Source organism: Microtus pennsylvanicus, chromosome 1 (assembly GCF_037038515.1).
Source record: "Microtus pennsylvanicus isolate mMicPen1 chromosome 1, mMicPen1.hap1, whole genome shotgun sequence".
NCBI classification, from domain to species: Eukaryota; Metazoa; Chordata; class Mammalia; order Rodentia; family Cricetidae; genus Microtus; species Microtus pennsylvanicus.
In genome coordinates, this window is record NC_134579.1 from 150,649,453 (window position 1) to 150,764,706 (window position 115,254).

Sequence of the window (115,254 nt, forward strand, 5' to 3'; positions counted from 1 at the left end):
CTCAAACACTGCATGTTTTCTCAAATAATCAAGTCTAAATAAAAGAAAAGGTAAGTTTTGCAAGTAGAAGGATACTGGCTGTGAAGTAGAAGAACAGAGTGATGGGGAGAAAGAGTTAATAGTGTCATTCATTCATTGTAGTGAGGAGCAGCGGGCCGCTTCCCGCCGCCTGGCTCCTGCACGACTAGCATTTGCCCCCAAATAATTACATGGAAATTGTATTCTTTTGAACACTGCCTGGCCCATTAGTTATAACCTCTTATTGGCTAGCTCTTACATATTGATCTAACCCATTTCTAATATCCCTGTAACACCACGAGGTGTTGCTTACCAGGAAGGATTCTAGCCTACATCCATCTGGGGTCAGAGAATCACGGCCACTGACTAACTCGGCTTCTCTCTCCCAGCATTCTGCTCTGTCTACTCCACCCACCTAAGGGCTGGCCTATCAAATGGGCCAAGGCAGTTTCTTTATTAACCAATGAAATTAACTCCTCCATCAATTCGTTAAAGGCAAATTCGGCAAGGTCTGCTTTTCTCATGGCTACATCAATGCCTGACAAAGGCTATCTGAGGAAGAAAGAACCATTTTCAGAGAGCAAAGATGCATGATGGAGGGGAAGTCATGGCCTCAGGAGGGTGTGGCAGAGAGCACAGGTCTGTCCAGGAGGGGAAGTCATGGCCTCAGCAAGGGGAGTCAGAGAGCACAGATCCGTCATGGAGGGGAAATCATGACCTCAGCAAGGTGAGTTGGGAACCAGCAATCATTCAGTCTGGGACCCCAGGCCATGGCGTGGTGTGGGTGGTGTGGTTGCTCTCACCTCAGTTAATGCAGACTCTACCTCACAGATGTTTCCAGGGCTTTGTCTCATCATGGCTTCTAGATCCTGTCAAGTTGCCAGTATTAACCATCACACCCCTTATTTCACAAGGTGAAAATATGCTAATCAAAAGAGAGAGGTAGGGCCTGGAGAGACTATTCAGTGAGCAAGAGCACACATTGTTCTTTCTGAAAACCTGGGTTCAATTCCATGCAACCACATACTGGTCCACAGCCATCTGTAACTCCAGTTCCCCAAGATCCTATGTCCTCTTCTGACCTCTCTGGGCACCAAGCATCCATGTGCTTGCTGCTCCTATGTCACGGTGTGGTGGCAGACCAGAGCAAAATTATTTCTCTGAACCAACATAAACTATCTCTTTGAACCAGCGTGGAGGCACGGGAATAAAGACACAACTCACATGGCTTTATCAGGAGGGAGATTCTCAGTGAGCCCTCATGAAATCCTGAGTTCACATCTTGAAAATTCCTCTCATTTATTCTCTAAACAATCTTTATCCCAAAATGCAAACTGAGAAGGAAAACCATTAGAATTCTGTTTCCTAGGTAACCAGGTGAATGTCTTTTAGTCACGTCCACATCTACCTGTGCTTGCTGTCACATTTTCCTAGTCAGTATGCTAGCTCGGTCACATAGGCTTGAATTAGCATCTCTAAATTACATCTGGCATCCTCCAAATTACAGAGAAGAAGCGAAACAACATCCTGAACTTTTCTTTTTTTTTATTATTTTTTTATTGATAAAAAGACAATAAAGAAAGAAAAAAAAACAAATTTCCACCTCCTCCCAGCCTCCCATTTCCCTCCCCCTCCTCCCACTCTTCTGCCCCTCCTCCCACTCTTCTCCCCCTCCTCCCACTCTTCTCCCCCTCCTCCTACCCCTCTCCCCTTCCCCCCCACTCCTCTCCCCCTCCCTCTCCAGTCCAAAGAGCAGTCAGGGTTCCCTGCCCCTCCCCCCTCCGTCCATATCTAGGAAGGTGAACATCCAAACTGGCTAGGCTCCCACCAAGCCAGCAGATTGCGTAGGATCAAAACCACGTGCCATTGTCTTTGGCGTCTCATCAGCTCTCATTGTTCGCCATGTTCAGAGAGTCCAGTTTTATCCCATGCTTTTTTGGTAGCAGTCCAGCTGGCCTTGGTGAGCTCCCAGTAGATCAGCTCCACTGTCTCAGTGGGTGGGTGCACCCCTCGTGGTCCCGACTTCTTTGCTCATGTTCTCCCTCCTTCTGCTCCTCATTGGGACCTTGGGAGCTCAGTCCAGTGCTCCAGTGTGGGTCTCTGTCTCTATCTCCATCCGTCGCCAGATGAAAGTTCTAGGATGATATGCAAGATATTCATCAGTATTGCTCTAGGATAGGGTCCCTGAAATGACCCTATTCTTTTTTTTTATTATTGAGAAAAGGAAAAAAACAAGTTTCTGCCTCCTCCCAGCCTCCCATTTCCCTCCCCCTCCTCCCAACCTTCTCCCCCTCCTACCACCCTTCTCCTCCTCCCCCCACTCCTCTCCACCTCCCTCTCCAGTCCAAAGAGCAGCCAGGGTTCCCTGCGCTGTGGAAAGTCCTAGGTCCTCCCCCCTCCGTCCAGATCCAGGAAGGTGAACATCCAAACTGGCTAGGCTCCTACCAAGCCAGCACATTAAGTAGGATCAAAACCCCGTGCCATTGTCCTTGGCTTCTCATCAGCCCTCATTGTTCGCCATGTTCAGAGAGTCCAGTTTTATCCCATGCTTTTTCAGTCACAGTCCAGCTGGCCTTGGTGAGCTCCCAATAGATCAGCTCCACTGTCTCAGTGGGTGGGTGCACCCCTCGTGGTCCCGACTTCTTTGCTCTTATTCTCCCTCCTTCTGCTCCTCATTGGATCAGTATTGCTATAGGATAGGGTCATTTCAGGGTCCCTATCCTCAGCTGCCCAAGGAACTAACTGGGAACATCGCCTTGGGCTCCTGGGAGCCACTCTAGGTTCAAGTCTCTTGCCAACCCTACGGTGGCTCCCTTAACTAGGAATTGTGCTTCTGTGCTCCCCTATCCAACCTTGCATTATCCCAATCATCCTTTTTCCCCAAGTTCCCCCCATCCTCCCCTTCTAACTTTTCTCTCCCCATCTCCCCTTACCCCCATCCCAACCCACCCCCAAGATCCCAATTTTCTCCCCGGCAATTTTGTCTACTTCCCATAGCCAAGAGGATAACTATATGTTTTTCCTTGGGTTCAACTTCTTACTTAGCTTCTTTAGGTTCACCAATTGTAGACTCCGTGACCCTTATTTATGGCAAGAAACCAATTATGAGTGAGTACATCCCATGTTCATCTTTTTGGGTCTGGGTTACCTCACTCAGGATAGTGTTTTCTATTTCCATCCATTTGCATGCAAAATTCGAGAAGTCATTGTTTTTTACCGCAGCGTAGTACTCTAATGTGTATATATTCCACACTTTCTTCATCCATTCTTCCATTGAAGGGCATCTAGGTTGTTTCCAGGTTCTGGCTATTACAAATAATACTGATATGAACATATTTGAACAAATGCTCTTGTCATATCATAGGGCATCTCTTGGGTATATTCCCAGGAATGGTATTGCTGGGTCCAGGGGTAGGTTGATCCCGAATTTCCTGAGAAACTGAAACACTGATTTCCAAAGTGGTTGCACAAGATTGCATTCCCACCAGCAATGGATGAGGGTACCCCTTCTTCCACAGCTTCTCCAGCAAAGGCTATCATTGGTGTTTTTGATTTTAGCCATTCTGACAGGTGTAAGATGATATCTCAAAGTTGTTTTGATTTGCATTTCCCTGATTGCTAAAGAGGTTGAGCATGACCTTAAGTGTCTTTTGGCCATTTGAAATTCTTCTGTTGAGAATTTTCTGTTCAGTTCAGTGCCCCATTATTTAATTGGGTTATTTAGCATTTTAAAGTCTAGTTTCCTAAGTTCTCTATATATTTTGGAGATCAGACCTTTGTCTGTTGCGGGGTTGGTGAAGATCTTCTCCCAGTCAGTAGGTTGCCTTTTTGTGTTAGTGACAGTGTCCTTTGCTTTACAGAAGCTTCTCAGTTTTAGTAGGTCCCATTTATTCAATGTTGCCCTTAATAATGTCTATGCTGTTGGGGTTACACATAGGAAGCGATCTCCTGTGCCCGTCTGTTGTAGGGTACTTCCCACTTTCTCTTCTATCAGGTTCAATGTGTTCTGACTGATAGTGAGGTCTTTAATCCATTTGGACTTGAGTTTTGTGCATGGTGATAGATATGGGTCTATTTTCATTCTTCTACAGGTTGACATCCAGTTATGCCAGCACCATTTGTTGAAGATGCTTTCTTTCTTCATTGTATACTTTTAGCTCCTTTATCGAAAATGAGGTGTTCATGGGTTTGTGGGTTAAAGTCAGGGTCTTCTATTCGATTCCATTGGTCAACTTCTCTGTTTTTATGCCAGAACCACACTGTTTTAATCACTATAGCTCTGTAATAGAGTTTGAAGTCAGGGATGGTAATGCCTCCAGAAGATCCTTTATTGTATAGGATTGTTTTGGCTATCCTGGGTTTTTTGTTTTTCCATATAAAGTTGATTATTGTCCTCTCCAGATCTGTGAAGAACTTTGATGGGACCTTGATGGGGATTTCATTGAATCTATAAATTGCCTTTGGTAGAATTGCCATTTTTACTATGTTGATCCTCCCAATCCAAGAGCAAGGGAGGTCCTTCCATTTTCTGGTATCCTCCTCAATTTCTTTCTTCAATGCCTTAAAGTTCTTGTCAAATAGATCTTTCACTTCCTTGGTTAGAGTTACCCCAAGATATTTTATGCTGTTTGTGGCTATCGTGAAAGGTGAAGCTTCTCTGATTTCCCTCTCTGCTTCCATATCCTTTGTGTATAAGAGGGCGACTGATTTTTTTGGAGTTGATCTTGTATCCTGCCACATTACTAAAGGTGTTTATCAGCTGTAAAAGTTCTTTGGTGGAGTTTTGGGGGTCGCTTATGTACACTATCATATCATCTGCAAATAACGAAAGTTTAACTTCTTCCTTTCCAATTCGAATCCCCTTGATCCCCTTATGTTGTCTTATTGCTATTGCTAGAACTTCAAGCACTATATTGAAGAGGTATGGAGAGAGTGGACAGCCTTGTCGTGTTCCTGAGTTTAGTGGGATGGCTATGAGTTTCTCTCCATTTAATTTGATGTTAGCTGTCGGCTTGCTGTATAGAGCTTTTATTATATTTAGGTATGACCCTTGTATCCCTAATCTCTCCAATACTTTTATCATAAAGGGATGTTGAATTTTGTCAAATGCTTTTTCAGCATCTAATGAAATGATCATATGGTCTTTTTCTTTCAGTTTATTTATATGATGGATTACATTGATAGATTTTCGTATGTTGAACCAGCCCTGCATCTCAGGAATGAAGCCTACTTGATCATAATGGATAATTTTTCTGATGTGTTCTTGGATTCGGTTTGCCAGTATTTTGTTGAGGATTTTTGCGTCGATGTTCATGAGTGATATTGGCCTATAATTCTCTTTCTTGGTTGAGTCATTGTGCAGTTTTGGTATCAGAGTAACTGTAGCTTCATAAAAGAATTTTGGTAATGACTCTTCTGTTTCTATATTGTGAAATACATTAAGGAGTATAGGTATTAGGTCTTCTTGGAAGTTCTGGTAGAATTCTGCATTGAAACCATCTGGACCTGGGCTTTTTTTGGTAGGGAGGTTTGTGATAACCTCTTCTAATTCTTCGCGACTAAGAGGTCTGTTTAGATTGTTCACCTCGTCCTGGTTTAACTTTGGTATATGGTATTTATCTAAAAAAGTGTCCATTTCCTTTACATTTTCCAGTTTTGTGGCATACAGGCTTTTGTAGTAAGATCTAATGATTCTCTGAATTTCCTCTGTGTCCATGGTTATGTCCCCCATTTCATTTCTGATCTTATTAATTTGCAAATTCTCTCTCTGCCATTTGATTAGTTTGGATAGGGGTTCGTCAATCTTGTTGATTTTCTCCAGGAACCAGCTTTTTGTTTCATTGATTCTTTGGATTGTTTTCTGTGTTTCTATTTTGTTGATTTCAGCCCTCAGTTTGATTATTTCCAGGCTTCTACTCTTCCTAGGTGAGTCTGCTTCTTTTTCTTCTAGAGCTTTCAGGTGGGCTGTTAAGTCTCCAATGTGAGCTTTCTCTGTTTTCTTTAAGTGGGCACTTAGTGCTATGAACTTTCCTCTTAGGACTGCTTTCATAGTGTCCCATAAGTTCGAGTATGTTGTTTCTTTATTTTCATTGAATTCCAGAAAGACTTTAATTTCTTTCTTTGTTTCTTCCTTAATCTAGGTATGGTTCAGTAGTTGACTGTTCAGTTTCCATGAGTTTGTAGGCTTTCTGGGGGTAGCATTGTTGTTGAATTCTAACTTTAATCCATGGTGATCTGGTAAGACACAGGTGGTTACTATTATTTTTTTGTAACTGTGGATGTTTGCTTTGTTACCAACTATGTGGTCGATTTTCAAGAAGGTTCCATGAGCTGCAGAGAAGAAGGTATATTCTTTCCTATTTGTGTGGAATGTTCTATAGATGTCTCTTAAGTCCATTTGCTTCATTACCTCTATTAATTCTCTTATTTCTCTGTTAGGTTTCTGTCTGATTGGCTTCTCCATTGGTGAGAGAGGAGTGTTGAAGTCTCCTACTATTAGTGTTTGCGGTTTGATGGCTGCCTTGAGTTTTAGCAATGTTTCTTTTATGTACGTGGGTGCTTTTATATTAGGGGCATAGATGTTCAGAATTGAGACTTCATCATGATGAACTGTTCCTGTTATGAGTATAAAATGCCCCTCTCCATCTCTTCTGATTGATTTAAGTTTGAAGTCAACTTTGTTAGAAATTAGTATGGCCACACCTGCTTGTTTCTTAGGTCCATTTGCTTGATAAGCCTTTTCCCAGCCCTTTACTCCGAGTAGGTTCCTGTCTTTGTGGTTGAGGTGTGTTTCTTGTAAACAGCAGAATGTTGGATCCTGTTTTCGTATCCAATCTCTTAGCCTGTGCCTTTTTATACATGAGTTGAATCCATTGACATTAAGTGATATTAATGACCAGTGGTTGTTAACTCCGGTCACTTTTTTAGTAGTAGAGTTTGTGTGTTTCCCTTCTTTGAGTTGCGCTGGTGAAGGGTCTCTAGATGTCTGAGTCATTGTTGTCATTGTTGGACTCCTTGGTTAGTGATTTTCCTTCTATTACTTTCAGTAAGGCTGGATTTGTGGCTGCGTATTGTTTAAATTTGTTTTTATCCTGGAAAATTTTATTTCCTCCATTTATAGTGAACGAAAGCTTGGCTGGGTATAGTAGTCTGGGCTTGCATCCATGGTCTCTCAGTTTCTGCAGTACATCTATCCAGGACCTTCTGGCTTTCATGGTTTCCATGGAGAAGTCAGGTGTAAGTCTGATAGGTTTACCTTTATAAGTGACTTGGCCTTTTTCCTTTGCAGCTCTTAAAATTCTTTCCTTATTCTGTATGCTTTGTGTTTTCATTATTATATGGTGAGGGGATGTTTTTTTTTTTGATCCTGCCTATTCGGTGTTCTGTATGCTTCTTGAACCTTCATAGGTATATCTTTCTTTAGGTTGGGAAAGTTTTCTTCTATACTTTTATTAAATATATTTTCTGGACCATTGAGCTGTACTTCTTCTCCTTCTTCTACTCCTATTATTCTTAGGTTTGGTCTTTTTATTTTGTCCTATATTTCCTGAATGTTTTGTGATGAGAGTTTGTTGGACTTGCTGTTTTCTTTGATCAGTGTGTTTATTTTATCTATGGTATCTTCAGAATCTGAGATTATTTCTTCTAACTCTTGTATTCTGTTGGTTATGCTTGTTTCCGTAGGCTCTGTTTGTTTACTTAAATTTTCCATGTCCAGCCGGCCCTCTGTTTGTGTTTTCTTCTTTGCCTCCATTTCAGTTTTCAAGTCTTGAACTGTTTCCATTATCTGTTTGATTGTTTTTCCTTGGTTTTCTAGGGTATCATTCACTGATTTATTCAATTCTTCAAACTTTCTGTTATATTTCTCATCCATTTCTATAAGGGTGTTTTTTTACATGCTGTTTAAGGGTGTCAATCACTTTCATGAAGTCAATCTTTCTACTTCTTCTTGATTAAGGTGTTCATGTCCTCCCGTTGTGAGGTCGCTGGTTTCTGGTGGCTTCATGTTGCTTTTCAGCTTGTTGGGTGAATTCTTGCATTGGCGTCTGCCCATTTCTTCTTCCAAATGTTCCCTTATGGATCTTCTTTTACCGGATCAGGTCTCCTTGCCTACTGATGTACCTTCCCAGTGATGGCTCTCCTGGTGCCGAGATCAGATCTCCATGCCCAATGATGGCTCTCCCCAATGCTGGCTCTCCTGGCACCCAGATCAGGTCTCCACTGGTTGGGTAGCTTGCAAACAAAGCATCTACCTTGCTTGGTGCAGGCAGGCCATAGAAACAAAGGAACTCCCGCCCGCTTGGGTGCCCTGAGGATTCAGACCCAGTGCCCAGACAGGCTGGGCTGGGTGATGTTATGTGTCGAAAGTGGGCAGTGGGGCCGAAGTGGGGAGGGTTCTGGATGCAAGCTGGGTGGGATAGGAAGAAAGAGGCAATATGCAGGGAGTAGAGGCCCTGCAGAAAGCCCAAGAAGGATAGGGGGTTGAGGAACTTCTGAGTTCCCTGTCCCGGGCTGGCGCCACGGGGTCAGAAACTCACCCCAATGTTGGCTCTCCTGGCGCCGAGAGATCAGGTCTCTGTGCTGGTTGGGTAGCTCGCAAACAAAGCCCATCCTGACCTTTTGTTAGGGTAGCAACAGCCTGTCTGGAAGGCTACGTGACCACTTCAGGTACAAACTATGGCTTGAGTGCCTGGCTGCCATATCATATAGAAATATGGGCCTACAGCTCTACATAAATACTTGTAGGCAAAACAGACACACACAAAAATAAAACAGATAATTTTTTAAAAAGAGAGAAAGATTAATATTCAAGTTCTTCAAAGACACAGTGAGGACGAGCTGATCTTACAGCCAATCAATTGATAAGTAAATAAATCCTCTATAAAAGTTACTAAGAGGTGCTATGATGCATTTCTTTTGTTCCCCTTTTCCTGACAAAGATAATTCTTTCATTTAACTAGAAAGGGAAAAGGTATAGGACAATCAAAGTAAAAAACATATTCCCCAGGAAGAATCATTCTACATGTGATCTTCAAGAGGGAAGGCCAAACAGCGCCATACCAGCATGGAGAAGCAACTCTTCAGGTTACAATCAGTCTGAGGAAACACTAACATACAGGGACACAAGGACCATGAGATGGCTTAGTGGATAAAGATGGTTGTCACCAAGCCTGATGACCTGAGTTCAATCCCTAGGACCTACATGGTAGAAGGATAGAACTGATTTACATAAGTTTTCCTCTGACCTCCACATGCCTTCTATGTCTATAGACATAAAGATACAGAAAAACACACATATACACAGAGATAAATATAATTTAACTGTAGCATATAAAATTAAGATAAAGATTATTAAGGTTGGAAAGTTTTAACTAGATTTACATAAAGAGCTCTTGTCTTAATCTTTTCAGGAAGGCATATGGCTTCTACTCAGGAAACATTCTCTTTACCTAGTATTGCAAAACAAAACCCTGGGATAAAATCCTATGTTGAGGGCCTAGAAGGGGTCTCAGTGATTAAGAGCTCTTGCTGCTCTTACAGAGGACCTGAGTTCACTTCCTAGCACCCATGTTAGCTGGCTAATAAGCACCTATAGCTCCAACTTCAGGAAATCTAATGCCTTGTTCTGGCCTCCATGAGCACCGCACTCATGTATATAAACCCAAACAAAGATATCTAAAAATAAACATAATAAAAAAAACTCAACCTTGGCTGGTTACTTCCACAAGTTTTGCTCTACCATTGCCCTAGAATATTTGCAGACAGGACAGATTGCAGCCCACAGTTTTTGTGGCTGGGCTGGTTTCTCTTTTGACGTCCTGCAGGGTACCTTCCTGCACCAAAGAGACTGAAAAAGTGGGGGTGAAGGTTTATGTAGGCACCAGCTCGGCCTCCTCATGCTCAATGAGTTGAGTAGGTGTCTTTTTTAGTAGGGCCTCGCTGTCAGTTTGCAAGAGCAACCTATTGTCTTAGCAACAGCCTAGGTTGTTTGGGACCCATTTGTCCAATAAGTCAGTTGGATACAACCCAGTCCTGGTAGTGGAAGCTTCTTCATTTGATGATAAGAGATGGCCAGTTGGGACTCTGTCTCCCTCATTATTTGGAAATATTATTAGGGATCACCTTCATATATTTTAGGAATTTTCTGTTGCGCTAGGTTTGCATACCACTCTTAAGGCCCATTCCACAAGATGGTACTCACACCCAATACTGCTTAGGTGATCAAGAACCAGAGACAAATAACCCAGAGACCCAGGATGAAACCTAAAATGTCAGTGGTCTAAAGAAATAAAGTAACCATAAAATGACTTCTAGTGATATTCTGCTATATTCACAAATCAGTGCCCTACTCAGCCATCATCTGGGAAGCTTCCTCCTCCAGGAGATGGAGACAGATGCAGAGAACCACAGGTAGACACTGCAGAGAGTGAGACCTTGGAACACAACTGCAGATGGAATGCCTCCATTCAATTCCTCCCCTCGGTGCTCAGGAAGCCCTGCGGAAGAGAAGGAAGACAGAGTGTGTGAGCCAGATGGGATGGAGGCCACCAGGACAAGGCCGTCTGAAGAAAGCTCCTATGACTCACAGAGACTGAAGCAGCACGCACAGGGCCTGCACAGGTCCGCACCAGGTCCTCACAGCTTTCATCTTCCAGCGTTTACGTGACACCAGAATGTGTGAGCAAGTGGGTTCTGATTCTTAGGACTTCTTTTGCGGCTCTTTTCCTTCTGCTGATTTGCCTTGTCCAACTCTGTCGTGACGGATTTTGTTTTATATTATTGTATTTTATTTTGTTATGTTTGTTCTTTCCTGATGAGAGACAGAAGCAGAGGGGAATCAAGAGGTGAGATGAGGTGGGGAGGAGCTAGCAGGAGTACAGGAAGGGGAAACTATAGTCAGGTTATATTTACAAAATTGTTCTTAAATTCTGTGCTGACTAAGGTAAAGAGAGTGAAAGCTGATGAAATTAAAGGTCACCATTAGAAAACACTTCGTGGGGCTGGAGAGATGTCTCGGAGATTAAGAGCACTGGTTGCTCTTCCAGAGGTCATGAGTTCAATCCCCAGCAACCACATGGTAGCTTACAACCATCTATAATGAGAGCTGGTGTCCTCTCCTGGCCTGCAGGCAGAACACTGTATGTATAATAAATAAATCTAAAAGAGAAAGAAAGAAACCACTTCGTGTGGAAAGCCTCTTTCTCACCTAATCACACTACTGGAATGCACAGGGAAAGTGCCCCTCGTGGAACCTAACAAAACAGTAGCAATTTAAGTAGTAGGCTGTATATTTCAAAAGACACAAGGAAGAAATGTTAATATTTTTGCTATAGATGAATGGAGTTATAAATAGTAAAATCTTTAAGCTGATCTAAACATTGCATGTCTGAATGCATTTATTATATGGAACACCTACTTCTATGTGCCACCTTTATTAAAATGAATTTAAACTTATTTTTTCTAAACTAAAGATGAGGCCTGGAGAGATGGACAGGGGTTAAAAGCACTGGCTGCTCTTCCAGAGGACCCAGGTTCAATTCCTACCACTGTAGTGTGATTCATAACTTCAGCGTTTCTATTCATCTGTTTTGTACATTTCTGTTTATCATTTGTGTGTGTGTGTGTGTGTGTGTGTGTGTGTGTGTGTGTGTGTGCCTGCCTGTGTGCACACATGTGTGAGAAGGTCAGAGTTCAGCTTTCAGGGTTTTGTCCTCTCCTTCCGCCACGCATATTCTAGGGATCAAACTCAGCTCACCTTTTATACACGAGTGAGCACCTTTACCATCTCTCTGACTCCTAGTCCCCTAACTTGGTCGTAGTCATAGGACCAGAACTACACCAACAAAATCTCTAAGTACACAGGATGGCTCCGAGATCTTAGGTCTATATTTCTAGGAGGCTATCTGGTTAATAGTGAATCAAGTCATGTTTCTTGAAAGCAGAAAGAGCCCCCAATTCTGTAACTCTCTGTAAAGTAACTGATATGAATGGATTTTAACTGACGTGGAAGGAAGGATCAGGAGACACCAAATGCGTTCAGTCTGTTCTCCTGCTGTCTCCTCAATGTTGACACCGCTTGCACAAGGGAGAGCAGGAATGCTAAGAATCACTCACAGCTGGGGCCATCACATATTCCCAACCACTCAGAGAAAGGCCAAGACAGTATTGATGTGGGCCAGAAGCTATGTGGACTCTACAGACTAACTGTGCACTCGCTGTAACCTCAATATTATGAGAAAAGTATGCCTGCCAGTTTCCTAATAGATTCAACTATGCCTAGGCCAATGGAAAAGAGAAGCGTTGCACTGATTCCAAGAAAAGTTCTTCATTATCCATAAAAAAATGTGTGGTGGAGCTCCCAAGACCCAGATGAAGAGCAGAATGGGGGAGAACATGAGCAAGGAAGTCAGGACCGTGAGGGGTGCATCCACCCACGGAGACGGTGGGACTGATCTAATGGGAGCTCACCAAGGCCAGCTGGACGAGGACTGAATGAGCATGTGATCAAACCGGACTTCTCTGAATGTGGCTGACAATGAGGGCAGACTGAGAAGCCAATGATAATGACACCAGATTTTGATTGTACTGCATGTACTGGCTTTTTGGGAGCCTAGTCTGTTTGGCTGCACACCTTCCTAGACCTGGATGGAGTGGGGAGGGCCTTGGAATTCCCACAGGGCAGGGCACCCTGACATCTCTTAGGACTGGAGAGAGAGGGGGAGGGGGAGGAGGGAGGCAGAGGAAAATGGGAGGATGGGAGGAAGTGGAAAGTTTTCATAAATAAATAATAAAAGAAAGCAAAAAAAATGTGTGGTGGCAGCTTGTACACCTCACACATGACCACACAGTTCTAAGGAAAGACCAGACCTCAGAGCATACTCTAGCAGAGGGGATATTTACTGTGGAATCTCCCAATTTTATTCAGTTAGTTATTGAGTAAAATTCCCTTCATAGTGCTTGCTTTGTTCCTTGTCAACAGTACTGAACTGGTACTGGGGTGCTGTTAAACAAAGTTTCAGCAACTCCTACAGACCAGATAAACAAAGTGGCGAAAACAAAGGTCTTATTAAAGGCAGACAATTCATCTCTTAGAAGACAGAGGCTTGTAACTGAAGACAGTAAATGATATTAATCAAAAGGTCCATGGAGGGCTGGAGAGATGGCTCAGAGGTTAAGAGCATTGCCTGCTCTTCTAAAGGTCCTGAGTTCAATTCCCAGCAACCACATGGTGGCTCACAACCATCTGTAATGAGGCCTGGTGCCCTCTTCTGGCCTACAGTCATACACACAGAATATTGTATACAAAATAAATAAATAAATATTAAAAAAAAAGGTCCATGGATTGTGGGAAATCCAACATTATATGGAATACACATGCATGCAACGAAATACCATCAGCCTTGTAAAAGATGAGAAAACCCTTCCTCTATCTTATGGTGTGATGAACAAAACAATAAAAAAAAAGTGATAAACTCCAGTCACACATTGAAATACTGTGCTTTTCCACTTGTATGACACACACCTAAATAGGCAACTACATAGAAGAACAGTAGAAAGGTAAGCGAAGGGTAGAGAAACAGAGAGGCACTGTTCATTTGGTATGGAGTTCCAGACATGCCAGATAAATTTTCTAGGAGTATGCTGGGCGACTAATAGGTACTACTGTGATTTAAATTTTTGTTATTAGGGCAGATCTCATATAATGTAGATTTTTCCACAAGGGAAATTATCAGAAGGAACCTTTCCACTGTCTTCTTGTCCATAGAGAAAGGCATTCTCTATGAAGGCTCACTATTAAGAATACTTGTACCTCAATATCACACGTATACTGGCATCATATAGTGGTATATACCCTTATTTGTTTGTGCGTGTTTATGTATGCTTACCTGATGTGAGGTAGCTCAGTATAATCACACCATCATCTCTCACCAAAAATTCATCCCAAGCAAAGAACAAAGACTCCACGTTTATATAGCGAGAGAGCATCTTTATCTCCTCAAACGAGAAGTCTTCAATCATCTTGATATCGTCACTGTTTCAAGGCAATTTCCAAATTGACCAGGTTCGGGTCCCCAAACTTGAATGTAATGCTTCCTGAATATGGACAGAATAGAATAACAAACATCCCAATTAACGAAGAGGAACCAAGTGTAGAAGGAGGAGGCCTAACTCAAACATAAACAATAAGGTGGGCAGAACTGGAAAGCAATTCATGACGTTGACCTACACACTTTGACATCCAGACCAGTAAAATGATAGGTCACAAAAATGAGCAATTGAGTGAGCAGGTTCTGTGTTCATGAGAGCAAGAACAGAGGTTAAATAGTCTCAGAGAAGTCATAGGTACTCACATAGGTCAGCGCCACCGTCACGTTCCCTGATGCCCTTTCTCTCACGTCACCAGATCCTTACTTTCTTTTTTATCAATAGTACCTTTTGTTATTTGACAATTTCCTATATGTATATAACATATTACAGCTCTTCTCTCTTCTTGCCCTATCCTCTTTCTCATCTCTTTTTGTTCTCTTGCAGTATATTCATGTCTTCTTTGAGTTGTCTGAACATAGTTACAATCGTTTTTTGAAATTCTCAGGGAGGTCTTCGTTGGTTTTTTGTTTGTTAGTTGGTTGGTTTGCTCTTTCAAGACAGGGTTTCTCTGTGAAACAGTCCTGGCTGTCCTGGAACTCACTTTGTAGACCAAGTTGGCCTCGAACTCACAGAGATCCACCTGCCCCCTCCCAAGTACTGGGATTAAAGGTGTGCACCTCCACAGCCTGGCTCTTTGAAGTCATTTTTATCTTTGGCAAGTTTTATGAAATTATGTAACTATGAACTCTCCTGGATGATAGTCTACAAATGCTTCATCATGAGCTTCAGACTGACACTTCTGAGGTATGTTAGAGCTCTGTGCAGGGAGCAAGTCCTCCTCTAGTCTAGAGAAGTCTGGGACTCAGAACACATTGTAAACAGAGGAAAGTGTTCCGTCCATCAAGGGGTCAGACAAAAGTCATAAATCCAGAAAGACTTCTTATGAAACATGACTATTGTACTAGTTTGTACTCTATTGCAATAAAAAATAAATAAATGAACTCCATAACTAAAAGCAACTTGGGAAGAAATGGCTTTGTAGGTGGGCTTTTTCTTTTGGGCCACCAACCAGCTTCCAAATTATGACACAGACACTTAATAGTTTTGAATGCTGGGCCTAGCTTAGGCATGTTTCTAGCTAACTCTTTTAACTTCAATTAACCTGTTTCTCTTTATCTACCTTTTGTGTTGGGGCTTATTACCTTTCTTACTTCTGTATATCTTTCTTTCCTTGCTTCTGTCTGTTGGCTGGCAGCCTCCTGGCTTCTGGTCCTGGGCTTCTCCCTCGTTCTCTCCTCTCTTCTTCTCTTGTTCCTTTTTTGAGCCTAGATTTCACCTCCTATTCATTCTCTCTGTCCACCAGCCCCATGTATCCTTTCTCCTGCCTACCTATTGGCCGTTTAGCTCTTTATTAGACCAATCAGGTGCCTTTATTCAGGCGAGGTGAGACAGATGCAGCACAAACAAAAGTAACATATCTTTGCCCAGTTAAAATAATATTCCACAACAGGTTTTCTTTGGCATACACATCCCAAATCACAGCCCATCAATGAGGGAAGTCGGGGCAGGAAACTCAAGGCAGGAGCTGATGCAGAGGCCCTCGAGGAATGCTGCTGCCTGGCCTGTGCCCCATTATTATACCTGCTTATAATTATACCAGGCTATAATTATAGCCTGCATTATTATATCACCCAGGACTACCTGCTCAGGGGTGACACTGCCCCAAGTGAGCTGGGTTCCCCTACATCAATCACGAATCAAGAAAAGGTACCATGTTTGCCTACAGCTTAATCTGATGGGGGCGTTTGCTCAAGTGAGGTTTCCCTTTCCCAAATGACTCTCAGTTGTGTCAAGTTGACAAAGAAAAAATGCAGACATGTGCCTGTTCTTTACGTATTTGTTCTTTTATGCTACAGGCAACATGATACCCCAAACAAGCTGAATTATAAAGAGCAGAGATTTATTCGCAAACTGAGATCTGGGTGTAAATATCCCTGTAGGGCATGTCATAGTTACCCACACCACACTGAAGTATTCTAGTTGCTAAAAAAAAAATTCATTCCCAATGGATGCTTATAAAATCACACTTCATGAAGTCCCCTTGACTATAGAGAAGCTTCCTCTACTTATACACCTCTTCTCTGTAAATACCACTGATCCCAGGGTTATTCAGGGAATCCTCTCCTTACAATTGACAGTCATGGATGGAGAGACCCATAACTGCCCAAAATCCATAGCAGAAGCCACAGCTGTGGGCCCAGTAGTGAATAAGACATACAACCACCACCAAGGTTCAGGAGCATTATAGCAGCAGAGGGGAGATGTGCGTAAGAGCCAGAAGCTAGGGTGAGAAGCTGCAAAATGGCATCCTCTAGACTCAGCGATTGTAGTTACTGCACCGGTTCCTCACAAGAGGAACCCATATTCACTGCTAGTGGGACTTTAACTTGGTGCAATTTGGAAAAGAGCATGGGTGTTTCTGAAAAGCGGAAACGACATGTCCCATATGGCCTACCTGTAGGACTCCTTGGTCTATACCAAGTCCTACAACCAGAGTACTTCCACATCCATGTTTACTGCTCCTGTACTCATGAGACTGAGGAACTGGAATTGGAACAAGTGTTCATTAAGAGATAAATAGAGGGGCCGGAGAGATGACTCAGCAGTTAAGAGCACTAGATGCTCTTCCAGAGGTCCTAAGTTCAGTTCCCAGCAAATACATGGCAGCTCACAACGATCTCTAGTGGGGTCTGATGCCCTCTTCTTCCATAAAGTCATACGTGTAGATAGAGTACTCATATACAAAATTGTCTTTCTGTGTCTGGGCTACCTCATTCAAAATGATGTTTTCTAGCTCCATCCATTTGCCTGCAAATTTCAAGAAGTCGTTATTTTTTTCTGCTGTGTAGTACTCCATTATGTAAATGTACCACATTTTCCTTATCAATTCTTCTGTCGAGGGGCATTTGGGTTGTTTCCAGGTTCTGTCTATGACAAACAAAGCTGCTATGAACATAGTTGAGCACATGTCCTTGGGGCACGACTGAGCATCCCTTGAATATTTACCCAAAAATGGTATTACTGGGTCTTGAGGAAGGTTGTTTCCTAATTTTCTGAGAAATCACCACACTGACATCCAGAGGGGCTGTACCAGCTTGCGCTCCCACCAGCAATGCAGGAGTGTTCCCTTTACCCCTCCTTGATTTGACTCTTTGACAGTTCCTTCTCAAATTACTAGTAGGAATCAAATTTAAGTTGCTTGTATTTTGTCACTTTTTTATACAACATGTTCCCGTGGCTTGCTAGTTAATCAGACAAGGTCATTGCAGTGGTTCTGGAAAATGTTGTTTTTGCAGACCTTTCTCTGCCCGCCCTATTCCTAGCACACTTGCCTTCAGTACTGAAGCTGTCCTCTTTGCCCTCAGCGCTTTCCTAGCATATACTCACTTTGTTTCTCATCACCACCTGTCTTTACTCAAATGTCACCAAATCAGGGAAGCCTACTTAGCTAATTTTTAATAAACTGTAATCTTACTACTCGAAAAAAAAACAAAACAAAAAACACACTGGAACCTGTTTAGAGGTCTTTCTGTCTGGACCTCTATTACTGTGTATCTTTTAGCCATTTTTGACCACACAAACAAACTGTTAAGCTACACCTGGATACTCCACGTGGCTCTTGGCTGGAACTACCCACTTCTGGGTTCATGAGAGCCAAACCTAAAGCTTGCATCCCAGTTGGAGGTTTGTCTCCTCAGAAACTGCATTCAACCTTTCTAGAGCTCAAGAATGCCAATGTTTGTGCTGTGGCAGGCGTTTTTACTTCGTTTTGGTTTTTTTTTTTTATTGTTGTTGTTCCTACTTAACAAACCGGCTGACTGGCACAAACTGTCCGAAACTTGTAAAGGAGCCATATCCCTTTTTTCAGTCCCCCCCCCTTTTTTTCAAACTTTCTCAGCTCCTATGGAAATCTGAGCACCACGCTGGTACACCAAAGTGTGTAGTGGGAGGAGGAGGAGGTTTTTTACTCTTTTTGGCTCTTTAGGGAGGGCCTGCCACCCAGCTCCCAAATGAATCGCACAGAGATTAATTCTTTTTTGTTTATTTATTTTTTAAAAAGAAAACAAACTATCTTTTTTCATTTTACATACCAATCCCAGTTGTCTCTCCCTCCCCTCCTCCCATTTCCTCCCACCCCCACCCACTCCTCAGAGAGGATAAAGCACATTGTTTTGGGGAAGGTCCAAGGCCCTCCCTATCTAGGTTGAACATGGTATCCATCCAAAGAGAACAGATTCCCTAAAAGCCAGTACACACAGTAGGGATGAATCCTGGTGCCACTGCCAGTGGCCCACAGTCTGCACCAGCCATGGCAACTGTCACCCACATTCAGAGGAACTAGTTTGGACCTATGCTGATTCCTTCCCTGTCCGGCTGGAGTTGGTGAGCTCCCATTAGCTCAGGTAAGCTGTTCATTGGGTGCACCCATCATGGTCTTGACCTCTTTGCTCATATTCTCACTCCTCCCACGCTTCAGCTGGACTTTGGGAGCTCAGTCCAGTGCTCTGATGCAGGTCTCTGCCTCTGTTTCCATCAGTTGCTGGATGAAGGTTCTATGGTGACATTTAAGATATTCATCAGTTAGTTGCTGAGGAATCCCATCAGGACAGGTGAGTGTGTGCTATCCAGGGGCAGACTGTCCCGGAAAAGAGCACAAACCCCCTCCCCCAGCTCCTTCTGCAGGGCTGTCTGTCTTTCTTTCGCACGAAACAGCCCCCCCAGCACCCCTCCCCAACCCTGCCCTGCTGTATGCTAGGACCAGTGCTCAAGTACAGTTTCAAGCTCCTAAACTAAGGCGACCCACCCAGAGCGGTGAGTGCCTGCCTACCGGGCAGGCCTAAGGGTCCCCTGTAAGGGAGCCGGGCACCTTCAGCTCTGGAGCCAGGCTTCCTGCGCGCTCCTGGATATCATCCCCCCCTTGCTCCATTCATCCTGTTGGCCCTGGATCATTGGGCTCCTGGCGGCCCTGCTTAGTTGCTGAGGAATCCCATCAGGACGGGTGAGTGTGTGCTATCCAGGGGCAGACTGTCCCGGAAAAGAGCACAAACCCCCTCCCCCAGCTCCTTCTGCAGGGCTGTCTGTCTTTCTTTCGCACGAAACAGCCCCCCCAGCACCCCTCCCCAACCCTGCCCTGCTGTATGCTAGGACCAGTGCTCAAGTACAGTTTCAAGCTCCTAAACTAAGGCGACCCACCCAGAGCGGTGAGTGCCTGCCTACCGGGCAGGCCTAAGGGTCCCCTGTAAGGGAGCCGGGCACCTTCAGCTCTGGCGCCAGGCTTCCTGCGCACTCCTGGATATCATCCCCCCCTTGCTCCATTCATCCTGTTGGCCCTGGATCATTGGGCTACTGGCGGCCCGGTTTAGTTGCTGAGGAATCCCATCGGGTCGGGAACGGTTCCTACTTCTACACTGAAGAGATATACCCAGAGAGTCAATCACAGCAAAGACTGGACCAAGAGACCAGGCCTCTCCTGCCTCCATTTGAAGGAAGAGATGGGAAGGCGCCAATACAAGAATTCCTCCAACAACCTGAAAGGCAACATGACACCACCAGAAACCAGGGATCCCGAAATAAGAAGAATTGTACACCCTACTCCTGAAGAAATAGAAGAAATCGACTCAAAAGTTAACTATATGAAAATAATAGAGGACCTTAAACAGGAGGTGAAAAATTGCCATAAACAATTAGAGATTACAAACAAAAAGGTAGAGGAAATGAATAAATCGCTCAAAGACACGCAAGAAAACCAAGAGAAACAAGAAAAAGCAATCAAACAGGTTAGGGAAGCGGTTCAAGACTTGAAGAATGAAATGGAAGCAATGAAGAAAGCACAAACCGAGGGAAGAATGGAGATGGAAAATCTGGGTAAACGAACAGGAATGACAGAGACAGGTACTAACAACAGATTACAAGAGATAGAAGAGAGAATATCAGACACTGAAGATACCATAGAGAAAATAAACACACTGATCAAAAAAAAACAGCAAAACCAACAAATCCTCATCACAAAACATTCAGGAAATTTGGGACACAATAAAAAGACCAAACCTAAGAATAATTGGAGTAGAAGAAGGAGAAGAAGTGCAGCTCAACGGTACAGAAAATATACTTAATAAAATTATAGAAGAAAACTTTCCCAACCTGAAGAAAGAGGTACCTATGAAGGTTCAAGAAGCATACAGAACACCAAATAGGCTGGATCAAAAGAAAACATCCCCTCGCCATATAATAATCAAAACACAAAATATACAGAATAAAGAAAGAATATTAAGAGCCGCAAAGGAAAAAGGCCAAGTTACTTATAAAGGTAAACCTATCAGACTTACACCTGACTTCTCTATGGAAACCATGAAAGCCAGAAGGTCCTGGATAGATGTACTGCAAAAACTAAGAGATCATGGATGCAAGCCCATACTACTATATCCAGCCAAGCTTTCGTTCACTATAAATGGGGAAAACAAAATTTTCCAGGATAAAAACAAATTTAAACAATACGTAGCCACAAATCCAGCCTTACAGAAAATTATAGAAGGAAAATCACTAACCAAGGAGTCCAACAATGCCCACAATAACTCAGTCATCTAGAGACCTTTCACCAGCGCATCTCAAAGAAGGGAAACACACAAACCCTACTACTAAAAAAGTGACCGGAGTTAACAACCACTGGTCATTAATATCACTTAATGTCAATGGGCTCAACTCACCTATAAAAAGGCACAGACTAGGGATTGGATACGAAAACAGGATCCAACATTCTGCTGTCTACAAGAAACACACCTCAACCACAAAGACAGGCACCTACTCAGAGTAAAGGGCTGGGAAAAGGCCTATCAAGCAAACGGACCTAAGAAACAAGCAGGTGTGGCCATACTAATCTCTAACAAAGTTGACTTCAAACTTAAATCAATCAGAAGAGATGGAGAGGGACATTTTATACTCATAACAGGAACAATTCATCAGGATGAAGTCTCAATTCTGAACATCTACGCCCCTAATATAAAAGCACCCACGTATGTAAAAGAAACATTACTAAAACTCAAGGCAGCCATCAAACCACACACACTAATAGTTGGAGACTTCAACACTCCTCTCTCACCAATGGACAGGTCAATCAAACAGAAACCTAACAGAGAAATTAGAGAATTAATGGAGGTAATGAAGCAAATGGACTTAACAGACATCTATAGATAATTCCACCCAAACAGGAAAGAATATACCTTCTTCTCTGCAGCTCATGGAACCTTCTCGAAAATTGACCACATACTCGGTAGCAAAGCTAACTTACACAGTTACAAAAAAATATTAGTAACCACCTGCGTGTTATCAGATCACCATGGATTAAAGTTAGAATTCAACAACAATGCTACCCCCAGAAAGCCTACAAACTCATGGAAACTGAACAGTCAACTACTGAACCATACCTGGATTAAGGAAGAAATAAAGAAAGAAATTAAAGTCTTCCTTGAATTCAATGAAAATAAAGAAACAACATACTCAAACTTATGGGACACTATGAAAGCAGTGCTAAGAGGAAAGTTCATCACACTAAGTGCCCACTTAAAGAAAACAGAGAAAGCACATATTGAAGACTTAACAGCCCACCTGAAAGCTCTAGAAAAAAAAGAAGCAGACTCACCTAGGAGGAGTAGAAGATTGGAAATAATCAAACTGAGGGCTGAAATCAACAAAATAGAAACACAGAAAACAATCCAAAGAATCAATGAAACAAAAAGCTGGTTCCTGGAGAAAATCAACAAGATTGATAAACCCCTATCCAAACTAATCAAACGGCAGAGAGAGAACACGCAAATTAATAAGATCAGGAATGAAAAGGGGGACATAACCACAAACACAGAGGAAATTCAGAGAGTCATTAGATCTTACTACAAAAGCCTGTATGCCACTAAACTGGAAAATGTAAAAGAAATGGACACTTTTTTAGATAAATACCATTTACCAAAATTAAACCAGGACCAGGTGAACAATCTAAACAGACCTGTAAGTCGCGAAGAATTAGAAGCTGTTATCAAAAACCTCCCTACCAAAAAAAGCCCAGGGGCCAGATGGGTTCAATGCAGAATTCTACCAGAACTTCCAAGAAGACCTAATTCCTATACTCCTCAATGTATTCCACAATATAGAAACAGAAGGGTCATTACCAAATTCCTTTTATGAAGCTACAGTTACTCTGATACCAAAACCACACAAAGACTCAACCAGGAAAGAGAATTACAGGCCGAACTCACTCATGAATATCGACGCAAAAATCCTCAACAAAATACTGGCAAACCGAATCCAAGAACACATCCGAAAAATTATACATTATGATCAAGTAGGCTTCATTCCTGAGATGCAGGGCTGGTTCAACATACGAAAATCTATCAATGTAATCCAGCATATAAATAAACTGAAAGAAAAAAACCATATGATCATTTCATTAGATGCTGAAAAAGCATTTGACAAAATTCAACATCCATTTATGATAAAAGTATTGGAGAGATTAGGGATACAAGGGTCATACCTAAATATAATAAAAGCTATATACAGCAAACCGACAGCCAACATCAAATTAAACGGAGAGAAACTCAAAGCCATCCCGCTTAACTCAGGAACACGACAAGGCTGTCCACTTTCGCCATACCTCTTCAATATAGTGCTGGAAGTTCTAGCAATAGCAATAAGACAACATAATGGGATCACGGGGATTCGAATTGGAAAGGAAGAAGTTAAACTTTCGTTATTCGCAGATGATATGATAGTGTACATAAGCGACCCCCAAAACTCCACCAAAGAACTTTTACAGCTGATAAACAGCTTTAGTAATGTGGCAGGATACAAGATCAACTCCAAAAAATCAGTCGCCCTCTTATACACAAAGGATATGGAAGCAGAGAGGGAAATCAGAGAAGCTTCTCCATTCACGATAGCCACAAACAGCATAAAATATCTTGGGGTAACTCTAACCAAGGAAGTGAAAGATCTATTTGACAAGAACTTTAAGGCATTGAAGAAAGAAATTGAGGATACCAAAAAATGGATGGACATCCCTTGCTCTTGGATTGGGAGGATCAACATAGTAAAAATGGCAATTCTACCAAAGGCAATTTATAGATTCAATGCAATCCCCATCAAGATCCCATCAAAATTCTTCACAGATCTGGAGAGGACAATAATCAACTTTATATGGAAAAACAAAAAACCCAGGATAGCCAAAACAATCCTATACAATAAAGGATTGTCTGGAGGCATTACCATCCCTGACTTCAAACTCTATTACAGAGCTACAGTAATGAAAACAGGGTGGTACTGGCATAAAAACAGAGAAATCGACCAATGGAATCGAATAGAAGACCCGGATTTAATCCCACAAACCTATGAACACCTCATTTTCGATAAAGGAGCTAAAAGTATACAATGGAAGAAAGAAAGCATCTTCAACAAATGGTGCTGGCACAACTGGATGTCAACTTGTAGAAGAATGAAAATAGACCCATATCTATAACCGTGCACAAAACTCAAGTCCAAATGGATTAAAGACCTCAATATCAGCCCGAAAACACTGAACCTGATAGAAGAGAAAGTGGGAAGTACCCTACAACAGATGGGCACAGGTGATCGCTTCTTAGGTATAACCCCAGAAGCACAGACATTAAGGGCAACATTGAATAAATGGGACCTACTAAAACTGAGAAGCTTCTGTAAAGCAAAGGACACTGTCACTAAGACACAAAGGCAACCTACTGACTGGGAGAAGATCTTCACCAACCCCACAACAGACAAAGGTCTGATCTCCAAAATATATAGAGAACTCAAGAAACTAGACTTTAAAAGGCTAATTAACCCAATTAAAAAATGGGGCACTGAACTGAACAGAGAATTCTCAACAGAAGAAGTTCAAATGGCCAAAAGACACTTAAGGTCGTGCTCAATCTCCTTAGCAATCAGGGAAATGCAAATCAAAACAACTTTGAGATATCATCTTACACCTGTCAGAATGGCTAAAGTCAAAAACACCAAGGATAGCCTTTGCTGGAGAGGCTGTGGAGGAAGGGGTACCCTCATCCATTGCTGGTGGGAATGCAATCTTGTGCAACCACTGTGGAAGTCGGTGTTTCGGTTTCTCAGGAAATTCGGGATCAACCTACCCCTCGACCCAGCAATACCACTCTTGGGAATTTACCCAAGAGATGCTCTATCATATGTCAAAAGCATTTGTTCAACTATGTTCATAGCAGTATTATTTGTAATAGCCAGAACCTGGAAACAACCTAGATGTCCTTCAATGGAAGAATGGATGAAGAAAGTATGGAATATATACACATTAGAGTACTATGCTTCTGTAAAAAACAATGACTTCTCAAATTTTGCATGCAAATGGATGGAAATAGAAAACACTATCCTGAGTGAGGTATCCCAGACCCAAAAAGATGAACATGGGATGTACTCACTTATAATTGGTTTCTAGCCATAAATAGGGGTCACGGAGTCTACAATAGGCAAAGCTAAAGAAGCTAAGTAAGAAGGTGAACCCAAGGAAAAACATATAGTTATCCTCTTGGATAAGGGAAGTAGACAAAATTGCCGGGGAGAAAAGTGGGATGTTGGGGGTGGGGTGGGATGGGGGTATGGGGAGATGGGGTGAGAAAAGGTAGAAGGGAAGGAGGGGGGACTTGGGGAAACAGGAGGATCGGGATAAAGGAAGGTTGGATAGGGGAGCACGGAACCCCATTTCTTAGTTAAAGGACCCACTTTAGGATGGGCAGGAGACTTGACCCTAGAGGGGCTCCCAGGTGCCCAAGCTGAGGCCCCCAGTTAGTTCCTTGGGCAGCTGAGGATAGAGAACCTGAAATGACCCTATCCTAGAGAAATACTGACGAATATCATGCATATCATCCTAGAACTTTCATCTGGCGATGGATGGAGATAGAGACAGAGACCCACACTGGAACACTGGATAGAGCTCCCAAGGTCCCAAGGAGGAGCAGAAGGAGGGAGAACATCAGCAAAGAAGTCGGGACCACGAGGGGTGCACCCACCCACTGAGACAGTGGAGCTGATCTACTGGGAGCTCACCAAGGCCAGCTGGACTGTTACCAAAAAAGCATGGGATAAAACTGGACTCTCTGAACATGAGAACAATGAGGGCTGATGAGATGCCAAGGACAATGGCACGCGGTTTTGATCCAACGCAATGTACTGGCTTGGTGGGAGCCTAGCCAGTTTGGATGTTCACCTTCCTAGATATGGACGGAGGGGGGAGGACCTAGGACTTACCACAGGGCAGGGAACCCTGACTGCTCTTTGGACTGGAGAGGGAGGGGGAGAAACGTGGGGGGAAAGGGAGAGGGGTGGGAGGAGGGGGAGAAGAATGGGAGGAGGGGGAGCGAAATGGGAGTCTGGGAGGAGGTGGAAATTTGTTTTTTTTTCTTTCTTTTCTTTATTCTCCTTTTATCAATAAAAAAAATAAAGAAAAAAAAAGATATTCATCAATCTGACTACAGGACAAGGCCAGTTCAGGCCCCCTCTCCTTTATTGCTTAGGGTCTTAGCTGGGGTCATCCTTGTGGATTCCTAGGAATTTCTTTTTTTTTAAAGATTTATATATTTATTACATATACAATGTTCTGCCTACATGTATGTCTGCACGCCAGAAGTCAGATCTCATTACAGATGGTTGTGAGTCACCATATGGGTGCTGGGAATTGAACTCAGGACCTCTGGAAGAGCAGCTAGCTAGTGCTCTTAACCTCTGAGCCACCTCTCCAGACCAGATTCCTAGGAATTTCTCTAGTGTCAGGTTTCTAGCCCTTTAATGGCTCCCTCAATCAAATATTTCTTTGCTTGCTCTCATCTCTGTCCTTCCTCCATCTCAACTATTCTGTTCCCTCAAATTCTCCTCCCCCACCTGCCCTTTTCCCATCCTCTTATTCTCAATTATAAATGTCTGGCCCTAACTTGACTTGCTCCTTGCCAGCTTTCCTTAACTTATATCATCCCGTCTATCCTTTGGCTTCTGGACTTCTCCCATTCTCTTCTTTAAATCTTCCTCTTCATCCATGGGTTGCTGTGGAGCTGGATGACTAGCCCCCAATGGGGATTGCATTGAATCTCTACATTGTTTTTGGTAGGATTGCCATTTTTACTATGTTGATCCTACCTATCCAAAAGCATGGGAGATCTTTCCATTTTCTGGTGTCTTCTTCAATTTCTTTCTTTAAAGAATTGTCGAATAGGTCTTTAACTTGTTTGGTTAATGTTACCCCAAGATATTTTATTTTATTTGTGGGTATTGTAAAAGGTGGTGTTTCTCTGTTTCTCTCTCAACTTCTTTATCATTTGTATATAGGAGGGCTACTGATATTTTTGGATTGATCTTATATCCTGCCACATCACTGAAGGTATTTATCAGCTGTAGAAGTTCTCTGGTAGAGTTTTTGGGATCACCTATATACACTATCATATCATCTGCAAATAATGAAAGTTTAACTTTTTCCTTTCCAATTTGAATCCCCTTGATCTCCTTTTGCTGTCTTATTGCTATAGCGAAAACTTCAAGAACTATGTTGAAGAGATATGGAGATAGTGGACAGCCTTGTCTTGTTCCTCATTTTAGTGGAATTGCTTTCAGTTTCTTTCCATTTAATTTGATGTTGGCTGTTGGCTTACTGAATATTGCTTTTATTATATTTAGGTGTGTTCCTTGTATCCCTGATTTCTCCAAGACCTTTACCATGAAGGGGTGTTGGATTTTGTCGAATGCATTTTCAGATTCTAATAAAATGATCATATGTTTTTGCCTTTCAATTTATTTATATGATGGATTACATTGATATATTTTCCTATGGTGAACCAGCCCTGCATCTCTAGGATAAAGCCAGCTTGATCATGGTGGATGATTTTTTTTTGATGTATTCTTAGATTCAGTTTGCCAGTATTTTATTGAGTAGTTTTGCATCCATGTTCATGAGTGAGATTGGTCTGTAATTCTCTTTCTTGGTTGGATCTTTTTGTGGTCTTGGTATCAGGATAACTGTAGCTTCATAAAAAGAGTTTGGCAATGACTCTTCTGTTTCTATTATGTGGAACACTTTGAGGAGTATAAATATTAGCTCTTCTTGGAAGTTCTGGTAGAATTCTGCACTAAAACCATGTGGACCTGGGATTTTTTTTGGTTGGGAGGTTTTTGATGACAGCTTCTATTTTCTTGCAGTTTATAGGTCTATTTAAATTGTTCGCCTGGTCTTGATTTAATTTTGGTATATGATATCTATCTAGAAAAATGTCCATTTCCTTTACATTTTCCAATTTTGTAGAGTACAGGTTTTTGTAGTATGGCCTAATGAATCTCTGAATTTCCTCAGTGTCTGTTGTTATGTCCCCCTTTTCATTTCTGATTTTGTTAATTTGGATGTTCTCTCTCTCTCTCTCTCTCTCTCTCTCTCTCTCTCTCTCTGCCTTTTGATTAGATTGGATAAGAGTTTGTCTATCTTGTTGATCTTCTCAAAGAACCAGCTCTTTGTTTCATTAATTCTTTGTACTGTTTTCTTTGTTTCTATTTTGTTGGTTTCAGCCCTCAATTTGATTATTTCCTTTCTTCTACTCCTCCTGAGTGAGTCTGCTTCTTTTTGTCGTAGAGCTTTCAAGGTGTGCTGTTAAGTCACTGTGCGTTTCCTCCATTTTCTTTATGTGAGCACTTAGTGCTATGAACTTTCCTCTTAGCACTACTTTCATAGTGTCCCATAGGTTTGGGTACATTGTGCCTTAACTTTTGCTGAATTCTAGGAAGTCTTTAATTTCTTTCCTTATTTCTTCCTTGACCCAGGGGTGGTTCAGTAGTTCACTGTTCAATTTTCATGAGTTTGTAGGCTTTCTGAAATTAGTTGTTGTTAAATTCTAACTTTAATCCCTGGTGATCTGATAAGACACAGGGGCTTACTCCAATTTTTTTATATCTGTGGAGGTTTTTTTTGTTATTGAGTATGTGATCAATTTTAGAGAAGGTTCCATGAGGTGCCGAGAAGAAAGTATATTCTTTTGTGTTTGGATGGAATTGTCTATAGATGTCTGTTAAGTCCATTTGATTCATGACATCTGTTAGTTCTCTTATTTCTCTGTTAAGTTTCTGTCTGGTTGACCTCTCCATCGGTACGAGTGGAGTGTTGAAGTCTCCTACTATTAGTGTGTGGGGTTTGATGTGCGATTTAAGTTTAAATAATGTTTCTTTTACATATGTGGGTGCTCTTGTATTAGGGGCATAGATGTTCAGGGTTGAAACTACATCTTGATGGATTGTTCCTGCTATGAGGATAGAGTGTTCTTCTCCATCTCTTCTGATTGATTTTAGTTTGAAATCTATTTTGTTAGATATAAGGATAGTTACACCTGCTTGTTCCTTAGGTCCATTTGATTGGAAAACCTTTTGTAGCCAGTCAAGGCTTCCAGTGGTGGGGCTGTGTTGTATTTGGTTGAGCTGTTGAATCTGTGGTGATCCCTAAACAACCCAGGCTGATGCTAGGACAGAATGTTCATCTCTGAAAACTGACAGCAGGGTCCCATTGCCAAGGACAACATCCACACAACTCATTTAAACATAGAGGTCAAGCTGGTGCCTACAAGGACCTTTACCCCCATGTTCTGCTCTCATTGGTGCGAGGAGATACTCTGCAGGCTATGGAAAGAGAAACCTGGACACCAGCCACAAAATCCTTGACCTACGGTCTGTCCTGTCTGCAATATGTGCTGGGGCAATGGTTGTGCAGAACTTGTGGGAGTGGCCCACCAATGACTGGTTTAACCTTTGACCCGTGCCCTTCATTACCTGAATGGCCATGGAACAGACACTGGATAGCTCAAAGACTTAAGGTAAAACCATACACAACTAGCAAAATAAAACAATGAAATGATCCCTAATGATATTCTGCTACAGTGCCTTGTTCAGTGGTCATCAGAGAGGCTTCCTCTGGCATCAAATGGGAGTGGGTACAGAGACCCACAGCCAGACATTATGTGGGGATAAAGGCTAAATTGGAGGTCTCCAATGGGTCCCTCCTCTCTGAGATTTGGGAGCCTCAGAGAAGATAGGGAGGAAAGATTGTAGAAGTCAGAGGGGATGGAGGACACCAGAAGAACATGGTAGACCAAATCAACTAAGCAGGGCTCATATGGGCTCACAGAGACTGAAACAGCAAGCCCAGGGCCTGTACAGATCTGCGCCAGGCCCTCTATGTATGTTGTATGGCTATTAGCTTAAGTGTGTTCGCGGGACTCCTAACGGTGGGAACGAATGTGTCTATGGCTCTTTTGCCTGCTCTTAAGATTCTTTTTCTCCTATTGGGTTGGCTTGCCCAGCCTTGATGTGAAGGCTTTTGCCTTGTCTTGTTGTATCTTGTTTTTTCCTTTTTGGCTGTAGTCTCTTGGAGGCCTGTTCTTTTCTGAAGAGGAAACCAAGGGGGAGTGGGCCTGGGAGAGAGGAGAGGTTGGTGGAGCTGGAAGGAGTGGAGGTAGGAGGAACTGTGGTCAGGATGTATTGTATGAGAGAAGAATCAATTTTCAATTTAAAAAAAGTGAAAGGTAAGGGAAAACACCAAGGATGTCCCCTGACTTCCACATGTGTGCTATGACACACACATCTATACACACTCACCACACACACACACACACACACACACACACACACACACACATGTACACGTACATCCCTGACAGAGAGGGAAGGGAAGATTCTCAAAAAGTATATATTTGGGGACTGGAGAGATGGCTCGGTGGTCAAGAGCACTGGTTGCTCTTTCAGAGGACCCGAGTTCAATTCCCAGCACCCACATGGCAGCTCACAACTGTCTGCAACCCCAGTTTCAGGAGATCTGACACCTTTACACCAATGCACATAAAATAAAGTTAAGTAAATTTTTTTAAAAAAGAAGTATATATTCAGGGCAGTGAGATAGTTCAGTGGATCAGTGGGTAAGAAAGCCTGCCACCAAGTCTGAAAACCTGACTTCAATCCCTAGGACCCTCACAGTGGGCGGAAAGAATTGATTTCATCCTGCAAGCTGTCCTCGGACCTCCACATACATAGTGTGGCATGTAAATGTTCTGCATCATAGATAGAAAGATAGATAGATAGATAGATAGATAGATAGATAGATAGATAGATAGATAGATAGATAGATAGATAGATGATAGATAGATAGATGATAGATAGATAGATAGATAGATAGATAGATAGATAGATGATAGATAGATACATAGATAGATAGAAAGATAGATGATAGATAGATAGATAGATAGATGATAGATAGATAGATACATAGATAGATAGAAAGATAGATGATAGATAGATAGATAGATAGATAGATAGATAGAAAGATAGATGATAGATAGATAGATAGATAGATAGATAGATAGATGATAGATAGATAGACAGACAGACAGATAGATGAGAGATTTTTTCTTCTTCACACTTTATTTTATTGTGTCTTTTGCCAGCATATGTATCTGTGTACCGTGTGCATCCCTATTACCCTCAGAGATCAGAGGAGGACATAAGATGGGTGGTTATGAGCCACCATGTGGATGCTGGAATCAAATCCAGGTGCTCTGCTTTTACAGTCAGTACTGTTAACCACTGAGCCATCTCTCTAGTCCCTCACTTCCCTAAATAAGCAATTTTAAAGCATATCTTTGTGATGACTCACAAATTATGTCTAGAAAGAGTATAGTTCAACATGGTCCCTGAAAAGGACGTGATTATTCTTACTTTTTGCTTTTCACCATGGGCATGCACTACTTTATAGGGTCTCTGTTAGGTCATATTTTCATATATGTATACACTGTAGTATGACCATATTTAACCTCTCACTCTCTCTTGACCACTCCCTCTCCTCAAATATCTTCCTACATCTATGTCTTTGAAAAAAAAAAAAGCAAAGGGGCAAGTGTCTCACTATGCTGCCCTGGCTAGCGTGGAACTCACTATGTGGACTAGGCTGGTCTTGAACTCACAAGAGATTCACTTACCTCTGTCTCCCAAATGCCAAGAAGGCAGGACTAGCAGACCAGGGAGCCCCAGAGCTCTGTGCCTTCCCAGCACTGAGATTGCAAGCCTGTGCCAGCACACCCAACGTTTTCCGTGTGGTCTAGACCTCATGTCTGTGCGTATGTGGTGTGTGCTTTTACTGACTGAGCTATTTCCTCCAACCAGGGCCATTGGTGGGAGGGGGTAAATGGTCCAGTTAAGGCTAGAAATCCTGGGACCTCACTACTGTGTTTTCCCTTCAGCTTTAACAAGCAATCAGCCGGTGGCCCTAGTTACAGATCATCCCTACTGCAAGGCAAAAGACACACAAATGTAAAATGAATATGGTCCTATCTTCAAAGAGATTTGACAAATGACTCAGAAAAAAAAATCAATTCTTATCCACAGACTGAAGATGTAGCCCAGTTGATAGAGTCCTTGCCTAGTGTGAGCCCCCAGTTCTAGCCCCCAAAACCACATAAAACCATGGCACACACACCTCCCCACAGACATGCACACAAAAATAAACATTAAAATATCAAATAAAGACAGATCTACCCTTTCCAGGTACTCCACAGCCACATGTGAGCTAGTGGCTGCCACACTGAACAATCTAGGTACAGATCCTTTCACCCTTTCAACAAAAGCTCGGGGAAGAATCCTCTTTCCAGCTACCATTTCAATTATCCGAAGTTCAAAGTTATGAAGGTTAATATTCAGGAGGATGCCTATATGTTTTTCTTTGGGTTCACCTTCTTATTTAGCTTCTCTAGGAACATGAATTATAAGCTCAATGTCCTTTATTTATGGCTAGAAACCAAATATGAGTGAGTACATCCCATGTTCCTCTTTTTGGGTCTGGCTTATCTCACTCAGGATAGTGTTTTCTATTTCCATCCATTTGTATGCAAAATTCAAGAAGTCCTTGTTTTTTACTGCTGAGTAATACTCTAATATGTATATATTCCATACTTTCTTCATCCATTCTTCCGTTGAAGGGCATCTAGGTTGTTTCCAGGTTCTGGCTATTACACACAATGCTGCTATGAGCATAGTCAAAGTTATGAGTCAGTTATAGCTGTGTGGTTTTGGTTTTGTCTTTATAACATATTAATAATGACTTGACAGCCCTGCAAAGATGACAGTCTCTCAAAATCTAGCAGGCGTTCAATTCATAAAAACACCAGTATTGTGTATGTTTTTCCCTTCAGGCGCTGGCCATGGCTCCTTTCTTTAAGGAGAGAAGTACCTGTTATTTCTGCATGTGATATTTGGAAAGTCCTGTGTACTTGAAATGCTGATATATCTGCTGCCTCCAATGCATTGACTCACTAGAGAAAAGTCCCAAGGAGGAGGACATACTGTGCCCCCATTGCTGTGTTGTCTCTTTGAAGGAAGGCATCCTACTGGCGACCCTGTTGAACCACCTGGTTACCAAGGTTAAAAGACTAGTGCCGCGACTGAACCATATTCTTAAAATGGATCCAAGGATGAAGATATTTCAAGGTAAGAAGTCTTACCAACAACTCCAGACCCATAAAGCACTCTTGGAAATCAAACTTTCCAACATCTCCCTGTTAGATTTTGAACATTCACTTAATGCCAAGAACCTCAAATTTCATTCTTCCCAAAACACAACAGCTCTCCCTTCTCTGAGTATAAATTAGAACTAAGTGAGAAAATTGCTTGCCTCTGACTCCTGAGTGCTGAGACTAAATACCGTGCACCTGAGTATATGTGTGTGTATGAAACATACAATACAGACTGTATATCATAAAATGTATATTATAATACATATTACAACATATGACAATATTATAGTATGTATATATATATATATGAGTGTTTGTCTGCATGTGTATGCATGTGTGTGTCTGTTCACCATATGCATGCAGTGCCCATGGAGGCCAGAAGACATTGGATCCCCTGAAACTGGAGTTACAGGTGGTTGTGAGCTGCCATCTGAGTGCTCAAAACTGAATCTAGATTCTTCAAAAGGCCAACAACTGCTCTTTACCACTGAGCCATCTCCCCAGCCCATCCTTCTGGAATTTGTTTGTTTATTGATTATTAAGATTTATTTAAGTATTGTGTTCTGCCTGCATATACACCCACACACTAGAAGAGGGCGCCAGATCTCATTAGAGATGATTGTGAGCCACCAGGTGGTTACTGGGAATTGACCTCAAGACCTCTGGAAGAGCAGCCAGTGCTCTTGTGCTCTTAACCTCTGAGCCATTTCCATTTCTCCAGCCCTTTTTTGTTTTGGTTTGGTTTTTGGTTTTTTGAATATATATATATATACACACACACACACACACACACACACACACACACACAGTTTCTCTGTAGACAAGGTTGGCCTTGAACTCATAGAGATCTACCTGCCTCTACCTCCAGGGTGCTGGAGTTAAAAGAATGCTTTAAGGGGCTTCCCAGCCCCTCCTGGAAATTTTTAAGGACAGACAATATTTAGGTCATGCCTCTACTATCCCGTATGGTAACTACTGGTAGTTACTGAACACTTGAAATAAGGCCTGTATAATAATGATAGTTTGAATAATCTTATTGAGCAAAATATATTGTCACAATACTAATTTTCACGTTGCTTTATAGTTTACTTTCAATTACACTTGTTTTGCATGTGTGTGGGTGCACACGTGCCACAGCTTGTGCGTGTGGAGGTTAGAGGACAGCTTGCGAGAGGCACGTCTTTCCTTCCACCACGAGTGCCCCGAGCTTGAACTCAGAATATCCAGCCGAAAGGATCAGCTTTTGCTAAGCCGTGTTGCCAGTCCTCATATTACTTTTGATGTATTTATAAGAAACTCTAAAAATCTGTGTCCACCTTGAGTTTATTTTAACAACAGTAGCCCAGAAGATAGCCTTTTTATCTGGTTTTTGTTTTGTTTTGTTTTGTTTTTTTTGAGACAGGGTTTCTCTGTGTATCTTTGGAGCCTGTCCTGGAACTCCCTCTGTAGACCAGGCTGGCCTCAAATTCACAAAGATCCGCCTGCCTTTGCCTCCCTGGTAGTGGGATTAAAGGCCTGCGCCACCACGGGCCCGGCTGAAGATAATTTTTCAAATTTGATAGTGTTTTAAGTGACCTGACAGTCTGGTTTGAGGCAGACTTTGATTCTGCAGCACTAGGTTTTCCTGAGACTGTCAGTTCCGACAGGTGCCAGGTGGTGCTGGGATGACTGACTCACTCCACGAGCTGATTAGCAGAAGCCTGCAGCAGCAAGTATGGCCCCTGTCTGACAGGGAGACAGACCTGAAGGGTTCAAAAGTCCCCAGGTAGTTAGGCAGTGGTGGCGCGTGCCTTTAATCCCTGTGAGTTCAAGGCCAGCCTGGTCTACAGGGCAAGTTCCAGGGATTATGTGTACAGACAGTGTAGGCAGCCATTGTGATGGACTAAATCATCCTGGTGCTCAGGGTCCCAGGTAAGTGGCGAAGCCCTTTGATGCTTGTTCAGGTAAACTAAGGCTAGTCACTACACAGGGACACCAAAGCTCATAACTACACCACATGATCTCCAGAGGTTCCACAACACAAGTTAGTGCTGCATTATTGGTGTATTCGGTTTCATATCATGCTTAAATATTTTATTCACTCCTCCGTGTGCATGTGTGCGTGGGTGTGCATGTAGGTATGTAGCTCAGAGGACTCTAACTCTGTACAGTATGTGTGTATGCATGCTCCAGGAATCGAACCCAGGTCTCCAGGCTTTCAAAGCAAGGGCCTTTACTCAGAGCCATCTCACCATCTCCTGTATCATATTTATTCTGCATTGCTGTTATGGTATGTCTTAGGGCAAGGGATGCAATGAAAGTAGATTATCAAAGCCCAGTGGTGTGTATAATGGGCCAAAGTCAAGAGGCCAGTCTAGAGTTACTGGATTCCTGAACCCCTGGCTCATTGGAATGTACAGTCCTTTCTCATTCTCTTTATTCCTAGTGGCTGTGAGAAGTGTGAACACAATAGGTGTGCTTTTGTGCATAAAACAAGTATTGTATCTTCTACCCTTCAAATATTAATTAAACAAATTAAATACTATATGTCAAACACTCAACAGTGTAGAAATTTCCTACTGTGATTTAGAGAAACCTTTTGTGGCTACTGCTTTCATCCTACATATAAAACATCACTTAACTGGGAAGGTCTTGAAATGTTCCACAAAATATCATTTTAAGAGTGAAATTAGTGAGATCTGGCGCCCTCTTCTGGCGTGCAGGCATACATGGAGGCAGAATGTTGGATACATAATAAATCTTTTTTTTAAAAAAAAGAGAGTGGGGCTGGAGAGATGGCTCAGTGGTTAAGAGCACCGGCTGCTCTTCCAGAGGTCATGAGTTCAATTCCCAGCAACCACATGGTGGCTCACAACCATCTGTAATGAGATCTGGTGCCCTCTTCTAGAATGTTGTATACACAATAAATAAATAAATTTAAAAAAAATAAAAAGAGAGAGTGAAATTAAATAAAAGTGATAGAGAAGGAGGACCTGCTTGTTCCTCCCAGCCACTCTGCTAGCTTAGCCCCGAAATAACCACATAGAAACTGTATTCATTAAATCACTGCTTAGCCAATTAGCTCTAACTTCTTATTGGCTAGCTCTTACATTTTAATTTAACCCATTTCTTTTAATCTGTGTATCGCCACGTGGCTTACCAGGTAAAATTCCCAGCATCTGTCTCTGGCGGCTCCATGGCGTTCCTCTGACTCCACCCTTCTTCCTTCCAGCATTCAGTTCTATCTTCCCTGCCTACCTAAGTTCTGCCCTATCAACAGGCCAAGGCAGTTTCTTTATTCATTAATGGTAATGACAGCATACAGAGGGGACTCCCGCATCAAAATGAGGTATATAAGCCTCAACAATAAATATGAAAGACGGAGTCCACATTGCTTTTCTTTGCTGAACTGCTGGGTTTTTCTCTACACAGTGAACATAACCTTGGATATGGATACAGACACAGCCCACAACCACCTCTTCACCTCTGATGACCTCAGGAGTGTCTACTTTGGGTCTAAGAAACAGGACCAAAAAGAATGTGCAGATTGATTCCACATCTCCACCTGCCTCCTGGGCTCCTCACTCACTGACCGGAGGTAGTGGTGGGAACCAGCAAAGAATGGGATATAGGCATTTGCAAAGAGTCGGTTAATCGACGACCTACTAACCTGTCAGAAGAACATGGATTCTGGACTACAGGTGAGAGAAGTGGAGAGGTCTATACCAGCAGCACTAACCCCTTGACCATGCTCATTGTGAACCCTAGGCCACACAGAATGGGGGTCTTCCTGGACCTCCTAATGAAGAACATTTCCTTTTGGGACCTTAGCTATGGCTCCCCCATCTTTACATTCTTTAACATTTCAGACACAGATTCATTTTGCCCATTCTTTGCTCCAGCAAATTCATATCCAGATGATCAAGAAGTCCTCACCCTCTGTCCTATGATGAATCCAGGCATTTTTAGGCTTCCAGTTAACTCTGAACAAGAAAATGATCCTTGAATATGAAATGTTCTATGGGAGATGGCTGTGTACTTGTAACCATTTAACACTTTAAGTGGGGCTTAATGGGCCATCCTAGTACAGGCATGGAAAACAGTGGTGCTGAGGGTGATGTAAACTATGGGGGCCTGGCTCAAGAGGTTTCATAGGAGAACAATTTAATATGTTGCCTAGAGATGGTTATTTTGGTGAAGAATATGGCTGCCCTTGTCCGAAGAGTCTGTCAAGGCTAAAGTAAAGGGATCTGAATTAATTCCATAGGCAAAGGAAATCTCAAAACAATGTAGTGTTGACACTGTTGTGTGGTTATCAATGTTCACTCTTATACAGATCTATAAGGAAAAGGAATAAGCCAAGCAAGAAAAAATATAAAAAGTACAATTTGAGGAGAAAAAAGGTAGCAGGAAGTGGGATGGGAACTAAGTCCTGTGTTCAAGGAAATAAACAGATTAAGAAATAGAGGAGCTGGAGAGATGGCTCAGAGGTTAAGAGCACTGGCTACTTTTCCAGAGGTATTGAGTTCAATCCCCAGCAACCCCACAGTGGCTCACAACCATCGATAATGATCTGGTGCCTTCTTCTGGTCTGCAGGCGTATATGCAGGCAGAACACTGTATACATAATGACTGAATAAAATTGAATAAAAAAAGAAAAGGTGATAACCTCAGAGCAAGATCCCACCAAGCTAAGTTTCCAAGTTTTGAAAAGGGATTAAGAAGTTCAGAGCCCAGTGTGGTGGTACATGCTTTTAATCCCAGCTCTCTAGAGGCAAAGGCTGGCGTAATCTATATATTTAAAACCAGCCTGGTCTATAGAGCAAATTCTAGGACAACCAAGCTAGGCATTGAAAGTAACCATTGATGAGGGGGGCATGTTCCAGCTCTAGCAAGCAGCAGAACTTGGCTGGTTCAGTCACATGGTTTTGACTGTTGAGTCAAGGATACAAGAAAGGGGTTATAGACTCTCCCTCTGATAATAAAGAAAACCACTGAGGCCTGGCATGTGGCAAGGGGTTGCCACTGTATAAAGGTGAAGCCTGGATTGCTTTGGGACCCAAAACGTTAGAGATGCCAGAATCTTGGGACTGAGAGCTGTTAACAGGGAGTGGAATCAGTCCAAGAGAAAGAAGTGTGTTGCAGTCAACAAGCCAATGGGAATTGGAAATCTGAAGAGTGTTTTGACATCAGACATGGAGATGCAGAGTTTGGAGTTTGCCCAGCTGATTTTTGGTCTTACTTTGGTCAGTATTTCCTCACTATGTTCCCTTTCCTCCATTTTGGAGTGGTAATGTATATCCCGTGCCATTATATGTTGGAAGTATGTGATCTTTTTTATCTTGACCTTATAGGAGATTACAGGTAAAAGATTGCATGAATCTAAAAGAGACTGAACTTTTAAACATTGTTGAGACTGTGATAGATTATGGGGACTTTTGAAATTGGACTAAATGCAATTTTTTTCCTTTTTTTTTTGTTTTTGTTTTTGTTTTTTCGAGACAGCATTTCTCTGTCGCTTTGGAGCTTGTCCTGGAACTAGTTCTTGTAGACCAGGTTGGCCTTGAACTCAGATATCCGCCTGCCTCTACCTCCCAAGTGCTGGGATTAAAGGAGTGTGCCACAACCACCTGGCTGAACTAAATGCATTTTTCAATGTTATATATACAAGTCCACAGGAGCCATGGAGAGGAATGTAGTGGTTGAACAGATATGGCCCCCATAGACTCATGTGTTTGAATGCTTGGCCCATAGGGAGTGGCACTATTAGGAGGTGTGGCCTTATTGGAGGAAGTGTCTCACTGTGGAAGCAGGCTCTGGGGTCATATATGTTCAAGCCACACCCAACACACCTCCTCCTTCTGCTATCTGGGGATCAAGATGTAGAACTCTCAACTTCTTCTCCAGAATCATGTCTGCCTACGCACCACCATGACCCTCCATATGATAAAGGACTGAACCTCTGAAACTGTAAGCCAGCCCCAATCAAATGTTTTCCTTTATAAGAATTGCTGTGTTGACATTTTGAAGCCCATTCTCTTTGGACGAATACCTTGCTCAGCCTAGATATAGTGGGGAGGGCCTTGGTCCTGCCTCATAGCAATGTACTAGATTTTGTTGACTCCCCATGGGAAACCTTATCCTCTTTAAGTAGATGGGGAGTAGGGGAGGGGGAAAAGGAGGGGAGGGAGTAGAAACTGGGATTGGTATGTAAAATGAGAAACTTTTTTTTAATTAAAAAAAAAACAAAATAAAAAAATTGCTGTGGTCATGGTGTCTCTTCACAGCAATAGAAACCCTAACTAAACCACCTAGTAAGCACGAGCCCCTATGTTCAATCCTCAATCCCAAACAAAGTATAAAACAAAGGCGAGAACAGGGCCAAGTATACAGTTCTGTGGCAGAGCATTTCCTTAGCATTTGTGAGGTCCTCAGTTCAAATCCCAGCACTACAACATGATAGATAGATAGATAGATAGATAGATAGATAGATAGATAGATAGATAGATAGATAGATAGATTTTAGATAGGTAGATAGATAAACAGACAAATAAGACACGCATAGTGATATAATCACAGAACTTGAGAGGTAGAGGTGAGACAATCAGAATTTCAAAGTCATCTTTGGCAACATAGAGAGACCAGCCTAGACTATATGAAACACTGTTTCAAAAAGCTAAAGGGGCCAAATTTGAAGAACATGCCTTTTATCCCAGCACTCAGAGACAGGTGTATCTCTATGGGTTTGAGGCCAGCCTGGTCTACAGAGTGAGTTCCTGGACAGCAGGACTACACAGAGAAACCGTCTCAACAAAAGTTAAAAGAGGACCAATGAGATGGCTCAGCAGTTAAAAGTGCTTGTTTCTGATCCGAGATACCTAAGTTTGATCCTTGGGTTCCACATGGTAGAAGAAAACCAATTCCCTCAAGATGCCTTCTGGATTGCACACACACACACACACACACACACACACACACACACACACAATCAAATATGATTGAATTTCTCACACATACCCAAAATAAAATTAAATGTGACTGAATTTCTCATTTCATGACATTTAATTTTTTTTTTCAGGAGTGAGAGTATAAGTAAGGAAGTCAAGACCATGAAGGGTTTACCCACTGAGACAATGTGCCTGAGCTAATGGTAGCTCACCAACTCCAACTGGATTGGGAATGAACGAGCATGGAATCAAACTAGTCCCTCTGAATGTGGTTGACAGTTGGGGCAGACTGAGGGGCCAATGACAAAGGCACTGGAAGTTGTCTCTACTGCATGTACTGGCTTTTGGGATCCTATTCTCTTTCAATGTATACCTTGCTCAACCTGATGCAGTGGGGAGGGCCTTGAACTTTCCACAGAGCAGGGTACCTTGCCCTCTCTTAAGATTGGAGGGGGTTACAGGGAGGGTGTGTAGAGGGAGTGGGAGGAGGGGAGGAAGTGGTAATTTGGATTGTAATTTTTTTAATAATAAAATTTAAAAAACCAATTCCCTCAAGATGCCTTCTAAATAACACACACACACATTCACTCACTCACTCACACATTTTATGACATCTAGTTTTTATTTATTTTTTGGTTTTTTCAAGACAGGGTTTCTCTATCTATAGCTTTGGAGCCTGTCCTGGAATTAGCTTTTGTAGACAAGGTTGGCCTCAAACTCACAGAGATCCAGCCGCCTCTGACTTCTGAGTGCTGGGATTAAAGGTGTGCACCACCACTGCCCAGCTCCTAACATCTAATTTCTAGCCCCATGATTTCCACCTGATTTCACGTTTGTTATTTTTCAATGGGAAGCGGAACCTGTCACAGTGCACACATGGAGGTCAGAGAACAACCTTTGGGAGTCAGTTCTCTCCTTCCACCATGAGATCCCAAGTTGAACTCAGGTTGTCAGGCTTGGCAGCAAGTGCCTTTCTTTACCCACTGATGGGCACCAAAAGGCAGGATAAGGTGGATGATACTCCAAAGTCTTGGGGGAGGGACAAGTCTGAGCTGGGTAACAGAGGTATGTGGATGTGTGTAAACAAACCTATGAACAATGAGGGTGACAGTATTTATTTCCTGTAACAAAATCCCACAGATCAAGTGGCTTAAAGAGCAGAGATTTTTTTTTTCCTCACGGTTGTGGAGGCCGAAAGTTGTCACATGTCAAGGCTGGTTTCTCCTGAGACCTTTCTTTAGTTTGCATATGCTAGCATCTCGTGTCCTGTGATCTTCCCTGTTTGTCTACATCCTGATCTCATCTCTTCCCACCTCTTCTTCATCCTCCTCCTCTCTATAAATGTATATTATATATATATATATGTGTGTATATATATAATTAGCATACAGAGTAATGAATTTCATTATGACTTTGTTTTAAATAGCTTTTCATTTTTATTTGTGTGTGTGCAGGAGCCTACAGAGGCCAGAATGGGACATCAGGACCCCTGGAATTAGAGTTACAAATGAGCTGGGTGGTGGTGGTGCATACCTTTATTTAGTCCCAGCACTCAGGAGGCAGAGGCAGGCGCATCTCTGTGAATTCGTGGCCAGCCTGGTCTACATAGCAAGTTCTAGGACTCAGGGCTAAACAGGCAAAGCCTGTCTCAGGAACAATTAGTAGAGTTACAAGTGATTGTGAGCCACCTGATAAGCGTGCTGTGGATTGAACTCCAGTCTTCTACAAATGTCCTTAAACTGCTGTGCCAAGCCTGCCCCACATTTTTTAACTTATTTTTTTAGTGTGTGTGCCTACACACTGCACACGTTTTGCTACAATGAACATTTGGAGGTCTGCAGACAGCTTGTGGGAGGAAGCCTTCTCCTTCCACCATGTGGGTTCTGAGGATCAAGCTCAGATCACCAGGCTTATATCAAGTACTTTAACCTGCTGAATCATGGATCCGGCTCCTATTAGTCCCCTTTCCTATCCCAATAGTGTCCTGATGTCTTTTAATGAATATATGTGACCTAAAGGATTAGAACACACTGAAACAGCCTGCTGTTACCTTAATCATCCTGTCTCCAAATACATTCACGTCCTGAGGCACCAAGGATTCAAACTTCAATACCTGATTTTGGTGTTTGCCTTTAATCCCAGCACTCAGGAGGCAGAGGCAGGTGGATTTCAGTGAGTTTGAGGACAGCCTGGTCTACAAATCAAGTTCTAGGACAGCCAGGGCTACACAGAGAAATCCTGTCTTGAAAAAACAAACAAACAAACAACAAAACTGATTTGGGGTGAAGACAAGATTCAGTCCATTACTGTGAGTGCTCATATTTGTATTGAGAGGATGTTCTACCTCATGTGTTTATCAGGATGAGACAGAGGGCCCTGGAGATAGGACATGTGAGACAGCATAAGGACCAGTGTGCATGTGTCTGGCTGGGAGAAGAGTAGATAAGACCATAGGACACAGTAACTTCTGTGACAGTAAGAAGCAAATGAAAGACACTTCAACAAAGTGAGTTCCCATGTAAGTTACCCAGGGTAACTTATCCTGGGTCCCTGCAGTTTCCCAGCAAACCCTTGCCTGCCCCAGGCCCCGCACCACCACAATCTCTGGCGCCCCAGCCTCAAGAGAAAGCCAAAACTAAATCTAATGCAGTAACTACTTACTCTGAAGGTACTGAGGTTTCAATTTCTTGAGATTCAGTAGGAATGAGTCTCGATAGTGTTGGGATCAGAGGCATGCTTCGCCACACCAGGCATGAAAGCCCAGTACTCTGAGGGACTAATACCCAGGACAAATAATGCCACTTTCTCTGCTGTGGATCCTAGGTTTGAAGCTTTAGCTGCAACTGCAGAAACCGGCAAAGAGTAGGGGATCATGGGAGAGCAGAGCTCTACAGAGGGCAGACACAGGTGATGTTTTACCTAATGAGTTCCAGAACAGCAAAGACAGACAGTGTCTCCCAAAACAATATAGCTATTGCCTCCCAAAGTCTAATAGCAATTCTTGTTAAAGTTTGGCTCCTGTAAAGAGTTTGCTTTTGTGGTTACTTTGGTTTTAGTTATGGTGACAGGGTCTCTCTATATACGTAGCCCCTGGTTGGCCTAGAACTCGGAAATCCACCCGTCTCTGCCTCCCAAGTGCTGAGGTTAAAGGTGTGCACCATCACCACCCAACTCAGAAATACCTTTAAAGGACCCTGTGTTTATTTTTCCAGAGACTTCTGTACTCACCAGTTCTTTATAGGAGGCAGATTTCGATGAGTTCCAGGCCACCCTTGTCTACAGAGTGAGCTCCAGGACAGCCAGGGCTGTTACACAGGGAAATTCTATCTTGAAAAAATGAAAAACCAAACTCCCCCCCAAAAAAGTATTTCTTAGATAAGAAAAAAGAACGGAGAGAAAAGAGTTAAATGCAGAACATATAACATTACTAGCTCTTTTTGATGTAGCTATTCTTGTTCTTTTTGCAAATATGGCAGCCTCTGACTTAACTAGATTCAGGAGACTTGGACATTTATTACCTTCTTCTGTTTCTTCTAAAGGAAAAGGAATAAAGTCAGAGACATATGGGGAAAATAGTTTGGGACCAGGGAGATGGCTTGACAACCTGAGTTTGACAGCCAGGACCCATGTCAAAGGCTTGATTTGGTGGGGCACATTCGTCATTCCAGCAATCCTACTGAAAAGCAGAGACTAAAGAATCACTCAGAAGTCTGTGGGCCAGGGCTGGAGAGATGGCTCAGTGGTTAAGAGCATTGCCTGCTCTTCCAAAGGTCCTGAGTTCAGTTCCCAGCAACCACATGGTGGCTCACAACCATCCGTAATGGGGTCTGGTGCCCTCTTCTGGCTTGCAGGCATACACACAGACAGAACACTGTATACATAATTAATAAATAAATAAAATATTTAAAAAAAAAAGAAGTCTGTGGGCCAGCTAGTCTGGAGTACACGGTACTGCCTCAACAAGGTGGAAGGCCGGAAGCAGCTCCAGAAATCGACCTCTGGTCTCCACATGTACATCAGAGTATACACACACTGATACTCATACACATATACAAAAAGTAAAGTTAAACCAATTTTTCATTAAAAGAATAAAATGAAATGGTTATGCCAGTGAAGACAGGAGAGCCTGAGACACAAATGTCTTTAAGGGGAAAACAAAAAACTTCACACTCTGAATAAGACCACTCAGATGTAGATGTCCCTGGGGGCCTAGTATCACCCACTGTAAGCCTATACAGTGGTCATCGAGTAGGCCACGCCCACCTATGACATAGATAAGAGTTCAGTTCTTTTTTGAGACAAGGTTTCTCTGTGTAACAGTCCTGGCTGTCCTGGAACTCACTCTGTAGACCATGTTCGCCTCTAACTTAAGAGATCTGCCTGCCTCTGCCTCTCAGTGCTGGGATTAAAGGCGTGCCCAGTTTGGAGTTCAGTTCTTAATTGGGGTTATGGTGAGGCTAGTCCTAGATAATTGTCTGGGCTGGTCAGAACATTCCACAGCACAGAGGCATTCTGCAAGTCACTCCACCAGTTTCCTACCTACTGACCTTTGAAATTCTTTTGTCAGAACTAGAGATCAAATCTAGAACTCCAGGCTAGACTATTGCTAAACTATGAGCCCTTTTTTTGCTCTTTCATCTTATTAGTCTCACTAAATTCCCTGGGCTACCCAGACTATAGTAGTGTACCATCTAGCCTGGCAACACTGGCCTAGCTATAGTTAGCTCATGAACAGTTATTACAGCTCCTTTTTCTAAAAGCTGTACATGCATGGTGTTTTGTCTGCATGTTTATCTATGTAATTCCTGCATGCTGGTACACAGAAGGCAGGAAGAGGGCCTGAAATTGGAACTACAGATGCTAACTCAAACCCCAGTCCTCTGGAAGAGCAGCAAGTGCTCTTCATAACTGAGCCCTCTCTCAAACCTGATAGTTACAGTTCTTAACGGTTACACCCAATCAGTCCCTAGGGAATGCTTACTCCAGGGGAGGACTGACAGAGCTATACAAGCAACAGGGTTGGTCCAGTGTAATCTGAGAGAAACCAGGTGTGGCCAAGGCAGCTGCTCTGGGTCTGATACTGTCGTCTAGTTCCACACATTAGATGTGCTGCTCTCTGCTCCTGGAGACTGAACCCAGGACCTGTGCATGCTAAGCAAGTACTCTACCAAACTATAGCTCACTGCACTTGAAAAAGGGGCAGTGCTTGCCTGGCACGCAAAGGGGCCCTGCACTGGACTTCTGAGTTGGACGCACCACCACCACCACCACAAGCATCCGTCATTTTGTAGATTTCAGTACTTGCCTACTGGTTACTAGGCAAGATGTGCCCACTGGTATTTACTAGTAGCATGAAGGTTATAACTGCACTGATTAGAAACCTGGGCAAGGGCTGGAGAGATGGCTCAGCAGTTAAGGTCCTGAGGTCAATTCCCAGCAACCACATGGGAGGCTCACAGCCATCTATGAGATTTGGTGCCCTATGTGCCAGAACACTATAGATTAAAAAAATAAATCTTTTAAAAAAAAAAGATAGAAAGAAATCTGGTCAAAAGCCCATTGTTGTGGAATACCACTTTAACTATGTAAAGCTGTTACGTTTGTTTGTGTTGTAGAATAATACTTTTACTACGTTAAGGTGTGCTGCTTTTGTTTATGCTGCATTTGTTTAATTAAATGTAAATGTAAAGATGTGTTGCTGTTTCACCTTGCCTGCCTAAGGCACCTGATTGGTCTAATAAAAAGCTCAACAGTCAATAGCTAGAAGTAGAAGGATAAGAGGGGCTGGCAGGCAGAAAGAATAAGTAGTAAGAGAAATCTAGGCTTGAGAGGAAGAGAGGAGAGAAGGAAAACAAAGGAGAAAGAGAGGAAGACCCCAGGGCCAGCCAGCCAGCCAAACTGTCAGACAGACATGGAGTAGAACATACAGAATGAAAGAAAAGACAAAAAGCCCAGGGGCAAAAATGTAGATAAAGAGAAACAGGTTAAAATAAGCTGAAAGAACTAGCAGGACAAGTATAGGGCATTTATAACTAATCATTCCTAACTAGTAAGGTTCCATGACAGGATTTGGGAGCTGGCTGGTGGCCTAAAAGAACGCCTGCTACAGCCTATGGCTCTGAAGATCACAGGACCTAAAGAGGAACATACCACTGTTGTTCGCTAAATGAAGATGTTAAACTACTTGAGTACTTAGGTGTATTTCAACCTTAGCTAGAAAGGCTTCTTTCTGCAGACTGGTTAATAAATGACTACTGAGGCTCAGCCCTAAAGGGACATCTCTACCCCACCCCACCCCACCCCACCCCACCAACCGGACACAGGGAACAAAGCACAGGGCAGAAGGGTGACTGGGGAGAAGAGCTGTGTAAGGCTGTCTTCTGGACACTGCACTGTGCACTAGCTGCAACAGGGTCATCTGCGCACAAATCAAGCAGGAAGCAGTCAGCATCCCAGCAGGCAGACTTATCGTGACTAACTGGACTTAGTCAGTTACCAAAAACAAAAGCAGGAGATAGAGGTGGAAGAGGCACATGTTGGCAAGTACCTATAGTGTGGATGAGAAGGGGTAGATTGATCAAGACACATTTTGTGTGTATGTTTTGTTTTTCAAGATATGGTTTCTCTGTGTAGTCCTGGCTGTCCTGGAACTCATTCTATAGCCCAGCCTGGCCTCAAACCCTCATATATCCTGCCTCTGCCTCCCGAGCACTGGGACTAAAAGCATGGGCCACAAGACACATATTAAAAGTTTGCATTTAAGAAGCAATTTTAAAGTGCTCTTTACCGGGGAAATGGGGTGCAGCCGGAAAGGGGGCCGCCCTCTCACCTGTCATGTTAAATGTCACTTGGAGTAGAACCTGGCGCTAAACCATTCACAGCCCCTGCTTCTGGGTCGGGGTGGTATATGTAGCACAGCAGCTCCCTCGCTGCAATCTACTAAAGTCAGCCCTCAGTACGGGGGGGGGGGGGGGACAAAAACTAAAGAAAAAGAACAAAAAGTGCTCTTTACAATTTGCCAATTAAAATACTGGGGCTAAAACATTGATCTACCTAAAATAAAAACAGAAGTCTGACATCCCCAAGCAGAACCAAAAGAAAATATAACCATTTCTAAGTGGAAAAATATGTCAGAAACCTATAGGAAATGAGGATTCCCAAAGGGGTAGAGGCACCTGCAGGGGCGGGGTGGCTGCCTAGAACCTCAGCAAAATACAAGGAGCTATAGGAATCTCCAAACTTTGTTAGAGCCAGGTGGTGAACTCTGCAGCCAGCCAGCCTGCCAGATCTTTCACTGCGGTGCAATGCCACCAGAGCCTTGTACCAGCAATCTGGCTACAAAAACCCTGTGGTCAAAAAAAGCAACAGCACCCCATTAGCAGGAAATGTGGGTTCCTGTTTTGTGCATGGTGAGACACAGGGGGCCAAGGGAGGGTGTGTGTCTCAGAAATGGAGTTCCCAAGTGAGAAGCTGCTTCAGCAGAGCAGGAGAGAACCCACACGCCCCATCCATGGTGGTACACTGCAAGACGGCAGGGAGCTAGGTGGTGGCAGAGTCCCTGGGAGCCACCTAGAGTTTAAATGTGAGGCAGCTGACACAGCAACCAAGCCCATCAATCTCCCATGGCAGAGTGCCAGGGAAGATCCTGTTAGGCAAAGACCTGTAGATTCAAGGAAAGAACCCTGGCTGCTGCCACCCAGGCCAGACCTCTCACCCACTCTAATGCACAGGAGAGTACTGCCATGGGATCTGTCCACTCCAGCCCCACTGCATTGATACCCAGGTCAGAGAGATACCCACAGCCCTTCCCAACATGTAGGTCAACACTAAGCAGGAGTTTCAGTTCAGCAAAAACCTCTCACCCTTTATGACCGGGCTGTTTATGCTAACCACAACACCACAAGTGATGTCTAGTCCTCATTCAACAAGAATCAGCCTCATAGGGCCAGAGAGATGGCTCAGCAGTTAACAGCACTGGCTGCTCTTCCAGAGAGCTTAACTCCCAGCACCTACATGGCAGTTCACAACTGTCTGTTAGCTCCTGTTCCAGGGGATCCAACACCCTCACACAGACATACATGCAGGCAAAACACCAATGTACATAAAATGCAAATTAAAAAAATCAAACTGTTAACTCTTTAGTCATTCTCTACCCACAGACCCACCTGCTTGTCTCTAGACTCGAGCCAAATCTCTCGGTCCCAGTGTAAGAAAGGCCCAGTCACAGACCCCTGAACGTGTGACAGCTCAATCTTACTAATCTTGTGTGCATAGATAATACACAGACACAGGTGTCCACGTGCCTGGGTGATGGGGGAGAGTCTTCTGTTTTGTGTTAATTTTATTGGTTAAATAAAGAGACTGCCTTAGCCCTGACAGGACAGAAAATTAGGTAGGCGGAGTAGACAGAACAGAATGCTGGGAGAAAGAAGCCGAGTCAGACAGTCGCCATGATTCTCCCACTCCAGACAGGTTAAGATCTTTCCTGGTAAGCCAGCTCGTGGTGCTACACAGAATATTAGAAATGGGTTAGATCAATATGTAAGAGCTAGCCAATAAGAGGTTAAAACTAATGGGCCAAGCAGTGTTTAAAAGAACACAGTTTCCGTGTAATTATTTTGGGTAAAGCTAACCGTGCGGGTGGCTGGGCACCAGGAACGCAGCCCACTGCTCCTACTTCAACACCTGGGCATGTAGGGGCTGACAGTCAACATCATGCATCCCCTCTGCTTCTTTAAATCAGTTCATGCATGTCTACACATGGAGCTCAGAACACAGCTTTAGATGTTGGTCCTCACCTTCTACCTTGTTGAGAGAGATGAGCTGGCCTAAGCTTAAAAGGTTCTAGGGATTCTCCTGCATGGTCCCCATCTCTTCAGTAGCACTGGCAGTACAGATACACACTTCCGGTACCTCCCTTTGAGTTCTAGGCATCTGACGGAACACAGGTCTCCACACTTGCACGGCCAGTGCCTTACCTACTGAGTTGCCTCCCCTGTCTCCACCATCAATCTCAAGAAAGGTTCTCTCACTGAAGCTGGCGCTTACTGAATGGTGGTTAGCCAAGAGTCTCCAAGATATACCATCTGTGCCCCACCCATCTGCTTCCCCTCACTAGCCAGATGGAATTAAAGGCTGCACCTTGCTTACGGTAGGTGGTGGAGGCCTGAACTCATGCTTGCACAGTGCTGAGCCCACTCTTCAGCTGCCTGGAGAAGAGATTAACTGAAGAGCCCTCTCACTGCTAGGGGCTGATGTGCGAGCTGACTCATTCCACATCTAGTCATGGGGATCACTCCACACCCAGGTGCTGAGCCTTAGAGGCTTCTCTTAATGGCAGCACCCACTAAAACTCTGGTGGCTGGAATATTCTGGAAAGGGGCATACATGAGACACAATCAACCTCTTTGGTGTTGCTTTGCACTTCAGACTGTACGGGATGAAAGAAGATGCGAAGAGGACATGCAGAGGCTCAGTCATGGCTTACAGGCCATGCTGCTCTTTTCTTCTTGTTTTTAAGAGATGGTGGACAGGGCATCAAACCTTACCCTCCTCCACCAGGCTGGGCACTGAATGAACTGGAACCATCTTCCTCCTGTGCTTCATTAACTGAAACTGGTGGAAAGCTCAAAGGCACAAAATCACCAAATATACTTTCTTTGGGGCACAGGGTTTGACCGAGTGGCCACCCAACCATAAAATCATTCACTCAACCCACAAGACAAAGGACCCTCCTGCCTCACGGCAGAACTGAACTACCCTAGGAATACCTCCCCCTCAAGCAGGGCCTAGAACAGAGGAGGGCAGCTGAGCACACCTCCCACCACCTCCAGAGCACTCAAGAGGACTGCTCAGCGGGCAGACATCTACCAAACCAACCTGACCCCAGCACCCACCTACTGACATAGTTACCAAATGTGGTCTAGCAAATGACAAGAACACGTAGCAATGGCTAAGGGATGCCATCTGGTGGTCCACTGGGTTTAGCCAGAAGAGGCTAACAAGGCTTCCAAAGAGCATTGGGATGAATTAGTGCTCCCTGTGCAGGACTGGGTGATGCCAACAATAGGGGTTCAGTATTACTATTTCTTGGCAAAAAATCTTAATAATCACCATCCTCAGCAACTGACTAACCCCAGTCACAGCATCTCTCTGAAGTCTGGCATTTAAGGACTCTCTTAGCTCCCAAGTGGGGCCTTCAGAGCTGAGCCCTGAGTGGTCTATGACACTTCATCAGAGGTGGACTGCTCCTACAAGGGCCAAGCCTGGCCACCGTCACCAGTTCACCTCAACTCCAGGAACTGATTCAGGGGATCCAATGCTTCAGCAAGGTTAGCTCCCAGAGGAAGACAAGGGATGGTCTGCCCTGGAAGAGCTTCTTAGGGACACAAGAGTAGTGGACGGGAATGTGGGAGAGCCGTACCCATGAGAATTGCCATTTATTCCCGAAGTTGCCAAAATCATCACCAAGGATTCACCAAGGGGTGCCAAGGGAACGAGGAGGCTCAAACACTGATTGGGGGTTGTCAGGAGTTTGGAGGAAGGTGGAATGGGTGGGGGAACCCAGGCTGTTCCTCCCCCATCTAATGCCACAGAAAAGATCCTCCTCTGGCCGGCTCCCCTCCCCATCCCCCATGTCCAGTTTTTCTCAGGAGGAGGTGGGTTGGGGACTTGGGAAGAGGGTGTAGTGTGAGTGGGCCCCAGGAGGGGGAAGGGCACTGGGGGGAGGGTCCCCCATTTCACATGCACTCACAACACTGATCTCCCAGGGAACAGAAGTTAGGGAAGCCAGCTGAACCAGGCCTTCCTCCTACCCTGGATTATAGGAGGAAGGGATTAGTGTTGGGGGCTGGGGGACCCGGGGGCATCATAGGAGGCAGGCCAGGGCCTCCACCAAGAGGAGAAATGTAGGTGGGTGGCGCTCCAGGAACTGGGGGCACAGGACTGAGACGGAGCTGGTTCAGGGTAAGCGTTGCAGGGGGTGCTGGCTGGAAAGGATTGGTGACGGAGGGGCCAGTAGCTGGAGCTCCTGCAAAGAGAAGAAATGATAGACAAAGGAAGCAGGTAACAAGTGCTTGTCTGCCCAGATCTTGTGTCCTGGGATACAGCCCAAGAGAAGAGAAACATGCCTGCTCCATGAGACTTCTGCTCTGGAAGGACTGAAGGAAGGCTCAAGGATGCAGAGTCCCACATTCCACACTCACCGCTTGGCAGGAATGGGTTGGAAGCCTTGGATCCTGGTGGTGTGGGGCCTGGCCGGCTCACCAGCGAGTCCAGGTCCACGAGGGCTGCGTTGGGGCCTAGGAATGACTCCGGAGTCTTCCGTGTGGGAGGGGTGGGAGTCGGGGTTGCAGCAGGTGGAGGACTCCCCACAGCCTCAGCCAGAGACCCCCCAACCCCACTCATGTCGAATGCACCAGGGCTACGGGCGGGCACCTCTCCTGCGAGCAACTCCAGTTCCCCTGGAAGAAGCCAGAACAGTGCTCAAAGGGACTGGCAGAGCTACCCTAAGTTGCGGGGGATGGGGTGATTTGAGGTCTCAGGAAGGGACAAAGTTTCACAGTGGCAGGCTAAGCTGATCAACTATGATGATCTTACTGTCGCAAACAGGTAGAGGGAATGACAGAATCAAGATGTCAGGATGATTCACAGTGACAGTTTCAGGAAGTATGGTTTCTAATGGTTGCCTAGGGGACACCACCAATCTCAAAGGAGTACCTCCCCCAAGGGAATACTCCAGTTACAAAGCCCCAATGAAGTGTTATAGTGCAGAAACCTGGAGATATCCATGACCCTGGGACAGGTCAAGACAGTAACGGGATGCAAGGCAGACTTTTTCCCTCTGGGGATTAACAAATGGAAACCCATTTCTATACTACAACCTGCATTTCAATGGAAGCTGGTTTAAATAAAGGAAATTCAGTCAAGCCTGGGGTGTAAGCCTGTAATCCTAGCACTCGGAAGGTTTAGGTAGAAAGATCACACGTTTAAGGCCAACCTGAGCTATAGAAAATACAGCAAGATTCTGCCCCCACCCCACCCCACCCCCCAAAAAAACTGCAGAGTTGGGGATGTAGTTCAGTGGCAAGGCACTTACTTGCTTAGCATGAACAACAGAGGTTCAATACCAGTGTCACAAGAAAAGTAAAAGCGGTGTATGGGAAATACCTAGAATTGTAGGCACTGGGGCTGAGGCAGAAGGATCACAAGTTGAAGGATAACCTGGGTCACCTAGCAATGTATCATCTCAAAAGAAAGTGACCAGCAATAACCAACCCCTGAGAGAGGAGGCCCAGGCCCACACTTAGGTCAACCCACAGCTGCCAAGAAAGATGGCTGGCTGTACCAGTCTGCTCCAAGGTCTCAGAGACACCTGGTTAAACAGCAAAAGACAGCCAGGGGAAAAGCAGTGAGGAACACAAGGCAGGGGTCAACATGCTGATGCCACTTCTCCAATTCCTGTCTCACCACCCCCACCACCCCCACCCCTGCCTCAATGAATGACCCAGAGGCAGAAACAGGTCAGACAGGAGCATACGGACGGGATTTCCATAGTCACACATCTCTCTGGGAAGGGGGTGGCTGGATCTGACTCACTCTGTCTTGTGCATCCTACACCCAAGTACAGCAGGCCCACCCGGAGCAAGGCAGAAACAAGAAAGACAAGGGTCTGGGGGCTCTTTGGGAGTCAGGAGGAGGGTGACTTACCTGTGCTGCTCCCAGAAGTTGGCAGGGTAGTGCGGAGTCGGTCAAAGTCTGAGAACTCATCAGGCTCTGTGTCAAAGCCCCCGACTGCTGTGGGGGCCAAGATGTTCCTGCTCAGCACCTTCCCGGAGTCTCTAGTTCAACCTCCTCCACCCTCAGGGCCCAGACAGATTCAGCACTCACACCCGGACTACCGCCCTAACCCAGCACAGGGCAGCCAGTACCTGCAGTGCCATTGCTGCTGGGCTTGGCAGGTGAACCTCCCCAGGGGTCTGAGAAAGCCGGGGCAGGTGCCCAGGGGTCAGAAGATGGGGGTCCACTGACAGGGGCCCCACCTAGATGAGGAAGGAGGCATATCAATGAGTAGCCCACCCCTCCTGCTTGGGCAGCTGCTGCTTCTCAGTCTGTGATGGCCCAAAATGCCCCACCTTCAGGCCCTTCTGCCTACACACACATTTGCTTTCCAGTCAGGGTCAGGCCCTCTCATACCTGCTCTCAAAAGCACCCTCAACCCCTCTATCCCCTTGTCCCTTTACAGTCTTCCTTACTCAACTTCATACAGCCAGATGCCCAAGCCTGCTCTCTCTGCCCTGGCCACTTCTTGACACGCACTGTGCCCAGGGCATCCCTTCCTAAAGGGGTAGCTGGCCCAAGGGGTTGCAAAACAGCAGATGGTGGTGCTCACCATCAGAGCTTCCCCATGGGTCAGGTGTGGGCCCCTCTCCAGCTGCAGGAGCTGGAGTCCCACCCCAAGGGTCAACAGAGGGCCCTGTAGGGGCTGCAGGCCTCCAGGGATCCCCAGAGGCTGGCGTGGGGGCTGGACCACCCCAAGGATCAGCAGCTGGAGGGACAGCAGGTCCCCCCCAAGGGTCTGAGGCAGAAGCAGCCGGAGGGATGGCAGTAGCCACAGATGCTGGGCCCCCCCAGGGGTCTGAGGCCTGTGGAGGCGCTGGGGTGGTGAAGACGTCAGCAAGATCCATGAGAGATGACTGTGGGAAGAGGAGAGAACCACAGAGAGTCAGGAGGCCGCTACAGGTGGCTGCATCTCCTCTCCTCAACCCTAGGTCTGCCTTCCATCTATCCTCCCAATTCCCCAACCTGGAGACCCTACCCTGCACAACAACTACGGGGGCTTCTAAGCGAAGCAGAGGTCACCTTCCTCCCTGCAACCAGCAGAACTACAAGCCTTTCCTCACTCGCTGTGTGCCTTGGCTGGATTTTTAAACTGCTCTAGCCACCCCCCTCCCCCGCCATGCACGCCTTCCTTGAGCTCCCACCAAGTCACCCTGATCATACTTCTGATACCACATCACTGTCCTGCAGTGACTCCCAGCAGGGCTGCCTGCCTGTGCAGGCATCAGGTCTTCCCCAAGTGGCCACAATTACACTCAAAGAGTGCAAAGGGCAGAAGCAAAAACAAGTGAGTCTTCCCAGTCAGATGCAGGACCTCCTAGGTCTAAGGCCAGCCTGAGCAGACACTGCTGCCTATCAAGAAAGCCACACTGGACCTGGGGCTGGAGCCGGCAGAATACTTGTCTAGGATGCAAAGTCCTGGGTTCAATCCCCAGCCATGCATAAAATCATGCATGGTAGCACATGCATATAAATCCCAGCACTCAGGGAGAGGAAGGATCAGAAATCCAAGGTCAGCCTGGGCCACGCGAGCCACTGACTCAAAAAAAAAAAAAACCCTAAAAAGAAAAAAGTCTCATTGGCTAATAACATGGAAACAATCTGGAAGCAGGTTAGGCACACGGTAACAGAGTTAAAGCTACTCAGGACAGAACCCTGATTAAGGAGTAGCTACAAGGCTAACACGGCTGCTGCTACCACAGGCTCAGCTCCGAGTGCAGCCAGTACTCACTAACCCTGTCTACATGCAGAACCATGAGGAAACACCTGCGCATGACCAGAAGTAAGCATGATCTAGGAAGTCTACCACAGCTGTGAGTGAGCACAGGAGAGGCTGACCTTGGTCAAGGGAGGCTCAGGCAGGGACTGTCAACCCCTAGTGTCTAATAGAGACAGAGTGTTTGGATGGCATAGAGCAACAGTCTGAGCCCCATGTCCTGCCTCAGCTGGTCAGGCTGTTGTTACAGCTTTAGGCCCTCTTTCCTTCAGATGTTTTGGCCACAAGGGAGGCGGGGCAGAGAGTGTCTCTGACTCAGCACTTACTTTATAAGACAATCCCCTCTGACCACAGGCAGCAGGGCAGGAGGTAGTGAACCCAAAGGGCAGAGCGCACAAGCACTCACCTCCTCTTTGCCCCCAGTCTCCCTCTTGCTCTCTTCTATTGCCATCTGCAGCCTCAGGTCATCCCCACGGCGGATCCGTTCTTCCTATGGGAGACAGAAGCAGCCGCACAAGGTAGGGTTCAGAACATGAGCCATGGGAGGGCAGCTGGCCCAGCCTGGAAATCCCCATCCCAACCACCCTCTCCTCCACTCTGAAAACAAAAATGGAAAAAAATAAATAAAATGGGATGTGGACAATGTATGGAATGTGGATGGGAATGGGACAACTGGGTCAAAGGTGGGGCAGGAGGCAGAAGAGCTGATGTGATCTAGAGAGGGAAGGGGCTTGTGTATGGCACTACCAAAGGGGTAGCCAAACCTGGTTAGGAAAGCAGCTTAGGGACACACTGGGACCCAGGAAAAGCAGGTGACCCTCTCATCCTGGCTTCCTGCTGAGGTGCAGGAATTAGTGATGCTTGTAACCCGAGGTAGCTGCAGCAGATGTACCTCGAGATAGCCAGGGTGCCCACCCTGGCTTGTTTGGAGCAAGGTTTCTACAGCTAAAGTTGCCGAGATAGGGCTGGAAGTGAACACACTGTATTCAGGGGAGGCACTTCAGGGACACGGGGTAAGGGCCCACGGAGCTGAGCAAGGTGGAGGGAAAGTCCTGGGAGGGGTAGGGAGGCCACTCTGACCTTATCGTGCTCCTCTCGGCTCAAACTAAGGGCCAGCTGGAGCTGGACGTCATCCTCGGGACCGCAGGACGGGGGCTGGCGGAGAGAAAGTATAAGGGGCAGGGCAGGGGAAGCCAGAGCCAGAGGACCAGGCAGAGAGGCAGGCCAGTAAAGGGACAGCAGGCCAGGGCTGAGCAAGATCAAGAAAGAAAAGGACAGTGATTCTCCCAAATTGTTGACAATGGGCAGAGAAAGCAGCTGTGCACCTGACTGCCAAAGCACAGGACAGCCTCGTGGGAGCAAGGAGCTAGAGATGGAGGAACAGGAAGCACCAGAAAAGAGACAGAGCAGGGACAGGGAGAGGGAGAGCAGGTGGAGAGTGAGGCGGGCGAGGCATGAGGACAAGATGGCAGAACAGAAGTCAGCCCCTCTCCCTCTGCTGCGCCCCGTACCTGGTCAGCTTCCTCCTTGCTCATGGCCAGGGCCAGCTGGAGCTGCAGCTCCTCCTCCCCACTGCTTTGTGGCCAGGCCTGCTCTGCCTCAGGGGGTGGCCCAGAGCCCACAGCTGCTGAGGAGGCTACAGAGAGAAAGACATTAAGACACAGATGGACGAGAGACCAAGAGTTGGGAACCCACAAACATGGGGCTGCAGCCCAGACCCCAGAACAGTGCCCCCTTTCCAGGTCTTTGAGGCCCAAACTGGGAGGGAAATGAGTGGAACCAGAGTCCGGGGAAGGACAGAGGGTAGCCCCACCCTCAGAACAGCAAGTGGCAGATAAGAAAGATCAGGGTGCTGAAGGACAGCCGGGTTTGATCAAACATCAGGGCCCAGGCCTCCAGGGGGATCCTTCCTAGTTTCCCAGGCTAGAACTCCCAAGAGAGCAGACAAGGGCTTCCTTTCTAGGCAGAACTGCAGCCCTGGCAGGAACAGCTGGAACTTCAGAGGGAAGACAACATCTGTCTAGACTATAGAGCCCAATGAAGGGAACAAGAACCCCTGGTGTCAGGAAGAGGAGGAAACGGTAGGGACAGGCCACATTAAAGTCAAGAGTGGCTCCAGGGCCAGCAGAAGGTGGGAAAGGTCAATGCTGTGTTCCCAAGAAGACAACCGAGACCCCAGTCCCTACAATCAGCATCTTTCATCACTCCTGTCCCGCCGCCCTGCACCGGCACTGTCTGGAGGCTCCATGGTGGCTCCTGATTCTCTGACAAGAGGGCAGGCTCACTAACCCTGCTCCAGGAGTGGTTCAGAGCAAATCCACATACCACTGAAAGCTGTCTGCTCCTGTCCCCAAAGCACTTTCACCCTAGGACAGATCCTGCGTGCCACTCAGGAGGTGGGGTGCTGGCAAGCCATACCCCACTGCCAAACCTTTACTGTGCAAATACCTTAAGGCTCCCTCCCGCCTGCCTAGAATTGAATGTACTGCCCCTCAAGGCCCCACTTCAAGGAAATGGGCATCAACTAACAACACAAGAGCTTCCCACACCAACTACCCAGCTCTAGGCTGCAATCCTTCCCAACTCCCATACAGCCCTCCTTCCTCTCAAAGCTCTGGGACATGGGTCAGCAGACTATGGCCCATGGCCAAAGTCAGCTCTTTAAATGGTTGAGAAAGAAAATGGAACAGCATGTTAAGACATACAAAAGTTGTTAAGAAATTCCAACTTAAACTGGGGTGACAGCACACACCTTTAATCCCAGCACTTGGGAGGCAGAGGCAGGCAGATTTTGAGTTTGAGTCTAGCCTAGTCTACAGAGCAAGTTCTAGGACAGCCAGGGATACACAGGAAACTCTCAAAAACAAAAACAAAAAAAGCCAATCCCAATTTCAGAGTCTATGATGGGAATGTAGGGAGTGTGACTGGCTCCTCCTCTGTGTGTGGACCAGCTGAAATGTATACCTCAGGCTCCTTAGTCAGCAAAGCACAAAGTGCTGAAGCATCTGGCTCCTCAGGAGCTTGACCATGTCTAACAGCTAAGAAACCCTCATTGTAGAGACTAGGAAGAAAGCTCAGTTAAAAGTACTTGCAGAACAAGTATGAGGACCAGAGTTCAGATCCCCAGGATGCACCAAAACGCTAGGTAGACTTAACGGTTCACTAGTAATCCCAGCCTAAGAAGACAGACAGGGGCTCTCCACAGCAAGCTGGTTCACAAGACGAACTAGCATATTAGTGAGCTCTGGGTTTGACTGAGACCATGCATCAAAAAGAACAAGGAATAGAGGGATGAATGCCAGAGCCTCCACACACATGTGAAGGTAAGTACAACCCCCAACACACACACATGTATGCATACCGCACACCTTCCATGAAGCCAACCAGGCTTGCTACAGACAACCTTGCTACAAACAAGTCTCCCAGCCCAGCCCAGGCCTAATCAGAACCTGCTCTCCTCACCCTCCACTCTCTACCCCAGGGGCACAGGCTCCTTCCCTCCGCTGTATTAGGGAATAGTACAGTGCCTGTACTCTCTACGTGAGCACACCCCAGCGTCAGTGTCCCCACATCTGAGTGGGAGATAACACTGACCCCAACGTGATGTACCAGACAGAAGTCCTCCAGCTAGAACCAAGGTCACAGGATCATGACTCCATCTGCCCTCACCTCCAGGGTAGCACTGTCTCCCCATCCCACAACCACATGCAAATCAGTTTTACAACAGCCTTCTACAGACTCCCTAATGCTCATCCCACTTTCCCTACCTTGGCCCCTTAGCATGAGAAAATGAAACCCCCACCTGTCACTGACCATGTCCCTAGACATGACCATAGCCTTATGACATGGGACACACTATATCTCCTTATGCCACTTCCATTTCTTTTTAAATATTTGTCATCATCCACTAAACTTGAACTCACCACCTACAAACAGCATTCTAAGATCTCAAAAAGTCAACGCCCAGGCCTCGCCACGACCTTGCCATCCCCCTCACCTGTGATGATGACTTCCTCTCTGTGCCCTTCAGGGTCTTTGCATTGCCCTTTAGCTACAAGGACAATCTACACAATACCTGACTGGCGGCTCAATCAGGCCTGAGCATGAGTATCCCCATTAGGGGCTGACCTAACCCTGTACCTGGGGAGCCCTGAGCCCCAAGCAACCTGACAAGATGTGGATGTACCTGCCTGAACACTCCAAAGACCAAGGCAAAGGTCAGGGACTCTGTTGGCTGCCCTCACTGTCTGGACACACCTGGGTCCAAAGGAGACATTCAGCAAAATTGCAGGCAAGCTGAATGAAATTTCTAGACCATCCCACAAGGGAGGAAAAGGGTGGATCTGTTGAAATGGGCCCACAGGGACAGAGGACAGATCTGAGCTGTCAGGGACTTTCAGGAGTGGGAGAGAAACCTCACCCGTGGCAGTCTGTGCCAGTTTCTCCTTGGTCTTGAGCGCGTGGGCGCGCTCCTCCCGAAGCCGATCCTCATCACGCAGCAAAGCCACCAGCTGCTTGGCCTTCTCCCGCACATTCACACCCTGGTCCTTGCCATCACGGTCCACATACTGGAAGTCCTTCAGCGTCTGCACAGCATACATGTTCTCTTTGCACTGTTGTGATACACGCTCAGAGCCAGTCTTGATGAGGTACTCCATCAACGTCATGGCCTGCAAGGTGCAGGTACACCAGTCACTGACACTGAACTGCACTGGAAAAGGGACTCAAGACTCAGGAAGCATTGGGGCCCTGGGGCAACTGCTCACATTCAGGTCTCACAACCCACTATCTGTCCACACAGTCGAGTGTGGAATAGACCTAAAAAGAAGTGGGGAGAGAAGCTACCATGAGTAAAAGGCCAGGCACAAAGGCCACACAATGTGTGGTCGCATGGGTATGAAGTGTCCAGAAGAGACTAATTCAGACAGAGGTGATCATGGGTGCCAGGAGATGAGCACAGGTGAGGCATACTCAGTGGGGTCAAAGAAAACGTTGCTCTACCAGCTCGAGACCTGGCTGCCAGCACTAAGTACACCAGATGCCACTGAACTGATCACTCCAAAAGGCCGACTGCTGTGCATGGGCTCTAGGCAGTAAACACAACACAGAAGACAGGATGGCAGCCACCAATGCAGTCAACCTGGGCATCACCAAGGACCACAAAACGTGCCCTGTGTACTGAGGACAAAATCTGAAGCAACAGAGCCAAACCAAACTAAAGTGCAGGAAGTCTTAAGGATGAAGAGATGGGCTGCTCCTAAAGGAATGAGAGGTCACAGGAGCCTTCTAGTCCTAGGCTCGCTCAGGAAGGATAAACGCCCCAGCCAGACACAACACCAGGAATACAGACCAAAGCAAAGCACTGCGCAGTTGCACCCTTGGATATCTTTCCTACTTTGTGATGTGCCGACAAATTCCCTTTTCAGCAAAATGAAATTAAGTACTGTAGAAAAAATAGTAATAATAACCCAGGGGCTGGAGAGATGGTGCTAGTGGTTAAGAGCACTTGTTGCTCTTACAAAGGACCCCAGTTCCATTCCCCATTCCCAGCACTCATGAGGTAACTCACAACCATATACATTCCAGTCTCTTCTGACCTCTGCAGGTACTAGGCACATAAGTGGTCCACACATACATAGATACACATAAAGTAAAATTTAAAAAATCTTAAACCACCGAAGCAAATCCAACCCAAGGAAAGATCTGACTCAAGGCCTGTTTCCAGAGCAATGTCATGAGCTTTGGTCCTTATAAGACTCTGAGAAAGGAGGAGAAAAGCACACCTTAGGCTTTGCAGGTGACTCCAGAGACTTCATGGAGCCTCCAAAATTCAGGCGTAGAATAGAATGGGAAGAACTGTAACAAAGGAGGCAACCACAGGAGCTGAGCACTATCTAAATGATGAAAACTGCCAGCAAACAATGCTGTAACTCAAAGTTCTTAATACAACTTAAAGTTCTGTAATGGGGGGGGGGGGGGGGGCAGGCAGACAGACATAGTGATCTGCTATGTAGACCACACTGGCCTCAAACTCACAGTAGGGCCTCAACCCCCTGAGAACTGGGATTACAGGTATATGCCACCACTCAGCTGTGGAAAAGCTCTCTGGAGAGTATTTACATCTGATTAGTCCCTGACTGGCCCTGGTGGTAGTGTTTACTCTCAGAGGAGAAAGATTTCTATGCATGGTTACACCCCAAGGGGAAAACCAGAGAGGCAGCAGGCCTGGGGCCCTTGTGGTTTGGAATCCAGAATCTTCCTGCTTAGGCCCAGAAAGTCATTGCACCAGGGCACACCTACGAATTTTGTCAGAGGGGAGTTCTGCCAACAGCCACACGGTGGGACAGGAACTTGGGAGAGGAGCATAGTATATGAACGACTTAACTTCAGTGCACATCATATGGCACCTCTGGGCCATATGGTCCTGAGAAACCTTCAAACTTGTAGCTCTCTGGACTTTGGAACGGCAGCTAAAGACTATGAAGCAGGAAACCTCCTGAATCCCCAGGCACACGCGTGTGCCACATACACGAAAACTGCAGCAAATGCACAGGGGCTCCCAACAAGACAGAGTATCAGCAACACAGTGTCTACACACAGCGACACAGAGAAGCAGAGATTACCACCTCAGCCCGGGAGCAAAGGAAGAGACCCCAAAGAGCACACACCAGTGGTCCTTCACAGACATTCACAGTGCCCCTGGGAGGGATGTCATGAGGAGCCTCCTAGGGAACTGAGCAGGTCCTCCAGAGCTGTGCACATTCGCCCAAGCTCATTGGGTTACGTACTCATAATTTAGCGGATCTGCAACACCTCAGTGAAGAGCCTGGAATTTTTTTAATCTGGGCAACTGGATGATCCCAAACAGATAACCCATGGAGCTTTTAAGTTTTCAGTTAGTTTCACCAGGAAAGTATTCCTATATTACAATGCACATTTAAAGAAGGGTCAGCGCCTTTCTCTATAAAAGTACTGGAGATAAATGCTTCCGTTATCACATCACACAGTCTCTGTCCAATTATTCCACAGTGGTGGCTGCAGGGGCCTGGCTGTGTTCCAATAAAACTTTATTTACAAAGCTGGTAGTGCACAGGATTGACACACAGCCTGCACTCTGTTGACTTCTAGTTAGGATAAGATAAAGACTAGGGAAAGTAAGTCTGAGAACATAGGACAAAGGGGTGGACTAGTTCTCCACTCCCAAGCTCCCAGGCCCCTAAAGCACATATTCTTTCTCCACACAGTGTCACCAGGAAGGTCTGTACAAGTAGGAGCCTCAGCACAGCATAAGGAACCAGAAATTCAAGGCAAGCAGGACACCAACACAGCCATATGGGATAGCCTCTTGCAAGTACTCAAAGCCATGCCCAGCACCCCAGGAGCACTGCCAAGGGGACCACACAATCAGAATTAACTGTTGTCTGGACCATAGAATAAGCTATAAAAACCACATTGTCAAAACCCAGAGGATTGTGCCTAGAAAGGGGAGATTTTTCTGTACACGAAATCATATTTTGGTAAATCTATCTTTAAAGAACCCTTTAATGCCAACACTCAGGAGACAGAGGCAGGTGGATCTCTGTGAGTTTGATGCCAGCCTGATCTACATAGTTCCAGGACAGCCAGGATTAGGAAGGAAGGAAGGAAGGAAGGAAGGAAGGAAGGAAGGAAGGAAGGAAGGAAGGAAGGAAGGAAGGAAGGAAAGAAGGAAGGTTGGTTCATCATCAGTCCCTCTGAGCAGCCTGGCAGCCTCTTCCAGAAGTCTTTTCTGACTGCTGGAGGCAACAGTGTCCTCTACTAGTCCCTCCAACTACAACAGGCCACCCTCTACTTGCCTAAGGGCTGCAGTCACAGTAAGGCCAGAAGCAGAAATGAACATGGGACTCAAGACTCAAGCACTCCTGGACTCCCACTACTTCAGGAAGCAGCCTCGGCTCACCTGACTGCAGAAGTCCCTGCACTCGCCTGCATATCCCACCTCCGGACACCGCAACAGCACACTCTACAACTCCCTGGTCTATCTAAGGTACCTCACTGTTCTGGGCCGTAGCAGTACAGTCTCAGCCACTGAGCAGGAAGAATCTGCACTCCAGGGCCACTCCATCCCCATTAAAGCTCTCCTTCTCACCCCAGCAAAGGCTTGCTTGTGCCGCTGGGCTTTCCCAGTTCCCAGCACAGTACATGCCACCTAGTTTTTCACTATAAGCCCAGTAAGGAACTGTATCAATGATTAAATCAAGCAATGGCCAATCTCGGTGTGTCATGATGGGCATGAAACATCTCAAGTCTCTGCTTCAATAAGTAGATGGTACTATGTCTCCTCATCCTGAAGCCGAGAAAACCATCCTACCTTGCCAGGAAGCCTCTCAGATAGTCTAAGACATGTAGACTTTAAACCAGGGTCATGGAGTGGGCCCTCCAAAGCAACGAGACTCAGGTACTAATGCTCACCATCTTGGGGGCCAACTCAGAAGAGCAGTGACTCCTTGCCATGGAGGGCAAGCCAACAATTGCCCTGAGGCCCCATGATTAACACTGTAATTCAGGCAGTTGGTCCCAGGCCATTTCCTTAGCTCCTAAAGAAAAATCAAGGTGTGGGAGGCAGTAGCAAGCTCCCACTCCCTAAAACCCACTTGCTCAGTATTTCTCTGGATGCATTTCGTTCTAAAGAAAGCCTTAAATCTGGATATCTGACTCCACATGCACAAAACAGACCATATTTACCAAACCTACATACCCACGTGCCCTCTGACCCAGCAACTCCAGCACCAGAGAAAAGCAAGCACATCAGGATATTAACAGCTGTTTTGCTTAAAAAAGCAAAACATCACCACAACCTGGAAGCATAAGCCTGTAATTCCAGCTATCTGAGAGACTGAGGAAGTTCACAAGTTCAAGGCCTACTTGGACTACAGAGTAAGTCAAAGGCCAGCCAAGGCAATTCAGCAAAACTTTATCTTAGAATAACAAGTAAAAACTAGTTGAATATGTAAATAAATGATAAAGGATTTGAATAATGTACATGAAGCCCTAGATTTAAAACCCAGTATCACAAACAACAAAAACACACACCAGTCTCCATAACCCCAAAGCTCCCCGTGCTCTACTTTATCATCCTACTACATACAAGGCTTGACAAGCCCATCAAGTGCTCCTAAGGCTCTGACTGTCACAGCAGGTTAATAAATACCAGCGAGCCTGACGGTCACACAACCTTACAGGGAAGGCACCTGAAAGCCCAGGTGCTATGCCAACGTGCCCACAGCCCACAGCCATCTGAGTAGAAGCACACACCTCAAAGTGTGGACAAAGATGGCTTTCAGAAGCTGGGAACAAGCTCAAAAACAAACAAAACAAAAAGGGAAGGATCAAGAGTTCACACTCAGCCTGAGTTCTGTAAGATCCTATCTCAAAATAACTAAATAAATGAATAAATACATATGTCTGTGTAGTAACACATGCCTGCAATCCCAGAACTTATCAGAAGGCTGAAGGATCATAGAAAATCCTAGGCCAGCCTGAGCTACACAGAAAGGTCAAAAGAAAGTGTAGAGAAAACTCTGCCTGTCCAGACTGTAAGTTCTTTCACTAGTCCCTTGCTGATACAGCTAACAGTATATTACATATCATTTGCATTGTACTAGGTGCCGCAAGCAATGTAGACACCCGAAAGATGCTGCCTGGTTGCTCACAAATAACGCACCATTTTACAGAAGACACTTGGCCATTATCAAACTCTGGTCAAGTGGGAAGCTAGGAACCAAGGCCCCAGGGATACTGAGGAGGACTCTGTCTGCTGCCAAGAGATTTAACATAAACAACAGTCTTTAACAGCTTACCCCCCAGAAGTGGGGGTGGGGAGGGGGCACTAGGCAAGCCACACCCTGCTGTGCGGCTGTGTGCCCCAAGGTAACCACACCCAGGTGCTGACCTTGTAGACGTGCCTCCAGTTCTTGCCGTGGTCATTGAGCCGCTTCCAGATCATGCTCATGATCTCGGAGAAGGCCACAACATTGTAGGTGAGGTCAGCAATTTCTGACATGAGGGAGCTGGATGGGCCCCAGGGATCATTGCTTGTGGCTTCCCGGACCTTGATCTCAGCCTCTGAGTAGTTGTGGACGATATTCTTCATCTGACGCCGAAGCGATGAGGTCGACATTTTGCCCAGTGGTGTTGGTGTCAAGGGGCACCAGGCCCCTGGGGCATGGAGAGATGAGGCGACTCACAGAGGGAGACCGTAATGGATGCTGGTAGATCACCACATCTGAGGGGGGAGAGAATCTTTGGAAACACAAAGGAGACCTGGGCTAACCAGCACCTAAGCTGTCCCTGAGCCTCCCACTTCTAGAGAGGAAGGCAAGAGGCTAAGCGGCTGAGTAGACTCTCCCTGTTAACCTCTATCTTATAGTTAGCCCATCCTTCTTTCGGTTCCTCAAACAAGCCTAGCTTCTTCCTGCCTGGGGCCCCAAATCAGCTGAGGCAGAACAGCAGGGGGAGGTCAGACACCCTGAGCCCATGCCCCAGTTTAGCTGAACAGGGCAGGTCTCAAACTGTGGACCGCCGTTTTCTCCTATACAAAATGATGTTCTGGGTGATAAAGGTCCTACTAACAGGTTTCAGTAAAGGCTGGCCAGCTCTCAGGGGCCCTGTCCTGCTCACAAATTCTCCTCCTTCCTCACAGCCCCAGGGCTCTGCTGAAACTCCCCCGATGGAACTCAAGTATCATTATCACTGTTCCCAACTGCATTCTTATGAGTGGATTCCTGTGATTTTAAACCTCTCGGTCTGCTTCTGAAACTATGGTGACCTAAGACCCTTGGTGGTAGTAATGCTAATGTGTTTGTATATGGTTTTTCCCTACAAAGAAGCTGGCCAAGGAAAAAACATTCAATAAACAGTACAGGAAGGAAATGGAGAAAGAGGGAAGCAAAGCCCTCTAGGAAAGGAGTCATGACCGACTCAAGAGGTCAGTGATGGAATTGAAGAAATGGTAGGGAACTAGGGGAGGCGTCCCAGGGCAGTGGGAGGCAGGAGAAAGCCTAGGGACTAGATGTCCCAAGGGCAGGGAGGGAAGCGCAAGGCTTGAGGGAGGAGAGATAAGGAATGCAGGAGGCCCCAGTAATGGGTACTGAGTGTGCCAAGAGGGGCACATTATCTCATTTAACACTGAATGCAGACAGTGGCCTCAGGAAAGTTAAATAACTTGGACAAGGCTAGATAATAAATGCCAAAGAATACTCAACTATGAAACAACCCATTTTACCTCTATAAATTCATACTTGGGGAGGGGGGGCTCGACACAGTATCTCTTTATACAGCCCTGGCTGTCCTGGAACTCACAGAGCTCAGTCTGATCCACCTGCCCCTCCCTCCTAAGCGCTGGCATTAAAGGTGTGTGCCATTAAAAGATTGTGTGTCCTATGCTGCTTCGTGCCCAGCTGCTGAGAAGGATGGAGGACAGGAACCGAGCAAATGAGGGCAATGCTAACAAGCACCTCCACAACCCCTACATCCTTCTAGGCACCCATTAAGTGCTTTACACCATCAACTTAATCATTACAAATCCATGACTCACAGCCACGTTACACAGGCGGGAACATGGGCGCATTAAGGCCTTGCCCAGGGACACACACCTCACAACTGGAGCAGCCTGGGTCCAGAGTAGGCTCCGATCAGTCTAGGCCTCTCCAACAAGCCATGGAGGGAGATTTACTGAGCCCTACCATGATCCGACCTGAAGGAAGACACGGGTGAATGGGAGAGGCTGCTCTCTACCTTGAACTCAGGCCAGAGAGCAGAGCACCTGCAAACAGGCCTAACTAGGCAAAAAAGAAAAGGGGGAGGGGAGAAAAGGGGGGAGGTGGCTGGGTCCCCAGACAGGCCCACACAGACAACAATAAAACAAACATGAGACAAACTCGGAAGAGAGAGTGACAAGCAAGGAGGCACACAGAAACTCAGGCAAAAAGAAAGTAACAGCAAGGCAGGAGAGCAGAAAGACAAGGACCCTGAAACAAAACACACACAGAAGACACAGGGTTCGAGACTAAGACAAAATAAATAATAATATATACCCAAGATATAATTAAAAATAACACAAAATTTACAAAACCCAGCCACATAAGCAACCAGCAAAACAAGCCCGTGACTCAGTTCACTCAACTATGTTAACAAATGGAGGGATGCTGCCTGGCAGACTTGCAGATTAAGATGGGTTTATAAAGGGCCTTGTTCCGTGCCTCACAAATAGTCAGTGCTTGGTACCCCTGCCTATTATCAGAAAAAAAACATTTCCAAAAAGATGGCATCTGAAGGTGCACTATCCTAACACCAACCTACTTTAAGCATGTTGGGGGAGTGCATATTAGATCTCACAGATGCTGCTGAGAATGAGGCAGTTTTCCACATTTAATTAATTTAGAAATGTTTATTAAACTGTGCAAACAATACAACGGAATTCTCCCAAAGGGAATTCAAATAACACTAAGCAAAACAAGATCTACAATAATAACCAGAGCGCCTAGTATCAAACACTTAACTCCTGGCCAGACACTGTTAGTCACCTTACCAGCACCACCTCAAAGAATGCGCAGAGACCCTGGGGTGCAAGAACTCTGAACGCTTCCATTGACAAGATTAGGAAACTGAGGTCTGTAGACCGCGACAAGCAGCAGGAGGTCTGGATTCCACAGTCAGAGCTCCTACCACACCACCAGAGACTCTGGAGAAGGAGGCGCATCCTCAACCAAAGCAAAAGGTTCCTGGAAAGGAACTCAGGGCTGGGGACGGTAGCAACAGAGACAAAAATGAAACATGAAGAGAAATATGCACTAGAGGCAGACAGGTGTGGGGAAGGAAATGAAGACACAGAAACCCAGAAAAGACAGGAAGGGTAACCTGACAGGAACACGGAGCGATCCAGGACACAAACACACGGCACTCGGATAGCCAAACCCTTTTGTATAAACACCGAAACACAGAGGCAGGGCAACACAAGCAACAGGGCCGTGCGAATAAGGAACACTGACAACCACAGAAAAGACACACACCGGCAGGCAAACCCGACCCGGGCACAGCAGTAAAAAAGCAGCCACAAGCCATCAGCGGCTGGAACACCGGCTCCGAGGCTGACTGGACCCGCGCGTGCCACGGCCCAAGCCGGGAAACCGGACTCGCCGCGACGTAGGCCAGCATTGCGCCCTCTCTCACCTCGGCCCGCTCACACCGGGCTCCCGGGGGTCATGACGGTCAGCCCCCTGCCCCCGCTCGGCCTCGGTGTCACGGGGCGCGCGCCGGGCAGCGGGAGGCAGAGGTGCGCACGGGCGCACGCACAGACGCAAGGACGCACGAAGGGCCGCACGGCGACGGCCCCGCCGCCCCGGCGCCCGGGAGGGGCGCTGAGAGCCGGGCGGGGGGAGGGGGAGGGGAGCCGCCGAGCGGACGGGAAGCAACCGAAGGTGGCGACGGACCGGAAGCGGAAATGACCCCAAGCACCCCGCCCTCTGCACCTCACCCGGCGGCCTCTACTTCCGCGACCAAACCCTCTCTGGCATCATTTCCGGCGCACCGGACTGCGTCGGTGGCCTTACGTCACTTCCGCATCAACACATTTAGCTGTGGAATTGCGCAAACCATTCGAGCTACCACCTGAGCCCTACACGATGGCTCACAAGAGGCCCTCAGGCCTGCCTCCCTCCCTGGGAGCCACCCTCCACACCCACGACCAAAGAGAAGAGCAGACACACTGGACACAGAAGGGGCTCCATAAAGTAAAATACAACAAAATGTTTAATGAGCAAATTCTTATTAGCAAATATGAAACTGCCACAGAGAGGAGGAGCGGGACAGAGATAACGGGTTGGGGGTCAGGAAAAGGCTAAAGAATCAACTACTTAAGAAACCAGGGTGGAGAACTGCAAGGACCAAAAGCCAGAGGACGGGAGCTGTGGTCCTGCAAGGGGAGAGGGCAGGGCACTGAGGGCCAGACAACAAAATTCAAAATAGTTTGGCCATAAAATATAAACACGCTATGTTCCTACCATGGGGAAAGGGCCGAGGAAAAGGGTGTAAGGGATAAGAAGAGGCTGTTTGGAACGGGGCTGTGGGGGTCCTACCCGCCCTGCTGTGCACACAGTCCCCATCCCTGCCCCTTCCCTCTGTGTCTGTGTGGGTGCATGTGTCTATGTGGGCCTGTGTGCACTTGCCCAGTCCCCTTCCTGCCCTAGCCCCCCCACCCCCCACCCCCCATAATTGCTGCCATTCCAGTTGCTGCCGGCTGTCATTCGGCTGTCACTCCTCTGCCCATCATCTTCAGAGGGGAGAAAGGAGGGGGGGACAGGTGGGGGTAAAGTCCCCAGCCAGCCCTGCCCCCACCCTCCCCCAGCCACCTCTACCAGAAGTCCCGGCGGTGGTAAGAGTCAGGGTCACAGTATTTTGTGACCACCACTCTGTTGGCGAACTTGCGGCCGGTTAGGCCCTGCATGGCTTTCTGGCAGTCAAACACAGAGGTGAACTCCACAAAGATCTGTAGGAACAAGAGGCAGATCTGTGAACAAGGCTGGCTCCCAGCAACTAGTCAGCATATTTAAATCCAGAATGAGCACAGGAAATGAGACCATGCTCACCACAGACTGTGAAAAGACTTTCAGTTCAGTTTAAGGATGTTCATTCAAACATTCTCCAAAACCCAAGGCATCAAAGAACAGAGACATCACAGGAATGGAGAACAGGCAGACCTGAGTCACCTGAGTACAATGAGCAGATGGCCAGAGGCAAGATCCCAGAGAAGAGGGGACACTTCTCTAGCAGACATTCCACAGCCATGCTCTCCCCAAAGACAGTGAATAAGGAAAGGTCAAAAATTAGGATTCAAGCCCATGAATTAAAGCATTTGAACCTTCATCTACTCAAGCCACTGATCTGGTACTACCTGCTTACAGAAAATGAATACAGTGAAGTACTCTACCGCCCTACTTCAACAAACAGTTTGACTTTAATAGGAAGTGGGGTGGGGAGATGAGATAAAACTGATAGGACAAACTCGGTGGGACCAAAAGCTTGCTATATATACACAACTCGACCAATTCTGGAAGGGCCTAACTCCTCTCCTGAAAGCTGTCCCATGTTTGCACAAATACAAAAATAAGTGAGTTAAAAATCTGTTTAAGGCTGGAGGTCCTGAGTTCAATTCCCAGCAACCACATGGTGGCTCACCAACCATCTATGAGATCTGATGTCCTCTTCTGACGTACAGGCAAACATGCAGACAGAACAGTGTATATATATAATAAATAAAATAAATCTTTTAAAAATCTGTTTAAAAGAAGAAACAAACAAACAGCAACCAAATTTAGGGTTTGGACCTTATTGAAAGAAGACGTTCTGGAGACAGAATAAAACCTGGGTAGATACTAAGAAATGAATGAAGATTGTTTTGCAGTAGTAACAGCATTCTTCGGCCTTTTTTAGACAGGGTTCCTCTGTAGCTTTGGATCCTGTCCTGGAACTAGCTCTTATAGACCAGGCTGGCCTCAAACTCAAGAGATCCACCTGCCTCTGCCTCCTGAGTGCTGTGATTAAAGGCACACACCACTACCACCTGGCTTGTTTATTTGTTTTAAACTAAAGTTATCTAGTTACAACACTGGTTCTCAACCAGGGACAGACCATGTCCCCACAAGATAAAAAGTAATGTCTGTTGTCACGAAGAGTGTGGCATCTACTGGTAGATGGCCAAACCCCAGAATACTTATCTATTCCACAATGTCAATAATTGAGAAATACAGTTAAATTTCTAAGATGAACTCTGAGACATGCTTTAAGTACTGTATAAGTCAGGTGGAAGGATACCCACCTGCAATCCCAGCACCAGGGAAGCTAAGGCAGGATCACAGGCCCAAGGCCAGCCTGGGCTATAAAAGACCCCATCTCAAAGCAGAAACAAAACCACTCCCAACAATATTGGTAACTTAGAGCTAGGTGATAAATAACTATAAACATCCACATCAGTCTTAGATTTTTGTTTTTCTTTTATTTTACTGGTTTTTCGAGACCGGGTTTCTCTGTGTAATAGTCCTAAATGTTCTGGAACTCGCACTCTAGAGATCCGCATGTCTCTGCCTACTGAGTATTGGGATTAAAGGCATGCACCACCACCGAAAAGACCCATAAATAGAACAATGGATATGGTAACGTATGCTTCTAGTACCAAAGCCTGAGAGTTCAAAGTCAGTCAGCTTAGGCAACATGGCAAAATGAAGGAAAAAAAAAAAGACAGCTGCTCAAGAAGCCAGTCTCTTCATTCACTCTTTCTCCTGTATTTATCAATCCCCACTTAAACCAGGCTTCCATCAGGTGCCAGACTAAATCGGACCAATAGTGGCATCACATCAAATAATGGCACCGAAGCAGAAAGGAGGCTTTAAGATACAGTCTTCTTTTTGACTCCTGTACCCCCACCTCAACCCCACACATCTCTGTTGCATTCCCAGGGTGCACTGGAAACCTGCTCAGCCTCCCACACAAGCGTTTCTATCCGTCCTCACCCTCTTGGAGTTTCCTTCTATCCAGCTAACTGCTTCCTAGCAGTCTCTATCAGGGTATCATCTAAGCAAACTCAAAGGTAGCTGGCCCAAAGCTGGCTGTTGCCCTCCACCTCACCGGACACTCAGCTTCCTGGCTTTCTCCCTCTCCATCTCCACAAACCCATACCAATCATCAAGATATGGGCAGTTAAAGGATCAAGCCTCCCCAGCTCATCCATTGCTCTCATCACCTATTACAGCCAACAACACACTACTTATGGACACCAATGGTTTCAGAATGTCAGTGGGCAATTTCACCACTTCAAGTTTATGGAAGATACAAACAACTAAGTATCACTAGATGATATCACCTTATAGGAGGATACTCAGTATGTCCTTGACTAAATCACATCACACAGGACCATACCTTTAAAGCAGATCACTATCTTTCTCTCAGGTTAATACAATAAATCCAATCACCTGACTCATGCCTCCCATACATTTATCAAGTTACCCAGCATCCTTCCCATTAGCTTTTCTCTCTCCTTAAAAGCCCTACTCTTCTAGAAGCCTGAGGCTTCTTCAGCAAGTTTGTAAGGCCCTCCCTAGTCCTTCCTGCAAAGTTGGTCTTTTCTCTCATAAAACCCTCCTCATGCTCCTTTTGACTATACCAAGGTTGAGCATCCTGTCCTCTCACTCATTCACACATCTGCCATACAGCAATCAGCTCCACAGGGACACAGCAAATCCCTACTTTAGTCTGGCAGTGCTGATGTGTGCCTTTAATCCCAGCACTTGGGAGGCAGAGTCAAGTGGACTTTTGAGTTCAAGGCCAGCGGCGGTCTAGAGCAAGTTCCAGGACAGTTATGGGTACATAGAAACCCTGTCTGGGGTGGGAGCTCTCCTACTTTGAATATACCCTACCAACCACACACATGCACAGCAATCATATCTGAGGTCTCTGCTTTCTGTCCCTCCACCTAGGACAGATTGCCTAGCAAGATCTTCATCTCACTGAAACTTACACTACTGCCTACCTATCTAAAACCAGAACGTAGGTCTGTGGATGTGACTCAGTAGTAAAGCATTTATTTGCCTAGCTAGTGTGTGAGTGGTCCTGGACCCCATCTCCAGCACCAGAAAGAAAATAATTAAGGAAATCAGGCAACTTTGGTTCCCACCCTTCCTGTTACTGCCTGGCAAAACAGTGTCCCCAGCTGTTTGTGGAAAAACATAGTAGAGTAAGAATGCCGTCAACCCTCAGCAGCACCTTCCAAAGTGGACATGTAGAGCTTACATAAACATAACAGTGCACAGGGGATAAGGCCTCTGAAATCAAGATTAGAGGCATGTGGTGCCTAGCTGTGTGGCTTGTCACTTCTGTGCCACGTCCTATGAAGAGGTTCAGGAGCCAATGAGAATAACAGACGCAGCTTCAAGGAGTACCTGGTACATGAGACACGTGACTGTATGTGGTGGTCCCTTTCTCTTCAGCTACTTGCAAAAGTATCCCACAAGGGGGCTGGAGAGATGGCTCAGAGGTTAAAAGCACTGACTGCTTTCCAGAGGTCCTGAGTTCAATTCCCAGCAACCACATGGTGGCTCACAACCATCTGTAATGAGATCTGGTGCCCTCTTCTGGTCTGCAGCATATATGTAGGGAAAATGCTGCATACATAATTAATAAATAAAAATCTTTAAAAAAGAAAAACCAAAAAAGGGAAAAAAAAGTATCCCACAAGGAACAGTAAAAATAGATTTTGAACTAAGTTACATTAATATAGACACCAAATTCTCGCCTATAGGCCCTAAGCTTCCAGAAGGCCTTGCACTCACTCTCCTGCGTCACCCCTGGCCAGAGCTAGACGGATGCTGAGGGATGAAGAGGGTGATAAGGGTGGCACACAAAACAAAGAGAGCACCCTGACCTTTCCACAGCCAGGCACCTCGACGCCATCCACGGGCCGGGGAATCTCAATGGACTTGACCAGCCCATACTTGCTGCACTCGTCTCGCACATCCTCTACAATCTCCTCGTACTCCTCATCATCCAACAGCTCTTCAGGCAGCACCATGTTCATGAGGCATAGGACCTCAGTCGGGTGACCGCCCATCTGCACCTGAGAGCTCATCAGGCCGGGCACTTGAAGGGTTACAGGTGTCTGATTGATGGTACTCTATGGGTCAGGGAGAACAGAGATGTCACAAAATGGCTCAGACTAGCCTCCCTCCATTCAAGCCTGTGCTTCTCACATCCAACTAAGGGGAACCATTCCTTTACTAAGACACTTATGAACCCATTGCCCAACTGCCCAAATCCCCTCCCATGAAAACTGGGGCAGAACTTAAGACAACCTTCCCATCCAACCCTTCCCACCCCCAGGGTCCCTCTAGCCAATGGAAGATGACGTGCCGGGAGGCTCACCAGCGTGGCATTCTTGGCTCCCACACTCGCCCTCTGGACAAGCAGCTTCTTGTCCCCTAGCTGCATCCCATTCAGCCCCGCAATGGCCTATGATCAGAGGACGAAGGGTGGAAGGGGTGCGGGAGAGGCACAGGTCAGGAACCAGGGAACCCAGCACTTCCCCCAAAGAACCAGGCATTGGTGGGGAAAGAATGGAAGGCAAAGGGCATTTAGTTTGGAAGGAGGCAAAACCAAGGGAAAAGGAATGAGCCCCCACAAGGCCTTGCTTCAGGCTAACCACCTCCCTCCCACCCTAGCCTAAGCAGGAGACCTAGGCTTGGAAACAGCAAAGTTAAGAAGGGCAAATGGAGCAAGCAGCTAGGCACCCAGAGCTCACCTGATCTGTGACGTTGATGTCCACGTACTCACAGAAGGCATAGCCCTTGGAGAGCCCTGTGGCACTATCCTTGACCAAGTTGAAGGCCTTCAGAGGCCCAAAGGATGTCAGCAATTCTTTCACCTGCAAGAGGCCAACAATCCATCAAGGTTTGGTCAGGCTGAGATGGGTGGCTAGCAAAGGGGCAGAGGATTTACCTGGTCATCATTCAGGTAGTTGGGCAAGCCCCCGATGAACAGTTTGTGGGCAGAGTCTGGAACTACAGTGGACACAACGCCTAAAAACAAAATGTATATAAAGACTTCAATTCCAGTACAGTCATTTCCCAACATGCAAGGAGAAAGCTGGAAGTGGTGACATACATGCTTGTCTATCAGCACTTGGAAGGCTAAGGCAGGAAGGAAGCCATCTCAAAAAAAATCTGAGTCCCTTTCCAAGTCCCATCCTACCTGAGATACCTAATAAAGGTGGAGGAAGCCACAGTATACACACTTCCTACACACACACCTATATTCTGACAAATACATGAGCATAGAACAGCAACACCTGAACATAAAAGATCCCCTAAGATCTGACAAACACCCAGAGACATCTCATTCAGTGAGGGGTGGCCTGTTACTGAGATAGTGTGACAAGGAGCTGGAAGGCTGCTGAGAATCTCAGTGTTTGCTGCCACATCAGTGATGACTAGAGGGAATTTTGCTTGCTTTCTCTACTCAACTCTGGACCCATGTGGATAAGTGTTGGCCAGACAGTTCACCATGCAAGCTTCACCAATATTATCACTTAAGTCTCAGAGACATCATCCGGCCCTGCACCAATCTAGCCTGACTCCTCAGAGCTCAAAAGTCTTGCTACATAGTCTCCTTTTCCAGCTCGCCCCCATACTAAGTGTGGCGGTCCCTCCTAATCTATAAGAGCATCAGGTAAGATATTCAAGGCTACCCTAGAACCTCAGCCACTGTGTCCTACCCATCTTCCAGGCTATCACTGGCCCTACTATAACTCTTTAGTCCCAGAAAACTGCAGACATCAATCCAAATACTTCTAACCACCAGAGCCGCACCCCAGTAGTAGAGTCATATAGACCACAAAAAACCTAGTTCAAGGGCACCATGACAAGCAGAAGCATTGAGAGCCAGGTCATATTCAGTGCTGCCATAGGCCAGGAACAACTACTTTAAAAATCTACCATCTGGGACTGGAGAGATGGGTCAACAGTTAAGAACGCTTGTTGCCCTTGCAATGGACCGGGTTCAGCTCCCCAGTACCCACGTTATGGCTCACAACCATCCATAACTCCAGTTCCAGGAATCCAACTATCTCTTCTGACGTCCTTGGACACCAGGCATGCATATGGTACACAGACACGTATGCAGGCAAAAACACTCATATACATAAAATGAAATTAGAAAAAAATCTACCTCAGTAGGTATAAATATTTCCAGCTATAATACAAAAAGAGAAGTCCTAGAAGTAGGAAAAGGTGACTTCTAGAGCCCAACTCAACAGTGCCTTTCAAAGGCAGCTCGGCAGGCTTGGTTCCCTCACACACACAAGTGAGCAGTAAGGCAGGTTACAGCAGCAGCTGGACCAAGTCCAATGTGGTAATCACTGTGCCGTATCTCAGAAGCAGCCCAAGGTAGGACCCAAACAAGGTACCCTGTGTTCAATTCTACACCTACAGAAATAGAAAGAACACCACACTACATAGCACACATAAACAGCACTCTAAGCCACTTAACCCCTAATCCAAAGGACACAAGGTGCCAACACTGGTGACCAAGAAGAGCTTCACTTCTGTGGAAATGCAGCTCAGGCTTCCACTCCAGGTTATAGCAATCTAGTTACCAGCGCACACACTCTCACTAGGGGGTGAAGTCAGCCTTCCAATTTACACACTGTTTTTTAATCAATGATCAAGGTGTTTATTAGATTTCATCAAATATTTTCCTCTTTAGTCTATGTAGTAACATTTGTTCTCCTTTGAAGTTCAGAAGATAGAGGACGTTAAAGGCAGAATTCCACTTGCTGCTGCCTTCTCCAGAGTGGTAATGATGTGCCAAATCACAGGCACAGCTAACTGGAAAGCCAAGCCTCTTCAGGTAGGCACATCCCAAAGAGAAAGACTCACATTCCTATTGCTTAATCATTGTGAAAGAGGCTTGCCACTTAGCAGTATGACCCAAAGCAACTGTGCCTGCATCTACATGTTTCAGCAGAAAGGTTAACATGGAGAATACAGAGAAAAGCTGAGCAGAGACTCCAGGGCCAACCTGTGCAGCCCAGGATACCTATGAATTTTACAACCATGAACAACAACAAAAAGATAAGCATAATTCCTGGCTTTCCTCCTCCACCTTCTACAGACGATGCCATGTCAAACTATGACTAAGACTCAACAGGGAAGGTGTTGTATGGCACATGCTTGTGATCCCAACACTGGAAGACAAGGAGTCAATTTGGGAAACAAGTCTGGGATACCCAGTTAGACCATATACAGAAAACTCTATAGCCAGGCCTCCTGGTACAAGACTATAATCGCAACTACACAGGAGGCTGATGCAGAAGAGCCAATAGTTCAAGCCCTCCCTGGGCAACTCAAAAACCCTGCCTCAAAATACTAGGAAAAGGTTGAGGATAACTCATCCAGTTGGCAGACTACTTACTTAACATATGCTGACAGAAGGCTAACAGAAGATCCAGAGACAGCCAGCACCTGCATACTACACAGTAAAACCAGCAAGTGGATGCCTATGTAATTAAAGGCCAATCCAAAGAGTGAATTTGGTGGCAAGAGGTAGAAACAAGATGTTGTATAGCTTCATCTGAGAGAGATGCCCACAGTCGTTGAGAAAGCTGAACCTAGTGACACAGACCAATTACTCAGGCAGCTAGGGGTAGGAAGCTCCCAAACTCCAGGCCTGTCTAGGCAAACTTAGTGAGACCCTATCTCAAGAAAAAAACTTGAAGGGGGTAAGGGATTCAGGTCAGAGAGAATGCTTCCCAATCAAGCACAAGACCTTGGGTTCAATCCCCAGGACCACAGTGAATCTTCAAGCAGTACACCGAGGAGCATGTTTGTTAGTTTTAGACCTAGGTATAGAAAGAGTGGCAAGTCCTCCACTGACAGGAACACTTCCCTGCCCTAAAGTAAAGGGAAGACTTGGCCTCGATGGGCATTCTCCAATTCTGAGCATCAAACAGCAAGACCCCACATTCTAAAAGTTCCAATCAGTCTCCGTCCTGGGCATCACTTACTTAGCTAGAACCCCAACACTATAACTGATTCCTGCAGTCTAGCAGAGCAAACGGCCTACACCTCTCTTCTTATATCCCATCTAGTCTGCCAAATGCTAGCTCAGCAAACTACAGCCTGCAGGATGACATACACACAGAGCCTTTTAAACTTTGAAAGATTAATGCAGAATGTTCAAAATCTATTTTTTCAATGACCTACTTTTCTATGACCCTATCTGTAGGTTTCAAACCGAAGATCTATTGTGACCTACTATAAGAGGTGATAGTAAATACAACTACAGGAAACAGCCCAGAGCACATGCCAGACAGAGACATGGAGTCAGTAAGCACTGACATGCTAGGTCCAAACACCAGGACTGTGCAGAGGTCTGTTAATATGTACCTGTAGATACAGACATACACAACAAGCCCTGAAATTCCAGGACCAAGGAACTAAGGCAGGAACAGACTGCAAGCACCACACATTCCAACACCTCTGGTCTGTACCGGGCTGATATTTACAAACTGTGCATTCTCAGATCACAGCTCATCACCTCAGAGTCCCAGAACACCTGCTAAGCTGGAAGACTACCCATAGGGTCCAAAGTACACATGACAATCTCCTGAGCAACCCTAGCTATAGGCTAAAGAGAGGAATCTAAGTTCAGGGAATAGTGAGCCCACCCCACCACCATCAACAAATTCCCACTCACCAGGCACATAAACAGAGGGGTTCTCTGACATGCCAGGCAGTGGCTGATAGTCATGAGGCCTTCGAATCTTCAATGACTGGCCCTGGAAGATGATGCCATCAAAGGCCATGGCCTGGGTCGTTTCATCCACTGAGCGGAACTGAAGGAAAAAGAACGATAGAATTAAGGAGTAGGCAGGGACTAGATTAAACTACTCCCCAACCCCCAATACTGTAACTTTCCTCCCACTTGTTTAAACAAGTATCATGTACCAAATCCTGGACTGGCCAATGGAAGAACAGCCACAAGATTGTCCCTAAAAGCTCATACTCTAGAAAGCAAATATCTTGGCATCCAACAGATATGAAAGCAGGCACACAATCATAAGCTCTGACAGACAACGCTAGAAAGACACCAACTGCTGAAAGAAGTCAGCATTAGGACATTCAGTCAACTGAGTTAGTGGCAATGACAGCCCAGGCTTTCTGATGAAATGACATTTAAGCTGAAGTCTCCAACAGTTCAAATAAAGCAGATTCTGATGGGCAAGTGCAGACTGAGAAGGAGCACTCAAACACCTCAGCAGATTAGATCACTTCAGCACATCCACTGTTTCCTGGGTATGGCCCAAGAGTTGAAAGCTAGGTCTTTAGAGACAGTAAGAGAGTAACTGCTTTGAAATGAGACTTATAAACATCTGGAGTAAACTGCTTCAACCTAAGTCCAAAACAGAAAAAGACAGATTGTGTGCTCTGCAGTGTCAATGTAGCCTAAGCAGAGTGGACTGGGCCAAAACAGTCTACAGAAACCAACAAAGCAAGCAGAACCCAAAAAGGCCTCCCAGGCAAGAGAGAAGATAGAAGGTATGAGGCAGGATGGGGACTGCAGAGCTTCTACAGCAACCAAATGCAAACTGGGATGCAGAGAAGAAAGCAGTCAGAGTGGGCAGGCAGTACAGACAAGCCCCGCTATCCCTTACTCCATCACTGGAAAGCTCACCTCCAAAAAGGCAAAATTCTTGTCTTGATTAATCTGCACAGCCAAGACTGGGTTGCCAGGGGCCTGAGTCAATCCCCCCAAGCGCATCTGGGCGTTGAAGAAGTCCATCATAGCTTCCTGCAGAGGGAATAGGAGACAGGGGAGGGCGGGGAGGGAGGTGGAGAGAGGAGGGGAAGGGTGAGAGAGGGAGACACAGAGGGGTTTGGGGGTAAGGGGAGAGGATTGAGGGGAGGGAGAAGGGGGAGGGAAAGGGACAGTGGAATATGGGTCAGGGGTATAGAGGTCAATAGTAGGAACAAATGCAGGAGGAAAATGAGAAAACAGAGAGGAAGCAATACCAAAGGACAGGAGACAGAAGCAAACGGGCCAGACAGGACAGGCATGAGTGGATGAGCCATGGAGTCCAAAAAATTAGGAGTAAAGTTATTCAAGAAAAGATGGAAAGAACACATGACAGCAAGAGAAAGAAATACATGAGGATGACACAAGGAAGAAACATCAGGTGCAGACAAGGCAGGGGAAGGCAGGAGAACCAACAGGCAAGAAGAGAAAGACAGACAAGCATATGGACAGGAAGGGAGCCCAGAGAAAGGCAGAGCAAGGAGCAGAGTGCAGGGGTGGGGAGGAATGGAGGAGCAGGGGAGGAAGGGGTGGGGCGGGAGGGGAGGAGAAAAGAGTGATGTGGAGGGATCTGGCCCTGGAGTCCGGGGGCTGGTTTATCAAATGTAGCAAAGTGCAGGTTGAGAAAGTCAGAATGGACCTTACTTGCCTTCGACGATGGTAGCAAACTTTTTGTTGCTACGAGGGATCTCAGCCCCACAATATTTCACTTTAAAGAGAAATGGAAACAACTCTTTGATCTCGGGATTCTCAGGGGTGCCACGGGAAGGGGTGGGGGAGAGGGATGGGGGAGAGGAGCGGTGGGGAAGGTGGGGGAGGTCAGGGCTATCAAAAATAAAAGAACAGCGACCATGGGAGGGATGTGGGGGAAAGGATGTGGATAGACGGCAGAAAAGGAGAGCATGTCAGAAAAACTGCAGGGACGTGCGTCTGTGTGTATGTGTGTCGAGTCTCCCTCTCTGTCTCTCTCCAACACGTAGGTATAATATGTAGGTAGGTACGTTATGTGTGTGTTTGATCCCTGGGTTGTGGGAGGAGGTTGGGGAAAGGGAGACGGGAGAGGGGGAAGAGGAGGGAGGGAGGGGCCACCCCCAGCCCGGCCCCTGGCTGGCTCAACTCCATCCGTCCGTCTGGGAGGGGGCCGGGGGGTCTTGCAGGAACAGAGTCTGACCCGTGCAGGTTGGGGAAAGGGAATGGAGGGAGGGTGGAACAGGGTAGGGGAACAGGGGAGAGGGCAGGGGCAGGAGGAGGGCAGTACCTCAGTGATGCCAAATGGGATGTTGCCCACGTAGAGGCGTCTGGCCTGTCTGGTCATCTGGCTCCCAACAACAGGCACGGGCGTTGGGGTCACAGCCAGACCATCAGGAGTCATAGTGGGGAGAAGGGCAGTGGCTGGAATCTGACCCGCAGCTTCAGGATGGGTGTAAACAGTAAAACCCCATTAGAGCAGCCCTAAAACCAGGATCACTCAGCATACACTGACCCCACCCACCCACTCTCTAACCCACTTCATTGAGAAGCTCTTCAATCAGTCAACCCAAGTCAACCCAAGATAAGAAGTCTGGTTTCCTAAGGGCCTGGTTGGTAAAGAAGACTTAATTCCCTCTTCCATCATGGCTACCCTGAACAGGTGCCAGAAGCCCTTGGGTAAGCTCCTTCAGTCTCACCAATGCACACATACAACCTGTGGAAGAGATGTCCCAATTTTAACCTCTACAACAGCCCATGGAGGGGGGGAGAAACCTACCTTGCATGGCCTTGTACTGCATTGGGGTGATGTGCTCAAAGCCAGGTGGTGGCACGTCCCAGTATTTACGCACCTTCTTCTTCTTCTCATGGCGAGGGGAACGACTGGGGAGGGGGGAAGGGAAAGTGGGGCAGGGTAACCTCAGTCTGACCAACACTGGGTCTGCAAGACCCTGCCAGGAGCACCCCCCAGCCCTCCACACCCTCCCACACAAGCTCCACTCTCTCCAAGAGGGAGAGCTGGGCCTGGGCCTAGGGAGGGACACTGGCAGATGAAGACTCTTCCCCAGTGCTCGGGCCAGGGTGGGGATACAAGGCAGGCAAGATGCACAGGTGAGGAAGAAGGGAGTGGACATGGGGTAGAAGGGGCAGGAAGAGAAGCTCACATCAATCCACCGTGCTCCTCTTTAGCGCCTCTGGTCAAAGGTTTGCTGGGGGGTGGGAGGGAAAGGTATGGGGAGGAGTGACCGGGGACCTTTGTCTTCCCCACAAAATACACCCCGCCCAATGTCACTGAATCCCAGGACTGAGGCAGGACCGAGGAGAGCAAGTAGCATGCAGGCCTCCTCGGCCCTGCCAACCACCCCCCAATCCTACTACTCCCAGCAAAGAGTAAGTAAGGAGAAGTAGCAAGAAGAAACTAGGCCATTTTATGGAGAAACTAAGATGAGGAAGGAGACTCTTTAGATATCCCACACTTCCTTACCTAAGAGGAACAGAGAGAATGAGGGGAACCCAGGAAGGCAAGATGAGACTGAATAACTAGACCAACAATCCTGAGCTGGAAATTAAAGCCCAGGCCTCAGATACTGTCCTACTCCAGAACTCCTAGGAAGTGGAGGAAACAGGACAAGTGCTCTCCAAGACAGCCCCAAATAGAACCAGAGCAAGAAAATACAATTGTGCCCTCAAAGACAAGACAAGGACAGTATTTGGGAGAGAGAAAAAGAGAGAGAGAGACCCAAAACTGTTCCCTGTCCCCAGGAACTATTGGCCCCAGCAACCCACTGGTACTGCCAAAAGAGAAACTGGGGGAAAAAAACAGAAATAGGAAAAACCAAGTTCAAGGCAGACCAAACAGCACCCACACAGAGAACAGTCATGTAAACCCAGGCTTATAGGAGCCCAGCCAGAGATCCCAAAGTTCTAGTACCTTCGCCTTCGTCTGTCTCGGGAGGCACTGCGCTGGTCCCGGTTACGCCGATCTCGGCTCCGGCTCCTGCGCTTCCGGTCCCGGCTTCTGGACCGGCTGTGGCTACGCTTCCGATGGCGGTTCTCCTTGTCCCGTTCTGGACAAGTGTGAGAAGAGATGGGATGAATGAGGAGAATGTGCAGGCCCAGCCCACCCTGCGTGCTGGTGACTATGCCAGGACCCGGGAGCCCCCCGCCCCCAGGGAAGGGATTTAATGGAGGGAGACAACAGGTTTCCTGGGTCCACACCTGAGTCCCAAAGGACTCTGAAGGGACCAAGGGGACAGAGCCTGGAAATGCCCCCGGGGTGTAAGATACCTGAAGATGCTCAAGAGGAGCTGAGGAGCCAGAGAAGACAGAGGAGGCTGGCTCCTGGTCCCCCTCGAGGGCTGAGGGGCCTGACCCCAGGGTCGTCCCTGAGAGGGGCAGGGCTAGAGGCTGGGGAATCAAGAGACCCAATGATGTTTTCCTGAAGAAACTCAGCAACCCCTCAGGAAAATCCTCTGCAACCAGCTGGCACCCACAGTCCCACCATCAGGCCCAAGGGTCAGGTGCCAGGCAGGATCTAGTAACCCTAAGAAGTGAGGAAACTCAACTCCATCCCTTCCCAACCAGATGAATAATACAAGAGTAAGCACCCTCTGAAAAGGGCCTTCTTTCTGAGTGTACAGAAAGTAAGGAAAAGATGTCCCTCCAGTACTTCAACTGGTGGTCTGCAGCAGCCTCATCCAAACTTGAAGCCCAAACCACCAGACCCTCCCTGCTTCACTCCCTCTAAGCCAAAGGGAGGATGGGCTAGATAAGGACTTGTGTCTTCCCTAATATCTATTCTGCTTCCTTAGCCTCTTTGCCTCAGAGACCTTGGATATTAACAGAACACAGTACTGCAAGAAAAACTACAGAACCTTAGAGGGCAAAGGCAGACAGATGGATCTCTGCAACTTCAAGGTCAGCCTGATAAAGAGTTCCAGGCCTACTAGACCTACAAAAACACTACTATATAGCCCCAATTCTAGAGATTGGCCCCTCAAGGTAGAAGCTAGACCAATCACCTCAATGTATTTCCTAAATTTCAAGGTACCACTGACTTCAACCATCAAGCCTACACACCCACTCACACAAACACACACAGAGCCAGGAGTAATGAGGCAAATTTATATTTCCAGCATGTGGAAGGCTGAGACAGAAAGAGAAAAAGAATTGGAGGCTAGTAAGTTAAGGGAGACCCTGTCTCAAAACCAAACATACTTGAAAACTGTAACAGGTGTATCCTTAAAGTACTGACTTCTAGCAGTAGGAAAAAGCAATGAAAAGGACATCAAAGTACATTTTTAACTCACCACACAGTTGCATTATGTATTTTTCTGATGCAATAAGCAGGAAAATTTGAAATCTATTTTAACTCCATAGCTACTAATACTGAGGAAAGCACCCAGGAAAGAAAACATAACCAATCTTGAGATGCTTCTAACAGAATCTACAGACGGAAGAATACCTTTATTTGCATTTAATTATCACTATTGCTTTGGAAAAACTATGTCAGAATAAAGACTTGACGACTTGCTCAAAGCCCAACAGCTAAGAAACTGTGACGCCCAAACTCAATTGTAATGCCAGTAAATTAGGCACCAGGCAGTATTCTTGAGGACCAGGCAGAACCGAGAGTTCTCCAGAATCTGGGTACAACTACCAATGACAAAGGATTTTATTATTTGCATTCACACGTGCAAAGACTAAAACAACAATCAAGAATTAGAGGCCCCGGGCAGTGGTGGCATATGCCTTTAATCCCAGCACATGGGGGGCAGAGGCAGGCAAATCTCTGTAGACCAGCCTGGTCTAGAGCTAGTTCTCCAGGACTGGCCCCAAAGCTACAGAGAAACTCTGTCTCAAAAAGCCAATAAATCCCAACTATCTTTCCTACTGCTAAGCCTCAAACACAAGAACTCCACAGAGGAAGTAGTGACAACATTGGGTACCTGGGACAGGGAAACTGGACTTAGGGAACTGGAAAGGGGCTGAAGCTGAGAAACACAGGAAGGCTAGGTAAGAGACAAATACACACAAGCAGGGTGACAAGGTGGTAGAACTTTCTTCCAGCATTCCAGAAAGGCAAGAACCTTCCACATAATGAAGCTGGACAGCTAAGAAAATGGAACTTCATTTGCTCAAAATGCTATACTACAGTTGTCTTATGTACACAGCACCACCAACCAACCCTTAAGTGCCTGTTCTCAGGCCGTTTCCAACACCAACAGGGACATTCTGGAACTACAACCCATCCAACCACAGCCTCTAAAACCAGCTAAAGCAACTCCACTTGGAGCACAGTGGAACTGGCTTTGCAATCAGAGCTCTAAATAAAAGTAGGAACTATCTTTAACATCCAGGTCTCCCTTCCTTGAATGAAGGTCACATCTACAGTACTCAAGAGGTATTATGGGAGGAACAATGGGCGTCCACCTTCCCCAACATTCCCTCTCCTACACCAGCCTACCTTTCTTCACAATAGCAAAGACAGCTAATTAAACAGTGTACGCGTAATCCAAGCCACATACTACATATACACATTGCTCACTTCATCTCAGCTCTAGCTTTCGACTAAAATAATGCCTAGAGCCTTCTTTTTTAAGAGAAAAATAAAAACTTTATAAGCCTCAACTTCCTGCCCAATCAACAAGAAATTTTGTCCTCAGAAGTCTGTTACAAATGACTCACTTAGGAAACTATTGAGAGCTAGGTCGCAGTAGCGCACAGCCTACTGAGAGAGTTCAAGGACAGCCAGGACTACTCAGAGAAGCCTGGGGGGGGGGGATTTGTTCTTAGCAAATTGCCCTGCCTTCACACTTGGTAAGTTCTGAGTTTAATTACAACTGTAACCAACGTGTACCACCATTACTAATCTCAAAACCAGTAAGCAGTGACTGCAAACAGGTGAGATACAAAGGTATTAGAACATCATCCCGACCAACAGCAATGCAGGTATTTGAACTCAGGCACACTCCTAAGCAGTACACTTACTCAAAGAAAACACACCACGGCACTCAGGAAAATTACTTCCTCCACATGCACTGTTTCAGATACTCTCCTCTCAATTCTAGCACAATTCAAAGACTTCTGACTGTCTCATCCTGTCTGCGAACTCCAACCAGGAACACGAGACAGCTTAAGCCCCGATCCTCAAGAAACTCAAGCCCTTCTTCAGTCTCAAACCAAAATGGGAAAAGGTTGTAGGGATGTCTTCCAACTCAACTCTTTCCTCGGAATCCCTAAACTCAGCATCGACATCGCCTGCCTTTCTTTCTAGTCCGAATTCCTAGTATAGGACCCTACCTTTGAGTAGCTGCCTCCACTAACACATTAAGGCCATTGAGCCAGCTCCCTTTTTCCCTTTGTGTTGACTATTTTATCCCCACAGTGAGCCTGGGTCTAAGTGCAGGAGTCTGGAATCATACAGGACTTTGGGGTTGTCTAAAATCAGGGATATGGAAGACACAGAAATTGTCGGCCGCCAAAAACCCCAAGGCATACATGATTTATGTATGTAAGGGGCACAAAGAATGCAGAGGCTTCCCCCTTTGGCGGGCAAACAGGTGTAGGACACATTTATACCTAAAGGGCCGTGTAGCGGCTGGGACAAAAATACTCTGGAGGAAGGGTTCTGGAGACATCGAAAAAAATATGAACAGGCAAGTAACCTGCAAGCACCGGGTGATTGCAGCGCCAGTCCACGTGAAGGAAAGAGGGGGGGTTCACCACCGCCATTTTGGAAACAAAGGGGGCGTGGAGAAAGGAAAAGTACGCCCGACCGGAAGCGGAAGTGCAAAGGTAGCAAGAGGAAAAAGACTGGATTAGGAGACCTAATTTTATCTCTTTCTCAAATAAAAGAGAAAAATTTAAAGATTAAAAAAAACCTCACGTAGAAAAATCCGGCGCGCTCTCAACGCGCCAACGCGACGCAACGCGCCTTCTCAGCTGGGACCACGTGGGCGCGGGATATTGCTGCGCGCACGCGCCCTAAGCCGCGGCCCCTTCCCTCGGCTCGGAGAAGGGGAGGTCACGTGAGCGAGGCGCGCGCGGCACGGACGGGGGGGGGGTGTTGGAGAATCATGCGGCCCCAGGGAGGGAACAAGAGGGGGAAATGGCGAGGGGCACGGAACGAAGCAAGACGCCACCCCACAGCCCCGGGACCCTCACCTTGTTTATTCTCGTTGAGCTGCCGCTCGAACTCGTCGAAGTCCGACATGCTTACGCGGCCGCGTAGGGCCCTGTGCAGCTCTCGCCTCGCCTTGCCGCCCGCCCGCTCCGGCTACTTCCGCCGCTGGCTTCGGCTACTTCCGGCCCCCGCCGGCACTCAGTCGTCTACCTAATCAAGCCCCCAAGCCCCGCCCCACCCTGACTCCACCCCCTCGTCCCGCCCGCCCCACCCTCCCCCCGCGAACTGCCCCGAGCCCGGCTCCGAAGCCAGTCGGCTATTCTCGGACTGTAGACGAGAAGTCAGCAGGAGGCGACGGCTACCCTCGAAACCACCCAATGCGAGAATTTTGCAGGCTGCCCAAGTTTCGGTAACTTTTCGGAGACAAGCGTCTCAACGTTCGGAGGATTCCGTGGGTCCTCACGTTCCCCTACGCCAGCACCCTGTAAAGGTCCGGGTTTTTCCTACAACTCAAACCGTCTCAGTCTCTCGCTTCCTCGAGACTCGTCCCACCCCTCGCTGGCACTGTCCAAGCAGTCGGTCACTTCCAACAATCCTAACCGTCCAGACCTTCGGCTCTTTCCGAAGGTTTCCAGCGCTCGCTCACGACCCCTCAAGAGATTAAGCCCGAATCTAATCTTCGGCTCTTTCCGGAGGTTTCACTGGGTCACTCCGCCCCTTCCGGAGAATTTCGTTCCCTTCCGCCACTGCTTCGGGAAAGCCTCATGCGCAAGAGAAAACTTCGGCTTTTTCCGCCGTTGCTTCGGCTTCTTTCGGCTTCAAGAGCAAAAAAGGGAGGGAGTACAGATAAGAGGTGGGTCGGAGAGCTACAGAAGAGGGGGCGGGTCTCACTCTTGGCACCTGACTCTTGGTGAGGGGGATGGAAGAATGGCCGACCTCGTGGAAGGCCAGACAAGGTGTGCAGAACAATAGCAGTCAGTGGGGCAAAAGCTGCTCGAGGCCCCTGCGGAGGTTTTTTGCGCGTCTTGGGGCGCCTGCGCATGGTGATTTAGGAGGCGGTGAGAGTGGTTTGTGCGCCTGCGTAGCGGTCAGTCTGAGGCACGTTTTCTCAGGGCTCGGGAAGATCCGCCAGTCTAAATCCACATTGCGCGTGCGCGGCGACTTCCCCTCCCCTACCCCCACCTCCCCACTGTGGGTACCAACTCCGGGACCGTTAAACTAGACTGCGATCTCCCGGTTGCCTTGGCAACCGCGTTAACTAGCCTCCCCCCCCCCCCCCCCGCCCGCTCCTACCGCGCAAGCGCAGGACGTGCCACCTCTGGGACTGCAATCTTCTGACCCCTGGCGGGCGGCAGAAATGAATTCACACAGCGCCCCCGGGTACCTCTACCAGGCAGGCTCAGCTAAAGGTCATTGAATCAGTGCCCTAGCCGCTGCGCTTTAGAGTCTGCTTCCTTCCTAGTTTTCTCTGGGAAGAGGCTGCTGGCTGCTGCTCCCCTTCTCACTTCTGCCTCCTGGGGATAATTACACCCTGTCCTCCCCAACCTCTCTAGAGGCTCCTGCCTGAGCGCTCCCATCTCGGTCTCCTTGGCGACGGCCACCCCCTCCCGACCCATCCATCCCCTTTCTAGGAAGACCTGGGGCCCAATTTATTGAAAATGTTCATGTCTCTTTAATTTAAATTATCTGAATAATGCTCTGTCTTCATGTGAGATGCAAATGGGCTACTCCTAGCTAGGGAGGCCGAGGTGGCCGTCCTTGCGGAGTGGAATGGAGATGGCGTGCCCAGAGTGGGCGGCCGAGGGGCAGGGCCCAGTGCTCAGGAAAGGGCAGCATCTGGCCCTGGCGGCGCCCCGGGCTAGCGAGCCGTCTGCGGGGCGGGGAGGCGTGCGGGGCGGCGGCATCACCGCTTGAAGCGGTAGGTGATGGGCAGGAGCAGCTTGCTCTTTTTTAGAGCCTGCACCTTCTTGAGAGTCTCGTCGTCCAGCGCCAGGAAGCAGCGGCGGGAGTACTCCAGCAGGCGCTCCTTGGACGGATCGAACTCTCCCACCTCAGCCAGCTTTTCGGGAGCCACAATGAGCAGCTCCGCGATGGGCGTGGTCAGCGCCACCGTGTTCCGGTCCACACGATGGTGCTCAAAGGCTCGAGACATGCTCTTCAGCTTCTGGAAGGTGCCCAGGATCTTCTTGTAGCGGCAGAGGACCCCGTCAGCGTCCTTCACTGCAGGGCCAAACAGGCAGAAAAAGGAGAACAGGGAAAGACAGCCATGTGGGGCCAGAGATATGGGGGAACCCAGGTAGGAACAGGAGGGCAGGCATGAGGAGGAAAGATGGGGTGAAAGGCACACACGTTAGAAAGCAAATGAAAGCAAGGAAGAAAAAAACACAAGGAAGTGGAGGAGCCCCATACAGGAAGAGAAGGGAGTACAAAACGGAAAACAGTAGAGATCAGAGCAAGAAATGGAGATGGGGGAGGAGGATTGAAGAAGGTGGGCCGGACACCAGAGGAAAGGAGAGGCTGCGCATGTGCCCAGAGGCCTCCTTTCTGATGAGGAAACAGAATTGACTCTGCTAGTTGGTATAAACCGAAATTTAAAATGAACTCGGAACCACATAGAAGGGCTGGGAGATGGAGCTGGGTCTGATTGTTTTATATATGGGTAAGTTAGGGCATTGCTGCAGAACTCACACCGATACTGGGGTGGGTACCCCTCAACACACCATCACATGTACCCACTCACCCCGCTGCCTCTCTCGAGCCTTGGGCTTCCCAAATCGCCTCCGGCCAGTACTTCCCTTCTGCTTCTGCCTCTTCTTTTCACTGGCACTGCCCTCGTCAGACGCCCCACTGAAGGAGGAGGCTGCCGACTCAGGGTCTGAGGCTTCACCCCCAACCCCAGCCCGGCTGTCCCCATCAACCCTCCGTGGCCCAGGCTTCATCCGGCAGTGGTCCTCTAAGGAGAGACAAAAATGAACTGTGACATAATGTCCTATCATTGCCCTGAAGGGGGAAAAATGAACACGGAGGCCAGATCCTCAGGATGAGGACAGGGTGAAGCCCCCAAGCATGAAGGTATCGAGCTAGCTGGGATTCGGAGAACTCAGCGGAGCATCTGTGACTGGTCTGGGTTTCTGTAGGGGCAATGTATCGTGGGGGCCTTCAGAGAGTAGTCAAAATGCAAGAAGCAGGCAAGGCCTCTGAGTAAGAGGCTTGGATATCAAAGTTCAGTTTGGGTATTGGGGAAGCTAACTACCTTCACCTGAACAGGGAGCCAGCTGAGGCTTACACTCAGCATCTTCCAAAAGAACTGAAGTCAGGACTCTGTGCCCCGCCAGATCAAGGAAAGAGTGGAGTCATCCAGGATAGCGCTCCCAGTGTAGGAAGAGGGGACAAGGAACATACATGGTGCCCATCCCAATGCCGGGTCCCCAGTAGTTGAAACCCTCAGAATACCCTTAGGCCCTTTGCTGGGACTTTTGACATTATTACCAGCTAGAAAGCCTTCCAGCAGCTCAGCTGGATACAGAGGTTGGGGTTATGGCCTGAATAAAGGTTAAGTTCTATGAGACCTGAGCTAAAGATCTAGGTGGGGGGGGGGGGGCTGGACTGAGAAATGTGGCTGGAATAGCAGACAACACATATTAATAAGGAGACAGGATCCTGCCTACCAGAAGAGGTGACACCACCATGCTGTTAGTCACAATCAGAGCAAGGCAAAATGGTAGGATCTGCCCATGACCTTGTGGCAGAGTTTAGGGGACAAGAAGTTCTGAGATCCCACAGTCTTTGAGGAATAAAAAACATTAGTTAGCCAAGCTGTGTAGAACAGAGTGGTGGGAAAACAAGCCCCTGGTTGTTATTCTGGGACACCTCTGGTGAATGGATAAATGCACCTTCCACAAGTCCTGGGGTGCAGACAGGGCCCCTCTGAGGAATCCAGCAGACTAACAAGGAAATGAGGGTCATTCCCCTAAGATGAGAGCCCAGGCTGGAAATCCAGAGTCGGGGAGACACTTATTCCAAGTGCTTGAGGCTGCAGGCTTATGGGACAGTCTATGACAGGGTAGGAAATGAGAATCTGACAAAACAAAAGGAATGGCTGAGGAGGTCCCTAAAGTCAGCACGGTTCTTAGTGGAAGAATAAAGGGCAAGTCCCCTCAGGTGAACCCAAAGGTGGGTTTTGGATTCTGTGGGTCCTGGGGGAACTGTGTATCCCCACCCCCACCTGCATCCATCCGGGCCGAGGAAATGAACTTGTCCAGCTGACACCGCAAAAAGTCCCTCTCCTCCTCCAGGTCCTCAATGCGCTTCTGCAGCCATGAGTTCCTTTCCAAGGCCATGTGCAGCTGGGCCTTAACGCTGTTCATCAGGGTCAGGGTTGGGGAGGTGGCCTCTGGAGGCTCTAGGAACAGCAGTGGGGGGGGTCATGCCCCAGGATGAGGTAGTACCCCCCTGACTCCAGTCCCTCCACGCCCTTCTCGGCTCACCCTCAAAATTTCTCCGAGAGGGACTCAGACTGTAGAAAATCTGTGAGTCTAAGTGGGGTGCCTCTTCGAAGGGGATGGAGATCTCAAAGGTCTCTTCGTCCTTCACTGGAGAGAGGCCAGTGCAGGTCACCCCAGAAGCGGCCTGGCCCTTTCAGACCACCCCCAACCATAACTGCCCCGTGGATAGAGGGAACCAGAGTGTCGGGCTAAGGATGGGGAAAGGGTCCCCAAGTGCCTCACTTGTCCGCCTACGGTTGCTTCGGTCATTCATAGCGAGGCTTCCTTCAGACCCAGCAGCTGAGCCCTCAGGGGCACTGGACAGAAACAGGTCACCAAATGTAGTCAGTTAGTTCCTGGAGCGGTGGAGTACCTGTTCCTCTGGAGTAAGAGGGATCACCGGCCTGGAGCCGTGGTCTGAGGGAGGAAAGAGCCCATACTCCTGGACAGAGACACTGAGGTTTTCAAATCGTGTACCCAGAGCAAGGGGGCACGGCGAGAGAACTCTTGGTCGTGAAGGAGCTCGGCCCTTAGATTCTTTGGTTCTTCACAGGCTCAACACCACAGGTTACTTTGGCCTGAATACGAAGGACCCTCATCATGGGCCATCACCAGACCCAAAACCATAAATGGAAGGGAGAAACCACCCCTAACTTCCACGCATGAGGTGGGGGGGAGTCCATCCTGCGAGCATTCCCCTGTCCCAGCCGCCCATTCCTCCCGCACTTGTGCAAGTTAGCCAAGCCCCTCCCCGAGGTGGGGGCTGGGCGCGTGCGCAGCGGGGGGTGTCACGCGTGGGGATGCGCCCCCGCCCTTTGTCCCACGAGTGGGAGGGGGCGACCATGTCAAAGGGTCCCTGAAAGGGCAACCGACATGGGAGTGGCCACAGTGGATACCATTCCCCGCCCTTGGGTGTCAGGATACAAGGGGCCAGGGCCCGGCTCTCACCCACCCGCGTAAGGACTCCAGCCCTGGGACCGACGGTGGTGGCGGCGCCCATGCCCAGCTTTGGGGAGCGTCTGCAAAGTGTCGCGGAGAGAAGCGCCCACCCACCAGTAAACGAGCACAGCGGCAGAAGAGGGGGAATCTCGGAACTGGATGGCGGAGCGCGCAGAGACGCAATCATTTACGGGATCCGGCCTGCCAGGCCAGGCGCGCCTCTTCTTGGAATCCAGGTGAGACCCGCCGTTTGCGTGGAGTTTGGGGCCGCACTTGCGCGATAGCCCCTTGCAACCCACTCCCACCCACCCCCGCCCTTCCTAAATCCCAGGCAGGGATCCTCATGAAATTCTCATCCTGCACAGCTGACGCGGCTCCGGAGGTCCTCCGGGTGAGTGGCTATGTGCCCAATGGGCCAAGAAAAGTCTGAAGGTATGAGGCAGCTAGGAAAATTGAAGTGAAACTTGAGTCCCCTTTTAAGGAACCCTGAAGAACTGGCTAGTGCATGCACACCTTTGGTCTTAAACGCCTCAGGCAGCCATAATCCCTAATCCCGTCCACGAAGAAAAGGTTTAGAGAAATAAGAGAACCAGATGTGAGAATGGGTCGTGTGGTGGCTACATCTCCGCAAAGTGTGGGTCAGGAATAGCCCGCACAATAGCTGTCTGTGGAACAGCTACACTCCAATCCCTGCCGCCTCATTCCTCCAGAGCCTCAGTTTACTCACCTGTTAAGTGGGAAGATCCTTTCTAGGGTCTTTGCGAGGATGCAGTGGTGTGACACACCAAAGGCTCAGCCCAGAACGGGACCTCACTCTTGGGGCTTAAGATCCAAGCTATTTGAAGTCATTCGGTGGAATAGAAGCACAGCCTTAAGACACTCCCACTCCCCCTCCGCTGCAAACCGCCCCAAAAGAAGTCGTGTAAAGAGGCTAACTACATCTCGCACAAAACAGGCGTGAAAGGGGACAGAGAAGACATGTTTATTAGGCCTGCAGCAAGGTTCCTCCTGCCTCTCCGTTTCACAAGCAACATCCTCTCTGGGGTTCTGAAGCCCTAATGGAGGCTTGGCTTTAACTTACCTCGCAGAGGGAGACTAAGCAGCTCCCTCTTGTGCTTCACTTTACCAACCAGCTGCAGCCTGGGTCAGCAAGTCCAGTGGGAGCCACCTGCCCTAGATCAGTGTTTCAAACCGCAGGAAATCGTATATAGGAAGGTGAACTCTAGATTTAAAATGTATATCAAGGTGTCCTGTGCACGCTAAAGGCAACTACCGTTAGAATGGTTTCACATACGTTTGGTGTGCTTCTGTTCTAGGCTGCCCTTTTTCAAGTCTCTTAATGTGGATTGTAATTTAAGGGGGGAGGGGTAACACTTAGACTCATATTTCCAAAGGTGCTGGGAATGTGTCTCAGTCTGTAGAGTACCTAGCATGCAAAAAACCCTGAGTTCCAGAACTCAGGAAGTAGAAGCAAGATCATAAGTCTAATGGTACCCAGAGCTACATTACAACCTTGTCCCAATAAATAAATAGATGGCAGGTTTGCAGGAACTGAAGTAGGCCTAACTCTGGAGGAGGGGGGCAGATTTTCCAAACCCCCAGCCAAGGTCGTGGTACCAGGTGGTGAGTGTAAACTAAGACATCTCAAAAATTGAAGTACTAATTGAGAGTGGGGTGTTTATTTGGTGTCCAGTCTAGGGCCAGTGTCAACATAAAGGAGACTTCTGACTGCCCACCAGAACCTCCGAGGCAAGTTTCCCAAGCCACACTGTCCTTCATTCCTCCTATCGGGACTCCCAGTGTTCAAGGTGCAGGGCTGTTCTGAGGACTCATTCCCATCATAAGTCCAAAGTACTGTGATGTACTGACGGCTCAGAGACTCTTCTAGGCAAGGCTCTCTTCAAAAAGGTTTGTTTGGGTTTGTGTCTAGGGCCCTGAGAGCCAGTCTGCAAATCAGGTCCATGTCTAAGAGATTCGAGCCCCTCGACCCCTGGGATCCCAGGAGCGGTTCATGGATGCTTCCACCGAGTGTTCTTCTGTAATGTGTTCTGCTCTGTAAAGTGACGCAGGCAATGCGGGCACTGGAACAGGTGGTCCCCTAGTGTCCACTGATGAGCTGGGTCAACTCGTCCTCGGCCCAAAAGCAGCGAGGGCAGAACAAGCAGCTGTAGGGCTAAACACCACCCGCCCCATGTATGGAGTGGTCTGCTCAAGAGGGCTGGCCGGCTTGAATGCCTTCCCCCAGGTGTCGCATTTGAAGGGCTTCACCTCCAAGTGGGTAACGCTGTGTCGCTGAAAGTAAGATGTACTCAGAGTCCCTAAGCACTTTTTCTGAACCCAAGTCCCAATGACCCCAGCCTCCCTCTGTGACTCCTCATCCACCGGCACTGTGTAGGGGACACACTGGGTGTCCATGAGAAGATAATGGTTGAGCCTTGGAGGGGACGAAGTCTGGGGAGATCCTGTGGAGAAAGAAGGCCCAGGTTCTGGAGACCCTCCTGTTCGAGAGAGGGGGACCTTCCATGGCCTCTACAGAGGGAAGTGCTGAGGTCTGGAGGCAGCAAAGTAGCAGCACCAGCATCCATAGATGCAAATGAGGCCTGATGGATGCTAGAGAGTATGAGATCGAACCGGAGGGGGAAACAAGGACTCTGTTCTTGCTATGTACTCCACCCAAGATCCTCTGCGATGTCCCTCTAAGGCCCCTGTAATCTTTCTTCTGTCTTTCTGTCTTCTGGGCCCTACTACCCACTATATTCATGCAGTCGCTTTCACTCTGTCCCCTCCCCCGTGTGCCCTCAGGTCACCTACCAGCCATCAAGCACGTCATCTTGTGGCCCTCCAGGACTCTCCCACATTTTGACCACCACCCAGTCTAAAAGTGGGTCTGTCTAGGTTCTCCCATTACACACCCCACCCGTAGTTCTTTCTAGGTCTGCAGCCCCCACCTTTGGAGACTTCCCAGGCAAGTATTCGAAAAGCTGCCCATTGGGATATCGCCCGAACGGGCCCCATGCCTCCGCGGTTGCTTGAGTCTCGATTCCTCCTTTCCTGCCTGGTACCCAGTGCATCAGCCTCCCGGGTCCGGGCAGCACAGGACCCGGGACCCTTGGCTACAGCCAGCACCTGGCAGTACCGGGTTTGGGAAATATAGACCCAGGGAGAGACGAGGGTCTAAGAGAGGGCGGGTCGCCTGAGCATCAGAAAGCAGCTCCGGTTGGCAACTCACTTCGAGCACAAGGTTCCTAGGTGCTAACGGTCCGGATTCAATCCCTCTTCTCCCAACACAACCCACATGCAAGTAAGAGCCTTGAGAATTAAGTGCGGAATGTTTATTGGGCAAAGAATGAGGGGTCGTGGACAATATGGGGAAGTATAGAGATGATCCAGGCAGTGCCGGTGCTTTTGTCATGTCTTCCACAAGGACCTCATCACTTGGGAAGAGTAGAAAACCAAGACTCAGGAGAGGTCGCGTCAGTTGTAAAGGCTTACACAGCACAGCCAGACTGAAGCCCAGTTCCAACTGACACCCAGGCCCAGAGGGGCAACAACTTTGGTCTACATCACACAGCTAGACTGGAGAAAAGACAAAAATGTTTCTCTTTGGGGAATAGGTGGGGAAACTGAGGCCTAGGGTAAGGCAGTGACGCTGTGTGGGTCAGACGTGGTGGCCCAGAGATAGCAGGGCCAAGCTCAGTGCAGGCGCACGTGCTGCGCCAGCTCCGCGGCGTCCTGGAAGCGGCGTGGACAGAGCGGGCAGCTGTGCGGTGGGCCAGCGCGCGCGCGGTGAGTGGCGCGGTGCCGCGACAGGTGGCTGGAGCGCTTAAAGGCTTTGCCACAAGCACCACACGTAAAGGGCTTGAGGTCCGAGTGCGACACACGGTGGCTCTGCAGCCGTAGAGGGCTGGCAAAGACACGAGCGCACTCTGGGCAGCTGTAGCCCTTGCGAGGACTTGGCTCTCCCGGGGTCGCCTCGCGCTGTGGCGGGCCCCGAGGTTCCTCCTCCAGCTGCACGGTGTACGTGTAGGGGACCCCGTTGGCGTCGATGAGTAGGTGGCGGCCCAGCCGCGGTGGCCGCGGCCCCGCCACCGAGGAAGAAGTGGAGGAGGGGCCTTCCGCCTTGGGAAATGGGGGAGTTTTGGGGGGCGGTGGGTCCATGACCTCCGGGGAGGAGGACCGAGGGTGAGGTGGCCGCGGCGGCAGCAGCAGCATCTGGAGCGGCAGCTGGGAGCGGCGGAGGGAAGAGAAGTTAAGATCTGTCTCTTCCTTTCAGGAAAAAAATTCCTAAAAAGGTGTTTCCATTCTCTGCCAGACTCTGTGCTACTGACCTACCTTCCTACAAAGTGAAAACTGACTCCAGTTCCCATCTCTGGGTTTTCTCCACCAGGGCTTGGCAACACCCAGCTCCACCAGCCTCAGGTCAGGACCTCGGACATCCTTCGGATTCCCTCCGTCCATCGCCACCCGCCACAATCCATCTCCAAGTCCATTTCTCTCTTTTTGGCTTAGGACCTCTCTAGCCTTCCATTCCAGGCCCTGGTGGCCTCCGGGATTTTTCTCCAATCTACCTTTCCCTCCTTCCCAGAGCTCTACTCAAGCTCTGGCTTAATCCTCTCCCTCAGGTCCCACAACACCCTGGGGGTGGGAGATCTCCACCCAACTAGATCCTCCTCAGGACCTCCCAAATCTCCACAGTTGTCGTGACCTCCCTAGATTCTTGCCCAGAGTCCCACTAACCCAGTTCCCCACTTTCCACTCATGGATCTTTTATGTCATCCCCGCACTCTGCACTAAAAGGTCTCGCCATTCTCTTCCTACATCGTCTCTACTTTATCTTCAACTGCCTGCCTCTTATATGCGCCCCCATCGTGTTGCGTTTCATTCACAACCATCCCCAGCCCCCTCCCCTCCTCCGGAAAGTATCCTGACATTTTCATTTCTCCGTCCACCGCCGCCACCACCATGGAGCCTCCTCCCGCTTGCAGTCAGACACTGGACCTTCTGGTTTCCCGTTCCCACACCAGCTCTCCCTAACCTTGGTCCCTCCTCTCTAAGATGCAGCTGGCATCTCTTGTCTCTCTTCACCTCCCGGCTTCATATGATGCATGCCCCCCTTGCCGTGGGCGCTCTTGCACCGTGGTCCTCTGAACCACCCGGTCCCGTTATATTCCCCAGGGCTTCCTACTCCTCTGGCTTCCATAAGGAGCCCTGTCTTCCAGACGGCCCTCTTTTGAGCTCTGAGCGTAGCTTTCCTAGCCTCACGGCCCCGACCCACACCCAGAGCCCTGCCGGCCTCGCGCCCAGCCCAAGCCAGGCTCCTCCCTCCATCCCGGCCCCCGTACCCGGTGCAGCAGCCTCTCGGGTCCGGGGGAGAACGGGGCCGAGGTCCCGAACGGACCCGGGCTTGCCCAGACGAGTGCCGCTGCAGGAGCGAGCTTCCGGGTAGCTCCGGGCCGGCGGCGCCGGGGACGCGGGTCGGGGGGCGCAGGGGCGCGAGGGGCGACGGCGTCCCTGGGAAAGAGCGCCGTTCAGAAACGCACGTTCCACACACGAAGGTTCCGACGCCGGAGTCGGCCGGCCCCTCTAGTGGGAGCGCGCGGTGGGGGTCGGGGGGGGGGTGTTGGCGCGTGGCCAACGAGAGGGACCTGCAAAAGAACAGTTCCCCGTTGCGTGCCCCCATCCTCAGAGCCGTTCCTTTGCTTTGAATGGCCAGTAAACTGAAGTTAGGTATCGTGAAGTCTCCTAAACCACCCATAAAGAACTGGAATGTACAGTGTGTCATCTTTCCACCCTGCCTCTCCCCTTTCCGTTCAGGCAAAGAAAGCCATTCAAGGCGGAGGGTTAGAGAAGGGGTCTTTCTGCTGGTTGAACATTTGGAGAGACTGGGGTCTAGGGGCCAGGTGCTTGCTCTGGTGTGGTAGGGCGCAATCTTGACATCTCGTGAAGGGGGAAACCAATGCCCAAAGAAGACATTGCAAGATTAGGTGAGGTATTCGTGCTCCACTGAACATATGGGAAAACAGAGGCTGGAGAAGAACCGATGTAGGGTTAAAAGGTGTTACGCCTACAGTGACTTTGTGGTATTCCTTGGCTCCCAACTGCCGGGATACCGTTCCATACGAGCTGCAACGCTTACACCAGATATTGACACAAAAAGGAAAATGTGATATTTCTTGCTGAGCGTTTGGAGAAACTGAAACCCGGAGCTTGCTGGGTATGAAAAGTGGGAACAGGGCTGGAGATACAGCTCACTGGGTAGAGTGCTTACCTAGCATGCACTCTGGGTTCGATCCTCAGCACAGCCTAAAATTGGGTGTAGTAAGTCACTCAAGACTTTAATCCCAACTCTTTGGTGTGGAAACAGGAGAATCAGAAGTTCAAGGTCATTCTCAGCAACTTATCGAGTTGGAGGCTAGCCTGGGCTACATGAAACCCTGTCTCAAAACCAAGAGAGGTGGTGTGGAGAGAGACTGTGATTTTTGCCAGAGATCAGGTGGGGTAAATAAAGCCCAGAGGATGCCAAACTGTAAATCGAATTCTAATTGGTCTTTTTTTTTTTTTTTTTTTTTTTTTGGTTTTTCGAGACAGGGTTTCTCTGCGGCTTTGGAGCCTGTCCTGGAACTAACTCTGTAGACCAGGCTGGTCTCGAACTCACAGAGATCCGCCTGCCTCTGCCTCCCGAGTGCTGGGATTAAAGGCGTGCGCCACCAACGCCCAGCCTAATTGGTCTTAATATTTAAAAAAAAACCCGGAGTCAGATACTAGGGTGTGAAGGCTGAGAGATCAGAGAAGCAGGGTGTGCAGCCACTGGAGAGACCTTTTACCCCTGCCGAACCCTCAGACTGAGGGGTGATCCAGTCTCTACAAATCCTCAGACTGAACTCCTCCAACTCCTGTTTCCTCCTGCCTGCCCAGCCATATTCCTTCCTGTCTCCACCTCCCTAGTGCTGGTTTTAATGGCTGTGACTCCCAAGTACTGGGATTAAAGGTGTGAGCCACCACCACCCGAAGTGGTTTCTCCTTTAAACTGGATCTATTTTGTGTAGCCCAATGTGGCCTTGAACTCACAGAGATCTGTCTCCCTCTGTCTCTTGAGTGCTGGGATGAAATGTGTGTGCCACCACAGCCTGGCCTCTGTGGCTAACTAGCGGCTTAGCTCTACACTCTGATCTTCAGGCAAGCTTTATTTGTTAGATTACAAACAAAATATCCCTACACCAGACACTCTTAGGCACAGACATGGAAAGGTGTATATTTCCCACTGAGTACATGGGAAAGCTGAAATTCAGAGAAAGCCAGAGTAATCAAGGAAGCTGGTTTGCCAGGACGGAGGAGAGTGGAGGTGAGGGCACTGGCAGCTTTTATCCGATGTAGCTGGTGCTCTAAGCCCTTCGTGGAGAGGCTGAGCATCCAGTGTTCATGTGGCCAGTACATATTTCTACATGCACTCTGGAACCAAGAAGCAAGTTTGGGGGGGGGAGCAACAGGTGGAAATAGCCAAGGAAGAGGAGGGTTATTCCAGTGCTCGGTCAGAGGATCCCCCGAAGGGTGGACAAGCCCCTTACAAAGTTGTCCAACATCTTTCCATTAGTGGCAATGTTCTAATCCCTGGGTGGTGTGACAGACACTGGGTATGTGAAGCTGCTTAGCACTTGACCTGAAGCTAGTGTTTCTGGGGCCCTGAGTATACAATTTATTCATCCCTTAACTCAGATTTACTCTATGGAACCGCTATAGAAACTTTGCTTTTTCTTTTTGAGAAAGAACCTCAAGTAGCCTAGCTTGACTTCAGATTTGCTAAATAGCTTAAGATAACCTTGAATTCTTTTTTATGTGTATGAGTGTTTTACCTGCACATATGTATATGCACCACGTGTGTGCTTGGTGCCCTTGGAGGTCAGAAGAGGGCATCGGGGCTCCTAGAACTGGAGTTAGGGTGGTTGTTATCGGAGTGCACATGTAGCGCAGGGTGGTTGAAGAAAAGGCACTCCAAGATAAAACTTTAAGGCCTATGTGTAGCAGGAAGGCCCAGCCTTTCTGATGGATTGAGCCCTGAGCAGACGTACAAAGGCATATTTAAAAGTTCCACAAAGTGTCCCCTCATACCAGTCCCAGGTCTGATTTACATGGCTCCCTAGAGGAGAGCATCATGAGCCTCCGTGGCTCCAATCTTTTATCTTACATTGTTTGTGACACACAGTAATGCAAGAGCCTCGGGTGTGCATGCCTGAGGTGCCTTTTGACCAGTCATGAAATTGCTGCAATGCCCCCTCAGCAAAATAGTGACTGCTTTCAGCGAGGATTCTTCAAGGTCAAAATACTTCTAGAGGACAGTTTCTCGTTCTTTTTTTAAAATATTTATTTATTATATATACAATGTTCTGTCTGTGTATATGCCTGCAGACCAGAAGAGGGCACCAGACCTCATTACAGATGGCTGTGAGCCACCATGTGGTTGCCGGGAATTGAACTCAGGACCTTTGGAAGAGCAGGCAATGCTCTTAACCACTGAGCCATCTCTCCAGCCCCAGTTGCTCATTCTTAAGTCTACCCCAGATACAATGATTCTGCTAAATTCCTACATCAGTCTCACCAGAAATCAGCATAAATCTAAACCCTTCAATGTCCTCCTTCCCCCTCCCCCACCCCAAAAGCCACACAAATAGGCTTCTTCCATCAGATCCATGTCCTGACATGTTCCATTGGTTTTTTTGGGGGGGAGGGGGGATAGTGGATTTCGTTGGATCTGGTTTGGTTTTTTAAGTCAGGGTCTGGCTGTCTTGGAACTCACAATGTAGACCAGGCTGGCCTCAATTCTCAAAGCTATGTCTGCCTCTGCCTCCTGAGTGCTGAGATTAAAGGCGTGCCCAGCCCTCCACTCTGTTTTTAAAGCCTCCATTCTGGTCACTTCTCACCTGGACCCCAATATCAGCCTTCTCCTTAGTATAGCACTCCAGCCTCCAGTGACTGTATTCGATTGTACTGAAATTGAATGTTACATTTGCACATCTAAAACCTTGTCAGGGATGGAAGGATGGCTTAGCAGTGAGGAGCACACCATGCTCTTCCAGAGGTCCTGAGTTTGGTGCCCAACACACACATAAAGTGGCTCACTAACACCTGTAACTCTAGCTCCAGGGGAACTGAGCTCTAAGGGCACATGAACACAGGTGGCATACACTCATTCGTGTGTGTGTGTGTGTGTGTGTGTGTGTGTAATTTAAAAACAAAACCCTTTCAGGGACACCACTGGCCTATGTCCAAGTTCTTCAGCGTGAAATTTGAGACCCTTCACAAGACAGGTACAGCCACATCTCCATCTCACCCCACAACCTGTACTCCAACTATGCAAACCATCTCCTGCCCACCTAGCCAGACCTTGAATTTGCTTGGCTCCTCATGCAAAGCAATAGCAAGACGGATCCTCTGCCTCCTAGCCAGAGTCATGCCATTTTCGAGCAAGCCATCATTTAGGTTCTATGTACCAGACCACAGCAAGACAAGTCATCCCCATGTTTGCTGAGTTCATCAAATTTTCTAATAAGGGTCAAGATGATTTTAAATACACAGACACACAACTTTCCTGGAGTCTGTGCCTTAAGCTGTCTGAGCCCGAGATCATCTGCTTTAACACTAGGTAGTGCTCTGGACCCAGGTTCACAGATCCCTTGTAGGCTTTGAGCCACATAAAATACAAAGACAGGTGGGGACGAGTGCAGATTGCATTGGGTCTGTAGATTACTTTTGGTAATTACAGCCATTCCCACAGTATTGATTCTCTCAGAACAGGCACACAGAATGTCTGTCTGCCCATCATCTAATCACTACTGTCTTCTTGTTGTTGTTTTTTCAATGTCTTAAAAGTTTTCATTGTAAACTGGGCAGTGGTGGTGCATGCCTTTAATTCCAGCATTTGGAAGGTGTTGGTAGGCAGATCTCTGTGAGTTCGAGGCCAGCCTGGTCTACAAAGTGAGTTCCAGGACAGCCAGAACTAAACAGTGAAATCCTGTCTTGAAAAATCAAAATAATATATAATAAAAGTTTTTATTGGAGAGGTCTCTCACCTCCTTGGTTAGGTTAACTCAAGAGTTTGGATACGTTTCCTTTTTAAGCTATTGTGAATGGAACTTTTTCCTAATGTCTTACTGGTAGGGACCATAGGGTCTTTTGCGTGTGAATCATGATACCTGTAAGAAGGGGCAATTTGGTTTCTTTGCTGTTTATATCCTTTTTCTATCCTTTTTTGCTATAAGGTGTATAGTAATTTCATCAGTCATACAAATAATTTCCTATTTCCCATGGCTAATCGATGAAACTTGCAATCCAATTAGTGGCGTGGCCCCCCTTCAGAGCCCCGTGGGCCGGTGGCATCGGTGTAGAGTGCTGGAGTTCATAGTGCAGCTTGTCGCTGGCGTGGCTCTTCCTCCACTGAGGGGGTCTCGGAGATGAACGGGTGGGGTGGGGAAATTCTCCAATCTAGGCTTTGAGGAAATTTCACTCCTCTCTTCCCATTCAGTGGTCTCTTTGGTTGATAGGGCATTCTTCTGCATCTTGTTTTTTCAGCTTGGCCTTATCAAAGTTGGCAATGTCCCCCATGTCAGACTTGTCTGCCATTTTCCTCCAGCATTACCTAGGGTTAAAGCAGAGCTTGGCGTCTCCTGCAGAGCTCACGCTCCAGGCGTTCCTACTCACGCTGCTGTAGCAAGAGACCTGTATCCCTTTTCCTGCCGCATTGCTCTAGGCAAGCCTTTGAGCAGAGTGGTATATTGAGTGCCAGCGTTTTCTTTCAGAGTTTAGAGGGAGGAAGCTCAGTTTCTGAACACTGAGTATGTTAGCCTCACAGGCTTGTTGTGAACATCTTCTATTGTGTGCACATAGGATTTGTTTTTACCATAGGCTTTTTGTTTGTTCGCTTGCTTGTTTTTCGAGACAGGGTTTCTCTGTGTAGCCCCAGCTGTCCTGGAACTAGCTCTTGTAGACCAGGCTGGCCCCATCTCACAGAGATCCACCTGCCTCTACCTTGCCGGTGCTGGAATTAAAGGTGTGCGTCACCACTGCCAGGCTCTTTATAGAAAATATTTTATTGTCTGGGTTGGAGAGATGGTTCAGCTGTAAAATCCCTGATTGCTCTTCCAGAGGACTCGGGCTTAATTCCCAGCATCCATGTGGTGGCTCAGAACTCTGGTTCAAAAGATCTGACACTTCCTCTTGCTTCCAGGGACACTGCACACACACAGGGCACAAACCTACATGCAAGCAGACACCAATGCACATAATACAACTATAAGAAAGCCTTTGAGGGGCTGAAGAGTGGTTAAGAGCATTGCCTGCCCTTCCAAAGGTCCTGAGTTCAATTCCCAGCAACCACATGGTGGCTCACAACCATCTGTAGTGAGGTCTGGTGCCCTCTTCTGGCCTGCAGAGATACACACAGACATAATATTGTATACATAATAAATAAATAAATAAATATTTAAAAAAAAGAAAGAAAGCCTTTGAGGGGCTGGAGAGATGGCTCAGTGGTTAAGAGCACTGTCTGCTCTTCCAGAGGTCCTGAGTTCAATTCCCAGCAACCACATGGTGGTTCACAACCATCTGTAATGAGATCTGGCGCCCTCCTCTGGTGTGTGGGCATACATGGAGGCAGAATGTTGTATACATAATAAATAAATAAATCTAAAAAAAAAAAAGAAAGCCTTTGAATTTTTATAATTCGCCCGTGTGTGTACATGTCATGGCACGTGTGTGGAAGTCAGAGGACAACTTGTAGGAGTTAGTTTTCTCCCCCCATAGTTTGTCCCAAGGATCAAATACAGGACAGCAGGCGGTGAGCACTTTGACCAGCTAAGCCATCTCACTTGCCTGAGTCGCTTGGATTTATGTCGCCCAGCAGGAACTCAGTTTTCCCGTCCATCATCAGGCCCTGTTGACCTGAGCACGGGACGACAACTGCAGAGCTTCCCGCTATCACCAGGACCTCAGACAACAAGAGTGAGCTAGGGCTGAGGTCAGAAGCTCTGTACGAAGCCATGCCCTTCTCGTCTGCTGGAACCCAAGGGACTTTCTGCTGGCAGCAGCACCCATGTTGGCTCCTGGGCTCCAGTGTCCTGCTCTGTAGGTCTCGGGCACGGGCAACTCTTGAGGGCCCTCATAGCCCCTGGACAAAGGACATCCTCACCAGCTCAGGACCAGAGGACTAAGAGGCTCCTCCACTACATCCACGTAGGCTATACCATTCCCATCAGTGATGAGGAGGGCAGAGGAGACAGAAACCACAGGAGGAAAGAAGAAGAGGTGGCCCTGGCCTCCGCAGAGCCAGGGACAGGCTCAGCAGAACTTTGGAGTTCAGAGATTGAAAGGAGAGACAGGATTAATTAGAATTCCCTCTGCGAGGCCACGCACCCCGCTCCTTCCCGACACCTGCGGGCTTCCAGCACACCCTTCAGTTGGGGTCAGTCATTCAATGGAGCGGTGCTGCCTTGGCTTTGCTACCTCCCAGGCCGACATGGGACACCCTAGGGAGGATTCCCAGAACCATGACTGCTAATCCAGCTCCACGCCAATGGCAACGTATTCACTCTTCCCTGAAGCACTAGAACATGCCACTAAGTCAGCTCTCTGGCGCTTCTGAACTGTGTGACACACCCACGTGGGGGTGAGGGGCTGTTTGCCATTGTTGGTTTTTTGAGATAGGGTTTTTCTATGTAGCCCTGGATATCCTGAAACTCATTCTGTAGCCTGGCCTTGAACTCAGAGATCCGCCAACTTCTGCTTCCCGAGTGCTGATGTTAAAGGTGTGCGCCACCACTACCCAACTATTCTTCTGTTTGTTCATCAACTTCACAAGCTAGAGTATTCTGGGAAAGGGGACCTCAATAGAAAAAAAAAAGTCTCCCTTAGATTGGCCAGTAGGCAAGTTTGTGGGACATTTTTTTAGATTGATAACTGTAACACCCGATTTGGTGTTACACCCTCGGTACAGTTCGCGCGCCACTGTACCGAACGCGAGTCGGGCAAGGGCCTGGAGATTGAAAAGAAGACACAGAGAGACCAGGGTCATTCGAAAGGAGATCAGCCGAATGCCACTTTATTCAGCGTTGGGGGAGTTTTTATCTACCTGACTGCAGCACAAGGATCTCCACCCAGGCAGGTGGGAAATTACCATATTATCAATGGAATGAATGCCCTGCAGCTAACCACCAGGCGGGGCAGGCATAGCACAGAAACACACAGGAAGCTTAGTAAGTTGATCATAAACTGTCCCCACAAATGCACCACAGGAATAAGGGAGACCAGGGCCCTACAGGTCCCCCTTTTGTATAAATTATGACTAGGCCTGTCTTGGGTGGCATAGGACGTCAGGCAATACCCCTTACCCGTCATGGGAAAGCATCCAGGTCAAAACACATTTCCTGTCTTAGGTTGAGGCAGCCCCCCAAAAGCCATTCCCGTCTTTGGCTCACTAGTCATCCATCACCGAGTTCAGCCAGATATGTGCTGAAAGATTCTCTGGGGCAATAGCTAAGAGGACTTGCCACATGGCAACATTGACCTGAGCTTGCCTTTGGCTCTGGCATCATAACCATGAAGATGATGCTTCAGCATATGTAAGCATCCCTTAAGGAGACTGTGCTTGCTCAATGCTTAATAATTCTGCCCAAATTGGAGCCCTTTAAGTAAGGTCTCAGCGCTGGTGAAAATAACCCTGGTATAGCTAACTAGAATAATTTTAAGAGCCAATTTGTAAATTGTACACCTCAGGGTCCGTAAACAACAGCAATAAGCTTATTACTGTAACATCTAGCAGTGGTCTTTAACCACAACCAAAAGCAAAATTAACTGCAATATTCATTTGTAAATTTAGCTCAATTTGGATGGCTACGGCATTTGCAACCTGTCCTGAGAAGGTATCCTTGTGCTAGCAGGAAGCAACTGACTGACTAATGAAAAATCCAGCAGCTTAGCTGCTGTGGCAGCAACAGCTGTGGCTGCCGATATAGATAGGTAGAAGGGCGAGGAACAATCCTTGGCACTCGGACCACCGCAGCCAGCTCCTCAGGAAACCCGCAACTCTTCAGTTGACAAGCCAGAATCTCCTTGATCTCTCGGCTCTGTCCTGTCTTCAGGCTTCTGGACAGGAAAATCCACAGCATGCACCAGCCGCTCAGGTACCCATATTGGATTGTCAGCATCCTGCGGGAAAACACAAACAGCCCCTCTTCCCCACACCAGTACAGGATCTGGACCATGCCAGGTGCCATCTGATAGATTCTTCCAATTGACATGAGGCATCCCGGAAGAACCTGGCCGCCAATGTCTGTCAGCGGCAGTATGAGATTGAGCATCAACAGTCAAAAAATTTAAAATGTATAAAATGAAAGATAAATGATCTCTGGGGGTGGAACCATATTCCCCCTTTTTTGTTTTATGCAAATAGGCTTTGAGAGTACGATGCGCTCGCTCCACTATAGCTTGTCCTTGAGGATTATAAGGTATACCCGTTTTGTGAGAAATTGAAAACTCAGAACAAAATTTAGCAAAGCCAGTGCTAGTATAGGCTGGTCCATTATCAGTTTTAACAGTTTTAGGAACTCCCATGTAGGCAAAAGCCTGGAGACAATGACTTTTAACATCTTGTACTCTTTCTCCTTTGTGAGCTGAGGCAAAAATGAGATGAGAATATGTATCCACGGTTACGTGAACATATTGCATGCGCCCAAAAGAAGGAACATGGGTGATATCCATTTGCCATAAATGATTAGGGGCAAGCCCACGAGGATTAACTCCCAAATGGGGAACAGTTAAAAGTTCTGTACACAGAGAGCACTTTTTAACAATATTAGTGGCTTGCTCTCGAGATATCTTAAAATGAAATCTTAAAGATCCAGCATTGAGATGAAAACGATTATGAGCTTTTTCTGCAGCTTCATAAGATTCCTGACTAACTACATAAATCTGACGAGTAAGCTGATCAGCCAAAGCGTTTCCCTCACTCAAAGGACCAGGGAGGTCAGTATGAGCCCGCAAATGCCCTACGTAAATGGGTACAGATCGGGCCCAAAGCAAAGTTTGAATAGCCAATAACTGCATCTGGACTCGAGATACAGAGGCAATATAAGCTGCAGTTTCCAACGGTGCAAGAATTTTGCTTATATATTGACTGTCAGTAAAAAGGTTAAATGGAATATCAGCATATTTCTCTAGGGCCATCTGGACAGCAACCAATTCAGCCACCTGAGCAGAGTTAGTATTAACAGACTGAATATCAAAATCAGGAGGGGAGGCTACCACAGCTCTCCCGGTGGAAGATCCATCAGTAAACACATTTCGTGCCCCTGCCAGAGGCTGCAAAGAAATCATTTTAGGGAAACATACCGGATGATTTTAAAGAAGGTGACTAATTTATCAGAAGGATAATGATTGTCTAACTTGCAGGGATTAGTGCATAAAAATAAAGTCCAATCTTCAGCAAAATTTTGTAACCAAGTTATTTCTGCCTGGGTATAAGGTGTAATAACCTTATCAGGTAACATTTCAAAAGTTTGCAAACTAAGCTTATATCCTTTTTGAATAACACGTAGCACAGCTGATGGATAAGAGATAACAATTTTTACAGGTGACACATGTTCATGTACCCACAGGATGGGTCCTTGCTGCCAAAAAACTCCAGTAGGACTATGCTTGGAGGGGAAAATTATCAACAGCAGTGGCTGACTATAGTCAATATAATTAATATGAGCAGAGGCAAGCTTTTCTTCAATTAGAGTAATACATTGCCTTGCTTGAGGTGTTAACTCACGAAAGGAGGTTGGGTCTGGATTCCCCTGCAGAATGTCAAAAAGTGGTTTTAAGTCTCCAGTAGAAATTCCCAGACTGGGCCGGACCCAATTTAGGTCTCCAAGCAACTTTTGAAAATCATTCAAAGTTCGTAGTCTATCTAGGCGAAGAGTAACCTTCTGCGGTTTTACTCCTGTCTGCAACAGCTGATGCCCCAAGTATTGATATGGAAACTGTTGTTGTACCTTTTCGGAAGCAATAACTAACCCAGCATGTGCTAGGCATTCTTGCAAGTCAGCATAAGCCTCAAGGACTACTTTTGGGTCCTGTCCAGCTAATAGGATGTCATCCAAATAATGACTTATATACAGTTGAGAATATTTATACCTAATAGGGGCAATAACCCGTGTCACAAACATTTGGCAAATTACAGAACTATTGGCCATACCCTGGGGCAATGTTACCCATTGGTAGCGCTTGTAAGGTTCTTTGAAATTTATAGAAGGTACACTGAAAGCAAATTTATCAGAGTCTTTTGGATGCAAGGGAATGGTGAAAAAACAATCCTTCAGGTCAATAACTAAAAGATAATATCCTGCAGGAATACCCACAGGCTGAGGCAACCCAGGTTGAGTTGCCCCCATAATTTCCATGCAATCATTTACTGCTCTAAGATCTTGCAATAACCTCCATTTACCAGACTTTTTCTTAATAACAAAGATAGGGGTATTCCAGGGAGAAGTGGATGGCACTATGTGTCCTGCTTCTAGCTGTTCCAGGAACTCACTCAGTAGACCAAGCTGGCCTTGAACTCAAGAGTTTCCCAAGAGCTGGGATTAAAGGCTTGTACCGGCACACCTGGCTTATTTTTTGGGCTGATTAACCATCCCTTTACCTGTAGGGCAGTTACTTTTAATGCATCCTGATCTTCCCCATTGAAAACAATTCCTAGGCCTAGCTCCACCCTGACCTTCCTTGAGGGCAGAAACAATGACCTGGCCCATCACGTGGGTGCCATCAAAGTCTCTGCATAATCTGATAAAATCATTCAAATCTCCATCTCTATGGGGGCATAAGACTTGCTGACAGAACTTGTTTGCATTTTCGAAAGCCAAATGTTTAACGACTGGCATAGCTGAATCCACATCCCCAAAAATGCGGCTTCCCACCTGTAGAAGGCGGTCAATGAATTCAGAATAAGGTTCTGAAGATCCTTGAAGGATCTTTGAAAGCTGTTCTCGTGATCCTTTGTTAGGTAAAGTTTTCCAAGCTTTAACGGCTGCTGCAGCTATCTGAGCATAAATTGCAGGATCATAAGCAATCTGTGCTTCTAAGCTAGCATATTGTCCTTCCCCAGTTAACATGTCAAGGTTATTTTGGGGGAAACCTGCTTCAGCATTTTTGCCTGCAGTCTTTTTGCAATTTTCCTGCATTTCACCTCTCCATAACAAATAATCTCCCCCTGAAAGACAAGCCCTGCAAAGCTGCATCCAGTCATTGGGTATAAGGTTGAGGTCTGCAAAGGATTCCAATAAAGCTACCGTGAAAGGAGCATGAGCTCCATAGTCTACAACTGCTTCTTTTAACTGCTTAATATCCTTGAAAGCCAGAGGGTTATGTTGCCTGGCCCTCTGCCCCTGTTGATCAATCTTTTCCACAACAGGATAAATCTGCTTCTCTCCACTTAGATTATTTAACCTGTCCCGGATCTCTCGGATTTCTGCCTCTAAGTCCATAGGGGCAGAAGCAGTAGTGCAAGGATTATGCGGAGGCGGTCTCATGGAGACATCTCCGTTTGCTTCCTTCCTTTCCTCTTTTTCTAACTTCTTTTTTATCAGTGCGATCTCCTTTTCTAAAATTTTTTCTTCTTCTTCTATATCCTTTCTAATACTTCCTGTTCCTGTAACTTCCTGTTCCTCAAAACTCTTAATAGAACTCACAGATTCTACTTCCTGAATCTCCTCAAGGGTTTTGTTTAAACTCTCTAATTGCTCTCTCACTTTAACATCATCACTGAGAAGAGCATCTCTGACCAAGCGCCATAGTGAAAATATCGCCATGGGGAATTCTTGTGGCCCTCGCTCTTTCAGTGCATTTTGAAGATCAGCCTTTACCTGCTCCCAATCAGTAATATTAAAACCCCCTGCATGTAGGAACCAGGGACTAAACTCTAAAACTGTCTTAATGATCTCCTCTGCTGTCTCAACTTTAATACTGGTGCCTTTATTTTCCAAAAGACCTAACAACTGGCCTGTTAACCGGCCCTTTAACACAGGAACAGAATAACTTGCACCCATAACCAATACACCCTCGCCACACAATTTCTTACCTGCTGGCCAGCCTTCCCGAGGGCGACCTCTCAGGGATCCCTACTTCCCGATCTCGCAGATGGGTCTAGTTGCCGATGATCATCTCGCTGGGGCCTCCAATTGTAACACCCGATTTGGTGTTACACCCTCGGTACAGTTCGCGCGCCACTGTACCGAACGCGAGTCGGGCAAGGGCCTGGAGATTGAAAAGAAGACACAGAGAGACCAGGGTCATTCGAAAGGAGATCAGCCGAATGCCACTTTATTCAGCGTTGGGGGAGTTTTTATCTACCTGACTGCAGCACAAGGATCTCCACCCAGGCAGGTGGGAAATTACCATATTATCAATGGAATGAATGCCCTGCAGCTAACCACCAGGCGGGGCAGGCATAGCACAGAAACACACAGGAAGCTTAGTAAGTTGATCTTAAACTGTCCCCACAAATGCACCACAGGAATAAGGGAGACCAGGGCCCTACAGATAACTAATGGGGGGGGGGGGCTCAGGCCACTGTGAGTGGTGCCAGCCCGGGGCAAAAAGCCCTGGGATGTATAAAAAAGCAAACTGAAGAAGCAATGGGAAGCAAGTCAGTAGGCAGCGCTCCTCCACGGCCCCTGCCTCAGTTCCTGCATGAGTCTGCTGTGACTCTCTCCATGGCGGACTGTAAGACGAAACAAAGCCGTTCTTCCCTAAGCTGCTTTCGCTCACGGTCTTTCTCAGGGCACTAGGAAGCACTCTAGGACAGCCCCAAGCTGATTGTCACATAGCTTCCTCATAAAGGAACTTTCTCCTAGGCCTTATGGGGGCGACAAAGCTCAAAACATTAAAATGTTCCCACCATTTTCCCAGATTGTGAGATGCAGATTCAGAGACTTAAGGATCCGGCTGGCGAAATAGCTCATGGATAAACGGTCTTGCTACCAAGCCCGACAACCTGTTTGCGCCCCAGCCTCAGTTTGACCAGAGGCCCACATGATGGAAAAGGAGAACTGACTTCCGCAAGTTGGTCTCTGACTTCCACAAGAATGCCATGGCACATGCAAACACACAAATCACACACACATATACACATACAAACAAAAACAAATGTTATTTTTTTAAATGTCTTCATTTAGAAATGAGACTGCTTCCTCAGTGAACAGTGACCTGCGTGTGAAAAAGGACCGGAGGTGGAGAATTCCTGACCCTCGGGGCTAATCCAAGGCTGGAGAGCCATGTGTTAGATGGGTGTCAAGGTGAAACCACAAGGGACCTTCTTTACTTGGTTTTTTTTTTTTTTTTTTGGATTTTTCGAGACAGGGTTTCTCCGTAGCTTTTGGTTCCTGTCCTGGAACTAGCTCTTGTAGACCAGGCTGGCCTCAAACTCACAGCGATCCGCCTGCCTCTGCCCCTCCCCCAGTGTAGGATCAAAGGCGTGTACCACCACCACCTGGCTCTTGTTTATTTTTTAAGATGGGGTCTCACTGCGCAACATTGACTGGCCTGGAACTCAAAGAGATGATACCTGCTTCTGTCTCCTGTGATGGAATTAAAGGCATGTACTGCTATGCTCTGCTTTATTTTAATTGGGTATGTGCTGCTGTTGCTGCTCGTGTGTGCCGTACCTGGAGTGCTAGCAGAGGACATCTGATTTCCCTCCTTGGAGCTGGAGCTGCAGGTGGTTGTGAGCTACCCAGTGTGGATGCTGGGAACTGGGCCTGGATCCTCTGCAGCAGCAGGAAGCACTCTTATCCACTGAGCCATCTCTCCATCCCCACAACTACTTAAAAATGTTCTTAAAGTAGTGGTGGTGCACGCCTTTAATCCTAGCACTGGGGGGCAGAAACAGGAGGGTCTCTGTGAGTTCAAGGCCAGTCTGGTCTATAAGAGCTAGTTCCAGGACAGCTAGGGCTGTTACACAAAGAAACCCTGTCTTGAAAAACCAAAACAAAATGTTCTTAAATTACATTTATTGTGGGGTAGGGGTTAGAGTGCGTGCCATGGCACTCAGAGGACAATTGGGGAAAGTCAATTCTCTCCTTCTACCATGAGGGTCCTGGGGATTGAACTCAAGTTAGCAAGCATGGCAGCAACGACCCTTGCCCACTAACCATCTCTATGGCTCTGGAATAACTGCTTCTAATAGCGGCTATGTGGATTCAGCTTGATAACAGCTACCATAACTGCCCCCAGAGTAAGCCTTGGTTTTTCCTGCAGTGTCTCAGGGAACCACACACATACCATAAGAGTGGTGTGTGGTGTTTCATTGTCCGGGTATACCTGCCCCTTTGATATTAGCTGTCTGGTACAGTCACAGCTGTATCAGACAGACAAGACACACAAGAGAGAGAAACAGGCAAGTACAATGTAGGGTGGAGAAACATCGCCTCTCGGGAACCAGATGGATCTCTGTGAGCTCCAGGGTAGCCTGGTCTACACAGTGAATTTCTGGCCAGCTAGGGCTATACAGTGAGATCCTTCAAGTGGCCTGGGAGATGGTTCAACAGGTAAAGGTGATTGCCATCAAACACGATGACCTGAGTTTGACCCCTAGGACCAAGGTGGTGCAAGGAAAGAATTGACCCCTGAACTTTATTCTCTGACCAGCACACACACACATCCTTAGGACATGTGCACCCACACAAATTCACACAAAATAAATTAATAAAAACACAGTTTAAGCCGGGCGGTGGTGGCGCACGCCTTTAATCCCAGCACTCGGGAGGCAGAGGCAGGCGGATCTCTGTGAGTTCGAGACCAGCCTGGTCTACAAGTGCTAGTTCCAGGACAGGCTCCAAAACCACAGAGAAACCCTGTCTCGAAAAACCAAAAAAAAAAAACAAAAACAAAAAAAAAAACAAAAACAAAAAAAACCCCACAGTTTAAAATATTTAAAGTGGACTTTTTTTTTTTAATGTGTAATGTGTGTGGATGTTTTCTCTGTATGTGTATCTGTGCACCGCTTACATATCTGGTGCTCAGAAAGCCTAGAAGAGGGGATCAGATTTCACAGAACTGGGGTTAAAGATGGTTGTGAGTTCTGGGACTCAAAACCAGGTCTTCTGAAAGAGCAGCCAGTGTTCCCCGCCCCATACAGGATTTCTCCGTTTAACACTGGCTGTCCTGGAACTCACTTTGTAGACCAGGCTGGCCTTGAACTCACAAAATATGTCTGTCTCTCTGCCTTCTGAGTACTGGAATTAAAGGCATGTGCCACCAGGTTCAGCCAGTGTTCTTAACTTCTATGTCACCTCTCATATATATATGAGACATTCATAATTCATATATATATAATCTGCTCTGTTCTGTTTGATTTTGTATTTTGAGATAGGGGGTCTCATAGTCTGGGCTAGCCTTGAACTCACTGTGTAGCTGTTACTGGAGTTCAAGACCCCCTAGGAAAAGGCCAGAGACTCAATCTCAATTATAATTAGTTAGATTTCTTGACACTCAAAAGCAGGACAGAAATCTCTGAGTCAAACTAGAGACTGCCACTCAAAGTGGGGTGAGGGAAAGATCTTTTAAAGGCAAACCCACAAGAATACCTCGAGATCTATACAAGCAAGCTAAGAGCTGTTCTGCTCTGCCAAGATTGAAGGCGACTTCAAAACAGTCCTTGGCTGTCAGTCTAAGCAGGTTTCAGAAGCCCAAAAAGCAGTCATAGCATAACAAGAAGATGGTCATGGCTGTACCTTTCTGGGTGGGGGTCACTGGGTACCAAGATGGATGGCTAACACACAATGGAGCATGCTTTGGTTGTTTTTGAGACAGGGTTTCTTTGTTTAGCCCTGGCTATCCTGGAACCTGTTCTGTAGTCCAAGCTAGCCTTGAATCAGACATCCACCCGCTTTGGCCTCCTGAGTGCTGTGATTAAAGGTGTGTGTCACCACTGCCCAGCAATAAATCTTTCTTCAAATTTTGGGGAAAAGGTAAAGTCTTTTAATGTTGAGACTCTAGAAAAGGCTGCTATTATAACCCACAGCGAGAGACAGATTCTGAGCTAAGAAAGGGGTGTTAGAGATTGAGAACTTGAGTTATTGTGTGGATTTCTCCCTCTCTCTCTTCTCCTCCCCCTCCCTCCCTCTCCCTCTCCCAAAGATCCACCTGTCTCTGCCTCCCTAGTGCTGGGATTAAGGGTGTGCACCACCACGGCCTGGCCAAAATGCTTACATCTCTTAATAGCTAACATTCTCTATGCAGTGACCTCAGAGAGGGTTTCAAGGTGCAAGAATAACACCAGCACCAGCTCTCACTGCTGCATGCTGTCTGCAAAAGGTGTTTTGCTCTGTACATGGTTTTATTTCATTCCCCTGAGTGGTAACAGAGACTCTGTCCTGCTCAGAAACATTATCTTTTTTTCCCCCGAGACAGGGTTTCTTGGTGTAGCCCTGGCTGTCCTGGAACTCGCTCTGTAGACCAGGCTGGCCTCAAACTCTGATATCTGCCTGCCTTTACCTCCTGAGTGCTGGGATTAAAGGAGTGAACCACCACCAGCTCAGAAAACATCTATAAGCTGGACTTGGGGATGGCTCAGGATGTGAGAGCATTGGCTGTTTTTCCAGAGAACCCCAATTTGAGCCTCAGAACCTACATGATGGCTCACAAAACTCCATAATTGCAGCTCCAGGGAATCTGACACCCTCTTCTGGCCTCCTCAAGCACCCACACATGTACACACACACACATGTACACACGCGTGCACGCACACACAATTAAAAATAAAGTAAGATTTAAAAATGAAACAAAAGTGGAAGGTGCTGGCACAGCAAGCAGGGGTGCTTGTCACCAAGCCTCGTGGCCTGAGATTCTTCCTTGGGCCCCAAATGGTGTCAGGGAAGAACTGGCCTGAAAGTTGTCCTGTGACCTCCAGATGTACCTCTTGCCATGTGGGTCCCCACCCCTGCATTAAGTAAATAAGTAAACAAATACATAATGCATTAAAAATGAGCCTGAGTGGGCTGGAGAGATGGCTCAGTGGTTAAGAGAATTGCCTGCTCTTCCAACGGTCCTGAGTTCAATTCCCAGCAACCACATGGTGGCTCACAACCATCTGGAATGAGGTCTGGTGCCCTCTTCTGGCCTGCAGACATACACACAGATAGAATATTGTATACATAATAAGTAAATAAATATTTTTAAAAAATGAGCCTGAGTATTTTGTAGATGCTATTTAAAAATTAGAAAAATACATATATGGATATTCACTACATGAGTCTTGCAACTTTTTTTTTTTGGTTTTTTTTCGAGATAGGGTTTCTCTGTGGCTTTGGAGCCTGTCCTGGAACTAGCTCTGTAGACCAGGCTGGTCTCGAACTCACAGAGATCCGCCTGCCTCTGCCTCCCGAGTGCCACCATCGCCCGGCGAATCTTGCAACTTTTGTTTGATATTATATTTTAATTTTTAAAACATTCACTTATTTTATGCATATGAGTGCTTTGCCTGCACGTATGCCTGTGCACGGCATGCATGCCTTATGCCTGAGGAGGTCAGAAGATGACATTACAGTTACAGGCGACTGTGAGCTACCAGGCGGGTGCTGGGAACTGAACCCAGGTCTTCTGAATGAGCGACCAGTGCTCTTAACTGCTGAGTCAACACCTAAGCCCCCCCACCATTCAATTTTTTTTTAAATAAAATATTGGTGTCGGGGAACCTGTACACAGTTTTTAAAATCTGACATACATATATGCATGCATGCAAGCAAAGCGCCCATACACATAAAATAAAGTGGAATAATTAAAAGCGACATCAAATAATTGCGCGTGGTAATGCACACTTTTGTTCCCAGCACTCAGGAGTCAGAGGCAGCAAGATCTCTGAGTTTGAAGCCAACCTGGTCTGCATACTCAGTTTCGAGAGAAACAGAGCTCCATAGTGAGATCATTCCTCAAAAATAGAAGACTTTGAAGGAAGTGGTTCAATTCCTTTTTTAGCCAGGCAGTGGTGGCGCAAGCCTTTAATCCCAGCACTTGGGAGGCAGAGACAGACGGACCTCTGTTAGTTCGAGGCCAGCCTGGTCTACAAAGGGAGTTTCAGGACAGGCTCCAAAGCTACAGAGAAACCCTGTCTCAAAAAACAAAACAAAAGAATACCTTTTCTCCTTAC

General features: G+C 47.1%; 5 protein-coding genes and 1 pseudogene across 13 annotated transcripts; 1 reads left to right on the plus strand and 5 right to left on the minus strand.

Moving 5' to 3' along the window:
• Window positions 1-32,399: 32,399 nt before the first annotated feature.
• LOC142857805 (ret finger protein-like 4A) lies at window positions 32,400-36,696 on the plus strand (annotated as a pseudogene).
• Window positions 36,697-50,059: 13,363 nt separating this feature from the next.
• Window positions 50,060-67,394, minus strand: Epn1 (epsin 1). Its single transcript, XM_075941333.1, is given in 12 exon segments — window positions 50,060-50,666; window positions 50,842-51,099; window positions 52,346-52,432; window positions 52,567-52,677; window positions 53,028-53,331; window positions 54,598-54,681; window positions 55,272-55,346; window positions 55,703-55,827; window positions 58,612-58,861; window positions 64,123-64,359; window positions 64,361-64,455; window positions 67,241-67,394. Coding segments are annotated over 12 exon segments (1,980 nt in total). The 5' UTR covers window positions 67,386-67,394; the 3' UTR covers window positions 50,060-50,457.
• Window positions 67,395-67,952: 558 nt separating this feature from the next.
• U2af2 (U2 small nuclear RNA auxiliary factor 2) lies at window positions 67,953-85,885 on the minus strand. 5 transcript variants are annotated; one of them, XM_075941356.1, is made up of 12 exons: window positions 85,701-85,884; window positions 81,466-81,601; window positions 80,699-80,743; window positions 80,314-80,417; window positions 79,825-79,976; window positions 78,447-78,563; window positions 77,469-77,607; window positions 73,713-73,792; window positions 73,516-73,638; window positions 73,140-73,226; window positions 72,643-72,891; window positions 67,953-68,715 (listed from the first exon to the last, which is right to left on the minus strand). In XM_075941356.1, exons 1-12 carry the CDS (start codon window positions 85,747-85,749, stop codon window positions 68,581-68,583), a joined length of 1,416 nt encoding a protein of 471 aa, XP_075797471.1. In that variant the 5' UTR covers window positions 85,750-85,884; the 3' UTR covers window positions 67,953-68,580. The 5 variants fall into 5 exon arrangements, with proteins under 5 accessions (XP_075797471.1, XP_075797461.1, XP_075797489.1 ...); XM_075941346.1 differs by having other exon boundaries at window positions 73,128-73,226; XM_075941374.1 differs by lacking the exon at window positions 80,699-80,743 and having other exon boundaries at window positions 85,701-85,885.
• Window positions 85,886-87,307: 1,422 nt separating this feature from the next.
• Ccdc106 (coiled-coil domain containing 106) lies at window positions 87,308-90,523 on the minus strand. 3 transcript variants are annotated; one of them, XM_075941411.1, is made up of 6 exons: window positions 90,387-90,523; window positions 90,147-90,251; window positions 89,885-90,061; window positions 88,400-88,612; window positions 88,154-88,226; window positions 87,308-87,926 (listed from the first exon to the last, which is right to left on the minus strand). In XM_075941411.1, exons 1-6 carry the CDS (start codon window positions 90,415-90,417, stop codon window positions 87,563-87,565), a joined length of 963 nt encoding a protein of 320 aa, XP_075797526.1. In that variant the 5' UTR covers window positions 90,418-90,523; the 3' UTR covers window positions 87,308-87,562. The 3 variants fall into 3 exon arrangements, with proteins under 3 accessions (XP_075797526.1, XP_075797508.1, XP_075797517.1); XM_075941393.1 differs by lacking the exon at window positions 88,154-88,226 and having other exon boundaries at window positions 87,308-87,879; XM_075941402.1 differs by lacking the exons at window positions 88,154-88,226; window positions 90,147-90,251 and having other exon boundaries at window positions 87,308-87,879; window positions 90,387-90,522.
• Window positions 90,524-93,091: 2,568 nt separating this feature from the next.
• Window positions 93,092-93,663, minus strand: Znf581 (zinc finger protein 581). The gene is given in 4 exon segments (XM_075986943.1): window positions 93,092-93,183; window positions 93,186-93,287; window positions 93,290-93,590; window positions 93,592-93,663. Coding segments are annotated over 4 exon segments (567 nt in total).
• A 736-nt stretch (window positions 93,664-94,399) lies between these two features.
• Znf580 (zinc finger protein 580) lies at window positions 94,400-96,557 on the minus strand. Of its 3 annotated transcripts, none has more exons than XM_075941433.1 (2): window positions 96,425-96,557; window positions 94,400-95,306 (listed from the first exon to the last, which is right to left on the minus strand). In XM_075941433.1, the coding sequence occupies exon 2, from the start codon at window positions 95,292-95,294 to the stop codon at window positions 94,776-94,778; it is 519 nt and encodes a 172-aa protein (XP_075797548.1). In that variant the 5' UTR covers window positions 95,295-95,306; window positions 96,425-96,557; the 3' UTR covers window positions 94,400-94,775. The 3 variants fall into 3 exon arrangements, with proteins under 3 accessions (XP_075797548.1, XP_075797557.1, XP_075797539.1); XM_075941442.1 differs by lacking the exon at window positions 96,425-96,557 and adding an exon at window positions 96,118-96,254; XM_075941424.1 differs by lacking the exon at window positions 96,425-96,557 and adding an exon at window positions 95,415-95,543.
• Between the last annotated feature and the right edge of the window lie 18,697 nt (window positions 96,558-115,254).

What these genes read in the sequence shown, in the direction of transcription:
- U2af2 (XM_075941346.1), bottom strand. Translation starts at nt 85,749, where the DNA reads ATGTCGGACTTCGACGAGTTCGAGCGGCAGCTCAACGAGAATAAACAA. An exon ending in CGAGACAGACGAAGGCGAAG is followed by an intron (nt 80,744 to 81,465) that starts GTACTAGAACTT and finishes CCCACCCCCCAG; the next exon opens with CAAACCTTTGACCAGAGGCG. An exon ending in CCCCTCTGTTTATGTGCCTG is followed by an intron (nt 73,793 to 77,468) that starts GTGAGTGGGAAT and finishes TTTTGTTTTTAG; the next exon opens with GCGTTGTGTCCACTGTAGTT.
- Ccdc106 (XM_075941411.1), bottom strand. Translation starts at nt 90,417, where the DNA reads ATGAATGACCGAAGCAACCGTAGGCGGACAA. An exon ending in AAGCAACCGTAGGCGGACAA is followed by an intron (nt 90,252 to 90,386) that starts GTGAGGCACTTG and finishes GCCTCTCTCCAG; the next exon opens with TGAAGGACGAAGAGACCTTT. An exon ending in CTCGGCCCGGATGGATGCAG is followed by an intron (nt 88,613 to 89,884) that starts GTGGGGGTGGGG and finishes GTCTCTCCTTAG; the next exon opens with AGGACCACTGCCGGATGAAG.
- Znf580 (XM_075941424.1), bottom strand. Translation starts at nt 95,540, where the DNA reads ATGGACGGAGGGAATCCGAAGGATGTCCGAGGTCCTGACCTGAGGCTG. An exon ending in AGTTTTCACTTTGTAGGAAG is followed by an intron (nt 95,307 to 95,414) that starts GTAGGTCAGTAG and finishes CGCCGCTCCCAG; the next exon opens with CTGCCGCTCCAGATGCTGCT.